Here is a 112,078-nt window from a genome sequence, read left to right on the forward strand (position 1 = left end):
TTTCAATATTCTTTGAACCTCTATTCGATATAAGTAAATCCGTCTAATAAAAATGAAATAAAATTTCATTAAAAACAAGTTTTTATATTGTACTGCTTTTATATTTTACATTTCAATACAACAATTATTTCGTCACTGATGGTCGACCTAAGGTCTTCTGAAAAAATGAAAATGATCAAGTCTCTTGAATGAGCAACACGACGGGTGCACATGTGGAGATCTGCTTTCCCTTCCATAGCACCTGTGGTGGGGTTCGTGTTGCTTAGTCTTTAAATTTATAAGTTGTGCCTTGTGTACTATTATGTGTCTGTTTGTCCTTTTATCTTTAAGCCATGGCATTGTCAGTTTGTTTTCGATCTATGAGTTTGAATGTCCCTCTGGTATCTTTCTCCCCTCTTTTTGGTATATTTTACATAACAACAATTGGTTGGTGAATGGTAACTTTGAGGCAAAGATCAGGACAAATATATGGTGGGTCAAGTTTGCAGTACAAGCAAAAAAGTAAAATCACAAAAATACTGAACTCCGAGGTAAATTAAAAACGGATAATCTCTAATCAAATGGCAAAATCAAATACTCATAGACATCAAACGAATAGATAGCAACCGTTATATTCCTGACTTTGTACAGGCATTTTCTTAAATAGAAATTGTTGGATTGAACCTGGTTTTATAGCTAGCTAAACCTCTCACTTGTATGACAGTAGCATCAATTTCCATTATATCGACATCGATGCATGAACAAAACAAACAGACATTCTAATGCAACAACGTTTGTAACGTTAATTTTGATTGGATAACGTCACTTTCTTACATGGTATCAAATGACAATTGATGCTTTGGGACGTACGCGAAAGCGCAGACGGCATATGACAGATTTTAAATACATGTTTTAACGTTGTTTTCTGTCAGTTTCATTAGAATGGAGATAACAATATTGTATTTTAAGCTCCGACGGCATCAATTTGGGATTTACCATAGCTCAATGTTAGTACTTTTTTCCGACAAATTGCAATATGGAACGAAAAATAAAAAAAAAAAACATGTAAGTTCACAATATAGATAAAAGATATTCGAACTTAATTCCCATCTCAAATAAAATGATCTAGTTCCTAAACCTGAACTTATTACAATTAAAGTTTATCTTATCTCTAAGTCCATTCGTGGGTGTTTCTTCTGGCACACACGGCAGCTTCACCAAACGGTAATCGTCTTTGTTTGTTACTTGTTCCTGATTTTTGAGGTTCACGTGTTTCTTTTGAATGAATATTGTCACATATTTCCAAGGGATATACTTTTACGATCGATCGAGAAAAACACCCGGATTTGTTCTCACTTTGGCTCCTCTAGTTAGTCCATCGTTTCCAGTTATAAAATAATCAACGACTTCGATTTTCCATTAGTTCCTTGAATTTTTTTCTTTTTTTTTGTACAACGTCTCCAACTTGAATTTTCTGGTTGTTATCTTCTGTTCGATTGTGGTATTCACGTAGCGATGTTAGATATTCTGATTTTTATCGCGACCAAAATTGGTCAATTACGAAAGTTTGTAGTTCTGCACGTTTAGAAATGTCGTTTCTGTCAGTGCAACTTGTATTTTCGTCGATGTCTTGTCGTGGATATGGTGTAGTTGAAATATCTTACCATATAGCAGATGGTGTCAAAGGTTCCTGATCCTCGATGTCGATATACACATATATAGAAGGCCGATAGTTCAAAACGGCTTCAATTTTGGTGACTATTGTTTGTATATCCTTCAATGTAATATACGATCTTCAATGAACTTTTCGGAAGCACATTTGTATTAGTCCTATTAAGCGCTCCAATTAACCAACATACTAGGGAGCTCGTTTTATTATGAATTTCCAACTTGTTCCACAGACAGATAACGCATCATTCAAGGGTTTCAGATTGTGTTAGTCTCTCTAAAGTCTTGGATGTGTCCATGTGTGTCGCCGCATTATAAGATATCACCACTCTCTGCAAAAACTTGCGTAAATCTTCTAAACGCTTGTTAAAAAGATCTTTCTTTACGTTTACGCACATGTAAATAAGAATGTGAATCTCGGTGACTGTAGCTTCTGAATGTTTTAAATTCTTATGAACTTCCGATAAAGCAATTCCGTAAAATTATGATTATTCGGAAACAAGTACGGAAGTCGTGAATTTTCACTAATTTGAGCATTGTGAATCCCGCGGCAACGAATGATCTCTTTCTCATCTATGTAATTAAGGTATTGGGTGTATTCATTGCGACTTCAAAGTTCTGATTTCTTTATCAAATGAAATCTTTTGAAAACTGATTATTCATTTTTCTGAAGCGTCTTGTATTTCCTCGCATGTGGTAATTTGCTCTGTATTCTATGTAAGCGTGAACTACGGCAATTTGCTATGAATCGGTCATTACATGAACTAATACGTAGTATCTTTTTCAACGTGCTGTATCTCATAATATCCAGTGTGCAATTTGTATTTGTAACGTTCTCTTGATTTCGTTAAAATAATAAAATTGATAATGAGACACCAACCCGACCATAGAAAAGATAACAGCAAAAGGTCACCAACAGGTCTTCAATGAAGCGAGAAATTCCCACACCCGGAGGCGTCCTTCAGCTGGCCCCTTAACAAATATATACTTATTCAGTGTTAATGCATGTTTTATGTGTCCGCTGATGGCCAAGACGTTGTGCAGTTGATCAATTCCGTTCCGTTATACCACTGTTTAGCATTTGCTAGTTGTGAAGCGCTAATCCCTCTTATCAATAGATCTGCAGGGTTGCCATTCGTCGGACAATAGTTCAACTGTGAATCCTGTGTAAAGATTTTATTTCTGTAATTCTGTTTTGAAGGAATTTTTTCAAAAGGTTAGGTCATTGTTACCTAGTGTAAAACTATTTGACTGTCCAACCAATGCTAGACTTTGTTTATTGATAAAACTGATTGTACGTGTTCTGCAATTGAAGCTCCTGCCACAGTTGTCATTACTTCCAGTTGCGGTAATGTCAATATCTTTATAAGTGCAACACGTCTCTTAGCAAGTACTTATGTTGACTGCTGTCCGTTTGTCTCATAAACAGCTGCTCTATAGATTCTCTGGCTGCCATCAACGAAATCATGTAACTGTCCTTGGTTCATATGTACTCTCAGTTAAAAACTGTCCGGTAGCTCTGTGTTTGTTGAAAATTCTAAGTCTCTAGCTAATTCCATCCACTGTTGTTGTACGTATAACGGTTGTTGCATTTCCCACTCAAATTTATCTTTCGAGGTCCTGCATTAAGACTTTGGCCCTAACGGACACTGGCGAAATTTATCCTAAAATATTGTAGATTCTAGATGACTGACTCAGTATCTCACGTTCGTAATGTTTTGTTCCTTAATATCTGTTACGCTGACCTTATGAAAAGAAATTATAGAACAAAAATGCTTAAAACTTTGTATGGAGTTACTCGTTAAGAATATCTTAAGTGCTATTGACTTTAAAGTTCAAAGGTCAAGGTCACAGTGGCAGTTGTAATACAAGGTAATATCACCCTTGTGGACACTCTAAAACCAATATGCTTCAAAAGATTTTAACCACATTTGGAATATTGTTGCTCCTTGTAATGATCTGACATTTTTTACGTTCAAGGCCAAAGGTTAAGGTCATGCAGATGGACTTGTTTTTTCTCCTTGAAATAGCATTAAACACAGGAAATTGGTTGCTCATTTTTTTACCCGCTGGTTCGAAAGGTATTTCCAGTTACTGAATGTTTTGGTTGATTTCTAAAAAAATAGTTTATGTATCAAATATGCATATTCAATTTACCATTTTCTGCATGTGTCAAATACAAATATAGTGTCCATATTTGTCCCCAATATGTTACATACGAGGGTGTGCCACGCTCGGCATTGCCTTGTTTGAACTGTAAAATGTGTCCCCAATATGTTACATACGAGGGTGTGCCACGCTCGGCATTGCCTTGTTTGAACTGTAAAATGTGTGCACTAGTCTGAATAATCACGCCTAATTATGCCCATGTTTACGGATTTATCTTAAAGGTAAGGTAATCGGTTCGTTGATCCCTTTTTTTCAAAAAGAGCTCTTTCCAGGAGAATATAATAATAATATAGACAAAAGGAAGGATGTGGGGAAAGCAACAAATGCAGCAAAATATGACATATAGAAAACAAAATGGTTCTGGAGTAAACATTCGTGTGCAAATATTCCCTGCGATTGTATTTGTAACGTTCTCTTGATTTCGTTAAAATAATAAAATTGATAATGAGACTCCAACCCGACCATAGAAAAGATAACAGCAAAAGGTCACCAACAGGTCTTCAATGAAGCGAGAAATTCCCACACCCGGAGGCGTCCTTCAGCTGGCCCCTTAACAAATATATACTTATTCAGTGTTAATGCATGTTTTATGTGTCCGCTAATGGCCAAGACGTTGTGCAGTTGATCAATTCCGTTCCGTTATACCACTGTTTAGCATTTGCTAGTTGTGAAGCGCTAATCCCTCTTATCAATAGATCTGCAGGGTTGCCATTCGTCTGACAATAGTTCAACTCTGAATCCTGTGTTAAAGATTTTATTTCTGTAATTCTGTTTTGAAGGAATTTTTTCAAAAGGTTAGGTCATTGTTAACTAGTGTAAAACTATTTGACTGTCCGACCAATGCTAGACTTTGTTTATTGATAAAACTGATTGTACGTGTTCTGCAATTGAAGCTCCTGCCACAGTTGTCATTACTTCCAGTTGCGGTAATGTCAATATCTTTATAAGTTCAACACGTCTCTTAGCAAGTACTTATGTTGACTGCTGTCCGTTTGTCTCATAAACAGCTGCTCTATAGATTCTCTGGCTGCCATCAACGAAATCATGTAACTGTCCTTGGTTCATATGTACTCTCAGTTAAAAACTGTCCGGTAGCTCTGTGTTTGTTGAAAATTCTACGTCTTTAGCTAATTCCATCCACTGTTGTTGTACGTTTAACGGTTGTTGCATTTCCCACCCAAATTTAACTTTCGAGGTCCTGCATTAAGACTTTGGCCCTAACGGACACTGGCGAAAGTTATCCTAAAATATTGTAGATTCTAGATGACTGACTCAGTATCTCACGTTTCGTAATGTTTTGTTCCTTAATATCTGTTACGCTGACCTTATGAAAAGAAATTATATCTTTTTCATCGTTCCATATCATCAATAGTATTTTCACGGTAATGTTCTTATCGGCTAAATTTTGCTTTTTAGCAATTTCAATAAATCACAGCAGTTTGAGTTCCAAGAAGGCAAATTTTCCCTTTGACATGACATTTCTCGGATCTATATATACATGTAATGGCTTCGTTATAAGTCTAAACATTTGATAGAATGCTGTCTACATATAAGGCTGTTTTCATCAATTGTGTTATACTATTTTCATTTTCGTTCAAGTGCTTAAGTAGAGTCTACGTTCTGCGTTCGGAGATTTATCTCAGAAAGTTCGTAACTTGGAAACTGCAACAATAAAATTACAGGCCGACACGGGAAAATGTGCGTATGAACACTCTCATTGTTCCGGAAATTGCCGTCCCAATTCATAACAGTAATACAGACTACAAGGAGCTTGCGACATTGAAAGGGCTTAAACATTCTGTACACAGTGGAGAGCGTTTTGAGATCGACTTACTAATAGGCGCGGGTTACTATTGGGATATTATCGGCGACAAAATTATGAAATGAACGGAAAAGGACCCACTGATGTACTATCAAAGATAGGATATTTATTATCAATACCAATCAATTGAAATATTAGCTAGCCTACAGTTTTTTTAAACGAGGTTGCATCCCATCAATTGGAGGAGACAGATATTGAAAAATCTGGACACATAAAGAGATGGCCTTAGCGTATTTGACACAACTTTTTGGAATTTTGGATCCTCAATGCTCTTCAACTTTGTACTTGTTTGGCGGTATAACTATTTTGAAATGAGCGTCACTGATGAGTTTTATGTAACAAAACGTGCTTCTGGCGTACTAAATTATAATCCTGGTACCTTTGATAACTATTGAATCATTAAGAATCAATACATGTAAAAACAAGGAAAACACCAACTTTCAACAGACCTGCCAGTAAGCAGCTATTGAATACGAGAATTGAAAGTGCACGGCAAGTTGCCTTGAAAACTTGACCATCCAGATTTGCCTTCAAATATGGCCGTTGCTAAAGGGAGAACCGAAAATATAATTCGACGCCTAAACCGGGAACCACACTTGCTACAAAAAACAGTGAAATATCAATGAACAAGAAAAGAGAGGATTTAAATAGAGGGTTCCAGATACGGAATATCTTAAACAACAAACATAAAATTCACTATATTCCTCACCACCCTGTGAAGAAAGATTCTGAGACAACACCATTTCGTATAGTCTACGACTGCAGTTGTAAACCACAGCAATATTTAGCTAGCTTAAATGATTGCTAAATGTCATCGCCACCAAATCTAAATGATTTAACCAAAATACTAATACGATTCGGAATCAGAAAATATAGTATCAGTAGAGATATCGAAAATCCTTTTTTACAGATAGGATTTGACAAGACGAATCCTGACCCTACACGTTTCTTTTGACTAGCTGATCCCATCGACTCACATGGCAATTTTACAATTTACAGGTTTAAATTGATATTGTTTGGTGCAACATCCTCATCATCCATTTTAAATGCCACTCTTCCTAAGCACTAACGACGAAAATGAAAATAGTATACACAAACGATGAAATGTTCCCCGTCGATTTAATCTCTAGTTTATCAGCTAATTTCTTTAGGATAAAAAAAAACCCGCTGCACTCCCTCGTAAAAAAGGTGTTACGATCTCCTTTTTCGTCGTTATATATAACTGGTGCAGTTGCTGTTCTAAGGAGAATGTTAGGACTTTCTTCTGATGCATACATTACAATAGTTGTGTCTGTTTTGTCAAGCGCGTTGATAGCTGTCTGCTTTAATCGTACCTGAATTTACTTCTCTCCCTTTACATATGCTTGTATGATGCATTTCGTTACATTTTTTAACCGTTTTTACATGCGGCCACTCGGTGTGACCTTAAACAGTTAAAGCATAACTGTTTCTATTTTACAATTTGATTTCTAGTATTTGCGTCTGTAACTTCAGAGCACTCCTGGTATCTATGCTGAGTTCATTTCAACCACTGGGTCGATGTCACTGCTGGTGAGGGTTTAATTCCCCGAGGGTATCACCAGTACAGTAGTCAACACATCTTATTGAATGCTTTCATGTAAGCTTGTATCAATTTACTAATTTGTCCTGACGATCTCTTAGACTGTTGACAGCGGTTTCGTAGTTACCATTAGTCAAGGCAAATCCCTCCCCTCAACAGTTGGTGCGACGCTTCCCTCAAGCTTGGCTTACAGATAGTTGAACTTTTGGATTGGTTTTAAAGTATCGTTATAATGTAAAGATGATTTGAAACAATCCCAAAATGTCTGCTAATTGAGAATATCTCAATTAGAATAGGGCAAGTCTAACTTAGGCAGCCTGTGATATTTACTTCTTGACGATCTCGGATTTGACGTGACTTGAAACATTATATTCTCTGACAGACGGGTATGAATTGTATGGACGTGAATTGAATACTGCTGGTTCATAGAGTCTATTGCACATGTGTACATATCAACTCTGACCTAAGATGGGAAATTAAATGCATTTGGGTTAAGTCTGCTTGTTGGAGTTTCAACATTATCGTGTGACGTTCGAGTATTATTTCAAAGGACTTTGCGGATTTATCTAATCTTGCAATGGAGTTGATACATATACTATCTGAGTCGGTGGTTTCCTGTTCTAGATTTTCCTGCAATGTCTGATCCAAGAGTCTGTTATTCAGATCAATCCATGTTTTCTGTTTCTGAATAACGGCATCATCGAGGAGAGCATTCACTTTGTCAACTTCTGTGTCTGTGTTTGACTATAACTCGTCGACTTTTTTTATTTTTGCTTGCCAATATTATTTTAGATCTCATTGCATTGCCGTAAAAATAATTGTGTCCGTCTATCAAAGTTTGTTGCCGATAATCTGAGCATTGTTGTTCTCATTCTGACAGTTCCACGAAATTCGGTTGTAAAAGCTATTTTTGAGACGGACGGAGATGACTGTTTCAACTTCTATAAGTCCTCCAGACAATAGAGATTGTGATAAACATACTGAATAGTGTCACATAAATACCTGTATGCTAACATGTTTAATCAATATGAAGTAGAAGAGGGAATAATTCGATACAAAACTGGAATGTCTTCATCATGTACGCAGGTTTACAAATACTAGAATTTGTTTTTTCTGTTAACTTTTAGTTTGTAAAAAGTGATATGTGGTATTTCAGATTGCAAATTCAAGATTCTAATTTGACGTCCTCCTTCACTTTGTAAACAACATCATGATAAAATTATCGATATATCTGTTCTTTCAGATTTAGAGATATACATATTGATATAATGGCTGTTATTATTTACCTCCCAGATAATGCTCGAATTAAAATTCGAATACATCCTCCCAAGCCATGTGAATATTTCCAACAAATTTATGGCTTGCATGAATTATTTCTTAAATGTAGTATATTATTAGGATCCCGATAAGACATCTAAGGAAAAAATAGTGTATTTCTGTTCTTGCATCTCCGATCAATGTATACGGATCGTCAACAATATGTTTAAATTTCAGTATAAACGTATGTTGAAGTCTTTGGTTAGTTTCCTATTTTTTAATTTTCTTTTAATTGAAAACTAGTTTGAGTTTAATGTCCTCATGTATATCGCTAATAATTTGATTACAAACTTTTGTGTTTTAGTTATGTTTATTTGTTTATATACCTTCGAATCTGAGGTGGGGCCTGGCAGATAAGGTAATAAATATCCTAGTTCTGATACGTTTGTAAATAAATAATCTTGCTTTATCAAACAAGAAAATAGAAATAGTGGCTCAAAATTATTTAAGATTACAAAAAATTCAAGAGGGTATACAATAGTTATATATTGTCTCAACACATTTTGCCATTTGCACCATGGATCAACCCTAATTGTTATAATATAAAATGACGATACATCGCAATCTTTGTGTCTGTGATATACGAACAGTTTACATTAGTATTGATTAACAAATTGTTTGCATTCAGAGTTGACATTTAACTATATTTTGCATTATTATTTATTTGATAGTGTATAATTAAACATACTCTATAAAATGATGTATTCATAAGCAATTAAATGTAAATTTGTATATGGGGGTATTAGGATTTGGTTTCTTGAAAACATCCTGTTTTATTTTAATTTTTTCAACATAACATCATATGTATAGTTGTGTTATATCTACATACTTTGAGTGTCGACACAACTCTTCTGTGAGTAAGTTGAACCATCCTTTGATTTTAACGATGTAGTCTGGTGGTAAACAAAACAATAAGTGTTATTTTTCTCATAATGAACAGCTAAACAAGTTGCAGTTTTCAGGCAATATTGTTTACACTCATCAAATGTTGTGTATTTTGTACTGTTGGTCCAATCATCATCGTTACCTGCGTATTTTTGTTGGTCTAACATAGTGCAAGTATCTATAACCGCATCTGCAAAAAATATACGTACATTCACTGCAAACAAAAATATACATATCTGCATAAAGAAGTAAAATACGCAAAATCTCGAAATTAAAGGAACATTTAAAATTGAACTTTCTTATCAAATGCCTAATTTAAAAACTTCTGTTGAATACAACTTTCATACTCCTGACTTGGGCATTTCTTTATGTATAAAATTGTGAATGAACCTCAATGTATAGCTAGCTAAACCTCTCACTTGTATGACAGTCTTATAAACTTCCATTTTATTGACAACAATGTGTAATCACAACACACAGCCATAACAGGTAAAAACGTCAAAAAAGTAGATACAGCCGTCAAAATAGTGTTATAATCTTAATCGAAAAAAGAAAAACAAAATGTCGCTCTATATACAAAGCATATACCTAAAAGTGTAGGAAAGAAAACAAAACTTTACCATATCACAACATTTCAATGGCGGGATCAATAAATACCGACACAGGCCAAAAATATATTACCAAATGTGATTAATAAACAACGTCAGTACCTAGAATATATACTCCGGGACCATCATATATAATTTGTGAGGTTGAAATTTTAACAACAAGTTATATGTATCTTTCGATGAACTTTTCCAGAAGTAATGCTTTGCTGCTAATGTGTGAGAAGTTTTTTGAAGGCGGAGGAATCTTATCGGGGCCCTTTATAGCTGACTATATGCGGTATGGGCTTTGCTCATTGTTGAAGGCCGTACGGTGACCTATAATTGTTAATGTTTGAGTCATTTTGGTTTTTTGTGGATAGCTGTCTCATTGGCAATCATACCGCATCTTCTTTTTTATAGTGTCTACTTTATTTTTATTTTTAGGTCTGCAGGATATATTAATGAAACCAATCAGAAAAAAATGTGATTGTTAATGAAAATAACATCATCAATGTATAAACATATGAAATGTTTTGACAAGTGTCCAAAGGAGCTCCGACTCGTATGAAAATAAGAAGAGGTTGGTACGGAGAGGCGCTAATTCGTTTCCATAGGAATGCCGATATTTTGTTGAAAAAGTCTGAATCAAATTCAATATATATGTTGGCAATTAGAAACTCCAGCATACTGATTACTTGTTCCTTTGTATAGTATGTGTTGTCTTAATGTTTACTATTAACAAAATATGCCGTATGGTATCCAAAAGCAACAAATTTAAAAAGTATGCTACCGTTATATATTGAACAGCACAGTTGGTTATTCCGTTGAGAATATTTTTTCAATTTGACACTGGAAATGATGGTATATAGGCTATGATAGAATTATACCAGAGAAAGATCGAGAACTAAAATTGTACAGAAATTGTTTAGAGGTTTTTACAATATATATATGGTTAATATCATTACACAAGTAATAGTTTTACAGTATTTATGAAACTCTTTTGGTAACTGCGGATAGACATTTTGTCAATCTAAAGGACAATTCCTCTGTAGAACATGCAAATGAACCGTTGTTTGTACGGAATTTTGTAAAGCTTATGTATCCAATTCAAACAAGGTAAGTCCTTTAATGTTATGCTCATTGAGGCTATGAAAGAGTTATGATTCGCTACAATCTCATTCTTGACAAATGTTATGTTTTTGAATGGGGAATACCTGAGTTTTCATTTATTCCTTATTTTTTTAAACAAGACTCTCTTAGTAATCTGTTTTACATACATAAACAATAATATTCACATCTTCTGAGTCTCTGAATATGGACTTTGGTTGATCATTTACAAAGTTTTTCAACATTTTTATTCGACGTTTTAGTTTAAACAATATTTTATTTCAAGAAGTGCACAAAATATAATTATACAATATGAAATACAGGGATTCGGAAACAAGAAAAACTTATATAAATCCGTCTCCCTTTTAAAAAAAAATGACAAAATTAGGAACTTAGTATCAGAAACTCGTATAACGTAATTTTCAGTTCTTAGCTAACATGTTTATTCTGTGGTTTGCCCGTTACTCAGAAGTCAGTTTGATCGAAAAATGTGATCAACTTGTATTTAAATAATTACAGTGCATGTCACTAAGAAATAAGTTAATGTTTCGAAAATAAGGTTACATCAAATAAAGTTTCGAAATCTTAATCGACATCGACATAAAAATAATTGTTACGGACCAAATCTCCCCGTTTCTAAAATAAATCTTTGTACAATTTTAAAAATATTTTCGTTTTCCTCATCACTGATTAGTTCACTACCTGATAATAATGTTTGTATATTATATATTGGTAGTGTAGAAATGGTTTGTGTTCTGATGAGTCGATAATTATGACATTCTAGCAAATAGTGTTTGCTGCTCTCAACTTGCCCACATATACAGAGACTTAAAATAACAATATTTTTCTGGAAAAGGTGTTCATTTAAGCCACTGCAGTTCAACCGGAGTCTGGCGTGAAGTATTTGGCCTTTTCTACAACCAGCATTATAATATGTGGGGACTTTCTTAGTATCTCGATTTATATAATTTTTAAGTGTAAATTTTGAAGGATTACATCTAACATCTTGTGGAAGCCTGTTCCAATCACGAATTACAGATGGTAGGAAAGAATTTTGATAAAGAGTAGTTCTACAGTTCATATTTTGAACATTAAATGCACTTCTAGTATTATAGTTATAGACCTGATATAGTTGTTGAGGTACGATACCACAAAGATAATTAGGAGCTTGATCGTGAAACATTTCGTGAAATTTAATAATTTTATGTCTGGATCTTCTTTCACTCAGAGAAACCCAACCAGTATCATTATAAAGATTAGATTTAGAGCAAAGCTTAGTGGCACATGTGACTATACGAGCCGCTTCTATTTGAATGCTCTCTAGCTTGACCTTTAAGTAAATTGGTATGTTATCCCACACAGTGTCTGCATATTCGAGAATGGGCCTGATGAAGCTGATATATATAACTTGTAGATTATTACGCGATAGCTTAAACTTTAAACTCCTCATAAGATTTAAGCGAGGCGTAGCTTTATCAATAATATAGTTTACATGACTTTCCCAACAACCGTTTTCTTGAAAAATTAACCCTAAATGTTTATGTTCTTCAACCTATTGTATCAGTGTATTATTCATGTATATTGGTGGATTATGGGGTTTTGCTCTTTTTCTAGATATAGTCATGGTTTCAGTTTTTTTTGGATTAAAATTAACGAGCCATTGTTGAGACCATACGTGATTTTTTTCTATATCAGAGTTCATTAATTCAGCTGTAGCATACTCGTTCTCAACAACTATATATAATGATGTATCTTCAGCAAAAAGTCGGATATTGCATGATATGTCACAGACAATATCGTTTATGAATAATAAAAATAATACAGGGCCTAAAATTGAGCTCTGGGGGACACCTGCTTTAATGCTATACACATCAGATGTCTGTCCTCCTATGACAACTCTTTGTCTTCTCTCGGATAAGTAACTTTTAAACCATTTTAATAAGTCCCCCCTTATTCCATATTTTTCTAGTTTGTGAAGGAGGCCTTCATGCCAGACCCGGTCAAATGCTTTACTGATATCACAAAACACAACTCTTATTTCTTTGTCAAAATCAAGGGCTTTAGCAATATCGTTGGTAATATAAATAAGTTGATTAACAGTACTATCTCCAGGCATAAAACCTGACTGCAAGTTTGTAATTATTTTATAGCGAGAAAGAAAATTAAATAAATATTTAAAAACACATTTTTCCATCGTTTTACCCAATAATAGATAATAGAGAGATTGGTCTATAGTTTGATAAAATTTCTTGAGAACCACTCTTGAAAACTGGTATTACATTTGCTATTTTCCATTAATAAGGATAAATGCATAACTGAAGAGATTTATTGAACAACAGAGCTAGGGGATAGCTTAATTCTAAAGCCGCATATTTGAGAAATCTTGGACTAATGCTATCGGGGCCGGTTGCCTTAGACACATCTAACAAGAGCAGTTGGTCATAAACTTGCTCTTGCGTTATAATTATATTATCTAAAGTATGTAAAATTTCGTCTAAATTTAGATCTGGGATATTTGCAGACGAGTCATCAACACTCGATTGATCACAAAAATAACGATTAAAGGCATTTGCTTTATCCTTATTATCGTCTAAGTAGGTATCATTTAATAAAATAGGGGGGTAGTCTGAGGATTTAGAAGGAAATCCAGCCAGGTTACGCAATTTCTTCCACCAATTCTTGATGAAATCTACTTGTGAATGTAATGATTCACATTGTTTTTCAAAATAATGGGTTTTTGCTAGTTTAATCATGTTAACACATTCATTCCTAATTTTTTTAAAGTTTGCCCAAGACTCGGGAGTATTGTATTTTTTGGCTTTTTTGTGCGAACGTTTCCGTCTACGAATTTGTCTCCTTATAATTGACGTCATCCAGGGTGGATCTTTCGTGCGAACAACAATTAGTTTACTTGGTATATGCTTGTTAGCAGCGTCTAGAATTTTTTGTGTAACAATGGAGACTGCATTATCTAAATTTGTATCTAGTAAACTATCCCAGTCAACTTGTCTTAACTCCTCACAGTAGAGATTGTAGTCCCCTTTTTCAAAATCCCACACTTTACGTTTAAATTGGGTATATTTCGGTTTGTGCAAATTTAGTATTCCACTTACTGGACAATGGAACCTAGTATTTGCTTCTAAAATATTTTCACTCACTTCGTGATATGCAAGAATATTGATATCATTAACTGTAAGGGGATCGAGGAGTGATGAGGAATTTTCACAATAAAATGTTGGCTCAGTAATTGCTTGGTGCATACCATTATCTAATAATATGTTTTTTAAATTATTACGGTTTGCCAGTAATAAATTTTCGTTAAAGTCGCCCATGACCACAATACTTTTTATACCGCTGTTTACTGCGTTTTCAATTGACTGGTTTATATGATTCCAAATATGAAATGGTGAATCTGGAGGTCTGTAAAATAGGCCAAACAGTACTTTACAATCCTTAACCACTACTTCGACCCATAAACATTCGAGAGTATTGATTTCTAGATCATTTCGTCGCTTACTTGGGATGTTTTGTTTTACATACATCATGACTCCCCCTCCAAGCTTATCACCTTCTCTGTCGTTACGATAAGGAGCCTTAAAGTTTGATAATACAACTGAATTGTCGGATATGTTCGGCTTTAACCAAGATTCTGTTAACATAATTATATCTCTATCCCCAAGCTCTGCTTCCAAAATATCAAGTTTTGTTTTGACACTTTGGATATTAACGTTTTATCGGTGACCTGATAGCTATAGCACATTCAAACAAAGGGTACAATTCAACTTCTCCTCGAAAGGCCATGCTCTGGCTAAGTCCTCAAAAGTGAAATAACAAATATACAGAAATCCGTGGAAAATTCAAAACGTAAAGTCCCTTATCAAATTGCAAAATCAAAAACTCAAACTCAGCTAACGAATGGATAACAACTGTTATATTCCTGACTTCGTAGAGGCATTTTTTTTTTATGTAATCCATGCTTATTTTGAATTTATGGTTTCAATTGCTTAAAACAATGTCATTTTAAGTTAACTATGAAAAATGTCATTATCAAAACTCATAACCACACATCAGTTTATTTTGATAAAAATTGATAAACCTTAGTTCAAATGATTTGATTTTATAAGCATTATCATAATCGAAAAGCTTTTTGATTGACATGTCTATGTTGTCGCCATGTTTAAGTACACACATTTCTTTGTAAATCAGCAAAATGCTTGGCATACTGACCACTAGACTTATAAAAAGGTTGTTTTCCGAACAATTCTATAGAATCATTGCTATATTCGTCAATACGATTCTGTACCACATGTTAAGTTAATTAAGAAAATCAATATTTCAAACGGACAGACAAGGGAAATAACTCACACTCAAATTACGTTATATCGAAACCTATCTATTGCTATCTTTGGTGTAGTGTCATTTTACTGGTAATGCATTGGACTAGGTTCATAATAATAAAAAAACACAAAAAGTGTAAATGACCATGTCTATGTTATGAAAAGTCTTGCATATATTTTCGCAACTATACTACGTCTAACAATAATCACGTCCTCTTTACCTCGAATTTGGCCTACCGAATAAAATTAACCACCGGATTTATACTAACATGAACAAAACGACGAATGCGACATCATACATTTGTATTAATCATGTTAATCCGCAATATATATTATATTATTGATATTTATAATATCTATGTACCATGGGTTTTGGTTTATAGAATAAAGATATATAAACAAACGAACATATAGGTTTGCTATTTTAGCTAATGAATTATTTATTTCATTGCACAATACTGACAAAGACGCTTTGATTGGTAAGTTTCCGCTTTGATAGTTGCAAAGTTTTGGATGGAAAACATTTTTACCTTCAAGTTATTTTTACCTAACCAAATTATCTTTTTTATTTGTCATCTTTGAATGAAAATGATATATTCAAAGTAGTTGGTGGAAATAGTTAATAAAGTATTATCACTAAATGATGTATTTGAACATTCTAATTACCTACAGCGGGTGTTCGCTGATCAAATTCTGAATAACAACAATTTATTAGATGTAGTTATTTTTGCACAAGTAGAAAAAATTATCAAACCGAATACATAATAAAGATGTCTGCAAATTTCTTTTCTTTTCTACATGAATTTCAAAATATTATATTTGACTATTGCTTACTTTTATATATCTGCATACAGTATCCTCTAGTAAAGTCACCTGATATTATTTTTGATTCAAGTTTAAGCTTATTGCCACCCAAAGCGATAGACCTCACACCAGTCCCACTGGTACATTCAATCGGCTGAAGAGATCGCGTTATATCCGATGTGTCTATATAGTCAACATCGACTGCAAGGCCACAGTTCTGTTTTTCTGGTGCCGCAATACTTTTCTCTTCGTATTTAGACATATATATAGTATAGTTAGTCAGAGTGTTTTGTAGACTAACATAACATATACAGTTGTTTTGGTGTTTTGTTATACGTATTAATACACTGTCTACAGTTTTACTTCCATAAACGCCGTCTTCTTCTACAGAATCTGCCGTACACATATCTGCTACTAACAGAAAGTACAAATGTCATGTATAAACACATCTATAATTTTCTAATATATACAAACGATATTTAAGAACTGCTAAGGACTTCAACAGAAAAAAAAATCTGCTTAACATTTTTATACATGCATATTTAAAATTTTAGTTTAAGTTTCCTATAGCATTGCATATATTTGTAATTCTTAAATTCGTATTTGCACAGGAAAAACTAGATGTAAAAGATATTGTGAAATCAAGAATAAATACCATATCTTCTTTTTCACATTATATGACGCGAAAATTCCCACTTGTACGGCCACTTAAAAGGATAAGTTGACTCAGGAGAACTAAAATTTAAGGTGAAAGTGATTTTTGATCTAGCGTTGATGAATATTTCAACGATAAAATAAACTTGCAATCTTCCAGTTCGATTTAACAACAAATCAATATTTTGCCATTTAAAAATCCAAAACTTTGCATATATCTTTCGTCGTCTCCTATGCTAAACATAAATAAGAATACAAATGGTAAAAATCATCATCCAATAGTAATATTATTCATATAAGCAGCCGACTGAACATTTTATCTTTGCTAATCTAAATATTGATCATGTTTGCTTTGTGAAGTTTCTATCTGTATATTATAGTTTCCAGATAATAGACACAAGAATGCAAAAAAAAAACAAAAAAACATTGTCCTTGAAAGACAATAACTCATGTACATGGTCAGGTGATACAATCTTTTGGCTTCATTGTAATCTTGTCTTTCATATCATTTATAGCCATTTAACGTTTCTCTCTTTCTGCTTTGTCTTCACGATAAATTAGGTGAAATGAGACAAAACCGAACAAATTGTCATTAAGAGGCAATTTCTCCATTATGATAATTATCAATATTTGAGTATTTTTGCTCTTTTCAAATTATCTTTATCTTAATTGGTTTTCATAACTAGAAAAAAAAACAATTATCCAGTTTTTAAGTCACGCAGGATAATATTAGAAAATAGACTGTTTGTTTCCTTTAAGGCTGATTGATTTTATGGTGCATTTTTTTAAAATATCATTCATTTCCCATTTTTCTGATGATAGATTAAATACACACAAAACGAGATAACAAAACATATTAAATATTCCAAGCTCATAGTTTTATCCTTTTATTTTTATTTTACTTGAATTGAAATTTATCGGTCACAACCTATTATACATGTTTGGGTTGCTTACCTAATTTTTTAAATATAGAAACTATTTATAAACAATCCCCGTACAAATGGGAGGTTTAGTTAACAATAAGTTCAATCTAACTTTTTTCCAGAAATTCCCGTTCCAAGTCAGATATTTGACACGTGGTTTCCCTTTCTTTCCGTTAGTTGATGATGTCTTAACGTGTCATTTTGTCAGTTTTAATGGAGTTCCTCATATATGATTTACCTTCGAGTTAGGTTTTTTTTTTTGTTACTTTATTGGTAGGAGATACCTGTTATTTGTTTCGTCTACATAAGACTCATCGGTGGCACTTTAGTCAAAACAATTGGAATGCAAAGTTAAATACGAACGTCAAAAACCAAAACTTAAAACAAAATGGGTTTCAAACATATGTCATTTATACCAGGGTGTGGAGAAACATTGTTATCGATGTATTTTATTTTTGTTAGAAGAATGTAAGTCCCCTCCTTTCCAATATTTGACTTATGATCTTGGAAGATATGCATCGTTGAACACAATATGTTATTGATCTCTTGGCGATGATTGTGTTTTTTTCTCGCCCTATTTACATAGCTGTATTATCATTATCCAGTTGCATGACTACCTATACTAACTTTATACGGCTTGAGACGTATGGCTAATTCTTTCTTCCTCAAGTTGGTTTAAATTTTCTTATTCTATTTGGTAACCTATATATCAGTTTAGTCATTTGTTTGAGTAATAAAAATTCGGCAATATGTTAACACTAAACTGTATATTATTACCTATTTGGTTCAGATTCTTTGGACATGGTTCTGGGATTTCAGCTGCATGCATAACTACAAAATATGACAGTCTCATATATACATAATTAAACTGCAAGCCCATATATGTGTCAAAGCTACCGCATTCATAGATTTTGTAAAAAAAAATATATTTTCCTTTTTGATTTATCTGTTTTGCGTCATAAATACTCGAATTTAATGCTGTCAGATTAAAACCTTACCTAATGTAACATTAGCAGATGTGCATTACAGCCACCGAAATAATTAATAGAGTCCAAAAGACGTGAGTATAAACAACTAAGTTCACCGTAAGGTTGACAATAAGAACATCAAAGCAAATTTAAGTTAAAAAATAAGGAACATGCAGATGTTACATGTGAGACAGGGTCTGCTTAAGGGCACACGATACAGTTTTGATCCTGTATTTACAAGTTCATGAAAATTTGCATGTAGGCTATTTTTTACCTGATTAAATCAAATATGTAATAAAAAATATACCTTCATGTGCTACTTTTTGAGTAAAATGAGGTCGAAATTTTGTATATTTGCTCGAAATTCAGATTTGTGGCCGTAATTTCTTTTTCGAAAGAAAGACATAACTTTTTTGTTATAAAAGATGAACACAAATTGTTTTTTGTTAAATAATCGATAATTTCTGTATTTTATAAATATCTTAAAAAAATATGCAATTTTTTATTCAGAAATAACTCCTATTTATCAAATGTTCATGAATTGTGGAAAAAGCGTCATTTTTTACTGCATGTTTATCAAAATTAAAAAAAATCCTCTATTTACAGTTTTATAAAATTTGGGTCACATAATCTCCCGGCAAAATGAAACAAAATGCCGTTTTGAAAAAAAGGGGTCCATGAACTCGTTTTCAAATTAAATCAGTTTGAATGATAAAAACCAGTCGAAAAATGCATCTTTTCCCGATATGTCACCGTTTGACGTCGCGAAAATAACAAATTACGTTAGCAACGTCATTACCTTCCCTGTAACTGTATCGTATGCCCTTAACTTGTGACCTTCCGATGCATACCTGAAATAAGCTACGGTTTTGGGATTTGTTAGTGTTGCTCATTCTGTCTTCGACTTTTGATATAAAAAAGAAGATGAGATGGATTGCCATAAGTTAAGATGTCCCTTTAGTGTGTTTAAATAAATACAAGAAGATGTGGTATGAGTGCCAATGAGAAAACTCTCCATCCAGGTCACAACTTGTAGTAAACCATAAAAACTCTTATAAATAAACGCTGTCTTTATCCAGAGGTTTATTAAAGCAGTTGACATCCAACAGATTTCGTGTAATAACGGCATAGACAGTTAGAGAAAAGTATGTAAAGCAAAACAACTATAAGTAAATAGTATCGACTGAATGCAAGACCATATTTTTTTTCTTTTCATAAAGTCATTCGATACAGTTTACACTTTCTTGTCATGTCTATGATATTTTATAGGGATGGATGAGAGATTTGAAACATAGATAACTTTGCTCGTTTCACAGTCATACAAACAAAAAATAAAACGCCGGGATGACGGAGATCAATTATCAACTCTTCATGAGAAACTAAAGACTAAGCATCATATTCCGCACCAAAAACCGGCAAAAAACACGGCTGTTCTGGAAAGGATTGCATTGTAACGGTACACCAGATGCACATTTCCTAAGTTAATATTAAAAATTAAAATAACAAAAATACTCAACTCCGAGGAAAATCGGAAAGTCCCTAATCAAAAAGCATCTCTCAAAATAAAAAAAAAACATTCGTTGCTTCGCGTGTTTGACGTCAGAATATGTAAATGTCACATGAGAAGACATTTTGTCGTTCAATGCATTTTCGAAAATATTATAATTTTACATTGGGACAGTGGAGTGGTGGTAAACATGGCTAAACACATAAAATAGTTATTTAGAATTAATTTCAGAAACAGACCGAGATTTAAAATTATCCAAAAGTTCTAAAATAATTTATGAATCCACATATGGTTAAACCACTACGCGAGTAAAATAATTTTGTCGGTTGTCGTTCAAAATGTTTTCAGATGTATATAAAAGAACAATAACATAATGACATATAATAGAACAATAACATAATGACTGGATGTTTTAAAGTACAGAGTCACGTTAAGAGAACCAAACAAACACAAAAAGTCGTATATACAAAACACACCAGCAAAAGTTAAAATGAACCGAAGCACTATCCTTTGTGTTGTTGATATCCTCGTGGACGTATAGTCCATCCACAGAGGGGTCAACCAAGCAGTAGTTAAGTTTTAAAATTAACGTTGCAAATTCTACTGATTCTCAGTTCAGCTATTAATGGCTTAAGTTCAAGCCAAAATATTTGAAAATTCAAAATTAATACAATAATATCGAAATTCATCAAACGATTATAATTAATGTTTGCCATAGTCGGGTGTTAATAAACATTTTTGTAGCGAACCATCTTATTTTGTTGTTGAAACAGCAGTGCATTTTAGCTAGGTTTATTAATAGGAAACGGCTACTTTTTTTCATATATTAACTGGGGGAAATGTCTCCTTTTTCAGAGACTTTATTTCACTGAGAGTTGTTTACAAAGCACCTTAAGTTACAATATTGGCACTAAGGGTCTTCCTTGTATTATCAATTACCAATAAAACCAGGGGTGAGTTTTTCTTCGGCTTGTGATCTTTTAATGTCCACATGTAGAGCAAAATATGCTTACCCTTTCGGAGCACCTGATATCACACCCGGTTTGTTTGTGGGGTTAGTTTTGTTCAGTCTTTATGTTCAATGTTGTGTTTTGTGCACTGTTGCAAACATTTTGTTTAACCTGTTACCTTTTGATGGCTTTTATTCGTTTGTTTCTCTGTATTATATTTTCTCCCATTTATTCATTGTAGCCCTGTCCTGTAATGTTGTCATTTTAACATTATAGTTGGCATTGACATTAAAGCGGGAGGTTTTGCATGCCACAAAACCAGGTTCAAACAACACTTTTTCATAAAATGCTCTGTACCAAGTGAGGAAAATGGCCATTGATACATTATAGTTCGTTTCTGTGTGTGTTGCATTTTGGTGTTGTGTTTCTGTTGTGTTGTTGTTCTCTTATATTTGATATGTTTCCCTCAATTTTAGTTTGTAACCCGGATTCGTTTTTTCTCTATCGATTTATGAATTTCGAACAGAGGTATACTTCTGTTGCCTTTATTTGTTTGACTTTTGGTCCTTTTCCTTTTTCTGCCTTTTTTTTTTGTGCTATGGAGTTGTCAGAATTTTATTACTTGTGAGGTTGAATGGGTTGACATCTTTTGTGTCTCTTTGGTATCCGACACCTATTTTGTAACTTGAGTTTATATAAATGGAAGAGAATTTTCTATGAAGAAGAAACGAAGTTTTAACACTTTCGTTTTTGTATAATGTATCGGAGAATGTAATGATTGCGGTAAGAAAATATTGTTAATGATATTGACATACTTTCAATAAAAATCCAAATAATAAACTATTTCAGTATCGATTTGCTATTTGAGGATTTTTCAATTGACACATTTAACTATTGTATTGTCAGCAATTGATTTCTGAGTGATTAAAGGTGAATGAATATTAGACATTTTTTTAATGATTAAGAAACAATATCTGTTGACGGAACAAGAATAGACATACATAAAGTTTTGGGTGTCAAACGCCTTTAAGGGATGAGAACGCTGTAGCTTGTAAAGATGTTAGGATTCCATTATATGAATAAACGATTTTTTTAGGAAAAATACTCTGTTTAGCCATTTGTTAACATATGTGTAATGTTTCCTCATTTTGACACAGAGTTCACACCCAAAAGTTCAGCTTAACTACAAAACGAGAGTCGAATTATGGAATGTCTTTTAGGGTAAAAAAAATGTTTCTTTCGTAAAATAGTTTAAATTTAGAATACACGTCTGAAAGGAACTCTACCATAAATAAGGTTATTCAAATTGACTTAAATATCAAATCAAATATTTAGTAACAATCATTTTAATAACGATATCATGTGACACTTGGGACATTCATAACATGTGTGCTGTTTTACGTCCTAAATTCGGTACATACATTTAAAGATAATTACAGCACGTTCAACTTAAATGTATGTGCAAGTAAACATTTCTCAATAAAAATATCATGTTACCCGGTAAAGTAAATTTAAATATACTATAAAAGTCAATGCACTCGCTACATACAAAAGAATACCATGAAAAATAGTACAAATTATTTCATTTGGAATGAAAATAAAAACATTATCTTACCTGTGAGAATTGAATATAAGATCATTAATATCAATATGAAGAAAGAAGTAGTTATCATCATTATCAATCATGTATTGTTATTACTGCATTGGATTAAGGAAGTATTATCCGGAAAAAGTAAACCGGTGTGTATTCACTGAACACTCCAGTGGTTTTGTGTGTCGAGCGTAAATTGTGTTTGTACATTCTTTGTTGGTAAACAAGACTTTGATTTCGTAGTAATTTGGTAATGAAACATTGTATATGTAGCAAACTCTTCCCTATTTTAAACAATTGAACTGCAATGCATATTTTATGTTAATACTTAGGCTTGTTAGAATAGAAATATACTTAGCAAATGTGTCACATTTTTATCTGACTTGATAAAAATAGTATAGTATTGCTATATTATTGTACTCTATTTAAGATGATGTTAGTTATCTATTCTAATCAATTTTGTTTTACGTCTCAGTTCTATATATGTTAACTTAGGAATATAAAGATATAAATATAAAAAATATTTACAAATTATAAACTGTGGAAGAAAATAATGCAAATTAGAGGAAATAATGCTCCTACATAAGTATATCCTCGCGGGAAAATGGTATGAAGTCATTACTGTTACAGCAATGAGGATACTGAAACAGCTACGTCATATGTAGGTCATTTGTACACACTTTCGTCGATTAAAATATAATAGATAAGAAATATAGTGTCCTGCACTTCCAAATGAAACTCAGACGATAATTCTGAAGTTTCCTTGAAAGTTATGCTGGAGTTTATCAATAAGGGGGGAAGTGAATAAAAGATAAACATACAGCAAGTTTGGTGAGTATAGAATCATGAATCAGAAACTGGTTTGAAGCTTCATGAAGAAAAACGGGTTGCTGTGTTACGAAAACAAAGAACATTAAACCGCAACATTTACAACAAAACCAACATCGTAATGACCATGTTTTTAAAACAAATCCCCTGATGATATGCCATAAAAAAAGTCCAAACTGACCTGAACCAGAAATTTCAACTGCATATTCGGGTTCAAACAAAACGAAACCACTTTTCAATGGAATAAAGTATTCAAGAAATACAATAAGGGACAGAATGAGAGTACATATGCAGCTGGAAATTTGAAATGCTAAAGTCAGCACATTAGTATTGAAACAGCTCTAGGCGGTTTTTTTGGCAGTTACATAAAATACTTATGTTCTAGACTTATCTACTTTGCCAGTATTATATATCAAAAAAAGTAAGATATCAAAAATACTGAACTCTATTTCTCAGAATTTCACAAAACTAAAAGTGTAACGCGGGACAAGGAAATCATATTGCAAAATACAGGTTTTTTTTAGTTTTAATTAATGAAAATGGTCTGTTACATATAAAAAATTGCAATAATCTGAAAGAAGAGTTTAAAAGCTTTAAAAGGATATACAACACTTTATAATATCATTGTTTTTGTTAAAAAATTAACAAGATGAATGTGTCTTGTCCGTGATTTCACCAAAGTAACACCAGTAGCGTGCGACGTTTCTATAAATAATATTATAGTAAAAATAATATTAATTCGATCGCTCATGAATCCAAATTTGAAAGGAATGACCCTCGACATTGACCGTCTAAGTGCATGTAAGTAAATAGACAAAAGCTCCTCGATGTGGGAACATTTGTTATAAACTGATACAAATCAGCTGTTTTAAGTAATTTGTAACATAAAAATATAAGATCCTATTCGACAACATGTTTTTGTACAGTAAAAGTACATGCAGTGCTCAAACGTATAATGATATAATATTCTTTCAACCAGAGAAATTTCTATTAAACGAAAATGAAAAAGTACGATATTTTAAAATAAAGCTTCCTTGATATAAAAGATAAGATATCATGTATCCTTTATATAGATTTAACACAAATGTTTTATTATTATTCATAAAACATGAATTTATCATCACACAAACATGTTTTAACAGGGACAATGAGGTGAATCATACAAAATAGGATTACAGAAACTAGCAAGCAAGAATTTATTGATAAATAATAACATGAAACTAATCACTCTAAATATGTGAAAGAAAAATAGAAAAAGGGCGAAGATACCAAAAGACTATCCAAAGTCTAAGACAACAGGCCACACCGTCTCAACAATAGAGCTAGGATTGCTTGCCTGGTAAATTCAGAGCAAATTTACACATTTATGTATATGTCTCTTGTAAAATATAAGACATTTTGATATCCCACTTGTATTGCAATCAGTTTAAAGGCAATAAATCACATAACTAATTTGACAATTTCACCATGTTGACTTACTTCCAAATCTTATTTTGATGATACTTTTTGTCATTTAAAGTTTCCCTCTTACTATATATAATAGTTTTTGACAGAAATGTAAAACAAATGGATAGAGGCATCATTTTCAGCTGTTTCTCACGTTCTATATCAGTTTGTGCAAAAACTGCACAAATAGAAAAAAAACCCATCTTTCAACAATAATCCATAAAAGGAGTCAGTTGACAATATCAGCTATGGAGACTCATTTGGAAACATGTTTTGTAAATCATCTAAGCACTACACAATTTCTCTCTATCCATAATGATTTCTGCAAACATTTTTAAAAAAGAATAAATGAAAAAAAATACATCTTTAATGAGCAATAACTTCTATAAGCAGTCCAATCTAGATTGTAAGCAGTCAATCGGTTAAGATGATGTATTTGTAAATCTCTTTTTGCTGAAAACATTTGTTGTTCACAATTTCCCTCTATCCATTAAATAGTTCCTAGAACAACAAACAAGATGTATTAACAAGCCTCTACAACAATTGACATTAAAGAGTTAACTAATAATTTTAGTAATGGTGACATATTTGTATATCCTACTTATTTTTTTTCTTCTATTTTTCTATTTTTATTTTTCTATGATACTATGATAGTAGTTGTCAAGGTTATCGTGGTGATATGCAAAAATCGAATAAAAATCATTAAAGGGCAATAACTCCAAAATGAGTCGACTGAAGATTTTAAACTTAAATATAAAAAAGAAGATGTGGTATGATTGCCAATGAGACAACTGTCCACCACAAGAGACCAAAATGACACATACATTAACACCTATAGCTCACTGTACGGCCTTCAACAATGAGCAAAGCCCATACCGCATAGTCAGCAATTAAAGGCCCCGATATGACAATGTAAAACAATTCAAACGAGAAAACTAACGGCCTTATTTGTGTGAAAAAAAAATGAACGAAAACAAATATGTAACACATAAACAAACGACAACCACTGAATTACAGGCTCCTGACTTGGGACAGACACATACATAAATAATGTGTCGGGGTTAAACATGTTAGCGGGATCATTTGTAGCTCTTGTCTTGTTGGTCATTTGTGATATTTAAAGGTTCTATCTATATCTATAACAATTTTGAAGATAAAAGGCATTTATGGGCAAAACTGTCATCAAAGGGCAATAAATCTAATGATGAGTCAACTAACAATTTTGTTTATGCTGAATAGTTTGTAGATTTGGGATTGTAGATCTGCTTTTGCTACTCATTTTTGTTATTGTATTGTTTCTATTTTTGCATTTTTAAATTTACCAATATATTTAGGCACCTATGTTTTATCTTAAAATATGGCGACCAGCTTGCTTGACTGGCGGAGAACATAAGACACATTTGATAAACTATGTATCCTAATGACGATTGTGGCCAATTGTGGTTAAATTTTGCCCAGTAGTTTCAGAGAAGAATATTTTTTATAAAGTTATTGAATCAGAGGACGAAGGACGCTAAGTGATGACAAGGCTCACATGACCTTTCGTCCAAGCGAGAGAAAAAACGCTGAGCAAAATTAGTCTTTCAATGCCAATAACTCCTATAATCGTTTAACTTATTATTCAAAGATCTTTGTTTGGTGAAAGCATTAGCTTGTTACAATTCACTCCATTCAATTTAAATTTGTACAGAAATTTTGCACAAGAGACCAATAGTTTGTCTTCAAGAAAGATGCTAACTTTTCAAAAAGTATGTACAAATTGTAAATTGTACAAAATCACAAAAATTGTTGTAAACAACAAAACGATAATTCGAAACAAAAACAACAATGCCTCCTACGTCAGGAAATCCTCTCGGAAAAAGTGAATGAAGTCTTAACCACTTTTAAGGATATAGGAAAAATCTACATTATATGTAGGTCAATTGTATAGACTTTCATCTTTTAAAATATAATCGATAAGAAATATGTGTGTGTTCAATATATTGTCCTGCACTTTTTTAAATGAAATTCAGAAGATAATTATGAAGTTCCTTGTAAAATATGCGGAATTTATTTAGAGAAAGTATAGTACCACGAATCTAAATCGACGAGGATGCTTTAAAGAAACAGCGGCTGGCTATCTACGAATAAAGTAATATTCTACCGTAACAGTAACAACAAACCCAACATCTCAAATGACAGATTTACATATGTATTATCCGGAAAATACCTTGATGGTATGCATAAAAAAGTCCCTATTCAGCTGCATCATAAATTATAACTGCAGATTCAGGTTCAAAGAAAAAAATCCTTTAAAGTATCCAAGAAACAGAATTAGGGACAGAATAAGAGTGTAAAGGCCTTGGATTCAGCAACTATCTATCTTAGAATGTCCAATTTCAACACATTAATATAGAAAGTCAACAGCTTCTGGTTTGTTTGGGGTTTCCTTTTTTCAGTATCTAATACTTGGGTTCTTTACTCTGCTAATATACCAGATCTAAGATTTAAGCGAGTGGATAACGATCAAAACAAATGTATTATAATTAAGATCTTATCTTTTGGTCACTAAATAACATTGCCGCCATTGCTTAATCGTGTATAAAAACATTATATAATAAAATCAAAGAAATACTAATTACTATTGTAAAACTTATATTAATTTGATCGTTCATGGTTCGAAATTTGAAATTGTTGGCACACGGCATTGGCCGTCTAATTTTTCCGCCATATAAGTAAATAGATATTAAAAAGTAAACATCACAAAAATACTGAACTTAGAGGAAAATCAATTCGGAAAGTCCATATTGACATAATGTCCATAAAATACAAAACGCATCAAAAACGAATGGGCAAGAACCTGGTTCTATAGCGCTAACCCTCTCACTTTGATGACAGTCTCGTAAAATTCCGTTATATATACAATGATGTGTTAACTAAACAGACACAATAAAATAGTCAACATGAGGGAACATCAGTCATCATCGTGTAACAATTTTAAAAGGAACAATTTAACAGAACAAAAAAACTGCTGGACGTGTGGATATTTGTTAGGGTTTTAGACAAGACGTGTGTTTAAAGTTCTATAAGTCATGTAATATTTAAAAATAAATCCTATTTATAGTGTTTTTATACATAAAATTTTGATAGTATATGAGCAGGCTATACATTATTATGATAAAAAATCTATTCTTTCAACCATGAGAATTTGCTATTGAACTACTATGAAAAACGACGATATTTTAAATCTAAACTTCCTTGATAAAAAGGAAGAAATATCATGTATCCCTTATATAGATGTGACACAAACGTTTTATTGTATTCATAAAACATGAATTAATCAACATATCGTCGTGTCATATGTTTTCGTATGTCATATGTTTTCGTATCAACCACATTTCGTCGGTTTCGGCTGCATACGCGTACATTGTGGCGTGTTTTTCGGTTTCTATATTTAGAACAACAACACCACTACAACTTGACATATTTAAAACATATTCAACGTCGCTTTTTAAAGACGTTAGAACAAATTAAATAAAACTGACCTATTTAGCCATTTTTATTTAATGTCAAAAATATGCATCACTAGAATAGCTATAGAAAAAAATTCTGAAGGGTTAAAATAAAGTCCAGATATGTTTTTTGCAAGTCAGATACCAGATCTTCAAGACATATGACTGTCATGTGTTTTTTGGGCCGTTTTAATTACAAACCAGCGAGTTAAAATTAGTAGGGTTCTTATATAAATTGGTTGTTCAAAATCTAATTATTCAATATTTCATTTATAATTTTTTTGTATACATCCTTGATTCATGAAGATGAAACAGTCTTGACTTTTTATATTTAATCCTAAATTTTGAAAACTGCATTTTATTTTAGAAAAAATAATGTATTTTGTACAAACCAGGCGCCAATCTGAAATTAATCAAAATCTTAAAATTTCAGCACACAATTTACCAACCTAAAACTATTTACTAGTAATTTTGAGTACTGAAAAGTATTTATTTACTTTTTTTATGATTCAAGCGATCATTAGAACCACGACTTTAGAAAATATTAATTTCCGGATTTTGTAGTCATTTCCTGTCCGTGTACTGATCCAATTTTTATTTCATACGAAAACATATGACGCCGTTTTTTTGACATACAAAAATCGCAAAGTAATCGGAAACAGTAAAAAAATCGTAGTAAGCATTGAAAAAAAATCTAGATACCTTAAATCAATCTGCAGGACATGCTTTATTTGCATAGTAATTTCCAAAACACAAGGCCAATATGGCCTTGAAAAACTGACCAATCGACTCAATGAACTACAATGCATTGTGGGCTTCTACGAGTAAAATACTACGTAAAACATGTGGAATTAGTGGGAAAACAGTCAACTAATATATTGTCTGGGACTCTCATTACCAAAGTTTTTATTCTGCAAATATATTTAATGTAAAATATATAACGTAATCTTCAATTTGCATGCTCAGATTAAAAAAATATTGTTTATTTGCTTCACAATTCGACTTTCTTTTTCGCCTTGCAAAAGTAGTTGAACCGGTTTTGTGCAGTGTTATGAATTAAACCTGCATTATTTTCACGACATGGCACAGTGAAATATCCAATGAAGTGACCACTGTCCAGTAAGAAAATCATTAGAGCTCTTTTAAACCTGTATAATGTCATTTAAAAATCGTTTCTGCCTAGAAAAACACGAACACTTTCATTGAAACACTTCTTTCTGTACTGAATGTGTATTTTTTTTATCATGACCTGAACTTATAGTAAGAACATTATAATATTCAGTATGCTAAAAATAAGTTATATGAAAGCGGCAGGGGCGGATCATGGGCCAGCCATTTTAAAAAGGGGGGTCCTAACCCTGGACAAAAGGGGAGGGGGTTCAAAATACATGTCCCTATCCAAATGCACTGATCGTCCAAAAAAAAGGGGTCCATCCCCCGAAACACCCGCCCCCCCTGGATCCGCCACTGAGCGGGTACGGTATATAGCTCAATACATTTGTTATAGTTTCATCCATCGATAATATCCGTTTGTTGCTAATTTTATCACAAAATATACCTCAGAGGTTTCTTATCGTTCGGCTGCTGTCCTTTTGACATATGTAAAATATCTTCAATATTAAAAGTCTCTGGATCATAGTGGGTGCCATATTACCTATTATTTTTTTTTCTTCTAAAACGTGCTTTGTATAAAGAAATAAGATGATGAGGCATGAGTGCCAAATGAGACATCTTTCCAACAAAGACATAATTAAGTTAAGTAAGCAGTCATAGGTTTAATGCTGAAAAGTAAGCTCTTAATGACCCAAAAATTACTTGTGTAAATCAATCCAAACAAAAAACGGCACAATTAAATATATAAAAGGAGAAGAAATCTATCCCATAAAAAAAAATTGTATAGGAGCCTGTATTTCAGTGGTTGTCGTTTGTTTATGTGTTACATATTTGTTTTTCGTTCATTTTTTTTATATAACTAATTAAGTTCGTTAGTTTTCTCGTTTGAAATGTTTTACATTTTCATATCGGGGCCTTTTATAGCAGACTATGCTATATGGGCTTTGCTCATTGTTGAAGGCCGTACGGTGGTCTATAAATGTTAATTTCTGTGTCATTTTGGTCTCTAGTGGACAGCTGTCTCATTTGGCAATCATAACACATCTTCTTTTTTTATTATAGATCCAACGCAGCAATTTTTACAAAACATATCAAATGTTCCACCTTGTCGCACATACATATGGATACAATCATTACAGCTTATTTCCTAATGCATGTAGAGCAAAACTTTGGTTAGCTTGCTTGCTTTATTTGCATATTGTACAAAATATAAAATATACAAGTTAAACTATCCCTTTATATATATTGTTTAAAGATGTCAATCTTATTTTCAAAGCTTGTATATAAACAACTATACAAACAAAGCAAGCAAGCCAACCAAAGTTTTACTTTGCAGGTAAAAGAAATCAGCTGTAATGATTTTATTCAGTTTGGCAAATGTCCGAGCCCGTTAAAAAACGAACAAACTGAAACTACAGTTGCTGACTTCACTACCTTCAAAACAAAGGGAACAGTTTGGAAGTCCCATATACTGAAATGTGACCCAAAAAAAAAATACTTATAGATTTTTTTTACAGTTACACTGCCATGTATGTAAATATTTCTTCGCCTTTTTTACGAACACAAAATTCAAGGATCCCACATTTGCCTTTAATTATCGATACGTACATTGCTGTACTCGTGAATATCAGCACCGGCGTTTTTCGACGGTTTACTTTACACTAGCAAATTTGTCTCATGGGTAATTGTGTTTTTTTGCTGTTGTTTCGTTGCTGTCTGGTGGACAAATACATGAAATCTCTGTGCCATCATCAAACATGTTAATGGCTATATATCGGGTAATTCAAACCCCTTTTTCTTCGCATAGAAACAACTCTTTGTTAATCTGAGCATGGAAGTAATACTTTATATCACTAACTATAAATGACGATACACAAAATGAAAAACTAAGCGAAATTGTGAATCCCACATTGCACGAAAAAATGTGTTGTATTTCAGTAAATAACACGTGTTCTTGGTTGATTGTAAACACGTAGTAGTCCATCATGCATTGTGACTCATTTAGTGGATTGGTCAAAAACCTAGGTAAAAATAAATTACGTCACATGTAAATAAACAATTACATGTGCGAGAACATAAGTATTCTAATTTATGCATTTCCATATAAGGTAGTGGTCCTGACCTGTTTAACAGGAGCCAAGATGTGAATCATACAAAGTTGGGTTAAGGACACTTGAAAGTATTTAACAATATGTAAATGAAACTAGTCTATTAAAATAATCATTTAAAAGAAAGTGTTAGAGAAAAGATACCAAAGAGGTTATCATTAATCATAATTTCAACAAACGCCATGGCTTAAAGAAACAAGAGACTCATAAGAACCAGGATTGCTCATCTGGTTCAAAATACATCATGATATCCACTTTCATTGCAATTGTATTCAATTTTAGTTTATGCAAAGGATGCACAAATAGAAAGAAATTCACCCTATCGGTGGCAAAAACTCATAAAAGCAGCCCGCTGATAATTTCAGCCATGTAGATTTATTTGGCAATCTCTTTTGTACAAAACAGGAAAGTAACAAAAATACGGAACTCAAAGAAAAATTCAAAATTGAGGGTCCCTAATCAAATGGTGAAGCACAAATACATAATAACTCATCAGCTTGAAGAAGACAAAATTATGAAAAAACATCTCTCATGAGCAATAACTTCTATGAACGGTCAATTAACAATTTCGGTTTAGATGACTTATTTGTAGATCTCATTTTTCTGAAATCTTTTGTTGATCACTATTTCTCTCTATCCATTATAGTTTCTGTAACTACAAACTAGATGCATATTAACACGCCTGTTTCTCTCACCTGACTCTTCAATAAAAGAAGCAAAATTCATCATTAAGGTCAATAACTCTATTAGTAGTCGTCAGTCAATTTTGACATTTATAGACTATAGGTAGAGCTCAACATTGTGAACATGATTGCTCCTGTCAAAATTTCTCTTTTCATAGCTGTTTTCTAAAATAATAGACAAAACTTTTACCACTATATTCTATCTTACGGCATGTAGGCCATCTCGTTTAGTATGTACGGTTATCACACAGCTTGTATAAACTAGATACCCCAATGGCCCAGTAGTTTCAGAGGAAAAGATTATTTGGTAAAGTTATTTGAACAGACGAAAGTGACCAACGTGATGACAAAAACTCACAAGGCCTTTCGTCAAGGTGAGAAAATGAAGTGAAAAAATAAAGTGAGAAAATAGTCTTTCAATGGCAATAACTCCTATCATCCATGTTGACTTATTATTCATAGATCTTAATTTGCTGAACCCATTAGCTTAATACACTTATCTCCATCCAGTATAAAAAATGAATAAAATGAGTTTTGCAAGAATAGGATCAATGATTCTTCCATGTAGTCACTTTTGTATATCTTATAGTCCTTTCAAACTGACTTTTTAAAATTTCTCTTTACCTGTTTAAGTTTTTAAAGATAACCGTGAAACTTACAAACAATTGACATCTCAATGGCAATAACTTCAAAATGGGTAATCCAATTTTTCAGAAAATTTCACAGCTCTAACTGCTATTATCTATTTTTTTTGGTGGAAGCCCAAAACTGAATTAAACCTCCAAGTTCTATCATTCAGCACAGGCTTTAGTTGAAATTGGTCCAGTGATTTCAGAGGAAAGTAACATTACAAAAGTTTACATCTGATAATGGACACTTGACAACAAAACATGTGTACTGCAAAATAAAATGTAAAGCATTGTACCTTTATTGAGTTTTACAAATATGTTTAACTCTGTCACATTCTTTATGTACCTGTACCAAGTTATGAGTTTGTTGTTGATAGCAGGTATTTTTCCTACTTCATTAAAACAGTTGTAGTATAAATCAGGTCTTTTGATTTTTCTTTTGAAATGTTTTCCATTTCCATTGTTTTTCCCCTTTTTGTCTTTGTAAAATTTGCCCTTTTCAAAAAATGAAGCAGAATTTTGTTCCAAATAAAGAAATACTTGGCATGGGTAAATTTGTATTTTGCCTTGTACTTAAGACAATATTTCACATAACCTTTCATTGCATATAAGAAAATAAACATCACTGGAAGTTAACCATTCAAATGTTAACCTCTTTTTTACCCGTGTACAAGCTTTAGTTACCATGTAACTGAAAGTTTCCAAAATTTTCTATAGAAACCCCCTAAAAAAAAATAATGGTGCTTTGAAATACCCAAGATATGTGTTTATGACCCATAATTGTTTTACTGCAATGAAATATAGGATTAATTACCTACAACTGTCAAATTCAAGGGAAATTATTTTGATACAGCAAAAAAATCCACAACAATTAATAAGAATAAAGAACATTAAATATTCTGACATTTTATTTATTTAGAAAAATTTCTACATATATCTTTGGACGGCAGTCACTAATGTATATATGGATGGAATGGATAAACATATAAATAGATAATTTCATACAAAAATTCATATTAATATCACAGATAAAGTCTAACACGATGCTCTTTTGATCTAGTTATAATAAAGTTAATTACATATAGTTCTACAGTTACACAAGTATTAGAAAAAAAACACAATATGAAAAAAAAACTGAGCAGGCCGCATTAAGCATCTGCATAATTATAATCTATATCAATTAAGAAAGTCAGCAATGGAAATCCTAATATTACAAAATATGATGTGTTCCTAATGTGATTTTATAATAAAACATTAATTGTTGATGTAACATGAGTAATATATAACAGCCAGCAATAAACTGAACTAAAATCAAGGACACTAAATTTACAGATAAACATAATTTAGAATATTTCCTTTGTCCTTCGATAAATAAATATTTAATTTCTGAAAAATTCAAATTGAACTGCAGAGTTAATAGTTACCATCATAGAGCACTAAAAACAACTGAAGTTAATTTAATGATACAAACTGATACATATCTACTCTCTTATTTTTTTCCCATTTAGCCAATCAATTTATCATTCAACCCGACTATTTAACTAGGAAGATGAATATATGCTTAGACCCATTGGTTAAATTCAGCAAAAAATTTAACTGTTGTTTTAACTCAAATAACTATACTCTCTAACTAATACACTGACATTGTTTCTATTTGGCTATACGAATACAGACAAATCATAAGCTTGCCACTAGCTAAACAGAATGTTTTAATCTTGATATCAATAAATTTGTATTTACGATATCAAATTCATATTATTCTGAAATTCCTGATAACAAACTCAATCATCTCCATTCTAATGACTATATCATATTCAACAGATCTTTCCATTACAATATCCGAGAGATTCACTGTCTTTAAAGGACTAATTGTTACACATATTCACATTGGTCAGTGTCCACCTCCAGGTAAATCTATTGTTAATCCATATTGGGTCATTTTTTCTTCATATAAAATGTTCTTCTCTAAAGCCTGTTTATAATTATATTTCAAGTCTTCTATTTCTTCAAAGAAATCAGGACCAAAATTGTGTAGTTCTTTCTTCATCTGAAAAAAAATAATAAAAAAAATATCAAATAGGTTAAAAAAACAACTTAGGAACTCTTGTAGAAGTCACTCCAGTTTTGTAACACATGATGAACCTTAACAAACCTGTATATCCTATTTGGTTTAATCAATTTTCTGTTTTAACTTCTTGCTTTTATATGCATTTTCGCTTGATCAGTGTAGAAGGCCTCAATGTGACTTTCAGATGAAAATCAGCAATAAAAACTGTTCCTTTATAGCATTTTTGTGTGTTTTTATTTTGTCCATGAATGTTTTTGTGTCATGGGTAAATACCCCATATCAAGGGTCTGGAAACGGTCAAATTTGCCAGTCTTGTCCCAAACTGAAAGTATTATGTCCTAAATGTGTAATTGGGATTTAGGTCAAATTTTATTTTTCAACAGAAATAACTTCGGTCATTTCGTTGAGATACAGTTTCAAAATCGCCATTTTGAACATATTTTTCTTTGGATATCGATTTTATGTAATTACACTGTCACTCCAGTAAAGTGTTATAATCCTGAGGGACCTCCCAATAACTATATTAATGCCTCGGGAGCTATTGGCTAATGATTGCTAATCTCTTAACCTGTTTTTAATTGACACCTGGCTATTTATCACAAGCTCCAAACTAATATTATAAAGAAATTAAAATTCCATACCAACTGTATTCATTATTTAATTACTTTTCAGCTAAGACAATTGTCAATTATGATTTAAAATTAAATTGAAAAATTAATTCAATTTACGTAGAAAAAAGAATGTTTTCACAACTAACACATGTGCTTTTAATTGTTTACTATGTAATATGCATGCTCTAAATTCTCTTCCGCAGATAAGACACTAAATCATAAATTCAAAATGATTTCATGCTTAATAAAGCAAGTGCAACTATTTCCAATATTATTCTTACACTATTTAAAGGTAAACAATTAAAAAGACAATGATTTCCTGTGAATTAGATAAACAAAATCAATCCCAGAAATGAGTCGGGAATTGTTCGTTTTAGTATTGGCGCATAACATCCAGTTTGATTTTCGACTTAAAAATCGAAAGAAACGTAAGCAATGACTGAGGAAGTTGTGGTTTTGAGTCATTAAAATCATTTTATTTTTAAACTCTTGCCTTTCCTTAATTGCTCTTGATCAATTTTAGTAAAATGGTAGGATAAATCATGAAGTAAATGCGATGCAACAGTGAAACAAGTTCGTTGATGCTACGAGTATGAGCATACTCATGCAGTAATGAGATTTTGACAATCTTTTTTTGAAAAGGGGCACAAACTTTTAATGAAAATAACCGAAATTAGTTGTAAAAATTTCTGGATTCTTGCCCCATATGCTTTGTTTTTTTAATTTTATTATGAAATGATCTACTGCTTTTTATTTAATTTTTCATTAAGAAAAAAATAACAGGACAATATCAAATAAAATACATTAAGAATAAGAAATTACCACAGTATAGGTTGCATTTCTGTGAATATTGACAATGCAATTTCCCATAGGAACTCATTTTACGGCTAAAACTGTACCACTTTTACTATGAAGTTTTGAAGAAAATCTTATCCTAGAATTGAAAGTTCATTTGCACCACAATTTTTTTCAAAGGTCAAAATATAGGGCTGTGCGGCATATTTTCAACGTTTATATGCCCTGAACTTCTCAGAGTTTAAACTTACACTAATTTTCTTAACTACCTCTACCTCGAATGAAAGGTTACCACAGATTTCAATGTTAACAATATGCACATGTTTATTTACTGGTAACTTTCACAAGTTCTGTCTCTGCGATATGGAACACAGAGAGCATAACTGGGAACCAGTATGTAAACAAAATTAATTTTCTATGAATATTCAATTACTCCCCAAAACAGGTGTGTTTTCAGAAACAGCTGTATTTACAAAGTGCAACCTTAAGATAGAAGCATAAAAATACATTATTTGCTCCCAAACAATAAATATTCACAAGTTCAAAAACATCCTTACTGAAAATTTTCTCATGTTCAAAGAACAGAAACATAAAATGGTTGTATTTTTTTTTTACTAAACAAGAGAAATAATTTATTATCACTGATATATAAATGTAAGAGAAGGTGAATGAGAAAGAAAATAAAGATAGGTCATAAAAAATAAAGATATCTTTATACAACTTACTCTCTCAACTTCTAGTCTCATTTTATCTTTCTCAGTTTTAGCTGACTTCAGACTCATTTTTATCTCTACATTCTCATTCATCAGTCTGTCATAGGCAGCCATCTTATTCTGAGCATCTGTGTCATACTATAAATACATTGAAATAAATTTGAATCACATATTTTGAGTCCATATGGAGATAAATTAAACTATATGTTACTATTAACCTTACTCTAACCCTCAACTTTAAGCCTAATTCAGATGATGAAAATACTAATTTAAAGGATTTTGGTTTGAACAGGACAGAAATATATGCACACTACCACAAGACAATCTAGGCAGTTCTGAGATTAATAAGTGATACAATAAAATTGAGAATGGAAATGGGGAATGTGTAAAAAAACAACAACCCCCAAAGACTATACTGTATAATAGACTTAAAATCTGACTGACTTAAATATACTAAAGATAAAAGAACTGATTTTTTTGTTTTCATGTATACAATTTAGATACTTATTTGAAATATACCAACATTAAACTCACCTCTTGAGCACCTGGTCCTGCCTGTTGTTTTAGCACTGTTATTTTGTGTAGTAATTCTTGTTTCTCATTCTCCAATCTCTCTATTTGTAGTCTGGAAACAAAAATATAAAAGTGCTAATCATTAACCAAAAATATTGTTATTGAACATATTACATAGAACAACCATATAGCTACTCTGATAGATATACAGATATATATATTGCAATTTCCAGTACTAAACCTGTTCACAATGATTTATATTCTCAATTTTCTTGTTGATGATTTATAGCTCCTTTAAAGAACAAATGCATGGGAGTATTTTAGTCATGAAATCATTGTAAAATAATCCAATGTATAATTTTCCCTTTTATACAGTATTTAATATTGAGTTAGGCAATACTTATTTTACCCAGTAAGCTTTTAGTTTATAAACATTCTCAATCTTTAAAAAAAAATCAAACTTTGACATATTTCAATATAACTATGGTTTGGTATCATTTATTCTAAGATATGTTACTTATTTTAATATGTTTGAAAATTCACTACAAGGAAATTGTAAAGAATAAAAAATCAATTCACTAAATTGTGTTATATATCTTTAAAAAAAGAGTGTCTGTCATATATAACCTGTACCTTGATTGCTGTAAGTCTCTACTCATATCTCCTTTATGTCCCTTAGGGAACCTCTCCATAGCTGATACCTAAATTGAAATAATTAGGTTTTTGAATCAACAACAAAAATTAAAATAAGAATGCCCAGTTACATAAATGATGTTTCAGTAAAATCTTGAAACACAAAAATATGGAGATGTGGTTTGATTGCCACTGAGACAACTCTTCACCAAAGCTCAAATAAAATGGATGTAAGCAGTTAAAGGCAACTGTACAGCTTCCAACAATGAGAAAAACTCATACCAAATAGTGGGATATAAGTATATACCTATACAATGTAAACAACATACCGGTAATTTTAAGATGGTGGATTTAGAATAGAGTGGTTTACTTTAAAATTATTCAATATTTGGGGTCCAAATTAAAATGAATTGAAGAAAACATATATTTTTTGGAAATAAATGATTTACTGGAATTTAAAAATTCTATAATCAATTCTCTACAGGGTTATTTTTTTTGAATTCTGAAATAAAAACCAACAATAATTTCCATGTGATCTTACTTTTTGTCTGAGTTCCTCTCTTTCCTGAAGTAATAACTGCTCCCTCTCGGCAGCTTCCTTCAGTAAAATCTTGGTATCTGATAACATCTTATTCTGAAATAAAAATAGGATCAATGTTTAAAATTAGCAAATTATAAAGCTCAATTTAAACATCTATGATCTTTCTCACTTATTTGTTTTATACTTATTGTGTAATATTTATAATATTAAACATCAAAATTAAACATTCAATATTCATTCTGGAGCAAATTTATAATCAGTGTTTCAATACATCCTTATCAACACAGTTTATCAAAGCACTGTTTTAGCAAATTTTAATGTCACCACAACAAAATAAACAACAAAAAAACAACATCACAGCATAACAATTTATAGCACCAAGCATAAACACCAATAAAAGAAAAGATGTCTATTAAAATATTGCAACTTATTGTCTTATACTATGTCTATGTGGATGTGGTCATACCTTTTTAGCCAGATCTGTTTCTACATCTTTAAGTTTGCCTTCGTACATCCGTGTGGCTACAGAAGCCTTCCATCCCTTGGTATCCACAGACTGTTGTGAACCTGTCGTCCTATCTAACGCTGACATAGATTTAGAATCCTGTAACTGGGCATTCAATTGTTCTTTTTGGAATTCCAGATTCCTGATCTCGCTACGTAACTTTTCATTTGTTTCTATTTCCTGTCAATTATAAACCTAAATTTATTTGGTTGTTCTGCAAATCTTCTGTAAACAATATCACTTCGGGAAAGTGGCTGTTCGTAACTTCCGTTACAGACGACCCAATATGGTGAATGGTAGTATCGGTAAGATTTTATATTTCCCTAATACTTTTGATCAAAAGCATTGTGGATAGAGAAAAGTATTAATTGTAGGTATGACACATAGAACAACACTATTGTTAAGTGTTCTGAAGATAAAATAACAAAATAATGGTTTTATATGATGATAAAAAAACCAAGAACATACATAACTCTAAAAGTAGTTGTTCGTAACAATAAAGTATTTATTATGATCGGCTGTGTAAACATTCAAGTTTGTGTTTAACATCATGTTTATATCAGTGGTTTGTTTAAGAACAAGAAATAATATGACTGTCAATTCTTTTTTATAATTTTTGATGTTCACGTTCTTTTCTTTTAGCATACAAATCTTGATTGCTCAGAATATATGATCAGTTTCTACAACAGTTTATTTAGAGGCCTGAACATATCTTAGCCTTTATGTATTTTTACCTTCATTAAATCTTTCCTCATTTTCTCGTAGTCTGTCATCATCTTAGCTGTACCTTTCTGTTGACTCGTATATCTCTCAGATAATGTAGAACCCATCTTGTTTCTTAGATCTTCTAGCTGGCCCTAAAAAACAAAATCACATATATATCGTAAACTGTATTATTCCATATTGATAAAATATTAGTAGGTTTTTCTATATGAATGGGATTTTGAATAAATAAGCATATTCACCTGCGGAAAAAGGATATTCACCGTGCAAAACATCGCGTGTTTTTACGTGTATAATTTTGGTAAAAAAAACGTTTGATGTACAATTGGTTTTGGTAAATATTTTCCATTACATTCATTTCTCTCGGAATATGGAATAAAACATTTATTGTCTTTTGTTTCGGTAAATATGTGGTTTTATTGACTTTTGAAAAGCTGATATTCACTTCGGCCGTTGGCCTCAGTGAATATCAGTTTTTCAAAAGTCAATAAAACCACACATTTACCTCACCAAAAGACAGTAATTGTATAATATTAATTTATACTTTGTCATCCTTCCATAACTGTACAATATTTGTTTAACACCCATATTTTCCAAAAGTTCTAAAAGAGTCTTGGCACAGAGATAAAACAAAGATGAAATATTTTATTGTACCTTTAAAATAAATTGATTTATATTCAGAGATGTATCAGGAGGCTCTGTTCTATGAATATGAAATCAAAAAGAAAAACAGTATCCGTTACTTGTAGTATCTATACAAATTACAATAACCTATTTTTACCTTTAGACCGTCATTTTCTATCTGAAGCGTTTGTACACGTATATTAGCCTCCCCTGCAGCTGTTTTCTTCAGTATTTCATTCTCTGTCTGAACTCTCTCTACAACCTTCTTCAGCAAGGCTACAGTCTTCTCCAACTCTCGAGTACTCTTACCACTTTCTCCTATCTGGAAAATAAATATACAATTACTATCAAATTAAAATCACTGGGATAGCTAGAAAAATATACAACAACTGTCAAATTAAATCACTGTGACAGTTTAAAATTTAATTATTGATTTTAAGATTATGACATGGGTTGATTTAAAAGATTTTTTTTGCTGAATATCTGATTGTTCAACTGAATAACAAGGGAGAAAATGATTTATCACTTAGGAATGACAATTTTTATACATCGATTTATCACATGTTCTCATTAACCTATTGGGTGGAATGAAAACTTGAAAGTATGGAGGATTATTAATTCAAACTAAAGTTCTACATTTTCATTAAAATTTAGTCAGAAATGGTTGTTATTGTTTAAATCGAATAGATTTACTAATCTTCTAAATCTACCCTATTGAACCAATTTGAACATATGTAGTCTTTAATCTTTTCATCCCAATAACTGCTTCAACATTATCTCCATAGTATTCTACATTATACAGTACATACTCTTCTTATCCCACTAGAAGTAATAGAGTCCATAGAGCCTCCAGACCTGGATGAGTTGTGACCTCCAAGTTGAGCATTCTCTATCTTCAAGGCTTCCACATATTTCTGTAAGTCTTTTACTCTTCCCTGTAAATTAATATATATTGTACTAATTACAATAGTAGATTTTACAGCAATGACATCTGTATTTAAGTCGGTACACAAACCAGGAAATATTAATATTCATTTTTTTCCTCTGTTTCATAATGAAAGAATAAGAGAAGTTGAATTCCAGAAATCAAGCACCATATGTGAGAAAAAAGTTATAGTGTTGATGGTAAAAAGTCTACTGTGGATTCATTATTATTCGTTGGATACCAATTTTTGTGGGTTTTGTGGGTACAGGTGAAAGACAAATTTAATGTTCAACAAATTACACATTTTCTATAGGCTTTGTATACAGGGATTGGTAAATCCAAATAATCAAATATCCACAAAAATACAAGTCAGTGTTCTATAATCCATGAAAATTGATATCCACGAAAATTAAAGAATCCATAGTATTAGAATTTCAGGAGAAATTTCATCCTTGCTCATTAAAGAATATATTGGCTCATATAAAAGAGAGATTTGACAGAAATACTTACTCTTAACCTAGGAACATCTTTTCTGAGCTGTTCATTTTCAAATTTGAATTCTATATTTTCTTCTGACAAAGCTAGCATCTGTCTCTGTAGTGACTGGTTCTTCTCAAATATCTCCTGGTACTCTCTGGCAGCCACTGTACCTGAAGAGCTAAACTCCTACAAAATATTACATGGTGTTAATTAAATCTGTTTTCTTTCATTGTCTTATCAGATAGATCTACCATTTTTTTATGGACTAAGATCCATTTGTTGGTTTATATTTTATCAAATTGTTGGGTAACAGAAAGATTTTTTAATGTCCTTCAGAATAGGCTACAAGATTTTTTTTCTTTCTCAAATAAATGCCATCTTTCTGGTTTTTTTTAATGCACCGAAGGGCTGAAGTCTGGATGTTAAAATACAAATGTCTCATTTTAATAATTTACCTCACGCAATGACACCTTTCTGAGCTAGGCTTAATCTCTGTACTTGGTTTATATAACTCAGTAGGCAGTAGCAATTCCACATGCTTTGTTTCAGTTTTCTGTATAATTCTCACAGTTGAGGTGGTAGTTAATTATTTCTGATGTTTGACTTAACAATCTCTGCTCTTGTTAAGGGTTATGTACCCAGAGGTAAAGTAGCAACAGCTGTCTGAGCTACAATTATCTCCCCTTGTTTTCCTTGTCTTAGATTTAGATATGTTTATAATACTCACAGCTGAGGTAGTTACTGCTTTCTGAGCTATAATTTGCTCCCTGTGTTCTCTTTGCTCTAGTTGTTGCTGTAGATATGTGTTCTTAGTTTGTAAATCCTGGAAGGCAGCATCTTTGTCCATGGCAAGCTGCCGCCTTAAATTAGATACCTACAAAAGAGAAAATTCCATTTTCCTTTCACAAATATATAGAGTGGTCAGAGAGTACATTCTTACATTATAAATCTGGGACTCTTTTCACAAAAGATCTTATGACTAAGATTAATCAAAAGTAAGACTGAAATGTTCATGACTTATCATGCTTATGAGCTTTTTTTATTGTTACTGTAAAGATGTTTTGTGAAATGAGTCTCTGTATTTTGATAAGCTACGGGGAAAACGAAATAAGTGTATTAAAAGTACATGACAACTGCAAATTGTAAAACTGTAGTTTCACATGCTATTTCAACTATCACTAAAGCTTAAAGACACCAAAAACCAAGCTTTACTCTGTCCAACTAAAACATATGACTACCTCTTCCTGTAACTGATAGTTTTGTGTCTTCACTGCCTCTATCTGATGGTCTGGTTTCCCTGATGATACCATAGATGGACCACCAGTGGGACCTCTTTGTAAGTTAGTTAACTTTCTTTGTAAAGTCTCTTTCTCTCTTTCAGCCCTAAAATTGAATATGTTTAATGAATTTTAAAAAATTAAATTACAATTAGTTAATAGATATTATTTATTGAGAACTTAACTGAAGACATAGTAAATTTGAGACAATATCAAACATGAAAATATTGATTGCTTGTTGAAGCTTACAGTAAAGAATAAAATCAGATTGTGTCTGCATCAGATTACTCAAACCAAAAGTTATGTTGTACTTGAGTGTCCATACTAGTATCAGACAATTTGTATCAATGTAAACTCTTGTTTTATTTTCAAAACTATAACCTGTATGGAACAGAGACTGTCATTACTAGCATGAGATGAAACAATTGTTTACATACCTATCAAATTGGTCTTTGAATACTTTATTTGCCTTTAGAATTCTCTCGTTCTCTTCTTCTTTGTCTTTCAATCTTAGTTTCATTTTCTCCACTGTTTTCTGCCATTTTTTACTCTCCTCCCATTTAATCATTTCATCAGTCTGAAATTGAACAATTCTATTTCAATATATTGTTATATTGCATAACTTGATTATATAAAATAAAGTTAACAATTGTTTCAGCATCTTACACTTACAACTTTCAACTATCGATAGCACCATGTGACCAATAGGAAAAGAACAATTTTAATAATCAATCTAAATTGATTTATGTAATATCTGTACTTATTGATAGATCATATTTCTAACAATCAAAGAGCTGAATAGCTCTGAGGGGAAAGACGGCCCTTGTTTCTATTTAATTATGTTTTTGGAAAAGTGTGGGGGGGGGGGGGGGGTATCTTTTGATAGTTTTCAAATGAAGAATGAAAAAGAGAACAGCTAGAACATATAGAAAGGTTGACAATATTGAAATCAATTGTTGTTTATGTAATTTCATTTCCTTAATTAAGGATTCAATTTGGACCAATGGAAGAGATCTGCATCTTCTAAATCTAAACATTTGATTGAAGTTGATAGCTAATTATCTAAACTCAACTGAATTCTGTCATTTCACAACAACTACAATATTTTTGAAATCTTGTTTGTGTACCACTGAACTGCAGGCTATGGCCATTTTCCATTTTTTGTGACAGTACTCTTGGATTTTTAAGTTTTTTCTTTAGAAAGTGTGGACTGATAAATCTATTCAGTTTTAAATTTCCATTGTTAAAGTTCCAAGTTACAACTCTCATCACAGATAAATAAGGTACTAATAAAAAAACAATATGAGTGATGTAAACTGTGTGAAGCTTGTTTCCAAATCTTAATTTTGAAATATTTGTAAATAATAAATATGTTTAAACTACAAAATGCAAATTTTTATTATTATTTTTTTACCATTACAATGATCATGTAGGTAAACAAAATTTTAGTTTTAATAGAAGACAACTAATCCAATGAAATGTCACATTTGAAGTGTTTAAATACATTAACTTTTGAGGTGATCCTGAATTGGAGGAAGATTCTCAGAATTTTTACAGAAAAAAGTGGTCTCACTAATTAGCGACAAAAAGAATTTAAGCGACAAGAAGCGACAAGAAGAATATTTTTTTCTTGTCGCTAAATAGTCTTCTAGTCGCTTTTTGACGCTTTTTGTCTCTAATTAGTGAGACCCGAAAAAAGTAATAAAATCGTATCTTTCCCCCGTCTCATGTAACCCCACGATCTTTGTTTATTTTGAAAGTTGTTGACCTAAAAATTAAAGTATTGCATGTTGATGTTTAAATCGTCTACAGTAAACAATATTATGCTTAGATTTAACAAATACAAATTTGTAATTAGTGCACGATCTCTAAGAATGATTTAAATAACCAGTGAACTGGTGAAGGATATCCCTGCTTCCAAGAATGACGTCACTAAAAATACAATGTAGGTTGGATATATTTAGAATATCTCGTCATACTAATTTTTCCGGATTGTAAAATAAACGTAAATAGTGTAAAGGAGAGTTCAGGATACGATAATTTCGTGAGAAACAGAAGGGAAATGTGTAAAAAAGTGTTTAAAGTCAAACTATTCATTTCTGGGTCTCCTTCTCTTCAATCTAGGTAAGATTTGTTGGGTGGTTTTCCACACTATAACATGTATAAAAACAAAATGAATGATGTGAGAGAGTGTCACTCTGGTCAACCCCATATGGGATTGACGGCTTGAAGCCGTCTTTCCCCAAAAAGTAATTTGATTTTTAACTCTGGTAATTTAAGTTATGTCACATTTTCATTAAAACAAAAAGTGAAATCTTAATTTAAATAATCTATCTGTAACATTTGACTTTCTACATTTATCTACCTTTTCTCTCTTTGGTTGAGAAGGTTCAGGCTCTCGGGGTCTTTCGTACGGTTTCTCCGGCTGTTGTTGTTTACGTTTTAATTCATCCTCTAGTAACCTGACTCTTCGTCTTAACTCCTCTGTTTCCTGTTGTCTGGCATCATCTCCTGTTTTCTGATTAAAAAATAAAGCACTTTATTGCTCTGTTTTTATTTTTTCTAATTTGCACCAAATATTTTGAAAACTTAAAAATTATGCAAGTAATGTATAAAGTGTAAAAGTCTATAAATATTTCTGAAGAAAAAAGTTTGTTATCATTTAATTAATTTTGAACCTATTTTGGTATCCTTTTAAAATGTTATTTTCATATGACCATGAATATAAACTACAAATACAAGAGACAAAAGTTAATTCAGGCAAATTGGCTGCCACAAAACTATTCAGTCAATTGCCCAAAAATGTGAATGAATTCTAATAAACATCCAACTATTTAGTCAATAGCATTAAAGGCAAAGAAAATTTCAAGAGAGAAAAGATTTTGAAACCAAAGAAGTACATCAGTATTACAAGAAAACAAAACCTCTATAGGGAGGGATTGTGCTTGATATTCATATAATGAAGACATAATCTTTCAAATAATTTAATTGAGGTCTGGAGCTGGCATGTCAGTAACTGCTAGTAGTCCTTTGTTAAAACATGTATTATTGTTAATTTGTTTATTTTCTTTTGTAACCTATTCTAACGTCTGACTCAGACTTCTCTTAAACTGAGTTTTACTGTGCATATTTTGTGTGTTTGTTTTTTCTACATTGGCTAGAGGTATAGGTGGAGGGTTAAGATCTAAAAAAATAATCTTTTTAATAGTAAGTACGTCAATCTTTTACCTGTGTTTTCATTGTACTCATTCTGTCTACTTTCTTCTCTAGGTCATCGACCTCTCCTTCCAGTCTATGTTTATCAGATTTAAATCTCTGTAAGTTCTTCTCCTTTCGACCTTTAATTACAAAAGGATTCATAACATTATTCAACAGGCTGTGTTAGACTTCCAAAGTTCTCTCAATATTAGACTTTAGCATTCTTGTTAAAAGATTTATTTTCATTTTCCACATGAATACTAATCATATGTGTAGATTTCCTACAAATCCAAAGCATGTTGCTTGAATGTATTGTCCCTTCTAATATAAACAGTCATAGAATTAATAATTAAAGCGCAAAGTCTACTTATTATCATAAAGCACATTTGAATATTTCATTAGAAATAAAGTGGTAGATTCAGTTAATTTAAATTGAATTATCTACCCTAAACTGTTTTTTTCTTTATTCAATACTAATGGTAGTTGTCATATCTTGTCCTGGCTATAAATTAAAACTTTTCCAAAGGTACACACTTTTTGTATTTCTAGAACAATATGAATGTTTACGGAAACTGGATTTCATGGTTTTAGCAAATTTTGCCTGCAGATTTATGGAAAACTTGTTTAATATTCATTTTTTCAAGATTACATACTCCACTGGGGTAAAGCTGATGACCGTAATCTTTTATAAATTTACATCGTATCAAAGTATGCTTTGTAAAGAAATAATGTAGAAACACCTCAACAAACAATAAAAATACTGATCTAATTTTTCAGCTGACATCTTGGGATGACCGTGAATGCAGTTACGGTCATCAGCTTTACCCCAGTGATACTCTACATTCAGAAATTATTGCGAGGTTTTTATTAATGCGAATAATGCCACAGAGTTGTAAACACAATAATTTAAACTTGCATTTTGAAAAATGTTATCTGAATTAACCAGGATTTTCCCTCCAAATCGCAAAATTTAAAATCGTATTTATGTCTAAAACGACAAAATCGCAATAACAAATGCACACAATAATTTCTAAATTCACAGTAATTCCATGAAAAACTACTGCCCCATATTATATAACAATGAATAAACAGTATAAAAAAATGTCTATAGAACTACATGGAAAAAAATAATAGAGTGAATAGTTTGCATTGACTACTTTTAAAGTTTCCTACCTATTTCTTCCCTTAGATCATCTAAATCTGTTTGCAGAGTAGATTCATTTTCTTTTCTCTTTTTCACTTCTTTCCTTGCTTTATCCACTTGTAACTGAAGGTCTTCTATTTGATCCTGTAATATAACAAAATTCACAATCTTTTTAATATTCAATGCACTGATCTAGGGTGATCAACTGTGAGCACATCATTCTCCTCAAACCAGAGTTAAGGATTGTCTTGAAGTTACAATGAATGTGAGTTTTTGCTCTATGTTGGAGGTCTTACTGTGAGTTTGAAATATAATACTGTTCCTTTGCTTTTTTCACCCTTTTTCATGTGTTTGTACAGAATTAACGTCATACATGTTACATCATATTTTTTCTCTTTCATTCTTTTCATTTAATTCTGGACTCATTGGCACACTTTAAATGTCATATGAACTTGTTTATTGCTGCAGACCACCTATTGACCTCAAGAAGTCTTCTATTTCATCTAATTGATGTGTGGACCATCGCCCATCTACCATCTTTTTATATTTATATAATTCTAAAATTATTAGCCTCAAATTAGTATTAAGGTAAAAGTAAAATCTATTGTCTAAAATCATTATACTTACAACAAATTCCTTTGTATGTTTGTCTATAATTTTCTGTACATTGATTTGTTGCTCCGATTCATCTGATGTGTGTTTCACTTGATCCTGAGCCTGTTGGATCATATCAGCTCTCAACTCTGTCAAAGCTTTACTCAAAGACTAAAAAATATTAAAAAATGCTTTACTTGATTTTAAGGCTTTAGTTAAGTCATAGTTTTTAAGCTTATAAAGCAAAATGTTGCACCAAAGGGTGAACTATCTTCCTTCGTCAACTTATTTCCTTTACTTTTTTAGTTTTCATAGTGACTGTGTCATTGCTAAATCATGAAATTTTACAGTTGCATATATCTGTTTTTTTTCTGCTTTGCTAGAAAATTACTAGACAGTAAGTAAAATTTATTGCAGTAAAATCATTGGTTGATGCCAACAAGTATATTTTGACAGAATTATTACTTAAATAATTCTGTTGCAGTTTTACTAAAGATAAAGTTGTTACTTCATGCAAATATTGCTGTTAAGTAAAGGCAAAAGGGAAAAACTTTCCCGTACCTGATGTTGTTTTTCCTTCAGAGCCAGTTGATTTTTCAGTCTGTCCACCATGTTTTTCATTGTTGTAGTAGGAGCTCTATTGTTTTGATCTTTTAATGTATCTACTTCCTGGGTCAAGAGTTCAATCTCTTTCCTCATGTGCTCAACCTGTCTCTTATGGTCATCTACTTCTTTGTCTTTCTTCTCTGAATGAGTTTTTACTTCACCAGTTAAACTGTAAAAAAAAATCTTTTAATTACAGTAATAACATTTTAATCATACATGTTCATTATTCATTATTCTAGTTTCTAATTCCAGCATTACAAAAGCAGAGGAAATAGATCTCCACTTACTGGTACAATGTATGTTGGTTAAAGTTTGTGACATAAATTTGTTATTTCAGTTTTTGTTACCTTGTTTGTTGTTTACATCTAAGCTCTCGATACCCTAGCCTTTATCAAAAGCTTGTTGTTTTGTTATTTGTTGTATTATTAGCTGCGGAACCATAGCTCATAGGTCCTTATGTTATTTTTTGACTATTTGCGGACCATAGTCTATGGTCCGCAAATAGTAAAAAAATAACATAAGGGCCTATGAGCTACGGTTCCGCAGCTATTGTATTATGAGACGTAAATCCTTTATTTCACTGTCAATATACCTCTAAGGTTCCATACTAACTAATCTTTATCAGACACATATTTGTCATTGTATAGTCTATATTTACTCTAGACCTCATAGCCTATAAATCCTTATAAAAGCATGATATTTTGCTATTTGTTGAAGTTTGAGACGTAGATTAGTTATTTTACTGTCTGTAATTAATTCTAGTTCTCCATACTTACTAGTCGTTATCAGAAGCATGATATATTGATATCTGTTGTAGTTTGAGACGTATGATTGATATTTTACTGTCTGTAATTAATTCTAGTTCTCCATACTTACTAGTCTTTATCAGAGGCATGTTGTTTTGTTATCTGTTGTAGTTTGAGACGTAGATTAGTTATTTCATCGTCTTTCTGTTTGATTTTAGCACTCATGGCTGCCATGGCATTGTCCTGTTCTGCTACAGCATCTTCTAACTCATGTAAACGTCCAATCTGGAAAATTATAGTCAAATTATAATACATTGTTATAAAAATTCATTTTACCAATAACTATTTGAGCTGCAATCTTAGAATTTAGTTATAAAAATGACTGTGTTGAAATGTCTTCACATATGGCATTCTTTTCTCAGATACAATTTTCCAACAAAAAATGATTAACTAATTTGTTGTTCTTTTCAATATGAAGCAACCTGTACATTAAAGATCCTATTTTACAATATAAACTGACCTGTTTACTAGATACTGGTTGGACATGTTGTTTTTGCATCAGTTCTCTGGCAGCGTCCTTGAACTTGTTAAACGCAGCATCAGTGTTCATGTGAATCTTCTCCTGCATATTTTTCAGATCTTGTTCATGTCGTTTGTTCATTGACATCATGTCTTCACGAGCCTGGTTCAATAATTCCTGGTACTTAGCTATTGTCTCTTCTTTCTGGTTTAATCTGGCCTATAACATAATCAAAAATATACAATATCTATGTACAGTACAAACAAAAGTAATCCTTCAAAACAAATCTATATTTGGAAATATAAGGACCAGGACAGAAAACCTTGCTAAATTTCAAAGGCACAATGTAAGCATAAGCAAAGTGCTAAATGTTTACAAATTCAATGTTATTTCATGTTAAAACGAGCTTTGACCTTAACATGAAATGATATTATTAATCTAATCATAGCAAAACTGATTACTTTGTGCATCAATGTGGACCCATTAGACATGTTAGAAAGGCAGACATTTTGATTTGACGAAGCAAACAATTTGTAGAAAACCAACAAGTTCACAATTTTGAAATTTTCAAATACATGTAGACTTAGCTTTACAAATATTTTATTTGATTTCCTAGGAAACAAAATTAACTGAAATAGCCATTTTGATCTAGAGCTTATTTTAAATACAACTTTCATTGCAATAAAAATCACTCCATGTTTTATTCAAATAAGAACATGGCTTTAATTACAAATTGAAAGAAGGGTGTCATATGATTAACATTTACCTGTAAGCTTGAAATAGTAGACTGTGCTATTTTGATAGAATGTTCTGTCCTGTATTCCTTTTCTTTGCCAGGTTTCTGTTGCATGGCTGAGGTAACTTTAGAGGTAGCACTGAGAATGATCTCGTCTCTATCAGCTGTAGCGGGCATTCTCAGTCGTAACTCAGCTATCAGTTTGTCTCTGGCTATAATTGTCTGTTCTGCTTGTCTCACATGTTTCTCTAATTCTTGATTTCTCTGATAAATATAAAGGAACAAATTAAATAGGTAAATTTAGAATTTTTCAGGAAAATTAGTAGTTCTGTAAAAATATCAAGAAGTATCAAGCTATGAACGTCAACTTAAATTCAAAAGAGAAATAGTATGAGCTTATTTATTTTTCTCTTGTTTATTAGTTTTTATATTTCCTTAAATGTCCTACCTGATCACCCTGAACTATTCATAAATTCTTCTATTGAATTTTCTTTACATTGTGCCAAAAAAATCAAAATATTATTCTGTAAATTCAATTAATTTTGTCACATTTGATTATTGTTTTATTCACATGTAAGAAATATTTCTTTCTATGATGCATCTTCAGATACAAATTAATGATCATGATTTTGTTGTAAATTTATGCAAATAAATCAGTTTTCAGCCATGTTCTGTTAACAACAAGTATCAGAACACATAACTTTACTCATATTCTATACATCTGACTTCCTCACCTTTCTGAGTACTTTAGATTCTGCCTGTGTGTCCAGTATGATCTTGACATTACTCTTTATTGTAGTGATAGCTTCCTCTAACTGGTTTGCTACTGGTAACTTATGGTCTGGTAAGGATCCTAAAGCTTGCTCAAACTGTAAGGTAATAAATTAATTAAACATTGCACACAGAATAAAGTAATAAACATGTAGAGTGTCTTTTTTTTATATAATCTTTTCATTATTTTTTTTCACATTTAAATGCCAAATGCTAGTCCTCAAAAAGCATATAGACTGAGTGGTCATGTTGTTCATCAACAATGACCACTAGCCTGTGAAAACTGAGATTGTGTGTTTGAACCCCCACTCATGGAAAAGGGAATTCTACTCCAATTCTACTGTAGCCTAGAGTGATGAAAATAGTTAAACACCAATAATCAATTAATTATGTGTTTTATATCCTGTGTTGGCTACTCACCTTAGAAGCTGCTCCTGCAATTTCTGCTGCTTGACCCTCCAGTCTACCAATTGTCCTTTCTAATTCTACCTCTCTGTGCTCCCATCTCAGCTGTTTCTCTTCAAAGTCCTGTTGATTTGACATAAAGAATAACATGTAGATTACACTTCAGAACTGTTTTCCTTATCCCTGTTATAAGCTGTTCCACATTGACCACCTTTTCTTCATTATTTTTTATATTCTATCAAATGTAATATCTATATTATAATCTACAAAAGCCAGATTTAATTTAATCAATACAAATACTAAAGTAAACTGAACATACCTTTGTTTGATGCACATTGTCAGCCTCCAAGTCAGCTACCATGGCTTCATTTGATCTGATTATACCTTCTAAATACTGAGTCTGGAAGAACATAAAACAATAAGCATTTATTACAGTGATAAGAAAAACATAACAACATAATACTTCTCAACCTTGGCATACAGAAAGTGTTGATAGTTTGGTAGGAAGACAAATAACAGATAACAAACTGAAAAGAATGCTTCCAATGTTTCCAGTACAAAATGTCAATTGAATGTTACTTGTGTTCTTGAATTTCTGGGGAAGTTACACAGTGCGCTATTTGTGACGTCATGAAAAAATTTCAACATAAAAATATATATTCATTACTATTAGTTATTCTACCTATGATCATTGTTATATTGATCAATAAACCATAATTAGAAATTTAACAAAAGATCAGGGCAATTTTAGTGCCTTATCTAATGTACTCCTTTAAATTTAAAGAATTTAGTTTCAATGTCAAATAATTTATACCTGTTGCTGAAGTTTTGAGTTAAGTCTCTTGTGTTTGAGTTCTTCAATCCTGACAGCATCAAGTTTAGAATGCCACTCCATAACTTTAGCAGCACCCCGACCATCCTTCAATGTAGCTATCAGATCCTGTAGACTTCTGTGTTGTAGTTCTAGTACAGCTAACTTCTCTTCTACTTGATATCTCTCTTCTTTTACCTTAAAAACAGATAACAAAAAATTGTTGGTTAAATGATTAATTCAAATACCCGATATTTTAAGAATGGTAATTTGAAAGCTTTAAATCAAAAAATTTTTATTCTTCTCTACAAGTAAAATTTCGTTTTCTCCTTCTGTATTCAAATAAAATGTATTTTCAATGATTAAAAAGTTTAAATGTATCACAGAATAGATGTGTACAAGATGGAGAAGTATAACTTTGAAATCACTCTCACAAGCATGTTTTAAATCCTCACAAAAGTCCATCATTTTATAAGATAAATACAAAATTCGCTATCTCTAATGAGATTTTAAACCTCCTATAATTTCTTTCTATTATTAGATAACTTCAATGTTTACCTTTTTGAGTTCCATCTCTAACTTGCTCTTATCCTGCTGTAGTTGCATCATGTTATGAGAGAATTTTTCCTGTCTAGTGAGAGGTATAGCCCCAGCGAACTGTAACCTTAGATCCTGCAGGTTCTTTTTCAGGTGGTTAGACTTGTCCTGGGCCTCTTTCCTGTTATGGAAGATGGTCTGGTTTTTGTCGTCCAGTTTTTGTTCCAGTCTCAGGACGAGAGCCTCCGTCTTTGACACTTTTTTCTTCACTTCTTCATACTTTCTCACAGCGGTACCTTCACTCACTTGTAACTGTACAATGTGGCGATGGAGTTTACCTTTAATTAGAAAACAATGAGTAAATTAGTTATATTTTTATGTTTCTTTGTTTTCCTCTTTTAGTTGATGTGTATCCCTCAGTTTTGGTTTGTGACCACATTTGTTTTAGTTAAATCAATTTATGATCAAAGAATAGCGGTAGACTATTTTTTCTTTATTAATGTTTTAAGACAAAGTGGAGGCTTTTTTTTTACATTTTAAATATTTCTACTACTGTTTTATAACAACTATTGTGATCATGTTTAGTAAAGTTAATAGTATTTACCAATAATAGTTTTTTCATCACTCTGTATTTGGAAGTCCAGCAGTTGTTGTCGTAATGAAGCATTTTCTTTCTCTCTAGATAGCTGTAATGTTTCTAATGACTTCACCTGTGATGTGGCTACTTCAGATATTTCCTGAAAGATCAATAGACAGTCAGTGACATACATGATACAGCAGTCAATATCAATAAAATAATTTCAGTACTTTTCTAGACTCATATGATATTGAGCCTGATATTTTGATATATATTTTGTAATGTCTATTACAAAAGACCTGTACTATCACGCAGATGTTCTTTGAATTTTTGTGTTGAGCGTTTGCTGGCTTCTTGCCATGTACCGCGCTTTTTGTTCATTTCCTTTTTAATTGTTCATTATAAAAAAAAATGTTTTGTTTTTGTTTTTTCATACACAGTATAATTTTGTTATGTTTGACATACCCGTAGCCAGAGGGGTTCGGGGGGTTTGGACGAACCCCCCTTGAAACCAAATAAGCACTGTTAAAGTCAACATTCTTTTCAAATTGTGACTGTTAAAGTCCAGTTCATGAGTCCAAATACCCCCCCTTGGAAATTCCTGCCTACAGGCCTGTTTGATACATAGTTTGTTAAGTGTGGGATGACAAGGACTTATGTTTACTTTTACTATTAGACTATTGTTTAATTTTTTCCCTAAATTCTCTTTCCCTCTTACTAAGAAAGATTTCTTCAAGTCTTTCTCAGTTCAATTCATAAATTACAAATTTTTCTATAAATAATTTGATTGATTTTTTTGTTTTATGTTCTTAAAACCCCTATTGTACCTTTAATTTAGAGATTTCTTGTTTGAGTTTGATTTCTTCCTCCTCCAGTGAGGATATTTTCTTCCTGTCTGCATCACTGACTTCCTTCGTTACAGAATCTACAAACATACTTAGCTAATTACAATCTTGTTCATCATTACATTTGTGATAGAAAGACTATTCCTTATTCGTCTTAATTACACCTCTATTGTTTTTGTAGTTTAGTCTGTTGTACTACCCAATATTTGTGTTAATTTCTGTTATCCTATTCATGCATTATTCTATATTCATTATTATTCATAAGACAAGCTTTGTATAGGCTTCTATACAGACTTTGGCAAAACCATGCAATCCAATATAAACAAGAATAAAATGTTTTCACAAATAGTAACGAAATGTTGTGAAATATGAAACTGCAGTATGCAAATTGTAACAAATGAAACTTTACATTTTTTGAAATTGTCATTAAAACATATGTAAAAAATATAATTAAAGAAAGGTTACAAAGACTTTTTTTTATTCCTTCAAATACACTAGAGGTATCATCTTATCTAATCATTAGTTCTATATGTGTTTACTTTATTGATGAGGACTTTGATAAAGCTTGCTTCTTTTTTGACTTACTTGTAAGTTCATCTCTTAATTCTCTCTCAATCTTCTGAAGTTCAAGGTTAGACTTGGTTATCTGAAATATTAAACAGAAAATGTAAAACAATAATATCTTACAAATAACTGTTAGATCACAATAATGAACATTGTACCAGTCTGACATTTATATTTTCACTGATAATTTTAAAATGCATAACATGTGGATAGGAAACAGGATATCCGTGGTCATTATAACACAATCAATTAGGATGTACAATGCATTATATATTTCCAATCTTGGCCAGATCCATATATTAGTTTTATAAGTACATTTTATGTTTCCATTTTTTGTATCAGATCTTGGCAACATGTAAATTTTTACAATTATTTTCTATTATTTACATATTATAAATATACTGTTAAAATTTCGTTTTTTTTGTACCCTTGTTAAGACCTGCTCTACTGACCTCAGAAAATAATATTTGTGAAGTATTCAAGCCTACTTTTTCGTTAAGTTTTTTTTTCATCTCCTTTGTAAATCATTATGTACACCATACATTAAAGCATGTGTGACCTTATTGTTTACTGACATCAGAGGATATCTCCTGTAATCTTACATTCTAACAGTAACCCCCTGACTTCTGACCTCTAATGATGTTATGGACAGTGGTTTGTCCTACTTACCTGAGAGAATTTCTCTTCCAAATCTTTATTCCTCTCTTCTAGGTTATGGAGGATAGATTTCTGTTGTTCGTACATTCTAACAGCATGTTCAGCTCTCTGTCTCTCATTCAGTTCCTTCATTTCTAATGTTGTGATCTTTTTGGAAATGGTTATGGCGTCACCATCAGTAATTCCCTTGATTTCGGTACCATCCGTCACACCTTTAAAAGCAATAAAATCATAAACATGTAATTTCTATGTTGTGTTTTGTGTACTTTTTTTTTTATACCATTTCTTGTTTTACACCATGATGATGTCAGTTTGTCATCTATTTATGAATGTGAAGGTCACCTTGATGTCTTTAGCCTATCTTATATGAAAATATAATGGTTAAGGAAAATTTGCAAGTTGTTAAATTTTTTCATTTGTTTAGACTTCCCACACCTAATGTTGCCTCAAGGGATATATTTTACAATATTTTTGCTTCACACTGATCAGTTCATGACCTTACTATATTATGATGATTTTCCAATCACTATTATAAACCCTCCTATGAAGGTCTTCTAATGCAGCCTCAAACCTGCCTTCCTGGAGAGGTCACCTTTACTATATTATACAGCTCCCTCGAGATGTACAACCTCACTATATGATATTTTAATACTTTTTCCATCACTGGTTTTACCTCTCTTATGAAGGTATTCTATAGCAGCCTCTATCCCCAACCCCCAGAGGTGAATGACCACACATGATTGTGATAATTTTCCCATCACTGATAATTACCTCTAATGCAGCCCCTGACCCCCACCCCCTAAGGTGTATGACCTCATGTTATGATATTACCTCTCCTATGAAGGTCTTCTAATGCAGCCTCTAAAGCATGTAACTTCTCCTTCTCTGTTTCTAATGTCCTCCTCAGGGAATCATTATCTTCTGTTTGATGCTTTACTTCCTCCTGTTAAGTAGTTAACAAAACTATCAAATATATGTTTATCAAGGAATGGTAAAAACAATGTGCTCACAAATATAGAAAGATATAAAACAGTTTCGAATCTTTGAAGCCTTGCCCAATTTTTCATTCTAATTGTCTACTATTATAGGGCAAGGAATAACTTCTGATATACATAACACTTTTTTTTTATTTTTTCCATTTTAACCCAATCTGAACCAGCACCCTCTACCACATATTCAATCTTAACAACTGCCCAGTTGTTCCTTACACTAAGAAAAGACACCTAATATTTTACCTCCAGCCCTGTCAGTGCCTCAGCTTTAGAGACTATATTTTACCTCCAGCCCTGTCAGTGCCTCAGCTATAGAGACTATATTTTACCTCCAGCCCTGTCAGTGCCTTAGCTTTAGAGACTATATTTTACCTCCAGCCCTGTCAGTGCCTCAGCGTTAGAGACTATATTTTACCTCCAGCCCTGTCAGTGCCTCAGCTTTAGAGACTATATTTTACCTCCAGCCCTGTCAGTGCCTCAGCTTTAGAGACTATATTTTACCTCCAGCCCTGTCAGTGCCTCAGCTTTAGAGACTATATTTTACCTCCAGCCCTGTCAGTGCCTCAGCTTTAGAGACTATATTTTACCTCCAGCCCTGTCAGTGCCTTAGCTTTAGAGACTATATTTTACCTCCAGCCCTGTCAGTGCCTCAGCTTTAGAGACTATATTTTACCTCCAGTGTCAGTGCCTCAGCTTTAGAGACTATATTTTACCTCCAGCCCTGTCAGTGCCTCAGCTTTAGAGACTATATTTTATCTCCAGCCCTGTCAGTGCCTCAGCTTTAGAGACTATATTTTACCTCCAGCCCTGTCAGTGCCTCAGCTTTAGAGATTAATGAATTTCCTTTTTCCAGGTGATCTCTGTATTTTTCTGTGACTTCATGTAACTTTTTATTGGTTCTGTCTAGCTCAGATACAGGTATGGAGTCTTCCAAGGCTTTCTGTAGTGCTGCTATCTTAAAGGTAGCCATGTCCTATAAATAAAAAGAAATATCATAAACATAGGCATATATTGAATAGTAAGATGTATTTAATGTTTTGCAAATCACTCAGGAAAACAGGAAGTATATGTCTTATAGCCCTGAAAAGTTTCTCAGAAAAGTGAGAAGAAATATTTGTTCACAAACAGATTGAATAAAGGGCTGCACTTAGGCGCATGATACGCCCGTTGCTCTTTTAACTTATCTTTTATGCTTTAAATGAATTTATATGATCAACGAGAAATAGTGTGAGCCCTGTTTTACGTTTAATAAAAAAAGTATTCTTCTCCTTTCTAAATGTGCATTAGTGATAAAAAAATATGTGTTCCAACACAATAAAGTGTCTAAATTTTAAATACATTAAATTTTAGGTAAATCTTCCTCCTAAATAAACTGTGTTAATTTTTTTTTTAAGGTAAGGCAAAAGTGACTATTAATTTTATAAATGTTATTTTATGAATTTCTCCTGGATATTCATTGTTTTCAAGGATAAAATTAAATGACACATATGAGGAACCCTTTGTATGAGGTCAATACAAGATATATTGAACCAAAGAAAAATATCAACCTTGGACTTTGTCATCAGTCACTTTACTTCTATGAGGCAGGTCAATATATCCTTGTATCATCCTAATACAAAGGTTATAATTTTATAATGAATACACTGTTGTATGGTCTATATACTTTGGACATGTCTCACAAGTTCAAATTCATAATTTTTTTAAGTTGTGTTGAACATGTGCAACATTAATGTTAAATCCACATCCTTTCATATTTAACATATAAAATAGAGAATGTAAAAGATGAATATGTCACAAAGACAACAACCTTTATCATAATATTGTCTAATATCTATTTATATCCTGTACTATTTACCTTATATCTCTGTAAGTACCCCATCCTTTCTGCTACAGCTGTTTCAACTGAAGCCATGTCATTCTTATATCTATTGATATCCTGTAACAAGATTTACAGTAAATAATGTCAGTTACAATATCTAATATAATCTTATTTTAATTTGGTTACAGAGAAAATAATGCAAGTATTTGGTTGAAATGTATAAAAACTATTTTGCATTCAAAAACCTTTTGTTGAAAACTTAGCAGTCATATGGCTCATAGATTTAAACCTAAAAATAGGTAGATATAAGTTTTTTTTTACTTAATATGTCTAGGATTTCACAGATCATTCAATTGTGTGTACATTTATTTTGCAATTGACTTTTTCTGACTCTTAATGGCTGTGGGTTATTTTATCCCCAATTGTTTAGGAAATGGTTGACATATCTAACAAGAATGTGTCCCAAGTACACGGATGCCCCACTCCCACAATCATTTTCTATGTTTGGCATTAGAATAAGAAAGATCCTATCATAGGAACATATGTACTAAGTTTTAAGTTGACTGGACTTTAACTTCATCAAAAACTACCTAAACCAAAAACTTTAACCTGAAGCGGGACAGACGGACAGACGAATGAAAGGACCCACAGACCAGAAAACATAATGCCCCTCTACTATCGTAGGTGGGGCATAAAAATTTAGAAATTCGGAAAACATAACATAATTTGCTTAAATTAGGAAATAGTTAGTTGGTCAATTTCCAAGAGTGAACATAAGGGAAATAAACAACTAATGTAAGTGCTTTCTTCATTTCTTTGATTATCAAACCCCTGATCAAAATACAAACCACCACAATGAGAGTTATCACCCCTTACCTTCCTGAGTTGCCCCTCCACTTCCTCTGAAGTATTGTATCTCCTGGTAAGTGCTTTCTCATTGACACGTAATACAGTGATTCTCCGTGTCATGTCTGACAGCCTCCTTCTGACTTCTGTGTCATCTTTAGATAATGTATCAATTAACCGCTATAGAAAAACAATTAAGAATTTTTAGTGCAAAGTACAGAAAGAACAAACCAGAATCTCACATACATTTACAAATGCAAGAATGAATCAGCAAAAGGTAAAGGACTCATTTAAAACACAGCAGAACATCTCAGTCTACTTTTTAACTATGTGGCATTGAACATTACTTGCGAACATTATTTTTTTTCAGTAATCTATAGATCTAGTTATCGCTATTTTACGAAATTTTTATTTGATCTTGCCAACTGATAACTTCCTTTCTTAGCAGCGTCAAGTGATATGAAAAATTAATTGCTAAAAACTAAGGGTGCATGTGGCGTTGTCAATAAAATTGACAACGTCGTCATAGGTAAAATACTGATAAATAGATTATCATTGGTCATCTTAACTCAATTACTTTTCTCACTTTTTCCGTACAGGCTCAAGCGAGAAAACCAATCTCGTAGAGATGATCAAAGGGATAATCTATAATTATTATGACTTATAGTAAAATGTATGAAAGTCTTAATTGTAAAAATATTGAACTTTGGTGTTACCCATTCAAAAGTTAAGCTGCTAGAAAACTAGTCATTCTCGTCTTCTGTTCAATATAGTTAATATGAATAATACAAAAAGTCCTCTAAAACAGTTGCTAAGCAATTTATGGACTGTATAATGAATTGAAATAAAACAGTCTATAATATGATTAAGTATAATAAATGCTGACTGTGCAGTACAGTTCCATTTAGATAACTTACATCAAATTCTTGTATTCTAACTCTATCTTCTTCTCTCTCTCCTTCAACTTTAGCCAATTTGTCTTTTATCTTCTGTGTTTCTTCTTCCCATTCCTAAAATAGTTAGTAATAAAATATTCATATCAAAACATAGGGTAAAGTATAATACATCAAATACATCATTAATTAATGTTCAGTTGATAATAATGAATAATGAGTATAAGTAAAGCATTCCCCACAAAAAAAATATAAATAAAAAAACATAACATGGTTAACCCTGTAACATTCTGTAAGAGCCTATCGCAAGTCAGAGCTGTACTTCATATTTGTTTTTCTAATGTTGAATTGTACATAATTTAGGCTGTTAGTTTTCTCTTTTGATTTGCATCACGTTTGTCATGATGAAGCCTTATATAGCTTGCTATGTGGTATGTGTTTTTCTCATTCTTAAAGGCCTTACAGTGACATATAGTTGCTAATCTCTACAGTATTTTTACTAAAGGATATTTATCCTCTAATATTTGATGTAGTATATAATTTACGTATTGAGTAATGTTACTCATACATATTTATGGGGGTTGAAACTGAACTCTTGTTTTGATTGGTTCTTAGTTATTGGCGGTTAAGTTGAGTTTTCCTGTGTGCACCTTGGGTTGAATTTACCTGGACACTGGTCAGTGAAAGACGTCCATTATTGACTCAGATTATATGATAATCAGAAACCCATATTTGCAGATTGCATTACTATATTCAGCTTTAAAGTTTTCTGGACATGACTAGTAAGTTGCACTTTCTTCTTTATTAACATTTTGACACGAATTAAAAGATTTGGTTAACTTTCCTATTTTCAAGTATATACTCTTGAGATTGCATGTTTATAACATTGGAATGAAAGATTTGAATGAGCATATTTTTGGTAAAGAAGCTAGGTCATATTTTTATAAAGTAATGTAATATTTGCTGCTGATCATAGCGTAATCATGTAATGTATAGAGATATCGTAATAACAGTATTTTACGAAAAAACTGCATGTAGAAAAATGGCGGCATGTATGATAAGTTACAGTAAATTGTGAAAAGAAGAACGAGTTACATGTCCGTGTGATGTTATTTTTATATAGACGAATTGAATACAATTGTCATGTGATTAGTATTTTATATAATTACGAAGAGTCCGTTCTTATTATTGTATTTTGGTTTTCAGGACTCTGATGTAGATTATTTACTTTGTGCCAAGTTCCTTATTTACTGGAGAACTCACTCCACAAGTGGTAAGCGCATAATTTGTAGTTTTTTGTACTATTTTATACTAAAGAAATGATAGTTAGTCATGGATTATTTCCTTTTTAGCAAATCAGTGGTAGAATTTATATGTCGGTATTCAGACATAGTAAATACTTTTTGAATGTTGTCATATTTATTAAGTTTAATTGTAAACTTCCATGAAGTAATTTTAAGATACATTTAATTATATTTGGTTGTAAATGCAATGAAATTGATTACCGTTATTTTTAAATGTTAGTCACAGAAACCGGTTTATTAAAGTACATGTGACATGTGATGTACATTTCACTACACGATTGAATGAATGAACATTCCATAGTAAATGTGTATCTACTGTTTATAGTAACACTATTATATTAGAAATTGTTTAAACTGTATTAAAATTGTCTGTGATATAATATCTGTATAATATATTCCATGTTACATGAATTATCATTAATGTTTATTATTTTGTTATTTCAGAGTTTTTATTCTCTGGTAATAAAGTATCCGAACCTTAGAAAGTCTTTTGGTTATTTCATTTATACCTGAAGAGACCCCTTTCACAATAACTCTAATATGTTCTACATTATTTTATAAATATAAAGTAGGATGATACCTTTTATTTTTGGCTCTTCAAAAGAAGTATATTTTTTCTAATTACCTTTTTATCTTTGAGATAATCATGATAAACCAGTCCCTGTTGGTGCCTCATTACAGCAAACTTCCTCTTATAATTCTCCAGGGAAATCTCCATTTCTTTCATTGACTGCTCCTTTATTGATAGTTCCTTAAAAACATAAAAGTTTACATGAACAAGTAACCTATACATTTTTTTAACGTCATATTTACATATAGAAAATAAAATTACTATCAATAAAAGAAAGTAAAATACTTTATCTATTTTTCTTTTCTTTTGCTTTCTTATCAGATATCTCAATAACAGTTTCATCCTGTTCCAATAAGAAAATTAATTTGTTGACTTATAAATACAAAAATGTTGAGTTGCTGATGGCTAATGATGGTGAAAATAAAGTAATTAGAGATATTGTGGCTGTGTTCATGATATTTTTTGTAGGGATTCATTGATGAAATATTTATAAAAGGTTGTCGTTTGTTGATGTGGTTTAAAGTGCTTCTCGTTCTTATTTTTTTATATGACAATACCATTGTTTTTCCTGTTTGAATTCTTTTACACTTCATTTTAAGGGCCCTCTTATATGTTGTTAGGTGTTGAAGACAGTACCTTGAGCTATAATGGTTTACTTTTACAAATTCTGACTTGGATGGACAGTTCTTATATCTATATATAATATACTTATCCACTACTTTACATACCTGTAGTGTAACTATTAAGTGTTCGTTAATGCTGGCAATGACCTCTGCACTTGTTGTTGCCATGGAATCAGGGAGTGGCATTGTCTGGAACACACCTCCTGGACCGCCTCCAGATTCTACAGCAATCTTTAAATCTCCTTCCAACTTCTCAATCTAGTAATATATCAATAACAAATCTTGTTACACAATCTATATGACAAAGTTCACTTTCACATCTAAATAAAACAATGAAATTAATTCATGCAGAAGTGAATCAATATGAAACTTTAATATGGAAAAAATTTAAAATTTGGCAGTATAATGTACATTTTCCCAGAGTCACAAAATTGTTTGGTATTAAAGAAATCTAAAAAGAATTTTTAGAATGTAGGGGATATGTGATGGCTCTTTAGAACTATTTTTAGCATGGCAATAAATTATGAAATAAGTTACCATTATGTAATATTCAAGAACATTTGAGAAATTAAAACCTTTTTGCTAATAACTTTGAAATTGAGTTCAAAGATACCTTTGTTTGTATATGGTGTAGTGACTATATAAATGCAATTATTGTAATTAGCTTCCTTGGTTCATATTGCAGTAGATATGAAATTTTTACTTGACAAAAATATCTACCTTCTCAATAGCTTTCTGTGTCTCCAGTTTAGCTTTACTTGTCTCTAGTCTTGTCTGTTTAAGTTCGTTCCTTAGTTCTTCATTCCTTCCCTGTAAATTATCTACTTGTGCCTTCAGAAACAGAGACGTATCATAGTTCCCAAGAAGATTCTTTGCTTCTATTGCCTATAAAGGGAAATTTGTCATGTTTACTCACTAAATATACTATTTTCATCTTACACTATAACACAAAATATCCTCTTTAATAAATTACTTTATTGTACAAAATCGATCTTCATACATTCAGAGTAATGTGGATTCAGATATTTCTCTGGGTACCAATTTTTAATGGATTTTGGAAAACTTGCATATTCATGGATATTTGATAATGTGGTTTTGTTGGTCTGCATACATTCAGATAGAAAAAGTGGTGTCCACTAAAATTACATGAATCCACAGTATCAGATAATCTATAAAATGTTGCACTTCACTTGAATGCAACAATGTATGATGTATAAACTTATAAAATCTTACTACACAAAATGTAAATTTATGATGTTCACATTTTTTTTTCAGGCAAGTCAGAGGTTTTATAAATTCCTGTTTCATTTTATCCTGATTTTTTCAAGTGTTCAGCTATGTAACACATTTTGTAAATTAAAATGTAGTTCTTATGTTAGAAGATAAAAGCAATGACAAAACACAGTCTTACATCACACGTTGTGTGAAACAGTCAATATTTTCATGGACAATTAATCCACAAAACATTTAAATAAAAGAACTTACAGCCAACATTTTCTCCAAGGTAGGAAACTGCATCTGTGTTTCTACCTCTCCTTTTTCTGGAAAAAAAAACCTATTTAGTTAAAATCATGTCATAAAACGAATAATAGACTTTACAGTCAGTGAAGATTATATATTAAATAAATAGAAAAAGGTAATTCCAAAGATTAATTGACAAACAAAGTAGTAGTTATTGTATGTTCAAATCTCTTCTGCTTTTGTGGTTCAAAACACCCAAATATTTAAATTTTCTATGTCATGTAGAATGAGCATCATGAGTACACATTCAAATAAACTTGCATATTAAAATTCCCTTTTCGCTGGTTAACCTGGGTACTGATGTTTTCCATGAAGTAAGAACAAACTTATTTTATTAAACGAAATTTAAGTGTGTGTATATCTGTCTTCGTTGACATAGCATGTCTCCCATATTGTGTCATATAGCACCTTAATTTCTACACAATCACATACCTGGTGAATATGTTTTAAGATTTTCTATAACTTCTTTGAGTCCCTGTTCTAATTGTTTATTTTCCTTCTCCAGCTGATCTGTTCGTGATTTAAACTTCGCATTTTCTCTGTACAGATTATCTATCTCCTTAAAGTTCTCCTTCTGTACTGCATGGTAATCATCAAACTGGAAAACATTACAGTTTTTACAAATATAATTAAGAAATATTATCATTACATCAAAATCTACATTAAAATCAATAAGAATCAAGCTTTCCACTTCATTTGAACTTTGGTGTATAGTTAGCTCATTGGCAACCATTCAACCTCTCCTTTATCTTATATTTCACATAACTTAGCTGCATTGAATATAGGTGAGAGACATAAAGTAAAGGCATATGATTTGACTTTGTTATTTGCAATTTTAAGTTAAGATTATTATGTGGTCGTATAGATTTTATTTATATAGCAGAACTGGTGAAATCTCTTCTTCTGTGTCTTTATAATGTTTAAAGTGGTGCCCAACACTTTCACTTAAATTAATTTGGCTCGTTTAATTTTCATAAAATTTTGACAAAGTATTTACTTTGACCCTTTAACAAAAACATAAAAATTTCAAAAATTTTGAACCAACCATTTTATCAGAAAAAATAAAGCAGTTTGACAAACACCAATGTTGATCACTGAGAAGCTTAATATCCCCTTTACAACACAACGTAATAAAAACGTTCAGCTGACTTTACAGAGTTATCTCCCTGTAGTGTAAGGTACCACCTTAATTAAATAAATGTTATTGTTTCTAGTCGGATGTCTTTAAAGAGGGTGATCTTTGAGAATTGCATGGTTCCCATTTCATGGAATCTACTTTCAATTTGTCTTGGGTATGAAATTAAACTTTTTTTTATAACACCTATTCCAATAGATATCATTTCCAAATATATAGAGGTTATATCTAAAACAAAAAAAACATAAGGCTTTAATTTATTCCTAAATAATCAATTATGGTATTAAGACATACCTTGATTTGTGACTCCTCTTTTTCTACCTCCTTTCTAATAGCTGTTGCTATTGATGGTCCTGTTTTCTGCATTCTCTGAGTTTTCAGTTCCTCCTGGAAGTCCATCACAGCAATCATATCTTCTGCTGGCAAACCAAGGGCTACAGCTCTGTTTATAAATAAATTAAAGAAAATGTGAACCTGTGTTAAACACTGTATGAACTATTGTTAGACACGAAGGTTCAATTCCCTATCATTTTAGTAGTGTGCTGCAAAAATATTTTCATTAGAAAAATCAAAGAAACAGTTGGATAAAAATTGTCTTGATTTTGTGGTTTTCATCATTTAAATTTAAAGTGGATATTGAAAATATGTATCAGTAAACAAAACATTGAGCCTCACTTCCGAAACAATGACAAGGACATAAGAATATAAGTTTCTCTAAACAAAAGTATAATGATTCTTTTGAAAGTATCACAAATTTTAATCTGTGTTATGGAAATATCTTTCTCTAAAAAGTTAGATACTAAAATAAATGAACTGTGACACAATATTAACTCCTGTTTGAAATTATATTATTTTAAAAATTAAGGATGATACAAGTATTATATTCAGTGTAATGACTGAAGCTTTCATTTTTTGTGTAAAATTAACTATGTCACATATAAATAAAACAGTAACAACAATTCAACTAAAATAAAATAAATTCTGACTCAAGAAAAGACCACAAATTAAATTCATATTGATTCAATATATTTCATTGATAAAATAGTCAAAATCATATTCTTTTCAAATAATAATAATGATAATGATTTTTTTGTTTGATGACAGATTATAAAACAACAATTGCATGGACAAATTAGTCTAATGAATGTATAATATCAAAGTTTCTGTTTCAGATGATTTGTTTCATATATGGTCATTTTGGTTGAGTCAGATATAAAGTCATAACATCATCAAATTTAATTAAATTCAACAATATGTTCACCCTGTTAAAGACTCGCTGAAGAGAAATATGACATGAAAAAACAAAATAACAATGTTTTTAAAGTACAGCAATAATCATGATAAAATGAGCTGTAAAAAGAAAATAAATAAGACACATTAATTTGAATCCCCATATATTTATCTCACGATAGACCAAGTAATTCTTATTTTAACTTTTCATGATGGAAATTAACCGAATTTCTTAATGGTTCTACCATGTGAAGCAGACAAGTAATTTCTTTACATGATCAAAAGAATTGTAAAATACCTCATATGAATAAGGCTTTTGTTAGGTTTCAAATGGACAAATTTAAGTGGACTGTAGTGAGTTATAAATGATTGAAAAGCCGAATTTACCAAAGCTGTATTGTAACATGTAAACTATATCAGAGTTTGATTCCTACCTTTGTCCTATCGTCTGTGCCATCTTCCTCATTTTCTTTTTCAAATCAATTCTTTCATCTTCAAGTTTTTCTATCTGAAAACAGAACAAGTGTGTGTAACATTCTCTTCCAAAAATGTTAGTGAAAAGGTGGACTGTCTTATACCATCATTCACTCAACATTTATTTTTGGGAACTTTCTTATCAGTTTACTTTTGCTGTATAATTACATTACTTTGTCATTAAATTATGAAAATCTGAACAAGTCATCAATCACTCATGTTTTCTTAAAATAAATTTGTCTGGTATCTTCTGATATTAAACAGGCAGTATAGGATCAAACATACCTCTTTTCTATAAAATTAAATTAAAGGATTTAGGCATGTTTACAACCTGACTTAAAATATTTGCAAGACCAATATGTTGACTCTCAACCAACTTACCTCCCTTTGTAGTATAAAGTTTAATGCTTTTTCTTCTTCTTTCCTCTTAGACTTATTAGCTTTGAATTCTGTAAGATCTATTGGTTCCCTAGGATCTAACCCTAGTCTATATCTAAGATCCTCATTCTCTTCTTCCAAATCATTAAACTTCATCTCTATCTTATTAATAACTTGTGTCAGCTCTTCTATTTGCCTGAAAAAAAAATGAAATCATTTTATTAAAAACTAATAAGGAATAACATGTGGTTGTGAGGCATCTATCTATTAATTCTAGCAACTAACAATCATATTAAATTTAATCCATGAAACTTATTCCGTACTCAGGGAATCATGTTCAAACTGTTCAAATTGTAAATCCATTTATCATACTGAATGTAGTTATATCATTCTTTTGGTCAATGTTTTAATATTATCATAACCAAAATCAATGGCAGAATTTTCTTAGAAAGACTTATATGTGAAATTCCTAAAGAATGTGATGCATTTCAATTACAACTTCTCATAAACAAAGAAAACATGTGATTTTTGCTTACAGTGCAAGAAAAGCATTATGTGTAAATATTTGTAAACTTTTCTTTTGAGCATATTAGAGAAATTAGAAGGAAATCTGTATACCACATGGTCTTACCTGTCTCTGATTCTAACTTGATGTTTACAATCTTTAATTTCCTGTACAGCCTCAGCAAGCCCATACTCTCCCTGAAAAGCAATATTTCAAACAAATAAGAAAAGATACATGCATTTCTTGTTTAATATGTCTATTTGTAAAATTTAAGTGATTAGATTTCTCCATTGTAGACTTTCAAATTTGTCTTTACACATACTTACACATAAAACACAGACCATGAACTTAAGTGTATACAAATACAATCATTATATGTTAGAGTTTATCTTATCTTTATTATTTTTATTAGATTAAAACATTAATGAAAATTTAAAGATTCTAGTGGTGTTTTTATTTTGTGGCATTCCTAGTTTCATGTTTTTGGTATTTGTTACAATTCTGAGTAATACAAATGAGGAATACTTCAGAAACACTAGCCAATTAGACAAATGCTATCAAAGTTGTATGTTCTAGTATCTATGATAAACAGGAAGTATGATACTGAATAATTCAGTCCAAACTAAAAGACTGAACTTTACTTCATTACTTTGTTTCTCCTTAACTTGTTTTGTAACTGTTTTGTTAGGTCATGACTGTCTCTGTTTTGTACATTGTTAACTGTACTAATTTACCCTTCATCTTAACTGTAACTTACAGATTCATATTTGGACATGCGTTCCAGAGCATCTATTAATTCCTTATCCTTGTCTCTAGCGTCATCCTCAGCCTTGGTCAGATCTGTGTTGTGATCCTTTAGTTTCTGCTTCAGGTATTTGATCTCATTAGTCAGTTCACGGATCCTTTTCTGTTGTTGATCCCCAGGACCTGTACCAGCTGTTAAATATAGTTTAAGATATTTTTTTCATTGATCAATGTGACTCGCATTGTTGCTATCTATTTTCATCATACCAATATTTTAATAACATTATTTGTCTGCAACATTTTCTGAAATGTAAGTAATGTTAGGATGCTATCTCATAGGTGTTCACTCTTATTTTTTTTTATTCTTATAAATTCAAGATTTATTAATGTGTTTCTCAGTCTGCCAATGATTACTTTATTCCAACATATCAAATTTTAGGGCTGAAATTTATAACAAAAATTAGTTGATTTGTCTTTCTCAGTTGCACTAAAACTTTTATATGCAAAAACAACCTTTTTTTGGTGTTCAATTTTCAAATTTTATTAACAAATAGTATTTTTAAGGATGTGCTTAGGTAAGGTTTTGGAATTTGTGTCAGATGTTCGAACTCCTTGCTGTTTTTCAATACTATACAAGGTAAAATAGTTTGCCCTATCACACCCATTTATCTTTTCATATAAGACTGAATAGCTCATAACAGGTCATTTAACAAAATTTTAGTAGATTCTTGATTTTCTTTCTTTTGATTTGAGACCCAAATAACACCAATACAAATATAATAGTTGTTAATGTTTGTGTCATTTTGGTCTTTTGTGGATAGTTGTCTCATTGGCAATCATACCACATCTTTTTTATATAAGGTAAAAGTTAAAGTCAGCCTTTTCCTGCCATAGTATATATATAAAATATACCTCGAAAAGGAGCTCCATGACTTATCAATATTTTTAGCTTATTTTGATCCTGAGCTAAAACTCTTACAGCTGAAAGTATCAATTTTAAATTCTTGATTTAATTAATTTCACCTAAGATCACCTAAGTACATCCCTAACTCATCTATTTTTTCCAAGTTTTTAGCTATTTTCCAATTGCATTTAGATTGGTCTTTGTAACTTTAATAAGTAACCTTTTCAATGCATTTGCGATGAGCCTTAATATCCATCAAAACTCTTTTAGATTTACCACTTATATTATTTATAAAACACCTACTTCTCTGTAGTTCTCCTTTCATGTCTTCCATTAATGCTGCATTAGCCTCCATCTCATCCACGTATACTTTGATCTGATCCGTCAGTTCTTCAATCTGTTTATCTTTATCTTTGATCACTTTAGACAGAGCAGCTACAGAGGCTTTGTCTGTATCCATGGTAGCAGCAATCAGGTTTTCATTCAATGCAAAGTTTTTTCCTTGAAGTTCTACAATCACTGCATCTTTTTGAGATAAGATTTCCTGAAATAAGTTATTTAAACATTTTACTTTTAGCTGTTTAGTAAAAATAATATGGTATAAAGTGTCAGAAGTTTGCAAAATGTATCTTTTAACATATGGAATGATACAGCACTAACATGTTCATATAAATTTACTTTAAGATATCCAATTTTAACTTCTATGACCACTGTAAAACAGGTTTTGCCTTTTTGAAGAAAAAATTCAAATCATGATACTAGAACTAGCATTGAGTTTTCTGCAATATAGAAATATCTGATGCCAAATTATTTCCAATCAGATGAATGAAGTAACATGAAATCTAATTGAGCAGAAATGACTTTCTTTATATGTTTTAACTATCTGTACACAAATAAGTTTAAAACCAAAATAGTAAAAAAATAATAAGCGCTGTTCCTCTTAAACATACATGTTACACTGTGATAACCTTACAAAATGGGGTACCAAGTTATATTCAATGGAACAGCCCAAATAAATTTGATATAAAAGTGATATTTAACAACATATATTATCTTTCGGTTTATATGTTTTATCTTACCCTCCATTCTTCAATCTTTTCATTAACAGCCACCATGATAGCATCATCAGCATCGGTCTTGGACTGAACTTGTTCATTCAGATCAGCAACCTACAAGGAACAGGAAAAATATAGAAAATACTTTGTATTCAACAATAACAAAATTCAAGATAGACAAGTTTTAATGAATAAGTAAATTTAATTTTTATTTTTTAATTTACAACAAATCTTTATATAACTTTAATTGCATTTAAAAAGGTTGTATTCAGTTTCTCTTTATCAGCCTAAAGTCTTTTGATTGGGGAATTCTCAATATTTGAACTGAAGTTGAAATAAATTAAGGCATGATCATATTATTCTTTGAAAATTTTTATTGATACATTGTACACATTGAAACAGTAAAGAACTGAAAAATCCTTAAATTAAAGGCATAGATACTTCATACATGTTTAAATAAATCTAGAGATGAAACCTCCTTATAACTTTTGTATCTATTTTTTATACAAGTCCTACCTGCGCGTTGAGGACATCATTTTCTTCCCGTAGTTTGTCTGTCACTGCATCACTCTGCTCCAATACTTTCTACAATTATAATACACTCTATATAGATAGTAAAATGCAAGGAAAACACTCATATCATAACACCGATTATTAAAAGTACATAACAAGATCTACAGGAGTTTTATGATAACTGATACAAAACAAAAATGTTTCTTCATAATTATTTTTTTTATTGTTACAGTTAAAAAAAAAATTTAAAAGCCATAATTATTACATAGTGAACAAACTCCTTTAAAAAATGTGTATATTAGTTCTATATTGAGGCAATATGACTGATGTATTATACCTTTAGTTTGAGGTAATCTTCTGTAGATTATAAAATTGAGAATGGAATGTATGTATGTTTATATTATACCTTTAGTTTTAGATAATCTTCCGTGGTCTTGTCCATCTGATTAACTGCGTCATCCAGATTTCTCTGTAAGTCTGCAATCTGTCTCTCAAAAGCTTCATTAGCATCAGTCAAGTTCTGAAGATAAAAGATTACAAGTTTAGTTTTCTTTTAAAAGATGTAGTTTCAAATTTCTGTGTACTGTAAATACAGAAATTATTGCAAATTTTGATTAATTCATAAATGTTATCGTATCAGATTTGTAATACATGTAATAAAAAAACACAAATAAATCATTTCATATTTGATTTTCATTCAGGTCTATTCCAGAAAAAAATGTATGGGAGGGTTGGAAGGCAGTTTTTGTCAGCACCCACCACCCAGACAATTGTAATTGAGTATTATAGTGCATTATAGTGTGAAAAGTTGCTCTGATACCCATCACCCATGTATTATTAATACAATGTGCCTTCCAACCCCCCCATACATTTTTTTCTGGAATAGCCCTCATAGAATTTTTGCAATCTCATTAATAAGATTTAGCATTTTTGCCTTTGGGCAAGGGTTCACAATAATAAATGCATGAACTAATTTCTGAATTCACAATATTATTTTTAAAATCATAAAACCAAGGAGGTAGAAATTGTTGATAAAATGTAACTTTAACAAAAATCTTAACATATATGTTTTACTATGATTTGATTGTAAAAAAAATCACATTTTCTGTGAGGATCACAGAAAATATTTTTTTAAGATTTTGGTTCTTGAATAAAAAACTTCATCCGAATAACATATTATTTCAAGTCTCCAAATGAGCATTCACAAATATTCCCTTAAACTTCTCAATGAAGATAAGTTTACTTGAAGTTCTTCCATAGCCTCAGCCAGTTCATGATTTCTCTTGGCTAGTTTCTCCCTGAAGTCAGCATCATCACCTCTCCTTGTAGCCATACCAGAAGCCTGAGACTGAAGCTGCATCTTATAATCTGTTATGTCTTGTCTCATTTGATCATTCTACAAAATAGAGACAACATATAAAGCAGTATGTCTTGTATTGTCTCTTTTGGTAAATATAAAAAGGGGATTAATTTAACATCATGTATATAATGAGGAGATTACCGTAAAAATTATTTGCAAAATTTAAGTATATAGAGTAAAATTCATCAATAAGAATCACTTAAAACTGTTCTGGAAATTGTTTGTAGCATGCAAGATGGTAAATTATCTCCCTTTCTTTTAATTGTATTGTCTGTTACATGCTATTATAAACGTTACTTAGTGAATCAATTGTATTATGTTTTCTTTTGCTCTATTTTGAACTTCTAATTTACATGAACAGCACATTTGCCCCTTAATTAATAAGTCTGTTAATATCTGTATATTTGTGTAACTTACATCTTGTCTTAGATCTTTCATGTCTTTTTCTAGCTCACTTATTCTTTCACTGTACTGAAATGGAAAAGACACAAAAATAATCATTATGTTCTAACAAGAAGCAGTAATATCATTAAAACCAAATTTAATTCCAACAAACATACTTTCAAGTGTTTGTTTAAGATTCTTTTCAATTTGACTGTTTTAGTTAATTTATATTTGGGTCTTTGAAGATATTTCTTTCTTCCCCAATTATTTTTAATCGTGTATTCATTCTGTTGTATAGTAGAAAAGACTTAAACAAAAACATATAATCTATTTGTACATAATATAATTCTATAAGAGTGTAGTCTACAAAAATTTGTTTATGCTGCTTAAATTTATGAATATATTTTTAGAAGAGCGACATTATTTTCCTTCTTACCAACAAATGCATTTTAAATCTTGTAAAATAATATGAAGTCAACAATTTACGCTCTAAAAGGAACAATAAATTCCTGATAGTATTAATTTCTCATTTTTTACTCTCACATTAATTTCAGTTGATGGTAAAAGAAAGAAAACGCTATTCATACCTTTTCAGCTGCTATTTTCTCACTGGCCAAATCTTTACGGAGATCTTTAATCTCTGACTGTAAATCTTCATTCTGTCTTTCTAGTTCACTAACATTCTCCCGTAAAACCCTTGCCGTACCCCCAGCAGCTCCTCCTGTTTCTGGACCATATTTCTATTTAACAAAAAATTTGTCATTAGAATTACAGTATAACGAATTATCATGTTAAAACAGCAGAAGTTTATGTGTGTTCCAATGCATTTTGAACAAGAATGAATTTAGTGTCATTTAAAGTCAGTTTGAAAAATATTGGATCTTCTTTTTGTATTTTGATACTTGTATCCAATTTCAAAGTTAATCAGTATAATCCCATTAGTAATTTGTAATAATAATCATGGTACATAATACAAGGTAAATTAAAGATAGGGACTGTCCATGAAACCTGACAGAAGCAAGCGCTATAATACTATATCATCTTATGGAATGAATAGAAAACAACCTTTATGTACCCGACTACTTTCAGACATTTTTTGAAAAGAAAATGGTAATTTAAACCTGGCAATATAGCTTGCTACACTTCTGTAATAGACATAACAAGTTTTTTTTCAAATGTATTGTACTTTTTTTGTACTTATTCATTGTATGTAAGAACTAGATTTTTCATATGTCTATTCTTGTTTAAAATATCTAGACAAAAATGTAGTGATTAGAGGTTTTTGCAAACTGTAACCAAAGTAAACAGACATTTACCCCAAGTTCTGCAACTTTTTTCTCCAATTCTTTCATCTTACTTTGAGCTTGTTTATCTATCAATAAAAAATAATAGCTATAGTTGTGATGGATACTTTTATAAAAAATAACAAAAACCAAGAATGTGTCCTTAGTACACGGATGCCTCATCAGCACTATCATTTTCTATGTTCAGTGGACTGTGAAAATGGGTAACATGAAAAATAGAAAGATCATGTCATAGGGAACATGTGTACTAAGTTTTAAGTTGATTGGACTTCAACTTCACCAAAAACCACTTCGACCAAAAACTTTAACCTGAAGAAGAACAGATGGATGGACGAAAGGACGCAGAGACCAAAAAACATGATGCCAATAAATGAGGCATAAAAATCATTGTACTTATACAATATATATATTTTTTTTTTTTTAAAAAGATCAAGTTTATGAAATGTTGTAACTTATATGCATTGTGTATAAGCTTTAAAACATTTGATTGAGGCAAACTTAAGTAAGAGAAAAGGAACCAATTTGTGGACAGCGGACAGCACAGACTTGTCCAAACTGTTTTAAACACAGTGTAGAAAAATCAGAGTTCCTAAATTTAAAAAAAAAAATTTTAATGTCAATTTGATCAAATTCAGAACCAGTAATTAGTAACGTTGAATTTGTTCCACTTTAAAAGCATATAAAAATTGAGAATGCAAATGGGGAATATGTCAAAGAGTTTGAGTGTGTGTCTTTAGGAACAACTCTATATTTTACCCTTAGTTGCAGCCTGTTTCGCCTCCTCTTCCATGGTTTTCAGTACTTCCTCACCAACCTCATGCTTAGATTTCATAACAACTTTAGCTACATCAAATAGTTTCTGTAGTTTACCAGTCTCCACAACATCATCAACTTTAAACTAAAATTCAAATGTTCACAATATAGCAATATGAAATAAGTCCTCATAATGAAGATTTGTACATGTTATTACAAGCCAAGGTGAATGTCCCTCATATTTAAATGTTTTCAATCTTTTTTTTTAATCAAAATTTTTCATACTGTTTTTTTTCAAAAACCTTACAAAAATCATACCTTTGATGGATCTTATATTCTAGATTAGAATGATTAAGACAAATTTCTTATGTTTACTGGAAAGAATAAACCCAACTTAAATACACTGCAGGATTGAAAGAAATGAAGAATATAAACTGTTATTTTTCTAACTTACGTCAATCATTGACTCATAGAATTCGTCTATCTGATCATCTGAAAGACTGGCCACCTTGGCCGACATAACCTTGTCCCATTCCAGTGGTGGCATGATGTCTAAAATATATAAAAAATACATCAGATTAAATCTGTTTCTTAGGGACAAGTAGCTTGACATAAAGTGACCTATAACAAAAACCATCATCATCATCAATATGACATGAATGTTATCACTATACCATATGTTGAGCTTTCTTCAACAAGTCACAGGGTTGAGAAAACAGGTTAATTTTTAATTCTTATTTCTATATGTGCCTTCTCTGAATGCCACAAATTTTATAATATATACATGAAAGATAAACCTAAAGAAAAAGGGGGTTCCACAGAGTTCAATCTAGAAATCTACATGTATGCCTTCATTAATCCTGTTTATCAAAAGTTTCTAGTGTTGATCCAAACAAATGCACCTTAAAATATATTTTAATAAAAAAAAATTATGTTATAATGAATGCATACACAAATTGAGGAGTAAATTTGGGTCAATATACAATATATAATGAACCATGAACATGATATAAAACCTTTGTGGCTTCATTTGCTTAAAATTCAGCTGAATAGAAATGCCTGCAATGGTCCACTATACATGTATATGAAGATAATAAATAACTACAACATATATACAAATTAATCTTGGAGCAACATATGTTTTTAATAATAAAGGGTCAGAAAAAAAAGTATGTAACAAATAAAATACATTTTTAACATATAATTTTTTCATATTCCCCAACTTAGAAAGCTTGGTTTGAGCATTGTTGAGATGCACCGAGTCAAATACACATGTTACACTTATAGAGTTTGACTCCCTACTCCCTAGAATCCTGAAAAGGTGGTATCTCCGCCTTGACATTTGGAGGATTCTATATGGCTAATTGATTATCTTATTTAAGCTACTGTACATAATGTGAATATGTTTAACATTATTAAAGTTACAACTAGTGTTATTCCAAATTGTAATTGAACTGTGGGAAATATTTTATTTTGTTAAAACACAATTTTTCGACCTCCATTTGCATGTACATCATTGTACATGGTGCCACAGTTCTGGGATATTTCCAACTTCTACACCAGAATCTTTCACGTACTAGAAAGAAGAAGACTCACAACTGGGAAGAACTTTAAGAAATAGTAAAAGAAGTATAAATTTGTCCTTTGGTCACCATTATTAAATTTGACATTAATGAGTGTAGTAATCATGGCAATGGGAATGCCCTCTACCATCAGGCGTCAAACGGACATTTTTTATTACCATTAGCGCTCAATTATTTGAAATTTACTGTGATTTGTCAGGGGACTCAGTCACTCAAATAATTATCATGATTATTGTTACAGGGCTCACACTACTTCAGAATTATAGGGAGAAGTGACTTCTCTTTTCGAAACTGATAGGGAGAAGTGGTGAGATTTGAAAGAGAAGTGCTCATTGGCCCTGTGCGCTACAATGTTTGGATTTTACAATAGTATAAAGGGTCATATGTAAATAATGTTCTTTTTATATTGTTAAATTCATATCTGAGTATACAATTAAAGTAACATTTCAAAATAAAAGTTGTTAAGTTTTACTAAGGTTCTTGTGAGAAACCTTCAACTAAACATTTAATATCTAGCACTAAAAAAAATACTTTTTTTATTTTAAAAAATGTAAAGAAATTATAATAAATTAATTACAATTTATTTCAAAACTATCTTATGTTTGAAATTCAGTGTATCTCATAAAAAAATATAAAAGTTATTAAGCTGGGCCATAATATATTGATATTAGTGTAATAGTCTCAGACATGTCAGAGTTAAGTTTGAAACAATCACTAAAAAAATAGGGATTTATATACACCAATCAATTACAAAATGAATTAAAAGTAACCAAAAGTCTCTTTATGCGTGTTGAATACATAATTTTTCCCTTTGGGGTCAATATTCTTCGGTCAGCTGTTCCATCAGTGCGACCATGATAATTATTGTAAAAGTACGGATTTTGGTCATAGCTTGTCCGGTTCAGATCGGTAGTGTAGAAATCGGCCAATGGCGGACGAATGCAAGAAAATTTACAAAAATAAACAATGTTTGACAAGTTATTTGGAAAGGAACATGACATTTTTAATGCAATTAATGGAGTAAACATTTACTGGAGGAAACTTTTATTACGTTTAAATGAATTAATAAACTTATTTTACAGCCGAAATTTAGGTTGATGTATGTGTTCTAGTAACAAGCACCAGAACTTCCAAAAATGCCCAAAGTGATAAAAAGTTGTATTTTTATCAAATTACCTGCTACACAGTGCAAATACAATGCTCCAACCTCTTTTCTTAAGATAATGAATTGTTTATGTCTTAATTTCTTTAATTATCAATAAAAAATTGATATTTCATAAACTTGGTAAAAATTGAAAATATTTGATGACGGAAGCAACTAAAAGCGAGTATCGTCAAGAACAGAGAGACTTGTTTTTGCTTTTGGGGGTCGGGGAAAGCAAAGTGACGATTGGAAAAGCAACTTCTTCGCCCAAGTCACCTGGTACAAAAATGTGGTAGCGTCAGCCCTGTGTTACCCTTATTTTTTGATAAAAAAATGAAAAAAAATAACCTAATTCTTCAAAAACATTCATTTTTTATCCTCATGCACACAAAATTACCGTGAACATCATTTGGAAAGACTTTTTACCGTTATTCGTTATGAAGGTACATGTACCCCCATTTACATGATTTACCACCCTCCTTAATGAATCAGCTGGTTCCATTCGTTTTATTTGTCATCCACTTTTGACATGTTCATGTGATAGGGCTAAGCATTCATAGTCAGTGTCACCGTAGCTATTAATTAGAGTACAGCTATTTACTAGTACAGTACTACACTATATGTTGTGTGTACTATATATTTACTACATTCATTCATTTATTGACAGACAGTTAGAAAAATACCATATTTTATATACTACTCTGCATGAAGTTATTATGCATACAACCTCGCCACTTTTTCTAGTTCTATATATACGGTGAACTTGTACAATGTTGTACTTATGTGAGTTTCACACACTTTAACAAGCACGCTACATAAGGGACACCAAACTTTTTCCCTACTTTCAGTATGAAATAAATAGTTTGACACATTATATTTTATCACATATTCAACGCCCTATTTACAATGACCAAGTGGCCATTCACCCTGTTACAATTCGGAGGTTCAACTAGAATGAATGAAGCAGCCCCAAGACTTTGAGTTTAGAGGAGGTATCAAATTATCTGCTTCATAGATTTGGATTTTTTTCCTTCAGGGTCCTTGTACTTTTATGAAAGTGTTCAGTTTACTGTAAGGTACATGTTATTTTATTTCAAATGACCCGACATATTATGTGTTCAACATAATTAAACAATGTAAAGTAATCACATCATTAAAATAAACAAGTTTGATCTTGCTGCTGTTACAAAAACAATCTACACATCATTCTGTGTGATGCAAATACCTTTTGTTTAGTTTTCGGTTTAAGAAAACTTTAAAAAGGTTCTAAATGCGTCCAGTATTATGGAATCAGCTATACTTGAAACTCGCTAGGCAACTTTTAAATATGACATTTTGAAGTTTGAAGAATGTCCACCATTTTTCATGTAAACATAGTTAGTGTCGAGTAAATTGGTAAGGCTGTAGTATTCGTCGCGAGCAGTTTGTAAAATAAAACAAAACGAATTTAGAAAGTTGTCAAACTATATTGTTTTTTATATCTTAATCTTACCACAAATTGTTAAAAATATTAAAAAAAGAATTTTTTTGTCATTTATTTAGTATTTAAAAAACTTTATACAAAATCAATTTTGATAATTTTGATAAGAGCTATTTAATTCGTTTTGGAAAATAATATATGATTTGAGTGAGTAATGGCACGAGTTTTTAAAATGCTCTAGTACAAACAAAATTATCTTAACCATCTATGGTTATAAGCTTAGTCACAACAGTGTTGAAATAAGTTAATTGTATGAATTTAGAATGGATGGTGAAATTTTACCTCCACTTTAAAATAGCACATTTGCCAGTGATCATGATGATGGCTAATTAATTTCAAAGACTGGTTCCCTGACCTTTTATATTTGGTTCAGAGATGCTGTATGTTTCAAGGGAGAACAGAAGCTTATAAACAGTTTGGTTAATAATTTCGTGCAACGTTTTCAACCTTTTTTATTTTGCGTGTTTTGACGTTTTATTTTATTTTCTAAAGTTTGCTTTGATGTGAGTGCTCGTGCTTCCCCTTATTAGCTCACCTTTCCTAAAAGGAAATGTGAGCTATTGCCATCACTTGGCGTCTGTCGTCCTCTGTCCGTCATCGTCGTTGTCTTAAACTATTTCAAAGCTCTTCTCCTCTGAAACTACTGAACCAATTACAACCAAACTTTAGCTGAATGATCCTAATAGGGTATCTAGAATACAGATTATGTTTTATTTTCCATTTTGTGAAAAAAACATGGCCGCCATGGCTAAAAATAGAACATGTGGGTAAAATGCAGTTCTTGGCTTATATCTCAAAAACGAAAGCATTCAGAGCAAAACTGACATGGGATAAAAATGTTCATTGGGTCAAGATCTATCAGCCCTGAAATTTTCAGATGAATCAAACAACCCATTGTTGGGTTGCTGCCTCTTAATTGGTAATTTTAAGGAAATTTGGCAGTTTTTGGTCATTATCTTGAATATTAATATGAGGCAGGCATAACCTGTGAATGGGGACGAAGTCTGTATGTATTATTTTCTTAATTCAATCATGTTGATAAAAGAAACCGAAATACCGTACGTAACGTTCCCGAATTTGGTTCTGTTGTTAGGGAATTAGCTGTGACGTTCTTTAAGTTATGACGTCATATTCGATGTAAACAAAAGAAACGCTTTCATCAGGTAACGTAACCTTTTTTTTTCATATCAAACAATTATTAAAATTGAATTTGTATTGAGATCCAATCTTATGTTTTACTAGACTGATAAATATAAAAAAAAAAATCAAAGTCTCATGCAAACAAGACAGATTTCTGCGCAAATGCGGGAAAACCGGAACAGGAACTAGATCTGAAAAAAAACGTTAACGATTTTGAGTTCATTAGTACAATGAAAAATTCGGGAAATTTTCCCAGATTTTTTTTTTTTTTTTTTTTTTTTTTTTTTCATTGATTTGTCTACCGTAATTGGGGACTTCGTCCCCATATTATAGATAAAGATTAACTGTAAACAGCAAAAATTATCAGCAAAGTAAGATCTACAAATAAGTTAATATGACCAAAATTGTTAATTGACCCCTTCCATTAAGGGGTTATTGTCCTTTAATGACAATTTTTCACAATTTGTTCATCATATTTGCTAACTTTAAAAAATCTTCTCCTCTAAAACTACTCAACCAAATTCAACCGAATGATCAGTAGGGTGTATAAAATAAAGTTTGTGTTTTATTTTCTATTTCGTCAAAAAACATAGCCGTCATGGCTAAAAATAGAACAAAGGGTAAAATGCAGTTTTTGGCTTACTCTCAAAAACTCCAGCATTTAGAGCAAATAAGACAAGAAGTTAAAGTATTTATTAGGTCAAGGTCTACCTGTCCTGAAATTTTCAGCTGAATTGGGTAACTGGTTTTTCAGGTACATGTATATGCCCCTGAATCGATGATTTTAAAGAAATTTTGCAGTTTTTGGTTATTATCTTGAATATTATTATAGATACAGATAAACTGTTAATAGCAAAAATGTTAAGCAAAGTGAGATCTACAAATAAGTCAATTTGACCAAAATTGTCAATTGACCCCTTGAGGAGTTATTGCCCTTTAAAGACTTTTTTCACAATTTGTTCATCATGTTGACTTACTTTAAAAAATCTTCTTTGAAACTGCTGTATCAATTTCAGCCAAACTTAGGCTAAATGAGTTTCAGAGTATCTAGTATAAATTGTATATTTCATTTCCTTGTATGTCAAGAAACATAGCTCCTATGGCTAAAATAGAACATAGGAGAAAATGATTTTTTTATACCCCCGCTTTAAAAAAGGGGGGGGGGGGTATACTGTTTATACCCCCGCTTTAAAAAAGGTCCGTCCGTCTGATGAAACTTTTGTCACATTTTTCTCAGGAACTACAATACAAGGATTTCTGAAATTTGGTTTCAGGGTTTATATACGTCAGCTATACCGTGTGATGCGTTTTCAGATTGATCACTTGACAACTTCCTGTTAACCGAACACTTGCATATTTTTACACTATTATTATTATCCACTTGCGGCGGGGGTATCATCAGTGAGCAGTAGCTCGCAGTTTCACTTGTTTTTTTTGCTTTTGAAGAAAATAGGACGATTCAAAGAACATTTAAATAAATTGAAAAGCCAAAATAATCATTGATGAATGATTAACCAAAAAAATTAAGGTGAGCAATTCAGGCTCTTGAGAGCCTCTTGTTTATTTACATGTTTCTTGTAGATACTCTTAATTTCTCATGAGGGTGGTAATGCCCTATACTGTCAGTCGTCAAACAGTCATAGTCCAGTCAAACTAAGATTTAACCTCAGACTCACCCGACCTCAAAGGAAATTATATGATCTTCTGCTCATGAAATGTACGAAATGGAAGTCTTATGGGTAGTCTTATTTTTTTCATGCATTTTTTATTGAAGAAATTGCAATTTTGAAGCTTTGTGACCATTTTGAAAAAATAATGTGAAAATTTGGTATTGTTTATATCTGTATATCATATTTTTCAGCAACTTACCTATCTACATGATCTAAAGAAACTTTAAATCACAAATAGAAGAATAAATTACTTAATTATTTTGATTAAATTTGAGATTCATTAGTTGACATGTTGAAAAATTCAATAAATGGTCATGCAACTAATGAATTACGAAATCTAGATTGCAGATGATAAAAGATATGAAAACAACGTTTCAAAGAGTTATTTTTATTCTCTACTATTACTCAAAAACCAAAGCATTTAGAGCAAATCTGACAAGGGGAAAATTGTTTATCTGGTCAAGATCTATTTGCCCTGAAATTTTAAGATGAATGGGAATTGTTGGGTTGCTGCCCCTGCATTGGTAATTTTAAGGGAATTTTGCTGTTTATGGATACTATCTTGAATATTATTATGGATAGAGATAAACTGTAAACAGCAAAAATTTTCAGCAAAGTAAGATTTACAAATAAGTCAACAGGACCAAAATGGTGAGTTGACCCCTTTATGAGTTATTGCCCTTTATAGTCAATTTTTAACCATTTTTCGTAAATCTTAGTTTATTTATTTGTTATTTGTTTATATCTCAGCATTCTACATATTTCACTCACAGCTGTGGTAATATGAACTTAACTACACAAGCCATATTAAGTCACTTATTTATATTTTACATATTTGTATTGTTGCAGGAAAATGGAGTTTGAATTCCTGTTTGTACTGTTGTTATTGCTGACCAATAGTTTGTATACAGAAACAAAACTGACCAAAGAACAACCTCTTATAATAAAAGTAAGCATGTAATAACATGAATAACATTTACTGGCTGGGTTCTATCAAGATAGGTTAAAACATACAGTTTTAAAAAACAATATGTTCTAGATCAATCACTTCAATAGCAAAGCATAAACTTGATAAAAGAAATTATTAGGAAGAAGCTGAAAACTGATTAAGATATTAAAGAGTATATACATGTATAAAAGAGTCTGATAGATGGTGAAACATCTAACCAGTGCATCAAAAGTGTATGAGGGTTTTGTCAATAAAAATTAGTAAATAATAAAATGATATGACACTGTCACACAGATAAAACAGATCTGGATAATCACATTTAAAGGTACCAGTTCTACTGAACTGGATGCACATTTCTACATTGTCTCTTAGGGTAGCTTAGAATACACAATATTTGAAAAGCAAAACATGAAAAAAATGTTGCAGAGCTGATAAAATTGAAAAGTAACTAAGGATTTGCTAAATCCTGACAATAAAAGAAATTTAAGTTATTGAGAAAGTCAAAAATACATTGAAAAATATGTTGATCTTTTCTGTATTGATACAGTAAATTTCCTAAACTACAAGCAACAGAGAAGTACTGTAAATTATAATGTATAGTATTATTTTTCAGGATAGTGGTGTAACCAATACTGAAATAGGAAGCATTGCTTTAGTGGTTTGTATGTACTTACTATCATATTTATAGGTACTGTTAATTCAGAAATTGTTATGAGGTTTTTATTCATGCAAATAATTCAACTGGTTGAGTTATAAGAACCCACATTTTCTAAAATGCAATAATTGGTCTTTTAGTTTCGTCTATTCTAATGAATGCATTTAAAAATTTTTATTTCACAGTAGACATTATGAATACTCCCTATCTATACAAAATGATTTAATTATGCATGAGGACAATATGAATAAAAGGAAGTGTGGGGTATACATCAGTTAGACAACAAAAGAAGGCCACAAATAATCAAACATCCATTCCTAAAATAGACAGGTGTCTATGTAGTATATTCAGAGTCTGAAGTTCATTTATCAAGGATCTTCTATCAATTATAAATTCTTAAAATTATTTAATTCGACATAAACTCCTATTTAAACATATCAGATAAAAGAACCACTGATGAGGTTCATTATTTAGTATACGAAGAGGTTGAGGACAAGTAATTTTAGATAACTTAACTCTCCCCTATCAATCTCGATCAGTGACGAACAATCAAACAAGAAAGAATATTGTTTCAAATTTGGACATCCCCAGTCTTTTTATAGCTTTCTACACAACATTTTGATTGGTTCATTGTTGAAATTATTATAGTAACGGTAATTTTTCATGTCCTTATCTTTTAGTCCTTTTAGTCTGATTGCATGACCATACCCCATCTTATTTTTATATAATATGCAAAATTGTATCAAAATCAGATTGTTAAGCCATTCTTGACCTTTAACCTAAGGTTAATGGCAACAAAATCAATGGAAAATTTAAACAAATTGGATGGTCTTTGATGAAATCAGAAAGAGAACAATCTCTTTGACATTAAAAATTTCTGGTTATCTTAGCTTTAGTCTGTTTCTGATAATCTATCATTTATTGACTTCTAGACTTATGGTTGTATATTTTTACGTGGCTATTTCAGATGTGAATGTTAAAAACCCAAGACCATCAGCTGTTGATGTAGAAATCTTAGTAGAAAAATGTTGTATCGATGAAGGAAAGAAAGATGACGACTGTGGAGTAGGTTTTATATAGAAATGTACAAGTATATAGGAATCCATCTTCGCTAGCCAAGGGTTACGATCCACTCCCGCTCTTTTCACCCTTGGCGGATTGAGCCAACATTTGTCATAACAATGTTGCGCCCTCTATCAGAAGATAAAAATCACGCCAATTCCAAATACATTATTCTTGACCAATGGTAGCACTTGAACTCTTCAATTTGGAGGTAAAGACACAGTAGCGTCTAGATTCTACACACTTGGTAAAGCCGGAAATGAAAACATACGTCAACATTCATGCATTTGTGCATGAAACATACACAGGAACTTCTATTTATTAATCAAAAACATTCAAGTTTTCACTAAATATAGTAGTATGTTTAGGGATGTAAAGACTTGTTGCACAAAAAACACGTGGCAATTGTTTACAAACACTTTCTACATTTACACATGATCATGCAATAGGGGCATTTTGATTGGATGCAGCGAGTTTTGACTGCAACCAATAAAAATGCTTACCTCGTGTCTCTGAAATTTTAACTCAATCTGCCAAGGGTGAAAAAAGCAGGAGTGGATCGCATCCCTTGGCTAGGGAAGATGATAGGAATCGGTTAAACCTGCAAAGATAAAAGATAGTAAATTAAAAAATACTATTAGAATTTTTTTGCTTTGATCTCACAATTATTTTAATTTTTTAACATTTTTAAAGTCTTGAAAATAAGATTTTCATATTAGTTTTGTATATATATTATGATATTATATACATGTATCTATAGGGCTTCTTTTAAGAAAATTTTTACTAGCTGTGCTTAGCTTTCTCTGGCCTTGACCATCATGGTTATGGTTAGCTAAGGTATGTTGTTAGATACAAAGAGCTGGCCAAATCAAGATTTTGTGTCTGACAAAGAAAACAACATTTATTGATTCCTAAAAGTTGCTTATAGATATCATTGGTGATAGGCGTTGATTTTGTTAACCTTGATGGATGAATCTCATGGAATTTATTTGATGCTAGATGCAAAATAACATATATTCTATATTAATCAATGTAAGGTAATAAGTATATACATGTAAAACAAAGATGTGGTATATATGTCAATGGGACAGCAACCCAATAGAAAAAAATACCAAACAACATCTAAAAGGCAAAATACAATCTTGACAGGTTGAAACCCCCTTGTTTAATAGACCACTTTCGAGTTCATCCGTCACCGGAAAAAACTCGTCAATTATACGCGCCTTTATCACCGTCATTTGTGCGTTTAGGGGCGTCTTCACTTCCGTTCCAATGCTGAGCGGGTGGTTGGAAAACTATAGTTCTGTATTGTACGAATTATTCAGCAAATTGAATTCTCAAAAATGATAATCAACACTGCTGTCATTAGGGAATTGTCAGTAAGTACCTACAGAGCAACCATTATTTCTAGTTTATCCTGCACAATGACGATCACTAAGACCTAAGACGCTTGGTGGACGTATATAGTGCAGGGATACAGGCGACCCCCTCTATCTGGTAAATGACGTCATAAAGGCGTGTATAATTGACGAGTTTTTGCCAGTGACGGATGAACTCGAAAGTGGTCTATTGATTTGATAGACTTCAATGTTTGTTTTTTTTGGGGTCACTGTGTATTTGACATATACCCCTCATCCTCTCTGTGTAAATGCTAGAAATAAGGGGAACTAACTGACTTTATATAATAGAGTGTTGATATATATATTGTAGATAATGAAGGTTTATGGTGGTTATATAGGACAAATCAAGACAAGAGAAACAAAGACTACAACTTTTATATATCCCACACATGTATGTATTAAAGACCATTGTATTGCAAGTAAATGAAATATAAAATTATATGTTGAGTTTACAGAAAACAGAGATAGACACATATGAACACAAGAGAAAGTACAAAACGGACGCCAAAATTGGCTTTTGAAAAAAAAAAGAAAAAAAGTTGTGAACAATATTTACTTCTTAGAGGTCAGAGGAGTGAAATAACATGTGAATTCTTCAGGTTTTATTTCATTGGGAATTCGCAGGTAGTCTCTTTCATTGCTACCAATGTAGTATTTAATGTAATTTCGCTATGGAACATTGGAAGCTAATTATATATAACCTTGAAATAATCCTTCATCTAAATAAACAATTTACGATTATTTTTAGTTTTAAAAAGTGGACACCATCAGTTATACATTAACATTGAAAAATCTATGACTTTAAATATTCTAAGCATGAGAAGTGTGTAATTTAATGTGAGAAAACCACAAAATTGATTTGAATTATCTCCCTTTACACAGTTATAAAAACATGAAAAAAGCATCTTCCTGTATATTATTGGTTACTTGATATCTTTTGGTGTGCATAAAATTTGTTTTCAGATAGATAATGGATATTAATCCCTCTTATTATGTTATGACAATAAATGATCTGTGTCAAACAAATCTGGACAAGATTAATTAAAGGATCATCAGTGTATCAAATGATTAGACACAACCATATTTGATGCAAGTTCTTTCAAGAAAATAGTGATACATGTATATACAAATGTGTAAAGTTGTTGACAGTACATGTTGGTCTTTATTTTTTTAGTGGATATTTTGTTCAAAACTATTTGACCTATAGTTGTTAATGTCTGTCATTTTGGTCGTTTGTGGATAGTTGTCACATTGGCAATCAAACCACTTCTTTTTTATATAAAAATATATCTTGATTGTCCTTTAGAGATTATTTCTCACCAATTTTATTTTTTAGATTATGTCCCTTTATTACATGAACTTTTTTTTGTTGCAGTATCCATATGTATACTGTTCCTTAAAGCAGACACCTTTACACAGATTACATCCCCTTATCAAATAAAATTGTTTTTGTTTCAGTATTCACAGGACATGGCTGGTCCTTAAAATGCTGACAACTTTTCACAGATTATGTCCCCTTATTAAATAAACTTGCTTTTTGTTTCAGTATCCACATGAAATGGCTGGTAATTGTATTCTGTTCCTTAAAGCAGACAACTTTACACAGGTTTTGCAGATTACATTCAACACTACATTGGAATACGAGAAACCTGTGTCATTCTTACCTGAATTTGTTAATGGTAGGTATTTTCTGATATTCTAGCTAATTGTACTATCTTTCCTGAACATCAGAAAGTACTAATCATACAAATAAAAAGAAGAAAAGAGCTTATTAGGGCATCATCAGTATACAATAAAAAAAGAAATGACACTTCATATGGAAAATAATATGCATACACTAACCCAGCGAAAAAAAAATTAAACCTTACAAATGATGTACACGAAATACGCAAGTTGACAGGTATGTTTACGTAGATTGTTTCAATTAATTGAATATAATTTTAGAATTGTAACATTTTACGCAAGTTTTATGAAACAGAATGACTTTATATTTGGTCAGCAGCCTTTTTGGATCTGTTGATATCTACTATTACTTTTCAATACTTTAAATTACAAGTTGGAGTATACATATCATGACTAAATGTTCCATCTTGTTCCTCCTTAACAAATATTGAGGTAATTTAACTGTTTTGATATACTAGATGAGGATAGAGTAGAAAAAAAACAAGCTCTGCATGATAAGGGAGATAATTAAACCTACTTACTTCAATATTATAACTGTCCCCCTGTTAGCACAACTTGTAGAGTAAATGAGATATTGAAAAAACTTTGCAACTTGAAGAAGAATAGCTGTGGATTTGCCTTTGAAGGAATGTAATCCTGGTCCCATATGCTAAAGGGGAGATAATTTTTATACATAGCTTATCATTTTTGAGTTCACTAAGGAGTTCCAAGTTTAGTCATTTTCATGTAAGGTTTGCTCCTGCTTTAATTAAAAATAACTTTTCTATGAGAATAAAATAATGGAATTTTGTTACCACAGTAGAATGGTTTCAATTCTGGAATATATATCTTATATACCTATCCCAAACAGGAAAAGCAATGAAAACATTACAGCCTCATAATTTGGAACTTAAAATATATATACATTGTGAGTGTGGGTCGTTTAAAAAGAAAACTTTACTACAAAAGAGATGATTTCAGCATCCCAATTGTGAACTTACATTTTTTGAATAGCCTGATTTCAGCAGCGCCTGCATACGGAGTATATATCTCCCAATTGATACGATATTCCCGTGATTGTAATTCCTATCATGGTTGCCTTGATATAGGGTTGCTGCTCACCAGGATAAAATTGAAAATGGAAATGGAGAATGTGTCAAAGAGACAACAACCCGACCAAAAAAAAAAACAACAGCAGAAGGTCACCAGCAGGTCTTCAATGTAGTGAGAAATTACCGCACCCGGAGGCGTGAAGCTATTTACCCAGAATTCAAAGTGGTTAAGTTGAAATCTTCAATTTGTAACTTTTACAACGCCATCATGAGTAGGTTGACCGTCATGGAATATACTCTTCACAGATGACAGCTTAATATGTTCCAATTGTCATAACTACAATCCTGTCCCAAATGTGAACTACCAATTTGAAATTAGCCTAATGATTATTTACACCTCTTTTTAACAACATCTTTGCGTTATATAGAAACATATTTTCAAGTTATATATTTTTTGTAATACTCTTAATAGTTATACTACATTTAGGTACAATAATTTTACATTATGCCTGTATTACAGAATATTTGTTTGACATTCGTATACCCCACAAATGTCCTTCACCTGATGAGGACAGATTTCATCATTGTTCTCCAGTATTATGTGATATGAAGTACCATGGCCATCGTAACTACTTTAATGAGACGAGCAGGCTGTGTACACCATTGCCAGACTGCCCTGGGAGTGACATGAACCCACCCGCTATGGTATTTTATTAGGCCAAAAGAGTTGTTTTAGTCTTTAGAAAAGAATTTTATTTATAACTCTGGAATGCTTCTTCCTTAATGTAGATATATGCTATTGTTTAAATGATTTCAAAGTTTCATCTATCTTGGGGATTTTCAAAAAATGACATAATATGAAAAAGAATATATGGTATGATTGCCAATGTCACAACTCGCCTCAAGAGACCAAATGACACAGAAATTAACAACTATAGGTCACCAACATTGAGCAAAGACCATATGGTAATTAAGAAGCATCGAAATGGTTTTAGACATGAGAAATTTTGCTCTGAAACAAACTGGGGTGAGAATTATTTGGATGCTTTATATGCAGCAGCAAATCAAGCATATTAAAGATAGCACATATATATATATATATATCCAAATTATTTATGAAATATGTTTTTAGAGAAGATGGAGCATGTTGTATGGCACTTGTAAATAACAAAAATATTTTTTCTTCCTCCATTTGCAGTTTAGTTCACTACTTGGATTCAAAATTTTGGGTCCAACAAGATGTTTTCATTTTAGTTTTAGTAAATAATTGTATCTTTTGTTTCATAGGTGTTTGATATTGAGCGTAATTCCTGTAAGAATGTAGCTAGACCTAAGTTTATGACTAAGGAAGAAAAGAAACTGTTGTCAGGGAAACACGATTATCATGCTGACTATGAAGAAGTGGATTGGATGACTGAGGTATTTATCTGATGTGTACACACAATATTTCACAAATATCTTTTAAAGAAAAAAAATGACACGAAACTTATTGACAGTTAAATGTTAACAAAATTTCTTTTAATTGTTGGGATGTTGTCCCATTTCCTTTTACCTCTACTTCTTCCTTTTTATCCATATAACTTAACTTAAATACAATAAAACATGTAATATGCATGAGGTTTATCAGATGGGGTAACCTGAACACATTAATACACTGTAGAGGACAGAAGTTTTTTTGAGTGGTATGCAGAGTTAACACATTGATAAACTCAATAAAAATATCGTTTTATTTATTTAATAAAATGTAAACAAAATGTGTTCAGAGAAAGAACTTTACAAAACTATTTCAGTTGTTTCACCTTTCATACTGTTGCAAGTTGGAATGGGTTCATACTAATATTTTAAAACATGCCACAAAACTCACCAATGAGATAGAAGAACATACAACATTTTATTTATTTTTTTATTTTAATGCTTTTACAGAGAAGAATGGCATGTAACCATGGGATACTGTTACCAAATAAAAGTTCCTGTCTCTGTAACCCAGGCTGGGATTCATTGGTTCTCCCTGACCAGGAGATACATAACAGAAGATTACAGATGTGTAACAAGGGAAGGAAAGGCTACTGGAAACATGTCCTAGTGGGAGTTGTATCCTTTAGCAGTAGAAATGGAGATCATTTTTCTCTTTTGTTGGTTTGCTCACAAAAACTAGATTGATTGGTTCAAAGATTATACTATCACTGCTTACATGGCTAATATAAAAATAAGGAGATGTGGTATTAAGATTGCCAATTAGACAACTCTCCACCAAAATTTAAACAAAGTGGATGTTAGCAAAATTAAAGGCAACGATACATCCTTCAACGATGAGAAAAAACTCATACCCTATAGTTAGTATAAAAGGCTATAAACATGTTCAGTCTGTGGTTAAAGTTTGTTTTACATTCATTTTAAAACCTTGTCTTAATCAACCTTATATACTGTAAGCAGTAATCACAAGCGTGACACATAGTTAGGTTGATTCTTTTACTAATTGTATTTACCATTGACTCAGTTATGTGTCAACTAAGTATCCAAATCTCCCTTAAACAATTTTAAAACATTATCTAATCATATAAAACTGTGACTTTCTAAACTGTGTTTTTAATACTTATTATAAGCTATAGCAGTAAATTAATCCAGATTCATCTTTTGTAATGACCATGCACAAATGAATTAGTTTGGCTTGCTTTTATCTAAGTAAAAATCTGGATTGAGCCATAATTTGTTCCATTGTTTCACCTTTACCTTTTTTTCCTTATAATACACCAGGCATTATCAGTGACGATTATTGTCCTGCTCCATATCTCCAACCATAAACGTCGGAAAGATAAACAGAAACGATACAGAGAACTGTCACCTGACATATCTCCTGTAAAGGCAGGATTCTTTCAGTCACTACATGACGATTACAATCCAAAAGGTGTCAAAAATCAAAATGTACTGACCATTGATATTGATTTTGAAGGTATTATAATATGTATTATCGCTATTTTTTGCATTTTTCCTTTTATCTTTTGTTTTGATAATTTTTCATATCATGCTGCTCGCTTGAGATGGAAAATTATCTCTAGAAACTAAAGACGCATGTGGCGTTGCTAATGAAGTTGACATAAATTGACAATGTCGTCATAGGTAAAATAGAGGTAAACAGATTATCATTGGTCATCTTAAATTCTCAACTCGATTGCTTTTCATGCTTTAACTGTACTGGCTCAAGCAAGGTTTATCAATCTTGTTGAGATGGTCAACGATAATCTTAAAGGACATGTTAGGTACTGTATACTCAGATATTTATGTGATTTTTTTTTTTGAAAATTTTGACAGCAAACCTTTGTCACTTAATATAAAAACTCACTTTTTTAAATATGCATACATGTGAACCTCCCGACGGGAGTACAAAACTCCCGTTTTCAGGGGTCTCCTCCCGTCCTCCCGTTTAGGAGAAAAAACTCCCGTGTATGAAATATTTCATGAATGAAAATTTTCAGACGCCATATTTGATCATTTCTTACTACTGTACGGGTGTAATTGACACCTGTGTTAAATTTTACCTGTACATCAAAGAAGATGTATAATTATATGGCTTCACTTGACAGCTTGGGTGTCAAACATACTGGTAATCAACGATGTTTACCTCTGGCTAACTGCCGTTGTGTTATAAAAACGATGTGTATTGCGAATAATATTGAAATACTTTTTTGTTACTTCCCTTTGTTTTATCCTGTTTTCAGTTATTTTGCTTTTAAAAATTTAAATTGTAAAAAGACTATAAATGATTAATATTTTAATCAAATAATCATAAAAGGATGTTGATTAAATGAATTTAAATGTTTTGGGACAAATAAAAAAATATAAATTTATAAATTATTTTAGCAATCTAGACCTCCTTTCAAGGATTAAATTGAAGTTTATATTATAAATCTGTTCATTCTTTATGCAACCGGAACATACAATAGTACATTTATAGAAAAAAAGAAAAAAATTAAACAATAATGATAATTAAAATAAGACTTATAAAAGTTGAACTAGTAAAACCTTGGGATTGAGAATTGTAGATGTTAGTATATATAAGTTTGTAATGTAATAGCTAAGAAATAGCAAAACATTTTACACTGTTATGTCTTTTAAAGTTTTCTACAAATATGACTTTCATAATGCTTAAAAGCCATGCAGTACTAGTGTTAGTGTATGTTATTTTTTAATTATATTAATGATGTTGCAAATAATTTTATGGAAATTTGAAGAAAAAACACAATTTCTACATCATATGGTTACATTTACGACAAAATTTATGTCGATAAAAAACCTCCTGATCTGAGTCCTAATCTCCTGACCAAAATTTCCAAATCTCCTGATCTGAGTTTCACAGTCCATCACATGTATGAATATGATAACATTATTTGTGTACAGAATTTTCTGAATTCTCAAGAATAAATCCTTTATTTTTGTTTATTGCCCATTCTTCAAAAATTATTAAAATATAGAATTGACAATAAAATAATTGATAAAATTTTATCTTTTATTCATAGACATATTTGAATTTTAACCTTGAAAATAAAAAAAAATTTCAAGCATATAAAATACTTATTGTCTGATGACAAAAATATTTTGTATGAATATCTCAATTAGCTGGAATCCATGACATAACCTATGTGTACTGAGACAAGGTTAAGTCGCCTAAAACAATCCATTATTAAGAAGACTGGGTGTCTTTTATCTGAGCATCCCTACTGGGCATGTTGCAAAATCATCTTTTTGATTTAAAATATTTTATCAAGCGTCATCCACTATATTCAACTGAATGCTATGAAAATTGATTTTTTTTATTCAACTATAAAAAAAAAATCTGAAAAAAAGATAATTTTAAAATAAATGGGAGATAATTATAATGAATTCCAGAGGACATTTTGTGATGGTTTTTTTTTATTATTTTTCTTGAAAATTAGGCCTGTTACTCACTATTTTTATTTGATATTTTATAACTATTCATGAAATGCTATTTTCTTATTGAATTTAACCAAAATGCATCGTTAATCTTTTCCTCAATAAGAAAAAGTTTAAGTAAAAATAAGTTAGAAATAAAGATAACAATCAGCTCTATCACCCTCCGAACTGTAACACATATTTAAATAATATAAGAATAAGATACCCATTGTTTTATAGAATTCTTGTTGTCCAATGGAGACTCTGACATATATTCTAAAGAATGATGAAGAGCGTCTTCATAGAACGATTTCTTTATCTAAACTACATACATGTAGGAATACAATAACGTTGCTAAGGAGCGACGTCGAATATACAGTTACGTAATTACCGCGGTAAACGACGTTAAGACGTTTACCAATTAAACGAAAATGTCTATAATAAAAGAATGTAAAAGTATTTTACAACATTCTGGGGGCCTCAAAATGAGTTTACTATTCATATTTCAAGAGGGACTATTTTAACTTTTGGCCGTGAAGTAATCCGTCCACTTGATGTACGAATCTTTGCAGCACGAACAAGTCCATCTAGTCCTGTAATAACATCTTCTATTACACCTAATTTCCACATTGTTCTTGGTGAATTGTCCATAATCAATACAACAGAACCAATTTTCACATGTGTATGAATTTTTCCTGTCACATGGTGAAACTCTCTTCAGTCCGGTGAGATAATCGGATGTCCATCGATTAGTGAAATGTTCTATTAAAGTTATTTTCCATTGTACTAGTTTATTAGCTTCTTCGTGTGTCTTCTTATTGTCCTCTGTATGTATAGTTGTCTGTAGATAGTCTTCCCCCGTGCAATAAGTGTGACGACGTCAACGGCTGTGGATCTGGGATATCCTGTGAAATGTACGTTATCGGGCGATCATTCATAACACTTTCAATCTCCGTAATAACTGTTCGTAACGTATCCGCACTAACTTGGGATCTTCCCAGAACTTTTTTCAGCGTTGTCTTGGTTATTCCGACCAGTCTCTCCCACCATCCACCATACCACGGTGCTGCTCTTGGGTTGAACTTCCAGTTGATTTGTATGTTTAGCTCTCGAGGAATTTGCCTTGCTGCTGAAACAAAGGTTTGGGTGTTATCTGAATACACTGTACTAGGGTGTCCTTTCCTACTGACAAAGCGTCTAAATGCTAACATGAAAGCGTTAAGTGTCATATCTGGAACGAGTTCTAAATGTACAGCTCGAACACATGCACACGTAAATAAACAAATGTACATCTTTTTCAAAATTCTGGTTTCCTTAACATAAAGCAGTCCGGCAAAATCCACACCTGTTGTTGTAAACAGAATCGTATTCCTCACTCTATCTTTAGGAAGTGGGGGTGAATCTTGCTGCATAAACGATTTTCCCATGACTTTACGACATTGTATGCATTTCTGTATTATATTGTTCATGCACTGACGAATAGACGGTATCCAATACGACTGTCGGATTTGAGTAACTGTTTTTCCATATCCTGAATGTAACATTTTCAAGTGTGCATCTAGTATAATAAGATCAGTAAACTTATGTTTCTTTGGCAAAAGTATTGGAAAATTTGTACAGCTATCCAATGAGAAATTGTGTATGTGCCCACCGCATCTTATGATACTTTCATCGTCAATAAATAGGCGTAGTTGTTTCAATAAAGGCAGTTCCTTGCTTCCTAAATTATTTGAAATTTTCTCCTTTTCATCCATAAATCGTTCGTTTTGTACGTCCTTAATCCATAGGTGTACTGCATATTGAATTTTTTCATTAGTAATGTTTTCTTGTGTGTGTATATGTTTTCTTCTAAACTGGTATGGTTTGCTGTCTCTGCAATTTCTCACAAATTTTAAAACATAACTTGTAACTCGCAATAATTTCTTCAATGAAGAAAACCTAGATAATTGGATAATTTCTGAAATTCCGGACATTGATGTAGAACCTAATGTCTGTGTGTTATCAATGTCACATGCTGTCGTCAAAAGGGTGGTCTCCTGTTTCGGCTGTTGTGTCCATGTAGGCCAACGATTTTCATCTGAGATCCAAGATGGACCATGCATCCATAATTTTGATTCTTTGAACTGTGTCGCTGATATACCACGAGTCTGCAGATCGGCTGGGCTCGATTCAGTTGGCATGTATTTCTATTCGCTGTTACGTGTTGATTCTTTAATCTCCTTTGTACGGTTATTTACGAATTTGCCGAATGATTTTGAAGAAGCTATCCAATGAAGAACGATTTGACTATCACTCCATAACACGGTGCACTCTATTTCTAAGTTATCTGTTAACTGCCTTGCTATACGGACTCCAATGACGGCGGCCATTAACTCTAATTTTGGTAACGTAATTCCTTTAAGTGGCGCAATACGGTTTTTAGCAATGACTAAAGAAGACAAGTTTCCGTTACATAAATATGCGGTAGCTCCATACGCTCTCTGACTATCATCTACAAAAATATGTAATATCACTTCTCCGTTGTCTTTTCCTGTGAAATAATGATGTGAAATCTGTGTGTTTGAAGTAACATCCTGGATGTCATCTCTGATTTCAATCCATGTTTTAATTAAGTTGCTAGGCAACACTTCGTCCCAGTCATAATTATCTTTCCATAGATTTGGTATCAAAAGCTTTGCCCTCACAGTAACTGGTCCGAGAATTCCGAGAGGCTCATAAATTGACGAAGATTGTCGTTATATTTCTCGCTTTGTTATTTTTGAATTGCCAATCTGATTGTTCTTCTGTTGAGCAAATGTAAGGATGTCCGACTTCGAATTCCAACGCATACCTAGAATTTTAGTTTCGGTGTCCAAATCTAATATGTTTTCGTGAGCTGCCATATCGCTGAGTTTCTGGCTGTTTGATTTCCATGTTCTCAGATTGAAACCGCCGCTACTTAAAAGTTGTCTCGAGTTGTTATACAATTTCAATGCAGCCTCTTCTGTACCTACACTTGTCAACACGTTGTCGACATACAAGTCTCGTTGAAGTATTTTAGATGTAGTACTTGGGTGGATTGATAAATGCTTTAGTAAAGTTGCATTTAAGATAAAAGGTGAGCAAGTAGCACCGAATAATATTACCTTAAATCTGTATGTAGTTAGTTCGCTATAAGGGTTGCTAGGATCACTCAGCCAGAAAAATCGTGTCGCATCTCGGTCCTTCTCGTCAAGTCAAATTTGCAGAAAGGCCTTTTCAATGTCAGTAGTAATGGCGTATCTTTCGAAACGGAATCTTGTTAAAAATCAGTAAGTTTATTCAACTGTGGAGGCAAGGAAGATAAACAGTCATTCAAGCTAGGTGAATCCGAATTTTGTCGACAGCTACAGTCGTAAACTATGCGTATAGGAGTGGTTAGCGAATCTTTTTTCAATGGGTGGTGTGGTCTGTAATGGATACGGCTTGTAGTATTGTATTTCCGATGTCTTAATTTTCTCAATAAATCCTCTTTCTTCTTGTTCTTTTATGATTTCTCCATACAGTTTTAACAATTCGGGTTCTTTGGCGAGACAATTTATAACACTAAAAGTTCTTTTCCGGGCTATCATTTCATTGCTAGGCAACTCTGGGTGTTCAGGTTTCCATGGGAATTTTGCAATATACTTGTTCCCTTCGAGATAGATACTAGATTCTTGGTAACTGATCATTTCGTATTGTGCAGATTTTTTGGTTATTTCATAGTCGTCTTCTGTTCCACTGGACTCAATTTCCCAAAACTTGTGTATTTCACATTCTTCATGCCTGTGTGGAGTTAAAATATTCAAGATGGATGAAGATGACGGAGTGTTATTTTGTGAATTCTGATATATAGGTCCAGATAAAAGGTACCCAACTTTTGATTTCACTGCAGTTGGTCCAGGTCCCCGAATGACTTTGTCCTCTACAATATCCCAAAAGTAATCAGCCCCAATTAAGATAAAAACTTCAAAGTCCTCGTCACGTGATACAGGGTGTGCTAATTTGAATCCATTTAAGTACGGAAAATGTGACTGATTTCTTGAGTATGTTTGTATAGGGTGAGCAATCTTTGGAACGATAAGTACATTAATTGGTATTAATTCTTTAGTCTCGGCTCGTAAATAAACAGTAGCCACTTGAAGATGTCTTACCTTCGTATTTGTTTCACCGAATCTGGAAACTGTTATAACTTCATTTCTCACGGGTTTCAAGTTTAATTTATCTGCCATATTCTTGGTTAAAAAACTGTGCTGTGCACCTTCGTCAAATAGGATGTTTGCTTGACTTGAATGGTTTTCGTTGGACGATACTGTAGATATTGCCGTTTTTAAAAGTACTTGAGCTCTTATTGATGTCGCTTATGCTACTGTGTGATTGCTGTCTGGTTTTACTATTTTACAATTATCCGTTTCTGTTTTTGCTCTGTCTTGCGTATGCTGCTCATTTAAGTTGCAAATACTTGTGTGGTGGCGTTTACTGCAATTTTTACAGGTTTTCTTGGATTTGCAGTGTGCAATTCTGTGACTTCCTAAACAATTATTGTTTGTTGTTTCATAGATGTTGTGTTATCTGCTTCCCGGATTACTTTTGCTAATTTTGTTAAAGTAATTTGAATATCAAATTCATACCTGTCGGCTTCTTCTATCTCTTCTTGAATATCCTCTTCCGAAATTTCTTCCACAATTTTGTCGTTGAGTTCCGAGATAACTGTTTCCTTCTTCCGTATCATTTCCCTAATTGAAATTATTTCATTGACATCGTATTCCTTCAATAACTCCTTGACATTTCCGCTCACTCGCTTCAGTAATTTTGTGACTGCAACACGATGTCCAGCTCTAATAGCTTTGAGTTTAGAACTCATCCTTCTTTTTGTCACGGCACCAATTTGACATATATTCTAAAGAATGATGAAGAACGTCTTCATAGAACGAAATCTTTATCTAAACTACATGTAGGAATACAATAACATCGCTAAGTAGCGACGTCGAATATACAGTTACGCAATTACCGCGGTAAACGACGTTAAGACGTTTACCAATTAAACGAAAATGTCTATAATAAAAGAATGTAAAAGTATTTTACAACAGAGACAGTTGAGGGTGTCACCCCTCCCCTCCCCATCACGGTGGAGCACCATATATGATTAAAGATTGATCTTTTGCAAGCAAATGTAAGCTTGAAAGTGCTTCCCTTTTTCAAAATCTTAGATCTATACCTGTTCAATAGAATTTCTTCTTGTTTTAGACGACTCCTTTGAAGTGTATGATATTGAGAAGAGAGGAAGAATAAGTCAATTTTTCCACAGGATCTATCACAGGTTAATACCTGCCAAAAAGGACAACATTGGTAAGTAGCACAAATACAAAATATATACTGTGTTGTAATAAATAAGTACAAAAGTGAAATATCTGTCTTTATACTTTGGGCATTTGGCAAATAAAATTTTGCAAGAACTATTTTAGTATAGTAAATACAGCATTTTCATTTATAACATGTATAATATTGAATGTAAAGTATATACATTTTTGTATTTAACTAAGTAATATATCAAAAACATTCCATTCTCTGAGAAACTGATGTTCACATTTGTTTTTCATAGCAATATTTTTGTCCATTGCATACACATATTTCATCTTTTCTTTTACTGAGTTTAATGTAAGATTTTTTTTAAAACATCTAGAATTATAAATATATTGCTTTATGGTAAGAAAAATAGTATTTTCTGCATTGCCTTTTGATATTTTTGCAGAGTTACCAAACAAAAAAACTTCTTGTGTAAAAAGTACACTAATTCCATTGGTCAGAAACCAATTTTCAATCGGTTCTAATAATAATTGTGTATGTTCACATTCCCAAAATAAATGTTCTAATGTTTCAATTTCTCTATTACAAAAAGTACAATTTGGATTATCATAAATCTTAATTTTATGAAGAAATTTGTTTGTAGCTAAGATTCGATGATTGAATCTATACTGTAGCCACTGTAACTTAGTATTATTTGTGACAACAAATGGCAGTTTATAAAAAAATTTCCAATGATTTTGATCAAAACCAAAAATTTCAGTCCATTTTAACTGACTAGTGTGAACACTTCCATTTTTATTTTAAACAATATACATATCTTTAGATCCTTTTGAACTTTTAACTAGCCTTTTAATAGCAGATGGAATTAAAGGTAGTTCTAATTTGTGATTTTTTCCCACAAATGATTTTGATGCTTGATGTATAGCAAATATAATACTATTATATCTCATGAAATTCACATTTATCTGATACATTTCTTCTATTTTTTGATGAGAGAAAAAGATCCCATCTTCATTTACAATATCATTTATAAATCTTATACCATTTTCAAACCAATCTTTATAAAAAATAGGTTTATTTGCTACCTTTATATTATTGTTAAGCCAGATTGGACTAGCAAGAAAGCATTCCCAACTGTCATATTCTTCTTTTTCTCTAAGAAGTTGCCATGCTTTCAGAACATCTTGCCAAAATTTATTTTTTATATGTTGTTGTAATTTTTGGATATAAACACTTCCACAACCATAAAATTTTTCAAGTTCTACCTGAACATTTGACAAAAAAACATTCTGCCATTTGTTGTCTGTTTTAAATAATCTCCTTATCCATGTACACTTCAGTGCTAAAATAAATGCACTAAGATTTATCATTTTGAGTCCACCATCTTCAATATCATTTTGTAAAACATCTCTTTTAATTCTATCAATTGGTGAACTCCATGCATATAAAATTGTACATAAGTTGAATAACATTTTTTAAAATATCATCACTTGGATTTGGTAAGGATATAAACAAATGATTTAAAATAGGCAATATCAATGTCTTTACTACAGTAATTCTACCAATAACAGTAAGATTTCGTTTTGACCATTGTCTTATTACACATTTAATTTGTACAATTTTTTCATCATAATTAATTTTTACAATTCTATCAAGATTAACATCAAAGCTTATACCTAATACCTTAAAACATGTTTCTCCCCATGTAAGGTTTCTATTTTGGCATAATACCTCATTACTTTACTTTTTATTTCCTATCCAAATAACTTGTGTTTTAGAAAAATTAATGTTTAAACCAGATATATTTCCAAACCAATCTAATTCATTTAATGCTTCATTCAAAGATTCTTCTTTACCATCTAAAATAAGAGATGTGTCATCAGCAAATTGTGAAAGTTTGTGCTCAACTTGCGTAATTGTAATACCATTTATTTTATCATTATTTCTTATTTTTAGTGCTAATATCTCTGCACAGAGAATAAAAATATAAGGCGACAAGGGATCACCTTGTTTACAGCCTCTTTCTATAGAAAAAAATTCTGATAGATGTCCTCCCTGGTTAACAGCTGATTTGATATTGTTATAAAAAAACTTTAACCCAATTAATGATTGATTCTCCAAAATTGAACAACTTCAAGACACTAGTTAAAAATTCCCAAGAAATCGAATCAAATGCCTTTTTGAAATCAATGAGCAGCAAAAGTCCTGGTATATCTTTTTCCTCTGTAAATTGCATGATATCATAAATTAAACGAAGATTTTCTCCAATATATCTACCACTAATAAATCCAGTTTGGTCGAAATCTATCAGTTTATCTAAAACTGTTTTAAAGCGTTTTGCTATAACTCCAGAGCCAATTTTATAAACTGTATTTAATAAAGATATAGGTCGCTAATTTTTTTAGAAATGTCTAGGCTTATTTCCTTTCGGCAGGCATGTAATGATTCCTTGTTTTTGCGTAACAAATTTTGCAAGAACTTGAAAGTCAGAGTGACAAGTATCAAGTAAAAAGTGCAAATTTAGTTTGAAATTACTGAAAACATCAGTGATAGAATTATGTTTGAAGTATTTCAATCTTCACTCTAAAATTAAAGGATGGTTTCATTACCTATGGTGAATTTATCCGTTATATATATACATGTATATGTAATATATTATGTACTCACAAGTTTCTGCATCATAAAGATCTACTATTAATATTAAACAATAATTATGCTGCCCTTTATAGCTTGTTGTTCGGTGTGAGCCAAGGCTCCGTGTTGAAGGCCGTACTTTAACCTATAATGGTTTACTTTTTAAATTGTTATTTGGATGGAGAGTTGTCTCATTGGCACTCACATCACATCTTCCTATATCTATTCAAAAATGAACTAATATAAAATATCTAATAAGAAATCAAGACTCAGGAATAATGGAAAAATAAATAAACAATTGCATCTCCCTAAGATGTGATTGGAGAAATATTGTGTCCATATTTCTGTCCTATGTAATGAGTGAGCCAGCCACCATGTAAATGGTAAGGATGGTCACCAGCACAAGACATGTTTTTTGACAGGTGAGTGATTTAGGTTCTTGGGAGCCTCTTAGTTATAGTTGCTGTCTAATATCAAGAAGCAAGGAAGACAAAAGTTTGTTTGTCAGAAATATAGTTCTAAATATATAGTAATCATTTGATTTCAGAGATCCATACTTAAAAATATGGAACAAAAATGAAACATTTTGTGATTTTCAGATTTTTCAATGGAAGAAATAAATGTAGGAACAACCCTGCTGTCACCAGTATCTATGGATGCTGACTATGAATTTGATTGAAGTTAACTGAGGTATGTTATAATAGATAATGGTGAAAGGAATCTTATGTTGTTACTTGTGGTGAAGGGGATTTTGAAATGTTGCTAGCGGTGAAGGAGAATAATAATATATTTTATATCTTCAGTCTACTGTACACAAATTCAGTTTCATAGATATTATATTTATATCATTGAAAGCCTACAATATTAAGTGTTTTTATCGGTCTCTGTGTCTGACCACTAGTTCATCTGTCCCGTAGCTGGTTAAATTTTGGTTTTAAGTAGTTTACCATGAAGTTTTTTTAAACTAAGTAAGTTCATATGTGTGTTATAATGTGAACTTTAGAACTTAAATGGTCTAAGCCAACAAATATCTAGTTTTATTTTTACATTTGATGCTGAAATTGCATTGATTAATCTTGTTAGGTTCCAAAGACAGAAACAATGTTTCTAAGATTTTTCTTTTTACACGATTTTTTACTCTAAAATAGTGTCTTGAATTGATATCTGTTAGTTATGCTTTTGACTGGAGATAACTGTCTGAGAATGGAAATAGGGTATTGTAGTTTATGCTTGGCCTATGTTGAACTTTGTTTTACTGTTAAAATATCAGTTTTCCTTGCTTTGATAAGTAAGCTCTAGTTATGATAGTGAAACCTTTGTTTTATGTAGGCTAAACTTAAAATATAATACAGTTACATTGTATCTCCTAAATTTTACATGGAATTAGAAATTTCCTTATAGAAAATTTTCAAAAGTGTGAAATGCAACAAGCTTCTGCCAAGTATTTAAAGCTTTTAATATTTTCTGTTTAACCATTTTATATTTAACATGCTGTATGGATTCACTAAAACCAATCCATTTATTAGAAACAGTCCAATGAGCAAATTATCAATGTGCTTCATAACGGGATGATATATGTCTAAATCAAAACCATTGAATATAACTAAATTAAACTTCTTGCTGCAGGTGCAGGTGCATTTGACAGATCGAGTCATGCTTGTAGTTTTGTAATGCACTAGCCATATTGTGCATTATCCATGTTATCAGGGGTTTCTCCCCTATACATATTCATTTAAAGTAAATTGGGCAAAATTTTGCAATAGAAGCTATGTATGGACAAGGAGATTAAATATCCTGCTCCAAAGAAAAACCTCTTGAAATAAAATTATGTATATACAGCTTTTGTTAAATGACTCTCAAAAGATTGTTTTATTTGTTGGTGTTAGAACTCTCCTTGAAATAAAACATGTCTATAATGCAGCTGGTTGTAATTTTATGATGGTTATTTTTTAATAGATTGACTTTATCCTTTTAAGAATTAAATAAATTTATTTAATCATGCAAAATTTTGGAAATAAAATAAGAGTTTTTTTTATAGGTATAATTCAGTTTTAGGTTATCAATTTATTTAGATACAGGTAGCAAAATATACTTTTAGATTTATTCCATACATTTAATACTACACATCCTTATTTTCTTTTGCTTGATAATATGCAGCTTAATACAATATATGTGAATGCCTGTTAATACATGAATAAGAAAAACAATCAAAAAGTTAACTGAAATTAAAAAAAAGAAGAGATAACAAAGCCAAAGAAAGCTGCACACAAATTATATTTGTCAATAATGACCCATAATGAATTTTTAAGTTGGTTAATAAAAAGAACATTTTTAATAAATGATTTATTACTTTGACATATATGTTTTTCTGGCCATTAAATTGTGGTTAAAATTTGAGATTGAATAATTAGATTCCTGAAAAGTTAAATGGGTTTTCCAATTGATAAAAGGGAACGTGGCTATTACTGTGATTATCATAACTTCCTGGAAAATCATTGTGATCATTAATTTATTCGAGAAGGAAACACTTTCTCCGACAAACATCTTTGTCTTGTAAATGTTCAGGATATTACGGTTAATAACCGATTCACAGAGGAGATTCTTAGTCTCCTGGGTGTTTGTAATCAGCATTGATCGCTGACTAGCCAGGTACATCAGCTGAATATGCTAAGTTTCCTCTAGTAATTGTTTACCTATGTTTTGAGTCCATTATCCAAATGGAAATCAGGTAATTTATAAAATAGAACATCCTGTCATTTCTTGTTACTCGTCTTCAAAACCTTTAAAAGAAATATTGATTATCAAAATCCTTTATTTGTTCATTAAAATAAAGAGAAGATTTCTCTTGTCTCTGCTGATATCAGCTACTGATTGTTAATTTCAAAGGTGTGTTGTATTCTTGGCATAATGTCAGAATTGCATCTTGTCAGCTAGCTTATAAGATGGTGTAAAAAGTTTAGAAAGGGGATGAAAGCATTGAAGGTCGTAAAACTATTGAATCAGTTCAAATTAACTTTACTTTTTACTCTAGTGACTAAGATGATAAAAACAACAAGTTGTGTTAAGATTGTCTGTTTTATTGACTCTGTCGTAATGGACATTAAAGTTAAAAATGGTAGAAAATGTTGGATTCTAATCTCTTAAAACAAGTTGTAAAATTGTACAGTGTATAAAGTTCATTTGAAATTTCTATAGGGAAACGCTGTCATTTTTTTTGGCTAAATATTGAGTTTTGTCTTTTATGACAAAGAATGAGAAGAAAGGGGCTTAAAATTAGTCTGTTGGCTTTATCTTTTGAATTGTTTCAAATTTTATCATGTCCAGTCTTTGATAACTTACTATACAGTATGGGGTTTGATCATTGGTGAAGGCTGTACATTGTCTTGTTGTTTCTTACAGCCTCGTCTTTTGGTCTCATGTTATCTCATTGACAATTAGTAAGAAGAGGTTAGAATGATCTTCTAATAAACTTAAGGTTTAAATTCAGGTATGGTGTAATCAGCAATCTGAGTTGCAGATAGTCTATCTCTCTCCTTTCCTCGAAAAAGTAAACTGAAAAAAAGAAAGAAATAGTGGTCATCACAGGCAGATCCAGGGCAGAGCGCCTTTTGTAGGAAAATTTGGTCATCCTCCTTACAAGTGACAAGTGTTGCATTTATTCTTCATACTGAAATGAACACCTTATTTGTTCCTTGTTTAGCTTGACTCATTCTGGATTTGATTAATTTTACTAATGTCATTTCAGAAAAGTGACAATCAGTTATCATTATGATAAAACTTTGTGTAAACTTGTTACTTTATGAAATAATCAACTCATGATGTTGGTAAATAAATATTGTGCTTTTGATGGAAATATTATTACTATATAGTCAAAGTCACAAATGTAATTTAGGTAGAATTAATTGATGGTCAATATTGGGACAACTGTATCGCTTTAATGACAAAAATAAATGTTTATTTTTACTTTTGGGAGTTGCTCAATGCTTTATGAATCCCAGAAAAATAGCAGATGAAAATGAGATTTTATTTTTAGTTTTTTGTTTTCTGTTTTAGTATCCCATAGGAAGATCTTATCTAATTTTAATGAAAAATACAGATATATCTCAAAATAAAAGGCACAAAAGTACTGTTTAAAGTTGTTTCATATTTCTCATTCTAACGTCACTATTATTAAATTTATAAATTGCATCTACTTTGAAAATGTACATTCAAGCCTTTTTCAACTGATTTTTATAGTTCATTCTTATGTTGATTTTTATAGTTCGTTCTTATGTTGTACTGTTATACCACTGGCCCAGGTTAGGGGAGGGTTGGGATCCCGCTAACATGTTTAACCCCGCCACATTATTTATGTATGTGCCTGTCCCAAGTGAGGAGCCTGCAATTCAGTGGTTGTCGTTTGTTTTTGTGTTACATATTTGTTTTTAGCTCACCTGGCCTAAAAGGCCATGTGAGCTTTTCTCATCACTTGGCGTCCGTCGTCGTCTGTCGTCGTTAACAATTTTTCAAACATCTTCTTCTCTGAAACTACTGTATGGATTTGGATGAAACTTAGCATGATTGTTCCTTAGAGTATCCTGCACAAAGTGTGCACTTCGATTTTTGATCCGTCAAAAAACATGGCCGCCGTTACTTAAAATAGAACATAGGGGTCAAATGCAGTTTTTGGCTTATATCTCAAAAACTAAAGCATTTAGAGCAAATCTGACATGGGTAAAAATGTTCATTAGCTCAAGATCTACCAGCCCTGAAATTTTCAGATGAATCAAACAAACCATTGTTGGGTTGCTGCCACCTAATTGGTAATTTTAAGGAAATTTTGCAGTTTTTGGTCATTATCTTGAATATTATTATAGATAAACTGTAAACAGCAAAAATGATCAGCAAAGTAAGATCTACAAATAAGTTAATATGACCAAAATTGTCAATTGACCCCTTAAGGGGTTATTGTCCTTTAATGACAATTTTTCACAATTTGTTCATCATATTTGCTAACTTTAAAAAATCTTCTCCTCTGAAACTACTTAATGGATTTGGATGAAACTTAGCATGATTGTTCCTTAGATTATCCTGCACAAAGTGTGCGCTTTGATTTTTTATCCGTCAAAAAACATGGCCGCCGTTACTTAAAATAGAACATAGGGGTCAAATACAGTTTTTGGCTTTTTCTCAAAAACCAAAGCATTTAGAGCAAATCTGACATGGGGTAAAAATGTTCATTAGGTCAAGATCTATAAGCCCTGAAATTTTCAGATGAATCAAACAACCCATTGTTGGGTTGCTGCCACTTAATTTGTAATTTTAAGGAAATTTTGCAGTTTTTGGTCATTATCTTGAATATTATTATAGATACAGATAAACTGGTAATAGCAAAAATGTTAAGCAAAGTAAGATCTACAAATAAGTCAATTTGATCAAAATTGTCAATTGACCTCTTAAGGAGTTATTGCCCTTTAAAGACTTTTTTCACAATTTGTTCATCATGTTGACTTACTTTAAAAAATCTCCTCCTTTGAAACTGCTGTATCAATTTCAGCCAAACTTAGGCTAAATGAGTTTCAGAGTTTCAGAGTATCTAGTATAAATTTTATATTTCATTTCCTTGTATGTCAAGAAACATAGCTCCTATGGCTAAAATAGAACATAGGAGAAAATGATTTTTTTTTGCTTTTGAAGATAATATGACGATTCAAAGAACATTTAAATAAATTGAAAAGCCAAAATAATCATTGATGAGAGATTAAACCAAAAAAAATCAGGTGAGCGATTCAGGCTCTTGAGAGCCTCTTGTTCGTTCATTTTTTTACATAAATAAGGCCGTTAGTTTTCTCGCTTGAATTGTTTTACATTGTCTTATCGGGGCCTTTTATAGCTGACTATGCAGTATGGGCTTTGCTCATTGTTGAAGGCCGTACGGTGACCTATAGTTGTTAATGTTTGTGTCATTTTGGTCTTTAATGGATAGTTGTCTCATTAGCAATCATACTGCATCTTCCTTTTTTTTTATAAAATCGTAATAATATTTATTTTGCACTGTATTCAACATTTTAGCATATGTACAGTAAAGCTCATTCATTAAAAAGTGTTGGACATATTATAATTATATATTTCTTTAAATAAAAAAATGAAAGGGAAAAGTACAAAGAATTGGATCAAATTTACTCAAAAAAAATTTCACATTGAAAAATTAAAGAAAATGTTTTTCTTAATCCAATCTATCATTTGGCCTACTCTAGAGTAAACCTAAGTTTTCATGGCATGCAATTCGACTATGATATTGAATTTAGAAAATATAAAATTTTAACTTCCTAACTAGTCCTATAGTTTAGTGTTAAGATAAAGAAAAAAAAATGCATGTAATAAAATTCTAATTTTTCAGTTGAGAGAAGAAACGAATGGATTTGTATACATAAGAAGTTATTTCCCCTTGTTACTGAACTTTACTATTATATTGTTGATTCGTTATGTTGAATTGTCATGTTACATTATATGTGTTCAATATTATGTTTAGCTCACCATTATCATGAACATTATGGATATAAAAATGTTAAATTTGGAACGTTTGCTATTACTAAATGATATACTATATTAGACAATATGTGTTAATAAAGCTTTCCTTTTTATTTTATTTGTTATATATATGACATTATCTTATTACATTAATAAATAGGTTCAAAACAGAAACAAATACCAAAAAAATCCAACATAAAAATAGCAATTACTTAAAAGGATTAATCAAGAAAAGAAGAAACAAGAAAAAATATGTCTTTTCTTCTTATTGTCTTATTATAGATATTGTTTAAGATTAAACTTTTTTTAGTTTAAAAGATGGAAACATTAATTAAGTCACATTATGTCGCTTCTTTTGAAGGTTAATTTTACCATTTGATATCTGTTGTTTTAAGAAGAAGAAATGTGTTAGGAGACATAATGCAATATTGTTTTCCTTGTTTTTATGGTTTAATTCATTTAATGTGAGGAATAATCTTGAGAGAGAAACAGATGTACAAAGAAATAGTATTGTTATCATTGTTATCATGATTTATAGATTAAACATAAAACACTTATTGTCAATATTGTAATATAACATTTTAATTTTTCACACCATTAAATTCCACTGAAGTTTACTTTCACTGTTATGGTTGTTCAGTTTTTATTGGCTTGGCCTACTCCCCTGCATATGTCCACAGGAGAGTTTATAAGATGTGTTTAGTGATAAAATCATTAAACTGTGCACTAAAATTTACGATTTTGATATCAGGCCCTTGTACAACCGTCTTAATATCCTCGGAGAATTAAAATCACAATAATTCTACGTTTATTGTTGTAATTCTTTGATTTACACTTGAGTAACTATTGGTAATGATCTGATTGGACAGTGGTCAGGTGTTCAGACTGACCACCAGTAATTAGCGACTGATGATAATTGTCAGTCCAGTTGTCTTGTTGTCACTGTAGGGTTAGTAATTATAAAGTCTTTGATCTACGTACCTGTAGCAATCAAAAATCAGGTATAAATTTGTTTAATTTACCAAGGTGTTATGCTTTTAGCAGTGTTTATCTCAGCTGGAAGTAGGAGGTGAGGTGTTAAGATTTTATATAGTTAATTCATCTACAATAGAATAGGTCAATACCAGCAGGCCAATGAATTCATATCATGTTATATAGTGAAGAAATAATTGTTGTGAAGTGATTTTTATATGAACAATATTGATAAAAAAAAAAGGAGTAGGTTCAGTAAGACCCCTTTTTGGCCCAAAAATATAGCAGTTTTACTAAGTTGTTTTGAATGCAAACTTTTAGTTATTTTTTGGAAGGTATAATGCCTCTGCTACATAAATATGGGCTGTTTTTTGCATAAAGATGCACATATAACGGGTACTTGCATCATTAAGTCATCATTAATGGAAAAAGTCTAATCAAATGGCAAAATAAAAAGCTCCAACACATCAAATATGCAAATATATTCAAATATTAAATCTCAAATTATATAACAATATATTTTGTTCAAAAAGAAATTTTAATTAGTAATTTTTTAATGAAAACTGAAGACGAAACGGCCCATAAGACAGATTCTATATTATGTATCATCACAAAGATTTGTTTCCCTTTTCATGTTACATTATGAAATACCATGTACAAAAACAGGCTCAGCATGAAGGTCTTGTACATAGCAAGTTCATATTTAAATCTCATTAACGTATATTTAGACAATATAGGTATAGTGTCTTGAAATATGAAATTTATTTGTAATAGGCTTAGAAACGGGGGGAATGTGAGGTTTTACGGAAGCATGTTTCCCGTTTCGTTCCGAATACAAATAAATTTCATACTTCAACACACTATACGTATATTGTCTTTATACTGAAATCAATAAAAAATAAATAATTTAAAAAAAATATGTAACAAATATTGTTAATTAAAAGTGTTTGGAATTTCCCTCTTGGGGTACCATTTTTGGGTATTTCCCTATGAACGTAGTCAAAGCGGTAAGACATTGACAGTTTAAGGAATTAGAAAGGGAAAATGAACTTAATTAATAACATTTAATAAACATGGTATATAAATTACCAATTTGAAGACATAACAAGTGTATAGTAAAATAGCTAGTTGCAGTATAAAAGTCTTTATAAACATGTAATATTTGCCACCTATAGACATACTATATTTTGCCATTGATTAACCATTTTTTTTTTGCCACTGATAACCATGCAATATTTGCCACTGAATGTTATATTTTCCAATCCATCATCATTTATATTACTATTATAGTTGAATTTAATGTGTTTGCTGGTTTGATTTTGATTTTTTCTTTTTGTTCCTCTACTGGTTGAGGTGGAATTGGGGTGATTGTCAGGTTCTCTACACAAGTTACAAGTTATGCATCTGTTTGTCACTAAGCACCATCCCCTCCATTCTTGATGTTTTCTTTATTTGTTTATTTAGAATTTGGTGTCTGATATTTGCCTTTATTTTATACAGTTTTTAAAACTTGGTTAATTATTAACTAGTCATACTCTTTCTGTTGTTGAACTCTGACATCCTGAGTTTACATGAAATGTTTCCTGCTGGACATTAATGAAAGAACAATCAATCTTTTATAAAGACAGTCTACAGATTTTGATCAACTTATTTTGTCATTAGTTTGCAGTTGTTATGTCTAATTTGATCAACTTTTCTTGTTGGTTTGCTGTTCTTGTTGAAATCTATTTTGACAGATAGTTATTTTGTCAATTTGCAGTTTTTGTTAGTGACTTTTTTTTAACAAGTTATGTTGTTAGTTTGCTGTTTTTATTAATGCCTATTTGATAATTTTTTTCATTACCACAAATCTATTATCCTTGTTTTCAAAATTCCAATAGGGAACATACTTTATATAATTGTTTAAATAAACCAATTTTTCAAGATGTTTCGGCCAATGGCCTTCTCCAGTTCTTTATTTTTCCTCTCAACTACATGGCTGACATTACATTCAATCATTCTAATATCAGCCATGTAGTTGAGAGGAAAAATAAAGAACTGAAGAAGGCCATTGGCCGAAACGACTTGAAAAATTGGTTTATTTAAACAATTATATAAATCTATTATTCAATTGTCTTAAACACGTAGATTTGATAAAAGAAATGTTTTAGTTTTTAAATTCATTAAAAAAAAATGAAGATTGGTTATAAGTACCAATGAGACAACTCTCCACCAGAGACCAATTGAAGTGTATGTAAGCAATTATAGGGAAGCGTAAGGCCTTCTACAATGAGAAAAACCCATACCTTAAAGATGGTTATAAAAGGTCCATCCATGAAAAATATGAAAAAAATCAGTTGAGAAAACAAATGGCCTAATTTATTAACAACTACCACTAAACTACAGGCTCCTGGCTTTGG

At 31.5% G+C, this 112,078-nt stretch overlaps 3 protein-coding genes across 5 annotated transcripts; 1 reads left to right on the plus strand and 2 right to left on the minus strand.

Annotated features, from left to right (window-relative positions):
* Positions 1-13,389: 13,389 nt before the first annotated feature.
* LOC134688092 (uncharacterized) lies at positions 13,390-14,754 on the minus strand. The gene has a single exon (XM_063548560.1). The coding sequence runs from the start codon at positions 14,752-14,754 to the stop codon at positions 13,390-13,392; it is 1,365 nt and encodes a 454-aa protein (XP_063404630.1).
* Positions 14,755-34,734: 19,980 nt separating this feature from the next.
* On the minus strand, positions 34,735-79,685 carry LOC134688400 (centrosomal protein of 290 kDa-like). The gene is made up of 56 exons (XM_063549098.1): positions 79,507-79,685; positions 76,009-76,106; positions 75,558-75,699; positions 74,814-74,869; positions 74,085-74,237; positions 73,531-73,584; positions 72,997-73,149; positions 72,160-72,273; positions 71,757-71,825; positions 71,265-71,354; positions 70,489-70,729; positions 69,295-69,473; positions 68,664-68,734; positions 68,036-68,228; positions 67,615-67,688; positions 66,245-66,392; positions 65,248-65,413; positions 64,780-64,835; positions 64,015-64,179; positions 63,400-63,552; positions 62,726-62,851; positions 60,821-60,913; positions 59,934-60,083; positions 59,094-59,174; positions 58,038-58,211; positions 57,078-57,189; positions 56,259-56,458; positions 55,611-55,671; positions 55,008-55,105; positions 54,208-54,340; positions 53,625-53,941; positions 53,070-53,264; positions 52,575-52,655; positions 52,271-52,378; positions 51,814-51,948; positions 51,110-51,343; positions 50,344-50,562; positions 49,954-50,108; positions 49,033-49,246; positions 48,505-48,642; positions 47,907-48,021; positions 46,764-46,873; positions 45,901-46,053; positions 43,973-44,112; positions 43,497-43,641; positions 42,986-43,132; positions 42,289-42,444; positions 41,663-41,788; positions 41,011-41,175; positions 40,241-40,363; positions 39,468-39,686; positions 39,002-39,094; positions 38,461-38,528; positions 37,849-37,939; positions 37,327-37,452; positions 34,735-35,174 (listed from the first exon to the last, which is right to left on the minus strand). The coding sequence occupies exons 2-56, from the start codon at positions 76,099-76,101 to the stop codon at positions 35,019-35,021; spliced, it is 7,527 nt and encodes a 2,508-aa protein (XP_063405168.1). The 5' UTR covers positions 76,102-76,106; positions 79,507-79,685; the 3' UTR covers positions 34,735-35,018.
* A 234-nt stretch (positions 79,686-79,919) lies between these two features.
* LOC134688401 (uncharacterized) lies at positions 79,920-109,336 on the plus strand. Of its 3 annotated transcripts, none has more exons than XM_063549101.1 (13): positions 79,920-80,011; positions 83,421-83,520; positions 84,134-84,182; positions 85,143-85,240; positions 86,948-87,028; positions 88,184-88,316; positions 89,872-90,056; positions 90,639-90,770; positions 91,275-91,442; positions 92,106-92,301; positions 99,504-99,605; positions 102,797-102,887; positions 108,577-109,336. In XM_063549101.1, the coding sequence occupies exons 2-12, from the start codon at positions 83,425-83,427 to the stop codon at positions 102,874-102,876; spliced, it is 1,320 nt and encodes a 439-aa protein (XP_063405171.1). In that variant the 5' UTR covers positions 79,920-80,011; positions 83,421-83,424; the 3' UTR covers positions 102,877-102,887; positions 108,577-109,336. The 3 variants fall into 3 exon arrangements, with proteins under 3 accessions (XP_063405171.1, XP_063405169.1, XP_063405170.1); XM_063549099.1 differs by lacking the exon at positions 79,920-80,011 and adding an exon at positions 80,019-80,175; XM_063549100.1 differs by lacking the exon at positions 79,920-80,011 and adding an exon at positions 80,094-80,180.
* Positions 109,337-112,078: the final 2,742 nt, after the last annotated feature.

This window comes from Mytilus trossulus, chromosome 10, assembly GCF_036588685.1.
Source record: "Mytilus trossulus isolate FHL-02 chromosome 10, PNRI_Mtr1.1.1.hap1, whole genome shotgun sequence".
Taxonomy (NCBI): Eukaryota; Metazoa; Mollusca; class Bivalvia; order Mytilida; family Mytilidae; genus Mytilus; species Mytilus trossulus.

Excerpts from the sequence above, each read along its gene's own strand:
- LOC134688092 (XM_063548560.1), bottom strand. The coding sequence starts at position 14,754 with ATGTTAACAGAATCTTGGTTAAAGCCGAACATATCCGACAATTCAGTT.
- LOC134688400 (XM_063549098.1), bottom strand. The coding sequence starts at position 76,101 with ATGCCACCACTGGAATGGGACAAGGTTATGTCGGCCAAGGTGGCCAGT. Across the intron at positions 52,656-53,069 it reads ACTCAAAACTTCAGCAACAG|ACTCAGTATTTAGAAGGTAT; the intron begins GTATAAATTATT and ends ATGTTCTTCCAG. Across the intron at positions 43,642-43,972 it reads TTCAAAGACCAATTTGATAG|GGCTGAAAGAGAGAAAGAGA; the intron begins GTATGTAAACAA and ends ATTCAATTTTAG.
- LOC134688401 (XM_063549099.1), top strand. The coding sequence starts at position 80,144 with ATGTTTCAAGGGAGAACAGAAGCTTATAAACA. Across the intron at positions 84,183-85,142 it reads AAGCATTGCTTTAGTGGTTT|ATGTGAATGTTAAAAACCCA; the intron begins GTATGTACTTAC and ends TGGCTATTTCAG. Across the intron at positions 87,029-88,183 it reads CTTTTATATATCCCACACAT|TATCCACATGAAATGGCTGG; the intron begins GTATGTATTAAA and ends TTTTTGTTTCAG.